General features: G+C 36.9%; 2 protein-coding genes and 1 pseudogene across 4 annotated transcripts; 2 read left to right on the top strand and 1 right to left on the bottom strand.

The window, feature by feature from the left end:
• The first annotated feature begins 10671 nt into the window (after positions 1-10671).
• LOC147393179 (F-box protein FBW2 pseudogene) lies at positions 10672-11524 on the top strand (annotated as a pseudogene).
• A 16636-nt stretch (positions 11525-28160) lies between these two features.
• PLMT (phospholipid N-methyltransferase) lies at positions 28161-40994 on the bottom strand. Its single transcript, XM_086456028.1, is given in 3 exon segments — positions 28161-28550; positions 40700-40757; positions 40760-40994. Coding segments are annotated over 3 exon segments (492 nt in total). The 5' UTR covers positions 40944-40994; the 3' UTR covers positions 28161-28300.
• Positions 40995-69350: 28356 nt separating this feature from the next.
• On the top strand, positions 69351-86277 carry LOC147393181 (uncharacterized). 3 transcript variants are annotated; one of them, XR_015181970.1, is made up of 11 exons: positions 69351-69477; positions 69698-70696; positions 75202-75286; positions 75380-75475; positions 75611-75763; positions 76298-76405; positions 76547-76666; positions 77285-77410; positions 77929-78012; positions 78096-78343; positions 86035-86277. XR_015181970.1 is itself a non-coding variant. In XM_086455234.1 (10 exons), exons 2-10 carry the CDS (start codon positions 69717-69719, stop codon positions 78219-78221), a joined length of 1878 nt encoding a protein of 625 aa, XP_086311360.1. In that variant the 5' UTR covers positions 69351-69477; positions 69698-69716; the 3' UTR covers positions 78222-78389. The 3 variants fall into 3 exon arrangements, 2 of the variants coding, with proteins under 2 accessions (XP_086311360.1, XP_086311361.1); XM_086455234.1 differs by lacking the exon at positions 86035-86277 and having other exon boundaries at positions 78096-78389; XM_086455235.1 differs by lacking the exon at positions 86035-86277 and having other exon boundaries at positions 69402-69477; positions 69715-70696; positions 78096-78389.
• Positions 86278-144179: the final 57902 nt, after the last annotated feature.

Genomic DNA, 144179 nt, shown 5'->3' on the forward strand with positions numbered 1-144179 from the left:
ATAATGTCTCCAAACTCTCAAGCAATGAATGACGGCTAACATTGAGCTTTCGATTTTCATAAGCAAGCAGATGTCCATCCTGTAACAACATTCCTCCAATAGCAAAGTCAAATGCATCAGTTTGAACTTCAAATGGCTTGGTAATGCATGTTAAGACAAGGTCTTGCATAATAGCAACGTTGAGGTCTTCAAACGCCCATGATACTTGTCCGACCAGGACTAAGTGTTATCTTTCTTCAGTAGGTCTGTTAGATGTGCGGTCTGTTTGGAATACCCATAGATGAAACGTCGGTAATTGTTCACAAAATCAAAGAATGACCTGAGTTCTGTGACGGTTGAGGAGGTTTTCCATTCATCACTAACACGCAATTTCTCCATATCCATTTGAATCTGTCAATTACCTACAATGTGGCCAAGAAACATGATCTGTTCTTGAGCAAATGAATATTTCTCTAACTTGACATACAACTGATTGTCGCGAAGCACTTGAAATACCTTGCGTAAAAGTTAAAAGTACTCTTCAAGGGTGGAACTTTACATCACAATATCATCAAGATATACCACAACAAATTTGTCGAGGTACTGTCTGAAGAGGTCATTCATTAAGGTGCAGAACGTGGCAGGTGCATTGGTAAGGCTGAAGGGCATAACTAAGAACTCATAAGCACCATACCTAGTAGAATAAGTAGTTTTCATCTCCTTCTGCAACCCATACTTGATAGTAACTTAATCTCAAATCTAACTTTGAAAAATACTTGGCTGCCCCAAGTTGATCAAACAAATTAGCATTCAATGGGATCGAATACTTGTTCTTGACGGTAACCTTGTTCAACACTCAATAGTCTACACATAGTTGCAATGACCCATCGTATTTCTTTTGGAACAAAATAAGAGCCCCATAAGGTGCCTTCAAAGGTCTGATAAATCCAGACTCCAGAAATCCATCAAGTTACTTGCGTAGCATAACTATTTTCGGAGGACTCATCCTGTATGGCCCCTTTGCAAGAGGCGTGGTACCAGGTACTAGTTCGATCTGATAATCAATCGACCTACATGGCGGTAGGACCTTTGGAAGCTCATTTGGCATCACGTCATCAAATTCTGTCAACACCTACATTACTAGTGTGGGAGTTGAACTATGGTCCTAATCATCAGGTTCAACTCATAAGGTAACAATATATTAACGTTTCTTCAACCCTTTGTTCAACTGAAAAGTTGAAATCATCTTTCCATCTTCTTTACTTGTAGAGATGGGAATGAAGCTTGGACATTTACCTAACATGCCTAAGTGTTAGCGAATGATATTGGTACGTCCCTGTTATGTCGCAAAAAGTTCATCCCAATGATGACTTTAAATTCATCGAGTGGAACTGCGAGTAAATCTAGCTTACCCTTCCATGTGCCTATTTTGACGGTCACGGACTTGATCAACCCTTGGATAGGAGTGGCTTCAAAGTTTACAACTTTCATTCGGCTTGAATCTTTCTCAAATTGGATATTGAGACACTTCGTCTCTATAGAGGGAATAATGTTATGCGTAGCTCCTATATCAACCATTGCCATAACATCATTGCCTGGGGAGTCTTACCACCAACCTCAATGTCTACATACATGAGACCCTTCCATCGACGGATCTTTGGAATCTCAGAGGTCTACTTCAGTGCATTCAACAGATGCATTACTTCCATGTGAGAAGAATTATCATCATCTTGCCCACTTGTACTCTCATGACTAGGGTTACTCTAGGAAACTAATAATGCATTCAACTTGTTTCTCTACGGGCACTTGAATGTCTTATGAGGACCACCACATAAGTAGCATTGAATCTTATTGCGGTGATTGATAGACTGGGTACCTGTGTTCTTCAAAGGGGAATAATCTTGTTGGGATCTCCTACTAGGATTGTGTTTAGATCCTCTATTTTTACCTTTGGAAGACCTATTAGTGTGTTCACGCTGCGGGGAGTACCCATTCGATTAAGGGTGTACCTTCTTTCTGCTCTCATCCACGGAAGAGTAATCCGTCAACCGCTCAACTACGACAATAGCAGTCGTAAGATCTTGCACACATTGCCTCTGTAGTTCTGTCTGAAGCCAAAGCTTGAGCCCTTCTTGAAATGAGAACAGCTTGTTTTTTTCTGACATATCACGGATATCAAGCATCAAAGTAGAAAATTATTTGATGTAATCGTGCACGGTACCTATCTGGTGGAGTTGCCTCAACTTTCTATGAGCAATGAACTCCACATTATCAAGTAGAAACGGATTCTTTAGCTCTTTTTTAAAGTCATCCCATGTATCGATGGAACATTGACTACTTTCCATCTTAGTGTACTTTGTTCGCCATCATAGTTTGGCATCACTTGTAAGATACATAGAAGTTGTTGTGACCTTTACCTCTTTAGAATCCAGATGAGCTGCATGGAAATACTACTGCATGTCAAAAAGAAAATTCTCGAGTTCTTTCACATCACGAACACCATTAAAGGTGTGTAGCTCGGGGACTCATAGGCGCGAGGGAAGAGCTTCACTACTGGTAGGTCGTTCATTACCGATGGCTTTCGCAAGGAGACATACCTTCGTAGTGAGCTCCGTGATCTGTTCTTGTAAGTTGGCTAGGGATCCTTGGGTATCTTCTTCGAAATCAACTACTCTAGCACTGAGGGTCACGGATTCTTCTACCAACGTGTTTTGGCGACCATCTAGCTACGCAATACCATCAATGATATCCAATAGCTAGGCCATTTTACCTTCGAGTGGCTCAATACATTCCTTATTTGTACGTGGTAGTGGTGTGGTTGGAGTGGGTTGGTCCGCGATACTTTTCTCTCATCTTACCATTGTTCGCGTGGACTAAATGAAAACTGGGGGAAGAGCTTGGTGATGTAGCCAACTTGAACATGTAACCAATGTGATTTTGGAATACCAACTATGCTCTGATACCAACTAATACGATCGTTTTCTTTCGAAGTGAGGTCATGCTGCGCAAGGGGGTGCTAATCCACAAGAAAGCCTGTAAAAATAATCGTACACCACAAACTAGGGATGCACATGGTTCGAATTTTGGCAAAATTGGAACTGAACCAATTCAATTACCCTATAGAACCGAACCAATCCAAACCAATCTTGGTTTGGATCGATTATCGGTTCTCATACTTTCAAAATAGAAAAAGTAGTATGTTTTCTTTCAAAAGAGGAATCTTTTGGATCAAATCATAAATAATGCCTATTTTTAAAATGAAAATGATTTTATGATTAAATTTTGACTGAAATCTGTATAAATTAAAAATTAAAGGAAGCTCAATGAAACTAAAAAAAATTACAATTTTAAAATTGGTATTTTGGATGGATTAGTGAGGAAACTAAACCATAAATGGTAGATTAACGAATACAAGTCTAGGTTCATATAATATATTTCATCTAACAAACACAGCATAAAAGTTCTCGTAAAAAATAAGGAATCAAACTCTTTAAAAAAGTTTTTCTATAAATAGGTTGATCCATTTGAGAGTTGAGATAGAGATTTGCGTACATTTTTTATGAGTTTTTGTTAGAAAAAAAATAGAGGAGATGAAATTGAAAACTTTGATGAGTTACCTCTTCGTAATATACTAACATAGTTGAGAGAGAAAGAAATAGATAATATAAGAACGAAACCAAGATAGGATTATATATATATATATATATATATATATATATATATATATAGATATTTCGGATTAGTTCGGTTCTCGGATTGGTTCGGTTCTATTATACCCCTAATCCGGAATCGATCCAAATCAATCAGATTTTTTTATATACAATCTGTACTCGAACCAAACCATGCTCAATCCGAACCAATTCAATCCAAAAGGCTTTAGATTGGTTTAGTTATCGGATTTACCCAATCCAATGTGTGCCCCTACCACGAACGTAGCTAGCAAACAAGATAACGAGGCAACACGAAACAAATCCTGGAGGCAACTTTGTTGATATAATATTAAAATTATACGGTGTAAGACATTACAAAAGCAATAGGTGTGTTACAAGCAACTGATGATCTATGACACGCGAGACTTCCACGTAGCTTGGTGCTAGGGCTTAAGTCAACGTGGGTGTAGGTCGGGATTGGGAAGCACTAGACACCTTCCTATAAAAAGTACACTAAGTATTTCCTAGGTTTCCAAAAGGAAACATCAAAAGTGAAGGCCGGTCATACTCCCTTATTAATACAATGCCACTTAGCTAACAAATATACCCTGGCACAGGACTGATATGGCTTCATATGTGAGCGCCCTTACATAGAACTTCATGGGTGCTCCTAGGTGACTCCGGGTGAGCTACACCTAAACTCTAGGTGTCGGAGTACATGGCCATCACAAGGAGGCTTGAAGTTAGTTTAAAAACATAAGAGTGGTATAAATACATACATGCATTGTGAATGACCATATGATTACCATCTCTTTGTGTATCATATTAATTGATGTAACTCTTAGCTTTCCATATCCGTTTTATAATTGGTGTAAGCCTACAAATATGGGTATTGAGAACATGAATGATAAGAGAGTTCTTGAAGAACAAATTTTTCTCATACTTTGGTGAAATACAATTTCTCTTAGTTGTACAACATCTTGCAATTTTTCTTAGCTTTATAACATGTTATCAGCACGAATCTCTACTTATTGATTGCTGAGAAGACTACTTCTTTCGTTCTTTATCAAAAGGTAAGAAACTTATGTTCTTTATGAAAGGTAAAAAAATATTTGTTATTTATGAAAAGGTAAGAAAAATAATTTTCTTTATGCTTCATGTTCATAAACTAGTAAAAATATTTACTCTCGAAGTTATTTTTAAAGAAACCTCTTAAAGACTCTTAAAGAGGGCATTCTGAAGATAATTTACATATATATATATATATATAGTCAAAACCTGAAGTTTTGATGATCTACATGATCAAGTTGGGACCTAAAGTCCTCTAACCTTTATATCTCAAACCAAATCGAACCAGAAGTTCAACGATTTTATGTGTAGATCCAAAAGTTCTCACAATCACATAATAAATGTTAGAACTTGAAGTTCTATCCAATATTGAATATTTTTCAACAAGGACTTGAAGTTCTTTAATCATTGATCAGAATAGAACCAAAAGTTTTATAAAATTTAACAATTGTGGGTGTTTATTGAATTTTTTATTATTTGCAGTCATATTTTTCATCATGATTTTTTTTAATCCATTACATATGTCTATTTGTACATTTTTTTATTGAACAATTCCTTAAAAAATTAGGAATGACAAACATTGCTAAGCTTGAGTTCAAGACTCTTAAGCTATCAGGAGAAAATTATTTGTCTTGGATCTTGGATGTAGATATTTAACTCCAATCCCAAGACCTTGGAAATGCCACAGGGAATGACCACACTATGTTCTAATAAGACAAAGCTAAAGCTCTTATCATCTTAAGGTGTCATATCCATGATGATCTAAAAAATGTGTACTTAATAAAGAAGGATCCTCTAAACCAGTAGAACTCCCTAAAGGAACGTTATGACCACCAAAAGATAATCACACTTCCTAATACTCTCCATGAGTGGTTAAACTTGAGGTTTCAAGATTTAAGTCTATAATTAATTACAATTCTACCATATTCAGAATAACCTCCAAGTTGAAGCTATATGGAGAAAAGGCAAAGGATGCAAATATGCTGGAGAAAATATTATTCGCCTTTCATGCCTCAAACATGCTCCTGCAACAGCAATATTGAGAATGCAGGTTCAAAAAGTACTCTGAAGTTATCTCATCTCTATTGGTCGTTATGCAAAATAATGATCTCCTGATGAAGAATCATACTTTCAAACCTACCAAATTTACAGCATTCCCAAAAGTGAATGTTAACTTAACTCAAGATTGTGAAATAGGTCAAGACAAAAGACGACGACATCGAGGAAACCCTAGAAGAGATGGCTATTACAATATGGGTCCACAAAGAAGAATTAATTTCAAAAACCACCTAAAGTAGATGCGCCTCATGTTAGGAATAACAAAGGGTCAACTCCTCCAAATAAATCAACAAATCCCACTAACATTTATTACAAATGTGGTTGAAGTGGACATTGGTCGTGAACTTGAATTTATCCAAGAAACTAATAAAATAATATCAAGACTTGAAGAAATAATTGGAAACCAATATTGTGAAAGGTCCATTAGACCATTGGATAGATGACATTACTCACCTCCATGTCAATGATCCTTTGAAGATGAGATTGGACATCTTATTGATAATGAAGCTTTCAATGCCACAGTTGGAGAAGTTCTAGAACCGGTCTAGAAGATCTAAGTTATTATCATTTTTCTTAAATTTAAAACAATTTCACTTTTGGTTGGCATAGGGTCAATCTTCTTTACTCCTTATTTGGTATATTTATTTATTTATTTTTGGGAACCTATTTATATTATCAATTTGTTTTATGGAATTGTTAATATAATCTTTTGTTAAATATTTATTTTATTATCCATTTTTTTATATATGGATCAAGGAGTTGGAACAAATGAAGATGACATTTGTCTTGCATAAAATGCAACAACTCATACCATTCTGAAAAACCAAAAGTTTTTCTCAGAATTAATATACAATACAACTAAGGTTTCAACCATAGTTGGACCTATACAAATCATTGAAGGCTCCGGAAGAGTACATATGATGTTACCCAAAAGTACCCACATATATATTCAAAACACTTTATACTCAAATAAGTCCAAAAGAAATTTGCTTAGTTTTAAATATATAAGAATGAATGAATACCATATTGAAACTAGAAATGAAGGTAATAAAAAATTCCTCCATATTACCTCTAAACTCATATTAGAAAAACTCATTGCATTCTCTTTGGGATTGTACCATACAACAATTAGTTTTGTAGAATCACACTTGGTCATGAAGCAAAAGCTCAAGGCGAGATAAAATCATTGAACCTCTAACAAGTGATGTGTTTACTACTAGATTTGCGAATTGCCAATTTGATGAAATAATTTTTCTATCGTTAAGGGGAGAAACAAACTTTCTTGTAGAATAACCCATTTATGAAGAACGATGTCAATTATCATGGAATACTTCCACCTTGTCTCATTTAAACACCCATATTGTTCAACGTGAAAATGAAGAAAGCATAATAATAGATCTCCAAGAGATTGCAAATTAAATGCTAGATGGATTTAATGACGCAGCTAAAGTGACTAAGTCATATGTGCCAACTCGAATCAATGTCCCAATAGAACAAACTTCAAATGAATTTGATGCATGCCAAAAGTGTGGCAGACTTATAAGTTCTAAAGACTTGGTCCCTAAAAACAGGGATCAAATGAAAAATCATCCCTAATTACATTTTAGAAAAGGCTTTACATAACATTCTAAAAAAATTATGAACAAAAGATCCATTTTCTTTGAAACCCAGAAGAAGTCAGTGTCGTATAAATGACATAAGTCCCTAAAGTGATTATGAAAATTGTAGAAGAGGCAACCTTACCTAATAATAATGAGATCTCTGTGTTTTATACATATTCAAGATAAATGTGGGATTACAAAGAAATGATCATCGATGATATGTTCTTATTTGTAGTAGCTATTGAAATCTCTAAAGACGATGATTATACTAAATTGTATAACATCAATGAATATTGACAAAGAGATGATTGGCCAAAATGAAAAAATGTTATTCAAGCATAATTAGATTCTTTTGAAAAATGTGGTATATTTAAACCTATAATAAAAATACCAAATAATGTTAATCCTGCAGGTTACAAATGAGTATTTGTAAGACATCAAAATAAAATTGGTAGATATAAAGCACGTCTTGTAGCACAAGGTTTCCTGTAAAAATCGGGAATTGACCATGAATAGACAAGTTCCCATGTTATGGATGCAATAAAGTTATGTTATTTAATAAGTCTCATAGTTTCTAAAAAGCTTAACATGAGACTTATGGACGTAGTAATTGCATATTTATACGAGGATTTAAACATTGACATTTATATATGAAAACCCCTGAAGAAGTTAATTTGCTTGAAAAAAAACAAATAGTATGTACTCGATAAAGCAAGATGATCATTGTACGATTTAAAATAATTTAGAAGAATATGGCACAATCGTCTTAATGAATACTTAGTAAAGGAATGGTATAAAATCAATCACATTCGTCCATATGTCTTTATTAGGAAATTTAATAAAAGGATTTGTTATTTTAACAATATATGTTGATGACATAAATTTAATTAGGCCTCCTGAAAAACTCAATAAAACTACTAACTACCTAAATAAAGAATTTGAAATAAAAGACCTTGGTGTTTCTCCCATTCATAACTCTTTTTCTTTTGATTCAAGTTTTTTTATCTAGAATCATTCTTTGAGTATAATTACTCGGGGTGTTTCTCAGAACTTAAATGATTAGAGGAACATTATGAAGTTATTGGTTGATCTCATCCCCCACAATAAGAAAAACGTATCAGGAATCCAAAACTCAAAATACGACAAGGTGATCGTGTCATGCCTTCAATTATGATCTAGATTTTTCAAATCCCAAGGGTTGAGAGAAAGAAAAAATAAATCAAAATATTCAAATCTTAAATATGATGTGAATTTCTTCCAAATAATTTTGATAGAGTTTCCCCTAAATTGGACTTATGAAAATTTTCATCTGTATAGAAATACATGTATAATAAAAATTCATATATTCACTACATCTCAACAAGTATTCCAACCATTATATCATATCGAATATATATAAATCTAACTCAAAAGTGTTATATACGTCAACTACACATTTCATATCGATCAATCGTTATCCATGTCATAAATAGTAACTCTTATTGTTTGAACATATACATACAAGAAGACACAACACGCATGATGCTAATATATACAAAGAAGTCCAAAAGTATACAAAAACAATTTCATTAAATTTCAATTTCAACTTACATATCACAAAAATAATTCTCATCATCATGATCCTGCAATTCCTCTATATAATGTTTCCCATCAAGAACATGTATCTTAGTAATTGGGACATCTATAACGTTTTGTTGGCAGTGTGAGTAGCATGAAAGTTACTCATTAATAAACTTAAATTTCAAATTAATAATTCTAACATGAATGCTTAAACAAGTTACTCTATTATAAATAATTTAATTTTTTAAAATAAATAAACAAAATGAATAAATAAATAAAGTAGTAATGAAACAAATCCAATTCATAACAAAACAAGATAAACATAAACATGTCATAAGAATATCAATCTTGATTTTGTATTTGATAAGAATGATGATGTACATGACCAATACAAAAGTATTGATATCTATATCGATGTTCCAATACTTAATCAATGTGAAACTCACCATTAGTTCATAATTTTATGGTCGATCTAACAATTCATCATAATTAGGTGACCATGTTTTTTAGCTCAAGTTGACCATTAATCCTTAATAGAGATTAATCGTTTGATTACTATAGACAATAAATGATCATTTGACAAGCCAACTTCATCGTACCTCTATGATATATATGTGTCATCAATCAATCTAGTTATCTACAAATCATCTTTATATCACAATTTTTTATTTCCAATAAAGATAAGAATTTCTCCAATAATAGGTATAATGATATTTTCATGTAATATTCCATACTACTAGAGAGAATATCAAACTCCTATTATTTTAAATTAATTGGTTGCTTATGAAAATAGCTACTAATTAATTGTACCTCTGTAATATGCATGTGTCTTCTATGATATGCATATGTCCTCAATCAATTTAGTCATCTACAAACCATCTTTACATCACAATTTGTTATTTTGACAAGTCAGCTTCATCATACCTCTATGATATCCACGTGTTCTCAATCAATCTAATCATCTACAAACCATCTTTACATCATAATTTCTTATTTTTCAATAAATATAAGAATTTTTTAAATAGTAGGTACAATGATATTTTTCAAGTAATATTTCATATTGTCGGAGAAAATATCAAACTTCTATTATTCTAAACTAATTAGTTGCTTCCAGAAAGAGTTACCAATTAATCATATAAGCATTTATTATATATATTTAATGGGCAACAAACATTATATATATATATATATATATATATATATATATATATATATAGTATAGGGTCCCGTTCGCTGGCTAACCGATTGGCAAACATTTTTTAACCGTTCGATAAAATGTAATCTGACGGACGAGATCTAATCTCACACGAAACTTTATAAAATTTATAATTTTACAGCACCGTCCTTTACTTTATGTTCATTTTATTTTTCCTCCCTCTCCTCTTTAAACCCCTCACAGAACCTCTCTGTTCTGTTCGAACAGAACTCCAAACCTCTTCGAACTCTCTCTCGCTCTCTTTATTCTCTCACGCTCTCTCTCTCTCTCTCTCTCTCTCTCTCTCTCTCTCTCTCGCCCTATTCCTCGCTGAAAACCTCACACGAACGGCTCACTCTCTCACTCTCTCTCTCACTCTCGCTGTCTCTCTCTCAGCGAGAGCGAGAGTGTACCTTGTTGTTTGAATGTAACTAGGGTTCTTCATAGTGGATCCTGTTGTGTTGTCATATTTTCAATTAATCCATCCTATTAAATGTTCGACGAAAAGCCCCAATGAATTCAATGCCAACATTACCCATCTCTAGCTCAAGATAGTTGGATGGTCCTCAATATCTGTGTTGTTGGGGTGAACACTTGTTTGTTACTTCAGTTCGACTTGGTACTTAGAATTTGAACGTTTTGTTAAGTTTTCATGAAGAAGTTGTGGTTGACATGAACTGCTCTCTATTGAGATTGAACTGATTTACAAAACTGTGCTGGTAAGATATTTGTGAAAGGTGGAGTTATTACATAAACATTGGGACTCATGCTCTTGAAGCAATTGGGAAGCATTGTAAATCAATTGTTCGTTTGCAATGAAACGTGCACCCATTAGAGGTAGCCGATGAGGAATGCCAAGATGATGAGGTCCATGCCATTGCCGCCACAATGCCGAAACTAAAGTACCTTGAGGTGGCCTACCCACTCCTCACCACAGGAGGCGTGCTTGAGATCCTTTCAAGTTGTCCCGACACTTGAATTCTTCGATGTGAGAGGTTGTTCGGATGTGAAGTTTGATTATAAATTACTAAAGGAGAAATTCTCGGGGTTGAAAGTGTTAGGACCCCATATATGGACTCTTCGAAAGGAATTTTTGGGATTATTGTTCTGATTCGAATTCTTCGGGTTACTTGGCTTGGGAATTCATGGCTGGTGAAGTGGATGACTATGATGATGCAAGCTCCAATGGGGTATGGGACGATGAACAGAGGTTGGAGGAGCTGTAACTGAGGTTCTATGAAGGGTTCGATGAGGCTATCAAGTTTTATTGGCCCCCATCTCCTTAGATGTTTTTTTTTCTGGTGAGAGTGTTTGTTCTTGTTCTCAATGAAGGTCAGTGTTTCTATGGCAACTATTACTCTACTACTATAGTTTATATTACTACTTAGATGCAACTTCTACTTTGCTTGGAACTTAGTATAAGCATGCAGACTGCCAATCTCAAATTTGTTTACTTAAAAGCGTTAAAAACCGAAAAGGAAAGAAATAATAAAAAAAGCATAGAAAATTCGTTCTACAGTTTAAATGGAGAATTTTATTTATTTATTTATTTATTACGAGTAAGAAATTGGAGAGATTTTAACCTGTTTTGCACATAAATAGAGAAATGGCCTCATTATCACCTATGAACTAAGACAATCTTTGTTTTTTATTGTAATGGTTTCTTCTCATGCACAATTTATACAGTGAACAATAAATCCACACTCATAGACTGACACATAAGAAGAAAAAAAGGTGACAAAAATATGTAACCAAATTTGGACAATTGATTGAACAATTCATCAATTAATTTGACGAATTGCTTATTAATTCGATGAATTAATCTATCCCTATAAGAATTACCAATTTTTTATCCCTCTGGTCCGTTTTTATCCAATGTGGAGTCGAGCTATGTTCATTATACCTTACATGACTTTGTTTAAATTCATGGGGCCATTGGAATATTAAAGACAAATCTAGGTATTTGGAGTTATGAATCTCCAAAATTTTCTAATTTTTAGAAAAAAAAATTTGATGAATTTTGTGATAGTGGCCGATATGGGTATAAAATTTTCCTTTGGCGTAATTTTTAATATTGTTGGAAAAAAAATAGTAGACAACTTTTAGTTTTAGTTATCTCCCAATGTGCCATTTTTGGTCTAAGTTAGTTTCATGATCAACCTATCATCCACGAGCCAAGAAGTCTGAAGGACGACTTGTTCAACAACATAATGAAGGGCACAACCGATCAAAATTAAGATCAATGACAACAATAAGGTTGAATCTGCAACTGATGAGACTAGGAAGTACTACGATGACTCCGTTAGTCATTTTAAAAATTAAGAATTCACAATCATGATGTTTTTGGATGGTTGCTTTATTTTGGATTTCACTGATCAAATCAAGTTTGGTAGCAACAATGAGTTTATGGCCTCTAGAATTATACCATCTATAATTAAAGATTTGTTCTTGATAGAGAACCAATTCCCATACCATATTCTGGATGTATTGATGAACTGTAAAGACCTTACAAATCGAAGGAAAGATATCGGCTTAGAAATGTAAACAATTAAATTGTCTATTGATCAATTATTATATTTTTAAATATATTCATATATCTTATGTATTGTGAATCAATAATTTTAGGGACTTGATAGAGCAAGACGACTCTGCATATTTGGCTTTTGCTGTTCCATTGAGATGCTAAGTGATGTTGCCGTTCCATCTTAACAACAATATTGATCTCCTCCAAGGTACAATCTCAGCTGGTTATAGACAATCCCATCCATATTATTGATGGAATTGGATAACACCATTTTATATATGTTTATCCAAATCTAATTATTTTTCCATATGTTCGTTTGTTTCATAAACCAGCCGTGAAAAGGATGTGCCAAAACCCCAGCTTCCTGCCAGACAATATCTTCCATCACCAGAATCTGATGACAATGACATTTTAGCATCGTACGGAAAGTCCCCAAGACCTCTGAGAAGTTCAAATAGCCATGACATGCAAGAAAAAAGGGTGAAGGAAATGTGGAAATAGTTTCTTATGATCTTAAACTAGAATGCAGTGTGGCTGGGACTGTTGTGGATCAATTTTCGCCTAGGTGGGATGGACTTGCTGACTTGTGTAATCTCACTCCTCTGCCACATCCTCCTACCTCAAGAGTTACAGCCTCTTCTTCGTCTTCATCCAATAATACTAGAGACCATACACAGGTTTCTGGAGTACAACTATGTCGTGAAAGTGTTCGTTTGTCATCAGTTGGTTCCCTTCATTGGCATAGTTCACCAGTAACACCAATGCCCCATTTAGGTGAGATCAAGATTCCTCAGGAGCCTGATTATGAAACACTCCTGTAGCAGTGGAGGAATTGTGGAGAAGATTTACTGGCAGTGGGACTTTCTGTAGCTCTCTACTTTAATTTGTGAATTCTGAAAAGTATAAATTGTTGTATCTGTGTACAAAACCCAAAAAGTTGTATCTAGTTTCAATGTATTTGCAAATAAATTCTATTGATCATTCATGACTGCCTGGCTGTTTTGGCCTAAGTACTCATTTGGCTCCCAAGTAAATTGGATGGATTATTGGAATCTCTTATTTTCAAGAAAAGTTTCACACTTCTTATTTGTACCTTATCATTACTAAGTTATTGCTTAAAATCTAAATCTGAACCGTGCCTTTAGTAGACCCATTCACCCAAAAATCGATATGATCAGGTACCTACAACTGTCCAAGCTAATTCCAGAATGTCAATCGGATGGTCATGATCATTGGATAAAATGGGTGCACAGTAGAACATTAAAGTTTCTTATTAAAAACCCAATGAGAATTCTTTTCAATTCCAACAACTTGCCTTGCAGGTTTCCATGATATTGACAACTATTTATAACTATGTACCTTGAAATTGCTAATGGTTGATGAAACATATTTGGCTATATTTAGTAAAACTAGAGCAAGATGGTCAAAGAACACTCATATTAGTTTTATATATTATCTAGTTTTTTCTTTCTTACAATATACATTCATTCATCAAGATCCAAAATCAATTATTCTCTTAAAAACTATTAAGTTCATAGAAAATACATACCCATGAACAAAGACAATATGAAAATAATTATACAAATTACATGAAATCTCTTGAATACATTGGATTTTTTCTTAAACTCCACATGCTCCACTTTATGAAATTCTTGCTTCAAGTCATGGAATTGATCTTCTACTTCATGGAATTCTTCTTCAACTATATCACGATTATGCCTATCTTCAATAAAGTGCCTTCTGACTTCCTCGTACGATGAAAATGATTTGTGACAAGCTGACGGATATCTATCCACATATTGGTGACATTCTTCCCAAGTGGAAAATATACCGGTCTTTCTTCTTACAAAGACAACATAAAACTTGCCCATTTTGATAGCAAACCTGACAAAATCAATTGTAAGTGATTTCACAAAATTTTAGGAGTTTTTATAATTATTCCTGTAACAAATCTATTTTAATATCAATAACAATTAAAACGACAATAACATATGGTTCAACACAAACAAGTGTGTAGAAGGTTGTTAGGCCTTTACCTCTAATCTTAACTCTTGTTTGTGTTGAACAAGCCAGGGTTTTGGCACATCCTTTTCACGGCTAGTTTATGAAACAAATGAACATATGGAAAAATAATCAGATTTGGATAAACATATATAAAATGGTGTTATCCAATTCCATCAATAATATGGATGGGATTGTCTATAACCAGCTGAGATTGTACCTTGGAGGAGATCAATATTGAAGTGAGATTACCTATATCAGCTTAGATTGTACCTTGGAGGAGATCAATATTGTTGTTGAGATGGAACGGCAACATCACTTAGCATCTCAATGGAACGGCAAAAGCCAAATATGCAGAGTCGTCTTGCTCTATCAAGTCCCTAAAATTATTGATTCACAATACATAAGATATATGAATATATTTAAAAATATAATAATTGATCAATAGACAATTTAATTGTTTACATTTCTAAGCCGATATCTTTCCTTCGATTTGTAAGGTCTTTACAGTTCATCAATACATCCAGAATATGGTATGGGAATTGGTTATCTATCAAGAACAAATCTTTAATTATAGATGGTATAATTCCAGAGGCCATAAACTCATTGTTGCTACCAAACTTGATCTGATCAGTGAAATCCAAAATAAAGCAACCATCCAAAAACATCATGATTGTGAATTCTTCATTGTTAAAATGACTAACGAAGTCATCGTAGTACTTCCTAGTCTCATCAGTTGCAGATTCAACCTTGTTGTTGTCATTGATCTTAATCTTGATCGGTTGTGCCCTTCATTATGTTGTTGAACAAGTCGTCCTTCAGACTTCTTAGCTCGTGGATGATAGGTTCTACTGTGATCATGAAACTAACTTAGACCAAAAATGGCACATTGGGAGATAACTAAAACTAAAAGTTGTCTACTATTTTTTTTCCAACAATATTAAAAATTACGCCAAAGGAAAATTTTATACCCATATCGGCCACTATCACAAAATTCATCAAATTTTTTTTCTAAAAATTAGAAAATTTTGGAGATTCATAACTCCAAATACCTAGATTTGTCTTTAATATTCCAATGGCCCCATGAATTTAAACAAAGTCATGTAAGGTATAATGAACATAGCTCGACTCCACATTGGATAAAAACGGACCAGAGGGATAAAAAATTGGTAATTCTTATAGGGATAGATTAATTCACCGAATTAATAAGCAATTCATCAAATTAATTGATGAATTGTTCAATCAATTGTCCAAATTTGGTTACATATTTTTGTCACCTTTTTTTTCTTCTTATGTGTCAGTCTATGAGTGTGGATTTATTGTTCACTGTATAAATTGTGCATGAGAAGAAACCATTACAATAAAAAACAAAGATTGTCTTAGTTTATAGGCGATGATGAGGCCCTTTCTCTATTTATGTGCAAAACAGGTTCAAAATCTCTCCAATCTCTTACTCGTAATAAATAAATAAATAAAATTCTCCATTTAAACTATAGAACGAATTTTCTATGCTTTTCTTATTATTTCTTTCCTTTTCGGTTTTTAATGCTTTTAAGTAAACAAATTTGAGATTGGCAGTCTGCATGCTCATACTAAGTTCCAAGCAAAGCAGAAGTTGCATCTAAGTAGTAATATAAACTATAGTAGTAGAGTAATAGTTGCCATAGAAACACTGACCTTCATTGAGAATAAGAACAAACACTCTCACTAGAAAGAAAAACATCTTAGGAGATGGGGGCCAATAAAACTCGATAGCCTCATCGAACCCTTCATAGAACCTTAGTTCCAGCTCCTCCAACCTCTGTTCATTTTCCCACACCCCATTGGAGCTTGCATCATCATATTCATCCACTTCACCATCCATGAATTCCCAAGCCAAGTAACCCGAAGAATTCGAATCAGAACAATAATCCCAAAAATTCCTTTCGTAAGAATCCATTATATGGGGTCCTAACACCTTCAACCCCGAGAATTTCTCCTTTAGTAATTTATCATCAAACTTCACATCCCAACAACCTCTCACATCTAAGAATTTAAGTGTCGGGCAACTTGAAAGGATCTCAAGCACGCCTCCTGTGGTGAGGAGTGGGTAGGCCACCTCAAGGTGTTTTAGTTTCGGCATTGTCGCGGCAATGGCATGGGCCTCATCATCTTGGCATTCCTCATTGGCTACCTCTAATGGGTGCATGTTTCATTGCAAACGAACAATTGATTTATAATGATTCCCAATTGCTTCAAGAGCATGAGCCCCAATGTTTCTACAGTAATTTCACCTTTCACAAATATCTTACCAGCACAGTTTTGCAAATCAGTCCAATCTCACTAGAGAGTAGTTCATGTCAACCACAACTTCTTCATGAGAAACTTAACAAAACGTTCAAATTCTAAGTACCAAGTTGAACTGAAGTAACAAACAAGTGTTCACCCCAACAACACAGATATTGAGGACCATCCAACTACCTTGAGCTAGAGATGGGTAATGTTGGCATTGAATTCATTGGGGCTTTTCGTCTAACATTTAATAGGATGGATTAATCGAAAATATGACAACACAGCAGGGTCCACTAAGAAGAACCCTAGTTACATTCAAACAACAAGGTACACTCTCGCTCTCGCTGAGAGAGAGACAGCGAGAGTGAGAGAGAGTGAGAGAGAGAGAGAGTGAGAGAGAGCGAGAGAGAATGAAGAGAGTGAGACGTTCGTGTAAGGGTTTCAGCGAGGAATAGGGCGAGAGAGAGAGAGGCAACGAGAGTGAGAGAGAGAGAGAGAGAGAGAGAGAGAGAGAGCAAGAACGAGAGTGAGAGTGAGAGAGAGCGTGAGAGAGAAGTGAAGAGCGAGAGAGAGTTCGAAGAGGTTTGGAGTTCGGTTCGAACAGAACAGAGAGGTTCTGTGAGGGGTTTAAAGAGGAGAGGGAGGAAAAATAAAATGAACATAAAGTAAAGGACGGCGCTGTAAAATTATAAATTTTATAAAGTTTCGTGTGAGATCAGATCTCGTCCGTCAGATTACATTTTATCGAACGATTAAAAAATGTTTGCCAATCCGTTAGCCAGCGAACGGGACTTATATATATAGGGTCAGGTTCAAACGACAACCATTTCAACACACATATAGACAACGTGTTTTGTCTTATATGGGCAAAAATGTTTGGAATGGGCTGATTTTTTGTGAGGATGATCTCTGTGGTGAGGAGATCATCCTTGCCAAAAATCAGCTCATTATGAAACTTCTAGACCGTCCAATTTTTGTAAATCAATTTTGATGGGGTTAAAAGTTTTGGAATGGGATGATTTTTTGCCAGGCTGATCCCCTTATCACATAGATCATCCTCACAAAAAATCAGCCCATTCCAAACATTTTTTCCCATATAAGACAAACACGTTGTCTCAATGTGTGTCGCAGGAACCCGACCCATATATATATATATAAGAAAATGTTTGGCACCCTACTATTTGCCCTACGTGTTTTGTTTTACACGGGTTAGAAATTTTGGAATTTACTGATTTTTAGTGAGGATGATCTCCATGGTTAAAAAATCATCTTCACCAAAAATCAGCCCATTTCAAAACTTCTAGCCCCATGTTTACAAGTTGAAGAATCGTGGACCGTCCATTTTTTGTAAACCATTTTCAATAAGGTTAGAAGTTTCAAAATGAGCTGATTTTTTGTGAGGGTGATTTCCTCACCATAGAGATCATCATCACCAAAAATCAGTCCATTCCAAAACTTCTAACCCATGAAGGACAAAACGTAGGGAAAATATTAGTGTGTTGACCTTCTAGATATATCGAAAGCACTAAATATACAGGTATACCATTCCATGATTACCATCCTAATTACATTTCATGTTCTATTACACAGTGATAAAAAATATTCTAAATTTGTAAATTTTTTAATACAAGCACATACAGACGAGAATCCCATTTTTTATTCCGATCAATTGAAAATCCTATTCTCAATTCTAAATTTAAACTTAAACATTTCATTTTTTTTTATAGATTATTATCCAATGAAAATACACTTTCAAAATAGTGCGTTTTAACCATTTTTGAAATAAATACTCCGAAAATCAATTAATTTTAAATTGATTTTTTTGTTAAACTCACTCAAATTCATTTATTTTGTTTCACAACATTAAAATATCATAAAAATATATAAAATAAATTATTCTACAATTTGATGCATGAATTTTGAATTTAAATCCTAATAAATTTGAAACTAATAATCAACATGTAAATAAAATAAATTTCATTAAAAATTATACTACAAATTTGAAATTATAAGTTTCCTACTTTTGCAATTAAGTTTTACGTATCCCTATAATATTAAAATAATTTTTTCAACTAATTTTCAACGATTCGAAAAAATATATTGATGACTATGTAAATCTCAATATTGTGGATATTTTGTTTTTTAACATCGAATCTTAATTCATGTGGCACCCCGTCAAACGCTAACACAAATCCCCATGTCAAATCCCGAGGTATTAGGTGACACCTCGAAATTTCGGCATGGTTTCTTCTATTTATGTTAGCATTCCAATGTGTTCAACCTGCACCTAATAAACGACATACAATCCTGTATATATATATGGGTCCCGTTCAGCAACAAACATTTTGGCAAAACATTTTTCAAAATATGGGTTAGAGGTTTTGGAATGGGCTGATTTTTGGTGAGGATGATCTCTACGGTGAGGAGATCATCCTCACCAAAAATTAGCCCATTCCAAAACTTCTAGCCCCATGTTGACAAGGTGAACAATCGTGGACCGTCCATTTTTTGTAAACCATTTTTGATGGGGTTAGAAGTTTTGGAATGGGCTGATTTTTTGTGATGATAATCTCCTCATCGTAGAGATCATCCTCACCAAAAATCAGCCCATTCCAAAACCTCTAACTCATGTTTTGAAAAATGTTTTGCCAAAATGTTTGTTGTTGAACATTTCCCTATCTATATATATATATATATATATATATATATATATATATATATATATATATATATATATATATATATATATATATATATATATATATCAATAGCGGAAGCCTACATACATCTAATAACGAACGATAGATCAGAGTATGGAAGGATAACAAAACACAGAATTATACAAACATCCTTACTCTAACAGAAGTCCTAACACTCAAGACAAAATTTATAATAATCTTGGACAAATTGACACCACTAGGGGGTATAACCCCAATACTCACCAAGTGACGGACTCTGACTGTCTATCTGACCCACCAGATGATTCTCACTCGTTTTCTATACTTGTTTCGCCAAGCTTCAAATCTGAAACTAAAAAAATGGAGAAAAAAATAGTGAGTAACAATGGTTACCTAATAGGGAAGTAAACAATTTCTGTCAATAACCTTTCCTAACATGAACGAATAAACATACTGAATCATTTTAAAATATACAAAATTTTATAGAATAAACTACGATTAACTAGTACATATAGTCAAAGATGAGCAACTAAATATTTTACAACTGATATTACATCAACCAAGAATACTCACTATAGCATTTTCTTTTTATACAAATCTAATTGATCAAATGGAAACATTAAACTTGCATTTTATTTTATATATTAAAATAAGGCAACATATACATAATACACATAGTGGAGTAGTGAAATTAGAGAGTTGGGATTCACGACTAGATCACTCCCAGTCGGGACATGATGTTACAATTCTTTATTGGCTTTTAGTTCTTGATTTTGTGGCCGATCGCTGCATTTACCACGTTTGGTTGACCATTTATCCAGCTGAGGCTGGCTGTTTGACGTGACCATAAGCAATGAGTCTCTTTTCGATGTGTCAGAACGTTCGACTACTATAGATTGTTAGTGATCACTGATTAATCATCTTCGCCTATGCCTATCAGGCGTGCATGTGATTCCCAAATATATAAATCATTCGTATACGACCACCTTTACATTACAAGTTCACTGATAAAAATAGAGAGGAATAAACCCGGATTTCAGTTGTGACTGCACTCTCATACGCGTCCCATACCACGTATGAACTTGGTGGTCCTTACCGTACATCCCAGGATAATACACCACTCCGGATAATATGACGCACTATCCATTCAGACATTCACAGACTCTTTAATAGCTCACAGAATAGTTACATATATATATTATTTTCATTTGAAAACAAAAGAGAAATTAACAATACAAGATTGAGAATGGATATCTAGTTTCTTACCATGCAAGTGTGGTCAACCTGCCTAAAATAAATAACAGAATAGAAAAGTAAACAGCGCCTCGCATTAACAGAAAGTAAATAAACATGCAACCAGTAACATTATCCATGGATATCCGTTCACCAACCTACACACAACATAACAATGTAAAATGCAGACATCTCCCATCGGGTATGACTCTGACATTTTACCGTTTCATACCTTTTTTTCCTTTTTTCGATTTTTACCATTTTCAATCTTTCAAATAAAATATCCACTTTCTGATATTCATCAACTTAATTTGAGTTCATTGAATATTAAAATCATTTTTTCAACTATGAAATTCATTTTTATCAATAACATTGAAAAAAAATATCAAAACGGGGTCCGAGTGGTGCATAGGACCCAACTGACGGAAATAACCTAGTGAGATATCCTACCCACGTGTATTTTTTATTATAAAATACAGTTAAACATATCAAGCATGCAAGTTCTAGCGTGAATTTAAATTAACAAAAAGAATTCTATATTTTTAGAAATTCACCATCAATTTTTAATAAAATCCTAAATGTAATTTTCACAATCTACGATTACTAATAGAAATTTAGAGTTCCTTACAATTTCTGTGCGAAAGGATCAAAGTGCGTGTGGAAAAATCGAGGTAAACGACACAAAAATCGAGATGACTCAAATTTCGAGACGGTTGATTTTTGAATCTAATCTGGTGGTTTCGAAGATCTCGACACCGTCATTTTTTTTCCCTTCTGCGGTGGAAGACGGTTTGACCACGAAACAGGCGAAATCCGAGGTCGAAGTTTCGAAACTCCCGTATATATATACGGCTGATTTTTGACGATACGGGGTGAAAGAGAAAGAGTGAAATGGAAAGAGGATCGGTGGGTTTTGTAGAGAACGCGGCTACGGACGTTTCTCCCTTCTACGTCAGTCGTCGACGACGAACCGTTTGCGATGGATCTAAGGTGGAAGATGGAAAAAAAAAAGAATTTTTTTTTAAATGAGTTGGCTGATTTTGGGTCGTTTAAAACGAAAGAGAATAGTGAAAAAATTAAAAAAAATTTATTTATATATATATCTTGAGACAAAATCAGTATTTTGCATATTATTTCGATCGACGATAACTTGACCGTCCAGACTCCAAAACTGACAAATGGATACTCTATTTCACCTAATTTTTCATTCTAAATCTAATGGTGTGGTCAATTTCTATAAATTTTATCTCTAACAAAAATTTACATTTTTTGCCTAAGGTGACTCCTAAAATTGACGTCATTTTCGTTTTTGATGATAATTGAACTTTCTGACCTCCAAAAATGATAAATAAATAATCCATGTTCAATAATTTTTTATCACGAACCAATAGTATAATCGAATCTTAATAATTCTTACTCTAGCAAAAAGTCACTATTTTAGTCTGGTCCGACTCGATAATCGAGGATTTTACAACTTTTGTGTTCGGACTCGCATTTGAGCGTGCTTACAGGCTAAAGTATGTTTTTCGATAATTTTGAATCTAATGGTTAGGTTAGATTCCATTAAAAATTATCAGAAACATCTTAAAGTTTTACCCCTATGTCCCACTTTCAAGATTTTCTCAAAATTCTAATATTTATTTTCCTTGAGATACGAATCGAGAACTCGGGGTTTTACAATTCACGTCCGAAATACATTAAAATAATAGTTGAGGACTGTGTATATGAACCCACTATCAAAATCGACATGTCTCTAGTTTATATTTCTCTTTTGCAAAAATGAATGAATATCAAATTACATTATGATATATAATAATTTAATATAATATAATATATAAAATGTTAACACCTGGATACTTATTGTTAACACAACACATTTATAACTTATAATATAATAATATTAATATTAATTATACAAAATCCCATTAATAATTCAATAGTTTCAAATCAACTCATTTTTTATGAATAACTATACTTAAATGCAATTTAAAAAAATTATTTTAATATTTTAATAATAAAAAATAATATATTTTTGTTTTCTCTGTTATGTTGGTTGCATTAGACCAATTCGAACGGTATATCTCAAATTTTTGAAATTCTATATTGATTAAAATACCCTTTAAGCCTTAACCTCTCTTGATAAAATTAATATTCTCGTAACTTATCCTATTAAATTCAGATTTAAGTACGCTTATAGTCTAAATTATAGTTTTCAATACTTTTGAATTCAACGATAACATCCATTTAACCAAAAGAACTTCCTATAAAATTTTAAACTTTATCTACTTTGAAAAAATATTTCAATTCTCCGATCATAATCATGGTAAGGTTTCCTGAATTATACATTTCAATTGTAAAATTCTCCTTCTAGCAAATCCTTATTTTAGATTGATAATATTTATGATTTATTTTTGTTACTTAATAGGAAAGCAGATCGACATAATTGACTTAATTCCTCGATATACATAATAAATTTTCATGGCATTATTGGGCTCCAATTTACATTGTAAATCTAATTGTAGGTGTTCTTGATGGATAAAAATTGAATAAAAAGTAATTAAATAAGGAAAAAAGAATAAAAAAAATAAGAAATTGAAAAAGAAACAAAAAATTAGAAATGAAACTGACATTAAATTCATAATTTTATTGAAGAATGGGGGTCTCTATTTCATCTTCTCTATCTTTTAGATCTACTTTATCTCTCCTCTAAATCCTCTAGATCTACTTTATTTCTTCTCTTTCTCATTCTCTCTCCCTAATCTAAGAATTATGAAAATAAATTATGCCTATTTTCTAATACCTCTCATTTATTTATAGAGAGAAAATCTCGAAATTACAACTAAGTCCATTACTTACAATTTACAATTATTAAAGAACACTCTTTCTCTCACTTACAACTTTCACTTATTACAGAATAATCTCTCTGTATTTCTTCAACAATTATTACAAAATAGTCTCTCTTTCGCTCAATTACACTTATTTCAAAATAAACACCTTTCATTTGTAATTACATTTATTCTAAAAAAATATCCTAAAATACAAGAAAAATTATAAAATTACCTCATTCATTTACAAATAATCTCCAAAACAAATAAGAAAAAATGTAAAATTACCCCAATTACATATCAAATATGCATGTTCCAATTTTACCCTATAACACCCGAGAAAATAAAATATTGTTTTGACCTATAGGTAGAGTGCAATACTAGTAGAGGTGTCAATGGATAGTCAAAAATTCGAGTTCGATTTGAATTCGAATTTGGATAGTTTTATATATTCAAATCCTTATCGGATACAGATTCGGATATTAACATTTCGAATCCGATAATATCCAATTCAAAATAATATATAATATATATTATTTTTATTTGATTAATTTTTATATAAATAATATAATATATATTATTTTATTTGATTTATTTATTATATAAATAGTATAATATATAATAATTTTTTTTAATAATGAAAAATCAGTTGGATAAGGAAAAATTATATTTTTTTATATACAAATTATTCAAATTCTAACCGGATATTATCTGATATCCGATAAGATAATCGGATTCGAATTAGGATAGAGTTTTAGAACATCCGTCGAATTCGAATTCGGATATCAGATAAAAATTTTGGATTCGGATTCAAATTTTGCTATATTTAAATCAATAAGCATCCGTTGACAACCCTAAGTACTAGTAGAATATTAATTCACCAGTGAAAGTACACTAAAAATGTCTTGAAATGTTTTAATATGGACAAAACATATCCACTAACTATATTAATGGTTGTCCAATCTCTAGATATCATATCATCCTAAGGAGATGATGAGACAATCCTTAGTCCAAAAGTACCATCTCTAAGTGTCATTGGTGCACTGTTATATTTAACACAATGTATGAAATCAAACAAATCATTCTCGATCAATCTTTGGGCAAGATTTTATTCTACACCAACTCACATGCATTGGAATGGTATTAAACATATTATGAAATACTTTCATGAAACAACTGATATGGACTTATTTTATTCTAATGATAAATTTAACAAATCACATCTAGTTGGTTATGCAAATTCAGGTTATCTCCGTGATCCCCATAAGGGATGATCACAAACATGTTATATATTTACTAGTAGTAATACAACTATCTCATGGCGTTCTACTAAAAAAATATTGGTAGCTATTTCCTCTAATCATTTAGAAATACTAGCACTTCATGAAGCGAGCTGAGAATGTGTTTGGCTGAGATCCCTAATCCAACATATACAAAGCACCAATCAGCTATACCTCCAACCACATATATTCTAACTATTATTTATGAAGACAATGCTGCTTGCATCGCTCAAATCTAAGGAGGTTACATCAAGAGAGATAGGACCAAACATATTTCACTATAGTTCTTCTACACACATGAACTCCAAAAGAGTCATAAAGTTAAAGTCAAACAGATTTGCTCCAAAACAATCTTGCAGACCTCTTCACCAAAACCTTGTTAAAGTCAATTTATTAGGGGGAATAACGAATCAGGGGGATGGGGTATCCAAAAGTATGTTAGTTTAGGAAATATGCGCACTCTTTTTTTTTCCTTTAAATACTTTTTATCCCACTAAGTTTATCTAGTAAAGGTTTTTAACAAGGTAGCATTAAGCGCATCCAACACTAGTTCAATGATCCTAAAAAAATTATATTATTTTTCTTTCACTTTGATTTTTAACCCACTGAATTTTTCCCTATCAATGTTTTAATAAGGCAACTATCATTGAGTGGTGGACATCCAAGAGGAAGTATTGTAAATCTTCTTAGTTGTGATCATCCAAAGGGGCGTGATATAAATACATACATGTATTGTGAATGACCATATGATTACCATATCCATAACCTCCATCTCTTTGTATACTACATTAATTGATGGTAACTCTTAGCTTTTCGTTTTCCTCTCATTATTGGTGTAAATCTATAAATATAGGTATTGACAACATGAATGATAAGAGAGTTCTTGAAGAATATATTTTTTTTTTGTATACTTTGGTGTCATACAATTTCATTTAGTTCTCTTAGTTTTACAACATTTTACAATTTCTCTTAGTTTAACAACAAAAACGAATATCTCAAATATTCACCAAAACGTTGAGGTTATGTCTATCTTAGTCATCCTTTAATTTTTGAGAAAATTACTTAAAGGACCCTGACGAAGAGATTTCTTTCTAATAAATCCCTAAGTTTAGGGCTTCTCTTAATAGTCCACTTAGTAAAATTTTTATTTCTAATCAGTCCTTGAACCCCACTCTAGACATTTATGATAATTGGAATGTCAAAATTTTCCTAACCATTCAAACTTATCATTTTTCGTCTCAAAAGATTGGATTTTTGGCATCCCAATCGAGTTTCGGAGACTCCATTCCGATGAAAAAGATTTGAGATAGAAGAAAAAGTTATTTTCAAGTATTTTGAAGATGTATTTAAATAACTTGTAAAATTGATCAAGGATGGTTCTTTTAGTTCGAAATCATCTACACAAGTCATTATATCAAGTTTTTAGTTGATCTTTCCATGTATTTCAGTTGAAAAAACTCGAAAAATGAAAATCAATGGCTTTTACCAACGTCAAGCTCACCACTTTTTATTTTTGAGTTCAACATTTTTATTGTTAAGTTTGACTCTTTTTTTTTTTAAATTGTCGAACTCAACAACAAAAAGTGGTGAGCTCAACAATAAATAAAACTAGTGAACTCGACAATAAATAAAAAGTGGTGAGCTTGGCACTATAAAAAAATTTGAATCTCAATTTTGTTCTTCAGTTTTTTGTTATAAATCGTTGAAATAAATCAAAAGATACATGTAAATGTTTAAAATTAGAAGTATATCATTTTGGTGAGCTTGGCACTATAAAAAAATTTGAATCTCGATTTTGTTCTTCAGTTATTTGTTATAAATCATTGAAATAAATCAAAAGATATATATAAATATTCAAAATTAGAACATTCATCATTTACAATAAAAAATCATCGAAAATAACTAGAATTGTCGTTGGAAAACCTAAGTAGATGAAAAGGGGTAGTTTGGGTATTTCAAAAATATTATAAGCTGAGATAAGGTTGAGGGACCATTAAGAAAAGAAAATTTTACTAAATAGACTATCAAACAACTGCTCAAAACTCAGGGACTAATTAGAAAAAACCTTTAAGTAATTTTTCCTTAAAAGAAAATTCCCAATTTAACCCAAAGTTTGGAAAGCTAGCCTTTACTGCATTTAAACACGCAAGGTTTTATGGACGAAAGAGCCCTTCTCATCGGATTCTCTGCGTAGGGTCAAGTCATAAATACTTATTTTTTTTTAAAAAAAAATTATAGGGAAAGATATACGTACAAAGATAGACTATTGAAAAAAAAAAAAAATTCGAGAGAGAGAGAGAGAGAGATCTCACAGAAATTTACAAACTCAAAATTTGGATATCTACCGAATAATAAGCATTGGAACTTTTTAGAAAATTTATATTGAGTCAATAACTATTGTTGAAGATGATCTCCTCCATTTTGGTTTCTAATTAGGTGATGAAAAATCTTCAACAAACATCCGAAAAGAAATATTTTGAACAGTTTAAAATTCTAGTTCTAGTTCGAGACAATGTTGTGACAAGGGGAGAAATATTTTGAACTAATCGCCCACGCCCACTTTGTACATCATTATTAGAAATTCCAAAAGAAACAAAAAAAAAAAAAATAGTCTCCATCTTTTGACTCGTACATATCTATCATCTACACGTTTGTTTGTTTGTTTGTTTGATGTCACAACAGTCACAATCTCAATTAGAAATACCACAATTTACCATCTTAATCTTTGGGAGACAGCTCACCCACCTATTCTTATGTTATGTTTTGAGGTGGATTCATTATCATCGTCTACACCATATATTAAGAGAGCTGCTATTGGCATCCCAACTTTCTTAAATTATTTCTCACCAAATTAAGGATTAAAAAACACTCTTCAAACAGTACGAAGGTTTCCATTCCCACTAGTCACCCCAATCTACAAAGAAATAATAGAGAATTATAAAATAATGTTTTCAAGCAATAAAATAGGTGCATTGTGAAAATAGTGTTTCATTAGATGGACAGATCCCAAGGTTATGGATGACTTGGTCAATCAGAAAAAAAGAAAGGGAAAAAAAATTCGATTGCCAAAAATTTTCCCAAAAAATCTGAGAATTTTGTGATAGATATTATACGTAGATGCATGAAATATGTATAACTCTAGCTTCTTAAAGTTATGACTTACCGTTTACCCTCTACCTCCAGACCCTGCATGAGCACCAATTTCAGTTCATAAGTAGGCGAGATTTCATCCCAAATTAGATGCAAAACAACATAATTGCTTTAAATTTTCATTAAAAGATAATATAGTTTTGAGGGAAAAAAAAATTCCCAGCTTTATTAAGAAGAACACATTGGGTAGTCTCTTTTCTCTTCCAGCACTTGGAAAGCAGTCAAATCAGGAGAGTGGCATAGCACGTGTAGCTGGATTTTCGTTTGACTCGACCCATATCATGAACACATATCCAAGTATCCATAATAGTATGTACTGGATGGGAACCCAACGTAGACATGCGAAAAGACTCATTATGCTTCCAACATATTGTGGATCCTTTATGTATCCAAAAGGGAATTCTGTTACCCAAGGAATGTTTCTTCCAAAGCGTACACCATAATAAGTACCCGATTCACCAAGCAATTGATAAACCCTGCAATTTTGATTGATTTAATATGATCATCTATCTGACACCAATAAAAAAACAAAAAAACAAAACGAAAACTACGACAAAATGGAACACAATAATCAGAAGCAACTTGAATGGAAAATACACAACAACAAAGTCCAATTTATTGCATCCAAGTATGCAATAGGAAAGGGGGCACACTATTTGCACCCCACCTCTTTGCTTGTCTGACCCACTCTACTACTTTCAACCACCATCCCCTTCCAAATCTGATTCGATCTCCTCATCATCATTCACCTCTCCCTCTTTCTCATTCTTCTTCTTCTTTGAATCTACGTAAGTTTCACCTAAGGGTTTCAATAAGGATTTTGTGGTACAAGAAGCAATACCCTTGCAACTTGCTAAATAGGTTATAGCAATGTTCGTGGAACCTCAATTCCTAATATAGTAGCTGTTAGAAAATCTTGGTAGTGAAAGGGCTCAGTAGGTTCCTATAGTGTCTCAATCGGTAGGTTCATACCGAGCCCTTTCAAGTAAATTCAATTGGATCCTATTGAGTCTCAATGAAAATTTTCGGTTTCTTCCTACTGAACAAAAAATTAATCTTTTTTCAAGTGGGTGTAGCAAGTAGTTTCACTAATTATTAGAAAATAGCGTTTATGTGGGTCAGGTGAGGAAAAAAGTTCAGCCCAATACAAAAAATATCAACTTCAGCAGGAAGGAGGGAACCACTCCGTTTTTTTCTTTTCTTTCTTCTGTTTTTTTTTTTTTTTTTTTTTTTGATCGATAGGAACAACTCTGTTGTTGCTTGAACCTTTCAAACTCAACATGCTATAGTCTTCTGTAATTGTCAATAAAGATGTCTTCCATTATGTAAAGACCATAAAGGTAATTAACTAAAGTTGGGAAAGTACAGGAGCAAACATAAATTCAGGCATGTCTTCAAATACATGCTTATGATAAGTTTGAATGGCAAAAACAATAGCAATAGAAAGTAGATTGCCACAGAGAATGCAAATGACACTGTTATAAATGGGATACAAATATATAGCAAAATTGCATGAATTGTTTCACAATTTCTACCAAATTAACAGACAGAAAATGAGATCATGGCTATAACATAAGTTGGTCATGCATTTGATCATGGCTATAGCAAAATTACATAAGTTGGTCACCCTATGGTTGGGTCACACAAACCCAAGTGACATTGGGCAATGTCTGCGTGAACCTCCACCAACTCACCACTTTGAGTTAAAGCCATCATCCACAATCAACATGAAGGCAATAAATTGAGAGGAAAAAAAGTTAGTAGCATCCAATTTAATAGAAGAAAGATCAAAAGCACACGTGGTGTCTACATGTAATACAGTATTACATGTTAATTATGTTCAAACCATAAGTTTCTTTACAAAATTAAAATAAAGAAACAAGTATATAAAATGTGAAAAAACAAAAAATCCAGCCACAATCCATCTAATAACTTAATAAAAAACAACTATAGTTGTGTTTTAACAACTTAACAAGGTGGTGATTGGAGAGTCGGATACATGGTTCAAACTTCAAAGTTTCATTTCATTTGAATGTTCAGAATGTTGACCAAAACATAATGGTACAGACTGAAATTCAAATGTTTCTTTCTATTTCAGAACATTTTGAATGTTTCCTAACGCATATTAAAACATATAAAATTCTATGTTTCGATAATAAATTAATCATATATTCATCAAATGCAATCTTTTGGGGTTCCTATGCTTCGGAATGTTTCAAAGCATTTTTAATGTGTATCAATGTGAAACAATTTTATTTTTAATGCCAACTTTCATTTTGGACACCCAAAAAACTGCTTTCTAAATTTAGTTGGAAGTTCTTCCCAACTCAATATCATGAAAACTTTTCTTCATAAGGACCCCAAAGTACGCATGGTCATTCGTATTAGATAGTTCAGGCTAAAGTTTATGGCAGGTTTGCAAGTATGAAAACTCATTAATAGATTGAAATAATTAGTTCCTTCTTGGTTTCTCAAGTTGATACAGCAACAGTTTTGAGTGTGTTTTGACAATTAGTGATTGTGAAATCATAGTAGTAAGCATAAAAAACAAGTTAGTGAGATTGTAATGACAGGGATTGACACATTCAATCATATATAGACTATAAAATGGGAACAAATTCAGCATATAGCTAAAATAAAATTAGAAAAACATGAAAAAATAAATGAAATTTCAAGAAAATGTCAAATTTGTTCCAATTAATATCATCAACCAAATAAATGAGATAGTGGTTTTGGACCATAAATCTTCCAGAAGTTCTAATGCACAAGTTAGGAGGGACAACAATTGGTAATAATAGTGAGGTTATACGTAAATAAATAAATAGCTAAAATAAAATTAGAAAAACACGAAAAAGTTAATGAAATAACAAGAAAATGTCAAATTTGTTCCAATTAATACATCAAGCAAACATTATAGAGTGTTTTAGGATCATATATTTTCCAGAAGTTTTAATACACAAGAAGGGAGGATAAGAGGTAACAATAGAGGTAAAAGGAGCCAATAATCCAAGGGGTCTATACGTATAGGCACGTAATTTAGGGGAAGTTATAGGACATCACCAGTTCATGATAAGGGACTTTGATCAAGGTAATCCAAGCATTACTAGAAAGAGAATGAAAAGACCTACATGGTCCTAGGTCCTTCTGAAGAGCTATATCAGCATCTTGGCTTCAAGTTCACACTACTTTCCATTCGCTACTTAGTACCTGTTTGTGTTTATCCTCCATCCAGGTATTCAATAATGAAGTTGAGGATCCAAATTGAAGACAAAGCGCTTACGCTCAAGCCCATTTGGGTTTGTTGGAGCTTATTCAAAATCACTATGGAGAAGGAGCTAGTAAGTCAAACTCCAACTGCAATTTTGATGGGAAACGAGATCGAAGTTAATATATCGAAGTATGCATGTTTCCACAGGAATGTCCTGTCTCACAAATTGTCAAAGTCCCATAATTTGTCTAGAACAACATGTGTTTTCATGTAAATCATCCAAGATGAGCAAAGTAGAGACTAGCTCATAATTTTTGGTTCTTGAAGCTAGGTGTTTGATTTCTAATATTTTATCTTAGGATGTGTTTGATTTCTGACAAGATACTCTCTTGAGAACATGAATTTCAAGAACACTTTTCCCAAGAGAACATAGGCCTATGTTTGATCATAGATAGGAAAATCTCAGAAGTTCCAATTACTCTTGGGAAACTGTTGATACTTAATCTCAAGAAAATCATTTGCCAAGTGTGTGAGCCATCAAATATTTTCTTGTCTTGAAGGGAAAACCATCTTACTTAGGAAAATTACTTTCCCGTGAAATAGCATAACCAAACACAAAGTAAATTGCCAATTCATGAGAAAATTAATTGCCAACTTTATGGGAAAATGATTTTCCCACAAAATCAAACTCGCCCTTAGTAAAATTAACCACATGGCAATGTATCTCAACATAAGAAATCATCTTAATGTGGGTTCATATTATGATGGGGACATCAGAAATCATGGGCTGTTATTTAGTAGGCATTGTAGCCCAGTAATGTGTCAAATGAATTTTAGGGATATAACAGTTTTATTTTATTTTATTTTAAAGTTATTTTGAGTCCTACTCGCTTTAGAAGTTTATTATTAGGTATTTTAAGTTTAGTAGAAAAATTTTTCTTGAATTAGAAATTTTGCTATTTTGGGAAAGTTTCGTTTTGGGAAAAGATGTTATTTCATAAAAGTTACCTCGGAGTGCAAGATAGTGTCAAATTAAAAGTCTTTTAGGTTTTAGCAACTGGTCTTTTCTATTTAAACAATGTAATAGATTGTTTAAAGAGTCAATGAACGGATGAATAAAAAAAGTCACAAAAGTTTCTATTTTTTTGCTTGAATAATGGGGCATTCAACTTGGTGATGCCATGGAAATCATTGGGGTGAATCCAAGGTAAATCTATCATCTTCTTCTTCTTTTCTTTTCTTTTTTTTTCTTTTTTCTTTTTGAATTCATTAAGAATCCTCTAACTTCCATCCAGAAACCCATTCAATCCTCCCTAAACCATAAAATACTCTTCTCGAAATCTATCGTATACCTTATTACCTAATCTTATTTCATACCCCTAAACTTAATCACAACACCCTATTGTAAATTTTGCGTTTACCCATTAACCCTTTAGGTCTAAATTTTTCACCTTTTAACCCTTCACCTAATTAGCCCTTCCCCATTCTTCCTATAGTAGAACAAACCTAGAATTGATAAAACCTAGGTTGTCCTACATCATATTTTTTAAGATGAAGCAAGAACACACATCTTTCTTGCATATTATTTTAGTGCTATAATCATTGCAATGAGCTATTTTTATTGGTCAAAGAGACTAACAAGGAACCACACACTTAATTATAAGATTATGCAACTATGATCTCTCCTAAAGAAGATTTAAAAAAAGATGAATCATCCAGTATGTAGTATAAAACATTACGGAAACATTATTATCTTCACTAACACAAAATAAGGAGATATGTTTTTGGATAATTTTTGGGTACCCTTCTAGGTTTTGGTGGAAAAAAAAACTATCGAATGCTGCTATCCATATAAATAATTTACAAAATCAGTGATGACAAAATCAGTTATTAACAAGTTGAGTGAGTTACTGAGTTGATTTGCAAGACAAAGTGGTAATGCCAAAATCAGTGATTGGACACTAGGAGATGTCGAGTTCATGGAGAAATGGACAATTATTAGCAATTTAAATCCAACAAGCTTGCATCAGTGATGTTCGTGCAACCTTCAAGATTTAGCAACTGAAAGATTTCATTACGAAGCCAAGCAAGGGTCGAAACAATGCATCTAGCAGACTCATACAAATCTCCCCTATTTGTAATGGAAGAAACCCGTAACTCTACAAATCCCAATCAGATCTATGTGCTGCAGTTGCAGACCCATTTTCTTTGGAGTCCAATCAGCCTAGCTAACTTAGTAAGATTTCAACTTTACTAAGGGTCATTGAGCTCATCGTGTGCCATCCAAAAACATGATCCAATGCCACATGGTTATGGACATATTTTATGAACTTTGAAAAAAAAAAAAAAATCACCAATTTTAATGTTACATAAAAATGTTTTTTGATTTTTTGATTTTGTTTCTGGATCTGAGTATTTTCCTGAAATTCTAGAGGGCTGGGCAGTGGTGTTGGATTGCCAATGTGGTACTCTATTTGAGCTCAAAAAACCTTAGTATGAGCTAAAATCTTACTAAGTTAGTAAGGAAAGTGCTGTTCTTTTCTTAACAATAGAGGTTGTGGAGTTGAGAAGGGAATTAAAAGTAGCGAATCAGAGAGAGGGGAGTAAATAAAGGGGAGGGGCAAATAAGGGATAGAAATTTCAATCGGCTATCTAAAAATCAGCTTTGAGCCTTGTGGGAGGAAGTGAGTTGAAAACAGAAATCTACGGTGAAATGGCTTAAAGAAGAGTGGCCATAGATGGGGTGCAGTTTGAAGGAGAGGAGAGGATTAGGGAAGGCATTGTGGATTTCTATAGTGAGCTTTACAAGGAAGATCATGTGGTTCGGCCGATCCCGGAGTTGCTGGATTTTGACATTATAACTAGGGCTCAACAAGAATGGCTTGAGAGACCCATAAAGGGAGACGAGGCGTGGAAAGCGTTGTCGGATTTAAGTGGAGAAAAACCACTAGGGCCGGATGGTTTTTCAATGGCTTTTTATAAAGGGTGTTGAGATACAATAGGTGCTGATTTGCTAAAAGTGGTGAACCTTCAGGATAGGAACTTCTTGGACTTTGGGTTAAACAATACATTTGTGGTCTTGATTCTGAAGAAGGGAGGTGCAGTGGATCTGGGGGATTTCAGGCCTATTAGTCTAGTCAACTCTACAAACAAATCATCTCAAAAATTTTGGCATCAAAGTTCATAGAGGTGATAGGTGAGGTCATAGGGTTGGAGCAAGGGGCGTTTGTGAAGGGTAAATAGATTCTGGATAGGGTGGTGGTTGCTAATGAGTACATTGGTTCGAGGCTAAGAGATGGTAACCCGGGTTGGTGTGCAAAATTGACTTTCATAAGGCTTGTGACTACGTGAATTGGAACTTCTTACAGTATTTGTTAATTAGAATGGAGTTTGAGGAAAGATGGATAGGGTGGATTATGAGATGCGTTTCACCAGCGTCATTCTCCATACTAGTGAATGGGAGTCATGCAGCTCATTTTAGAAGTTCGAGAGGGTTAAGACAAGGGGACCTGTTGTCTCCGTTTCTGTTTGTGATTGTGGCAAAAGCATTGGGCAGGTTGGTGAAGAGAGCGGTTTGTCTTGGGGAATTGACTGGGTTCAAGGTTAAAACAGATGGTCCTGAGGTAAATGACTTCTAGTTTGCAGATGATACCCTGTTTTTTTTTTTTTTTTAGGCCTCTATCAATCAACTGAGATACTTTAGAGGTCTCCTCTATTGCTTTGACGCAGTGATAGGACTTAAATCAATTTCAGAAAAACAAGCTTTTGGGTGTCAATTCGATTCCAAATATTCAGGATTGGGCAACTATGTTTGGATGTCAAGTGGAGACTTTCCCCTCGAACTATCTAGCTCTCCCCTTGGGTGCTCCTTCTAGAAACAAGTCAATTTGGGTCCCGCTGTTAGAAAGAATGGGCAAAACATTGAGTTCATGGAAATTCAAATATTTGCCTAAAGTAGGAAAGCTCACTTTAATTCGAAGTACTTTAGAGGGCATACTGGTCTACCATTTGGCTTTATTCTCTATCCCTAGGAGTGTAAAAGTAAGAATGGAAAGAATTATTAGGGATTTTTTGTGGTAAAGTGGAAGGTGGAGTGTGCACCAAAGAAGGATGGCGGGTTGGGTATCAGGGGATTTAGAATGGCAAATGGTCGTGGCGTTTTGGAGAAGAAAATTCAGGTTTGTGGAGGAGGGTGATTAACTCAAAATTTGGAGAGAAGATTTGGGTGGGAGAGTGGGGAGGTGAGAACTCCCTTTGGGTGTGGGGTGTGGAAAGGTATTGTGAAGGTTAGCCAAGAGTTTAGAAGGTTGATTGTGCACGGGTGAGAGAGTTCGCCTCTAGGAGGATGGATGGTGTGGCGAGATTCCTTTATCATTGTAGTATCAGTTCCTCTTTGATTTATCCTCCAAAAAGGATATGTCAATATCTACCTTTGTTTCTAATAACGGAATTGAAACCTCTTGGGATTTGGGTTTTAGAAGGGCCTTCAACGATTGGAAATTGCCTCGAATCTGGACAAGTCCGCTTTGAGGATTTTGGGCACAATTATTGGGAATGGACTTGCAACAAGGATAGATGCTTTTCAGTCATCTCATTTAGGAATGCCATATCTCCTCAAGGTTCAGGGAATTTTCCCGTTACCCCCATTTGGGGGGCAAAGGTGCCTTCTAAGATTTCTTCTTTTGTTTGGTTGGCGGTTTATGGTAGACTTCTTACTCTGGACCAATTAATTAAGAGGATTTCATCTCGTCGAATTTTTGTGCTTTGTGCTATGCAAACAGAGAATCGGTAGACCATATTCTCTTACATTGTCCTTTTACATTCAAAGTTTGGTCCCATTTTTTGACGTTTAATTTTTCTTGGGTTATGCTTTCTTCAACATTAGTAGTTTTTCAGAGTTCGCAATCTTTTCACAGGCACGAAGAAGTGTCTTTGGGCCTTACTCCCTTTGCTATTTGTTGGGGTGTGTGGAAGGAAAAAAATAGGAGAATCTTCTCCAGGGTCAAAAGTACCGACCACCATGTGTTTTTGTTGATTCTTGGTCTTCTTTTTCATTGGTCTAAGTTGGATGGGACTTTTAGAAGGGTTTTTTTTTTAGGATTTCATGTTTAGATGAGATGCCCTTTGTAATTTGTACAGTTGTCTTTACTTTTTCTTGTATCTTCTTGTTTTTTGCTGGTCCCCTCGACTGCCTTTTAATGATATTGCTTTACTTATAAAAAAAAAAGTGGATGACTTACCCTAGTGCCCACTATAGGAAAAGAAATGATGATCACGACAATGAAGAAGATTATGATCATTATGATGATGATCACATGATTACCATAATATGAAATGGAGCTTTCTATAACTTCAAGGTGAATTCTCATAGGCAACCAAATACTGGAATTGTAATTAACCCATAATGTTAATTGAACTTCAAAAGTCCAACCCTCAGGGGTACAATTCCATAAACTAAACAAACCCTAAAAGATTTTACCCAAGAGGTTGAAGTGTTTGAAGAATGGATTTTTGATAAAATATCAAGGGTTTTAGGAAAGAGGTTGAAGATCGTGCAATGGGGTCAATTAATTAAATCTCATGGAAGACTAAAGTCAAATAGTATGCCATCAATTTGATTTTGAACCTACCTTAATTCCAAATATGCTCCTAGAAAGAAAAAAAGTCTTGTGAGATTTTGAACCTCAAATTGTATCCCCATGAAAGGAATGTTGAAAAAAAAACCTACCTAATTGTTTGAATCTTTGTTGCGGAGTCTATAAATTATACAACCCCTACATGAATCATAACGACTTACTTCAATTTTTACTCTATCTCCTGGTAGTATCCATATAAAACTACGTCAGATCTTTCCTTAAATATAACCTAGAATTAGATCTCCATTATCTAAACGAACCTGGAACCATGGTTTTTAAACTCGGTATCGCGTCTCGTCTCGTTCAACTCCGATACTGAGTCGTCTCGGATGAGTTTTCCGATACGTTTGAGATGTCTCGTGAGATAACTCAAAAAATTGTACGTGAGATGTAAAACTCGGTCAAAAAAATGACTTTGTGAGTTGGTCTCGTTCAGCTCTGATACCAAGTTAACTCGGGCGATACGTCTCAGTCTCGGACGAGTTTAAAAACCATGCCTGAAACATAACATTTGGAAGTGATTCAATAATTAAACCTTCATCAATCCATTTTTGTTTTTTTATTCCAGGTAACCCCCTTGAAATATCAACAAATGGACGAGACGTGATATTAGACAACCCGTCCTTTTTTTTCACAAAATAAAAAACCATGGGAATATCTCTAATTTTCACCAAAACCCCACGTGCTACCACAAGATTACCCTATGATTTTAGGTGAAAAACACAATCCTCTAGGTTTTGGTCAAGTTTTGCAATACCCCTCCATTTTCAAACTGATGAAATACTCCCTTGACCGTGGTCTTCTCTTATAAACAAATGAAAAATGACCTAAGTGCTCTCATCTTCAAACACAAGCCAAAAGCCATTTATATTAGGGAATTTAAAATAAAAAGAATTAAAATTAATCCAATCAAGGTGTAGAGTTCATCTTCTTCATTGAATCAATTCATCATTTAAGGTAAAGTTCATCAATTTGGCTTCTTCACTAAATCAAACCATCTTTTAGGGGGGTTTTGCATTTCCACCATTAGCAACCTCCATTATAATCTTGAAATAATCAGAGAATCATGCTTAAAAAATCTCCTTTCGTGCAATAGGTGCAGATGAAAGCTCTTGATAAGTACCTACACATATTTCCATCTAAAACATCTTAGAATAAACAAGAGAAAAAAAGGATTTTCAGTGCTTCATCGGAGAGTGGGGGATAAAACTAATTTTAATATTTACAAACGGGGGACAATACTAATTTTGTTCTCTTTTTTATTTTTAGACAACTTAACAACAAGAAAACAAAAGTATCGCTCTCCACCTGTAGATATTAAAATTAGTGCTACCCCCCCCCCCTCCCCCTTATCAATGTCCCAAAACACTTATTTAACCGCACATTCCTCAGACATCTACCTTATTTTAAGTCCTTGTTTTACCGTAATTAGCAAATAATCATGTTATGCCTTAAAATATCTTGTTACATGTTTTACCATGTTAAATAGGCATAATTGCATAAAATAATGCATTTATCGAAATTTTGATTATGCTTGTGTTCATTGTGCAAGGCAAAGATCCGAATATAAAAAATGAACACTTAAACAACCAAACGACTTTGCATTACAAATAAGAGGAAAACCTGAAGACTCAAGTCAAAGATCGACCATTTTGGAGCCACATCCACCACAGTGCAGCATGACCAATCCGCAACGCGGTAAAAGTAGCATGGATCACCCTAAATTTGCATGGCGCACTCTCGCACTTGAAAATGGAATGATTGATGGTGACATCTCGAAAAGGATCCTTCTAGAACCTCGTTTTATCTATAAATAGGACCCTTTCCTATTGTGGAAAGGGTCCCTCTCCTTTAGTCTTTTGGCTCTTAGCCAATTGTCTGTTTTCCTTTTTTAGAATACCTTAAGTTTCAGTAATTAAGTGAGAGAGTGAAGAAGAGAGTGTGTAACCTACTTCTATTCAATGAATACAAGTCTATTTCTCTCTATCTATCTTTCTTTCTGATTTGCAATGACCTTAAGCTAATCTCCCTCCATTAGAGAGATGAGAAGCCTAGAGCAAATCTATGTTATAATTTATTTCCATCCTCTTGTTTTTTTACTTTAATGATTATGGGTTCTCTTAAAGGCTTGTCCAACTCTATTGCACCCTTTATGCCAAAGTTTGATGTAGCATACTTGACAATTTCAAGAATGCTCCATGTTTGTTTTAGCTATTAGGTAGTAAGGGTTTCACACTTTAATGAGTTAAAGAACCCTAACTTAGATTCCAAACCAGTTTTTATTGGTAAATCTTCCAATCCAAGGAGCAATACCAAGTTGTTTGGATTGAGATAAGAAAGATGATAGGATTAGATGAGGCTAGGTAGATAGCTCTAGGTAGATCTTCTTCTCTAATGGTTCTTAATTTCATTGTTTCAGTTTTAATTCCCAACACATTAATTTCTATTTTTGTGACTCCTAATCCACCAAACTGTGTTCATATTTGGTTTGATTCAATTTTCTCTTCGTTGCATGATTCTTCTCCCTTTCCCTTGTGGTTCCAACTCTTACTTGCCATCCAAGTTAAGGTTTATAAATATTAAGGTTTGCATCCAAATCAACCTTCAAGAATACTCACATTACCTCAAAGCATAACTAAGAACCCTAACTATATTTTTCTTGTATGTTGTTAGGAAATAGAGATTTTGAGCAAAAAACGTGTAGGAATTCATTCGAAAACTTTTACATCACCCATTGCACAAAATGAGAGTTTTCAAGCTCAACTTTACTTCAAAATTGCAATGGAGATCGTTAATGGCGGATATGCAAAGTAGAGTTAGAAAAGGTTGGAAGACAAATGGATGAGGTGATCCATAACAAAAATAAGTAAAGATAAAGAACCTACTCAATTCAATACATATAATAAAAAAACCTAAATGATGAACTACAATGAAGAAGCCAAGCATGATTTGATCAAACGAAAGAGACTCCTCTAGATAAAATTGGACTATGTAGATTCTCCCTGAATTTTTTTTTTTTTTTTCTTTTAAAAAAACACAGTTGTAAAAATGGAAATTTGGTAATTTAAGTTCTTCGAATGCATTTTGAATAAAATCAAAGTTTCACAGTTCATTTGCAATTGGTCAGCAATGCTGAATTTTGGTCAAGAGGCTATATCTTGCATTTTGTGAGGGTGGGGGTAAATAAAAAAAAAAATTATTTGCCTTCCCAAAACCAGTCATCTTAAACCTCTTGAACCCACGTGGTTAATTATTTTTAATCTATTATATCCATCATTTTGAACCTCTCCTTAGAAAACCCTTGATTTTTCCACCCAAAACTCCATCTTCATCTATTTCTCCAAAAATTATGACCTTGTTCATAAAGTTTGAATGTTGAAGCAGATAAAATCTAGAAGTTTAAGATAATGATTAAAAGATTTACCTAAAAGGTTGAAGACGAGGGCATTTAAGTGATTTTTTTATTAGTCTAGTAGATAAGACCAAGGTCAAGCGTATATCATCAATTTGAAAACATAGGGCGTATCTAAAATATTTACCAACACGTAGAATAAAAAATCAAAAAAGAAAAGAAAACGCGTTTTCATTAGTTTTGCCCAAAAAAATAAAACAAAGTTTCAGTTTCTACAGCAGCATCCAAACACAAACAGGTTTCACAGCGATTTGAAGAAAACATAAACCCTAATTTCTAATTTATTATGAAACCCTAACTGCAATTTTCATTTTCAGAATAAATATAAATAGAGAGAGAGAGAGAGAGAGAGAGAGAGAGAAAGATGACCTGAAGTTGAGAAACTGGCCGAAAATGATGAGAGGGTAGAAGTAGAAAGGAGGAGGCAAGAGAGATTAGAGACAAAGAAGAGAGAGAGAAACTGAAGGAGCTTCAGAAGATGAGAGACCTGAGCCATCACCTTTGATGGGTCTCGCCCTTTCCCACACAACTTCACCCATTTCTCTGGGAATGTCCATAACAAATAGTAGAAAGGAAAGGGAAGGATTACTCCAATGCAAGCTAAAACACCCATTTCTCTCAAAACACTATTGATACCCTTATTGATGACACGCCCTCTTTTAACTTGGGGTGCAACTTGGTTCGGTTTGTGGTCAAATTGGAACCAAACCAATCCAAACCGAATTAAATTCGGTTTGATTCGGCTGGACTTTATAGATTGCCAATATTCTATAAATTTTAAGTAATATTTTTTAATGGAAAAACAAACATAATATTTCATACAATAAATTACAAATCTATCTATAAAAAGTCATTAGTTCATTCATAAAAGATCACTAATCTATGTCCTAATTCCTAAAATAATTCATAATAATTATTATATATATTTATTTATTTATTTCATTGGGGTTCGATTTTTTATTTGGTTCGATTACATACAAGCTTGATCTGAGAACCGAACAAAATTGATCGATTCTCCATTTTCGTAATCTGGAATCAAATCACAACTTGTTCCAAACCACTCCAAAGCTATCAATTTGGTTCGATTCTCAGTTTGAACCAAACCAAGTTGCACCCCTACTTTTAATTGTCTTCATTTTGCTTTTTATAATTTACTAGTAAAGTGCATGTGCGTTTCACATTGATTAACATAATTATTATATTATAAATTTTAAATTATAATAATAACATAAGAGAGTTACTATTGCCACACCAATTTTTACTAAGGCCATACCAATTATTTTCAATTTTTTAATGATTTATATAGGAATTGGTGTGGCATTAGTAGAAGTTGGTGTGGCAATAATAGCTCTCTAACTTCAAGAATGTTTCAAAAAAATGATGAAAAAAAATATTAATTTGTAAATATTGATCACCATCAAAGTGTATTTTTCAATTGTATATTCTAGCACCACACTTGTTTTTAGGGTAAGAATTAGTTAATCCTAAACATGACCTACAACTTGTATTATCATCCAGGGCACTCCAAAAGTTATGGTCAGCCTAAAGCTTCACCTTCAACCAAAACATTTTTTTCTGATAAGTGTGAAAATTTTATTAAAAAAGATAAATAATACAAAGGTGATCAAGATGACACACCAAAGAAAACTACAACTAATCACATAAAGAATCTCATCTAAAGACAAACTCCTCAAAAAAAAGACACATTGAATTTGAGGCATAATTTACACCCAAAAAACAACAATCCAAGGATCTTTAGCACCACATCTTGATAAGTAGAGGTGGTTTCTTTGAAAACTCTACCATTTCTCTCCAACCAAAGCTCCCAAGTAATGGCAAATGGAAGGAGTATTCACAAGGTTTTCCTATGCCCTGAGAATATGGTTAGGCCCCAACTTTGAAAAAAGGATGACAAGGAACTCGACATTACCAATTGATCTTAAAAAAGTTATTGAAGTGTTGCCAAACTAATGTAGAAAATTTACAATGCATAAAAATGTGATTAGCTAACTCATTGCTCAAGTTGCACATGAAGCAATAGTTTGGGGTTACAAAACATTGTCGTATCTTTGCTTTATTTTCCCGTAACTTCACCATTTTTCTCCTTAAAAGCTCATGATCCTTACTTTGACAATTGTATTTATCCTCAAAATCATTAAATTCTACAAGAGCATGTACTGGAATGTAGTTTGCAAGTCATGTGTTCTTCATTGAGATCCACATGCATTGCACAACACTAACATTGCTAGTGGATCATTACCTCAAATTTACGTGTCTAGACCAGTCATTACACACTAAATCAATATTAAAACAAGAATAACCACGAAAGTAAAATATATTAAATGTAAAAGGCCATGAGGAATTGAGATTATTTAGTTAAATATCCAAAGAATTCGATACAAACATTACAGATAAAGTCAAGAAAATTTCTAATTTCAACCAATACCAACACAATGAATCATACTCCTAAAAATACAATCTTTTATGACATTCTTCACCTCATTAAATGCAACATTGTGTTCATTAAAATCACTATTGAGTCCAAATCAGATGCACCCAAGGTGGAGGAATGAAACCCTCATCACATACCTCAATACATGCCATGTAAGCCATAAATCCAAGGAATTAAAGCCTAAAATACCTCCTTTTCATAATTTCCTTGAATTATGGCTTACTTGGAGTAATTAGTTGAAAATATAGGGGCGTCTCAAAGTTCTATGGAGACAATTGCCCTCACCAATTCCTTTCTAGCTCCACCCCTGTGTGGAGAACTTCATTCCTCCATCTAGGGTGCACATGATCTGGACTCTTTTTGCAAGGTTCAAAAACAAGCCTCGTGGAATAATTACAAGTAGCTAAACTACTTACTTATTAAAAGAAGCAGTACAAATTTCTTCTATTTTATCTTGTCTCCATCAATACTATGAAAAACCCCTTATATATACCTTGAGAACATGTATAGATCGTTGTCTCTAAAATTGAAGCTCAATCTCTTATTTTATGTTGGGTCTATCTTTATGGTGAATAACTTTTACACACATTTTTTTGACCTGTATTGTTCAGGAAGCCCTTGAAACTACGGGCCTGTTTGGATTGACTTCTCCAAGTGCTTCTGCTTTTACGGGGAGCTAAAAGCATTATATCAATCATTTAGATAAATAAGCACTTGGAGAAGTAATTCCGCAAAAAAGTAAAAATAATATTTTTCAAAATTATTTTTGCGCGAAGTAATTTTGTCTGCCAAATATAAGTTACTGTTCCAACAATACCCTTACAAAAGTTTACATTTTACTCGATATATCCCTCGTCAACTCATCAAAATAGAAACCCTTTGTAGCCACGTGGTTTTTGTCATTACGACGGCTACAACTACTAAAATTGGAGTCGCCACCATTCAAATTGAAAAGGGGTGTGAATGGTCACTCGGTGTGTATCTTTCGAAAAATTATCATTTTTTGGCGTTAGTGACTCGCAACGGATAGGGTTGATCAAACCTAGAAGTTTGGGCAAGCGGCTCGATTGGAGAAAAGGGAAGGTGTTAGGCACCCTTTTCTCCCCGCCAAATGGCGGTAACCTCAAAGAACTCAGTCATTTGGTTTTAAAAAATAAAAATAAAATAGAATGCCACATGGGTGCATTTGTACTCTAGATAGGGGTTTAATTTTGACTTGATCATAGGGTCATTTCATTAATGGAAATGACCCTTATGAACCTTAGCCTTAGGGTCCAATCATCAAAAGGGGTAAAATAAAATAGAAGAAGGGGGTGTTAAAAGAGGGAAGAGTAGAAGGTTAGAGAGAGAGGGGGGGAGTTTAAGACCCACCTTGTAGCTTCAAGGTTCTCCTTTCTTTTTTTCCCTTCCTTCTTCTTCTATGATTCTTAAACCCTTAGTGTACTATGATAATGGAATTTCTTTTTTAGAAGATAGTGTGAGAGAGTGATAGAGAGGAGTAGAGAAAATATTTTCCTTGTGAAACTTGGTATAACTTGATGATATTTTGTAACCCCTTTTGGAAGGAAGGAAGAGGGTATTTATAGGAGTTGAGAGAAGGTTTGGGAGCATAATGGGGTTAAAATGTGAGAGGAGGGGTAATGACATAGGATTTATGAGTGAAATTTAAGGTGAAATGGAGGGTAAATGTGTAATGAGTGAAAATGGGTGAGGTTTAGATCCAAATGGGTTGGATCCTACCCAAATCCATTTGGATAGAGTGCTTGATGGGTTGACATGAGTGATGGTTGGTGGTGGAGTGGGGGTGTAAGGGGGTGGTTTAGAGAATGAGTGTTAGGTTGGTTGATGAGGTGAGGTGAGGTGTGTAGATTTAGAAGAATGGGTCGTGTAAGAGGTTGTTAAGTTGATTTTTGGGAGGAGAAAGGAGATGATGCCATGTGGCAATCATGATGAGGGGTTGAGGTGATGAGATTGGTTGATTGGTTGATGGAGTTTATTTGATTAGAGAGAGGGAAGTGGGTTAGTTAATTGATGATGAGGGAAGTATGGGTTGATGGGATTATGTTGGAGTGTTTTAAGGAAAACTGATGGGTTGATATGTAAGAGATATGGGTGGTGATGTGGATGATTGATGATGTTAGGGAATGGTGATGGATTGGGGTATGGGTTGAGGTGTGGGTGGTTGATGATGTTAGAAAATGGGGATAGGTTAGGTTAGGGTAGGGTATGGGTTGAGTTGATTTTGGAGGGATGGTGATGTGTTTGGTTGATTTTTTAGAGAATGGTTATGGGGATGGATGACGAGATGAGGGAGGTGAAGGATGGTGATGACATGTGTCATCTTTTGATGTGAAGATTATGATTGGTTGATGTGAATAATGGATAATGGGTTAAGGTAGTGGGTTGGATAATGAATTGGATAGGTTTATGGGCTTTTAAGTGTTGGGCTTGGCTTTAGGAGGATTGTGGGTTATTTTGAATTTCGAGGCGGAGTGGTAGGCAATAGATGATGGGTAGGTATCCCAAGTCTCACGCTTTTAATTTTTTTTATTTTTAGATTTTTGCAATCATCGATTTGATCGAAAATGCCACGTGTTGAATTGGGCATTTTAGGCCCGTTGGAGAGTTTCATCGATCGTTCGATTTTTTCTTGGCCATAAAGGAGGTGCGGTGAGGTCGAGCACGTGTAGGATGGGTCACAACCCTCTTGGTGAGTCCCTTGGACCACTGGGTGGTCTTAGGGGCTTCGGTTCAATCCAATTGCCATTTTTAGCGTTTTGGGCTTTAGAGGCCCGTTGTCCTATTTTGTTGGAAAATCAGTATTTTGAATGGAGCGGGGTAGGTATGAACTTGCCGGATCCCTTTGGTGGACCTACTAATCCATTGAGAGGTATTAGAGGCTTGGATTTTGGCAAAAATGTCATGTTCCAATGATTCGGGCCTTTGAGGCCCGTTGGCCAAATTTATTGGAAAATTATTATTTTTGGGCCCTTTCGAGTGAGGGCCCATTCAAATTGGGGTGTTTACAGCTGCCCTTCTTTACAGGAATTGCGTGCAAAGAACTGCAAAGAATAGACCAAATCCCTATTTGTACGGGCCAGCCGAAATTTTGCAAAACACGACTTCGAATTACTAATTGAACTGTTGACTTTTGTAGAAAATGGTTTCTCAAGCACGGGGTCTGACAGAGTTACCTTATTGATTCCTTGACCTCGATGGCGCGGAGCTCGTGTGAGACCTTGGATTTGATGAAGATTTAGTGATTTTTGAAAATTGAGGTATTTCTTGATCGTGTTTTAACAAATCGAAATTGAGTGCAATTCGAAAGGTTTTTGAAATTTCTGATTTGATTTGTTTTTTTTTTTTTTTTTACTGACCCGTGCTTGAGGCACGGATGACATTTAGAACAATTTAACCCGTGTTCAAAACACAGATGGCTTTATTCTTATCTCATCCGTGTCTGAGGCACGGAACCAATGAAGCTCTCTTCATCCGTGTTGGTGATACGGATAGATCAAATTTTGCTTCATCCGTACTGGTAACACGGACCAGTATGAATCCAAACGTTTCAAAACCTGCGCGCCCTTTCATTTTCGATTTCTTTCAGTTTTTCTTCCTTTCTTCCTTTCTTCCTTCTCTCTGGCGATTTCTCTCCCTTCTCTTCGTCTCCTTCTTGGTTTGAGTACTTGGCTTGGTCGTTAGGATTACTCGGAGCGCACGTGTGGTCTTTGGGTGCTTGAGAGCGACTTAAAGCTTCTTGGGCGAGTTACGCGTTAGAGGTGAGTTTTGTTTTATTCTCTCTTTTCTTGTTTTCATTTGCCATATGAGAATGATAATGAACACCTTGATTTTTACCGATTACAGACTCTTCCCTTGTCATTTTTGTTGCCTTCATTTAGACTTTTTTATATCGTGATGATTCCCCGAATGTCTGAGACGAGTCATGCTTGCCTTTTTTAAATGTCTTCATGTTTTGAGAACAGTGTATATTATCTTTCGTTGTCACTTGTCGTCTCCTTATCTTGCTTGCCTTATTTCAATTGCTATTGTATTATGTGTTTAGCCTTGAATGCATAGTGGTGGTGGGCTTGTGTAGTTTGGAAGTGATGATGGTTGAGGGTGAATCATGTAGGGATGATGGTTGAGGGTGAATCATGTAGGGATGATGGTTGAGGGAGAATCATGTGGGGATGATGGTTGAGGGCGACTTATGTTGGGGTTTAGTAGGGTTGAAGTTGGGGCTATTTAGGGTAGTACATGGGGACCCGGGTGGTTTGTTTGAGGGATCGTTTAGTGAAGAAGTGATGGTATAGATGGGTTAGAAGGGTATTTTGGAAATTTCTTTTGGGCGGGAAGAGATGTAGTTTAAGGGTCGTTTTGGGGTTGGTATAAGACCGGTTGGCTTTGGGCTGTTTCGAACTATTCGAATGAATCAGATCCTTTCTTCTTTCCTTTTTTATTTATTATTATTTTTTTTATTTGATCGTGTTTGTTTTTCCTTTCACGTTTCTCATCTCTCTTTAAAGTATGAATATTTCGTTTTGCTTTGAGAACCCATGTTCGCTTGCTTTCTAATGCTCTCTTGATAGGGTTGTGACAGTCCATGGGTACGAATGGGTATGGTTTTGGGTTTAAACTGGGTTTGGCTAGGTCAAAATGGGTTAACCGGGTTGACTAGGTTTTGATTGGCTTTGATTAGGTTGACTGGATTTAAACTGGTTTGATTTGGTTTGGGGTTAGACTGGGTTGAATTGACTTCGATTGATCGAGTTGACTGGGTTTGGATAGGGTTGGATTGACTTGAGTTGACTGGGTATGACTCGGGTTGACCAAGTTTGACTTAGATGGACTGGGATAGATCGAATCCATTGGGTTTGGTTAGACTTTAACTGGGATTGGCCAGATCAGTCGGGTATGATTCCGATTTGACTAGGTTGGTTTGACTCAGATTTGACTGGGTTTAACTGGGTTGACTGAGTAGACTAGGTTTTGACTGGATTGTCCTTGGGTTTTGACTTAGGCGGATTAGTTTGACTGAGTTGACTGGGTGTGGATTGATTGGGTTAACTCGGTCTAAGGCTGAACTGGGTTGACTAGGTTTTGGTTGCACTTTGAGTTGATTAGGATTGGATTGGTTTTGACTGGATTCAAGGGTTGACTTGATCTTGGGTCGACTGAATTTGACTGAGTTGGACATGTTCACTGAGTTGAGTAGGGTCGGATCGGTTTTGGGTGAGTTGGTCGAGTTGACTGGGTTTTAGGTTGAGTTGACCTAGGTTTGACTTAGATTTGACCTAGATAGGATGGGTTTGACTGAGTTTGACTTTTTGGTTGACTAAGTTGGGTTGGTTTGACTCAACTAGGCTAGTTTTGGCTTAGGTTGGCCAAGTTTAGTGGGTTAGCTAGGTAGGACACTGATTGACTGGATTTAAGCAGTTTGACTCGGTTTGGTTAGGTTTAACCTAGGCAACTTCATCGAGATACGTGATTTTTGCGTTGTTGATTGATCACATGGCGACTTGCAGATGGGTAGAGAGCGGAGGAGCCGAGTAGTGCATCAGTTATCCGATGAGGAAGAGGAGGCGAGGCCCCAGACTCGGGCTCGCTTTGCCTTGGGGTCTGGTGTGGCCATAAAGTATGGTTGGCCAAGACAGCCTTCACGTAGGCCCGATTCAGCGCCGGTAGCTGGTTCTTCATCCGGCAGTAGGGCAGATGAGGCCAGTTATTCTCACAATGGTCCAGTTGAGGATTTGCCGAGCGGTAGTGGTGGTAGAGGTCGACGCGGTGGCCGAGGTCGAGCGGATAGGGTCGTAGGTGCCGGCCGAGTAGGTCGTGAGGTTCCCAGGGTAGAGATCCCTGCAGAGGAGAGTGAGAGAGTACCAGATACCTCTCTTCTCTGTGGATTAGGGAGGCATGTCTCCATGTTAGTTCGTTTGGACATTCCTACCCCCTATCCTTCAGTCAGCTTCAGGGGTAGGTGGAATGTTTTTCTTTCTACTGCCGCCCTATTCTCGGATGATATTCGGACGCAGTTCGCCACTGTGGGCTTTGGCATTTTCTTGCAGATACCGTCTTTCAAGGCGGATCGACCCTTGTTCTTGGCCATGGTAGAGAGGTGGTTTCCGATGACTCATTCTTTCCACCTGCCTGAGGTGGAGATAGGCATCAGGCCTTCGGATTTTGTCGCCATTACTGGCATTGCTATGGACGGAGAGCCTTTGCCTTTGACCATGCTGACGGTGCAGGAGGTGGGGGAATTGTTGGGCATTACTAGAGTCCCTGCCTCCATGGTAGGGAAGCAAGGGAAGATCAGTACGGAGGTGCTGATGGGCTTGTTGTTGATCGAGGGGGAGGACGGGGCTCCACTCACCTATAGAGAGAGATCAGCCCGTTTTGGAGACAGAGATTTTGACACCATTTTCCGCATCTGCTTCCTTCTCCTCATTGGTAGTTGCTTCTTTTTGGAGGATGATTCTTCCGTTTCTACCACCTTTCTCTCTGTCATGCGTGACATCGACCACATTGGCGATTTTGATTGGGGGAGCCTTATATATGGTACTATATTGGCTGGGCTTGATCGAGTAGTGGTGGACATTACTGCGCCTCGTGGAGCTGGCATCTCCACTCGATTCTTCTGGCATTTTATCGAGGTAAACTAGATCCTGATTTTATTTCTCTGTCTGATTCTCTTTCCACTTCCTGTTTTCTCGTCTGACGCCTCATCTTCTCTTTCAGATCTTCGTTCACGTCTACTTTCCCTTTTATTTGCCCACACGTCATCATCCTTATGAGGGTTACCCCTTGGGGGCGTTTTGGGCCACCAGAGATGCTCGGGCTATTAGGAGCAGCCCTAGGAGTGCCCAGGCCCACATTGATCGGTGCCGGCTTCGAGATGTGAGTAATCTACCCTTTTCATTTCCGTTTGACCTTGGCGCTATCCATGTCTGTTATTTGACTATCTCTTTTGCAGATATTTTCCGTTACTTTGCGAGACCTCCCCCGCACTGTTAGCGGGAGGCAGGAGGTGAGGAACGGCTATCGGCGTAACACCAGGCGACAGCGCTATCCCTACTTCATTGGAGAGCAGCGATACACATTTTACCTGGGGGAGCGTCTGTTTTTCCAGCATGACGGGAGTCTTCGTATTCCTGTCGCTCCACCTGAGCCCATCTCGGGGGTTATGACGGTAGAGGAGTATCTCGCTCAGGCAATGGGTGTAGATGCGACTAGACTGGTGAGGGTTGGTGATTTCCAGGCTTGGTTTCGAGAGGCGTCCATTGGGTGTCTCATGCCTGCAGTCACTGCTCGTGCTGGGATCACGGAGATCGGAGGGGTACTGTTACAGGAGCATGCCGTTACGGTACGTACGCTGTCATTGTCTTCTTTCTTTTAGAATTTTCTGCTTTTTACCATTCTCACTTGGTCGGTTTTCTTGTTTTCAGGCTGATGATCTTCGTCGCCTTCGGGAGGGGTATGACGTGATCGAGGCTCAGGCGGCGAGGGCCGTGGAGATGGAAAACAGATGGAGGGCCTCTAGGGCGGAGGTGGAAGAACAAGCTGCTCGTCTTGAGGAGCAGGAGGTTCGTCTCGAGACTCAGGCAGCCCGGATCCAGGAGCTGGAGTTAGAGATGGCCATGCGTGAGTCTCGTTTTCAGGCTGAGATGGTACGTCATTTCGTTTATTTTCTGTTTTGTAGATCATAGCTCATGGTATTAAATCTTGACTGGTTCCAACATATGGTCTTTTCAGGACTACTATCGACGTCGAGATGGAGCGAGCACCTCTGCGCGGCCTCCAACACCTCCTAGGGTAAGTATTTATATTTTAACCGTTCATTTCTCTACCCATGCTGCATATATCATTGTCGTTTGATATACTTTGTTTCTCTTATTTTTAGGCCTCCTCCTCCGCTGGACCCTCCGTTCCAGGTACTGATCTCGCGGGGACTACAGAGCAGGATGCTGAGCTTTTCTTCACGGATTCGGAGGGACGGCTGCGGATGCATGGTCTACCTTCTTCCGGGATGTCTGGCTCGGGTGCGGTGGCCGGATCTTCTTCTGGAGCGATCTTAGAGACTCAGAGCGCCCGGGATGATACTCCTCCCTCTATCTGATCTTATTGTACCTTGCAACATATATAAACATTCTTGTATTAGACTCAGACATATTTGTAAACAGTTTACTTATTATATACATATGCTTGTATGTTTATCATTCTTTGCATTTGTTATATGATTATATGTGCGGTTCATTCGAGCTTCTCGGGTGTGATATCGATCATTGGGGCTTTTGAACCCTTTTGAGTGTCGGTGAGTCTACGGGCGGGTAAAGGGTGCGACGAGGGTCCCAAGGACCCTTCGAGTGTGCCCTTGAATGGTGTGAATCGTTTGGGACTCATGGTGAGTGATGTGATCCTTCGAGGTCTGATTTGGCCTGCTATGCCTTTGATGAGTTCCTACGTGCCCAACATATATCTTGAGAGCTTTTGAGAGTTTTGAACACGCTTATCGAGCATGTAGGAATTTCTATCGTTTTTATATGATTGAGCCCTGAGATAAACATTATGTAATCCAGAATTATCAGTATTTCAAATGTCTTGGGCTACTAGGCTGAAGAATGTTCTGGTCCGTGTTCTCAGCACGGATGGGCTTTTTCAATGTTCATCCGTTCCAAGAGCACAGATAGGGTTTTTTCAATGTTCATCCGTTCCAAGAGCATGGATAGGGTGTTTTATGCCTATCCGTGCCCTAGAAGCGGATGAGTCATATCTTGCTTCATCCGTGCTATTGGCACGGATAAGTTATCTTTGATTGCATCCGTGTTTTGGGCACGAACCAGAATGATGTACTTAAGCCTTCATCTTGCCCTAACATCTCACTTTCACCTTTACTTCCCTTTTTCACTTTTGGCCGATTTTTACTCTTCTTCTTCCCTCAAGTTTTTTCTCAAGCTCTATGGAGGTGTCATCTACTCTTCCCAACTTGAAAAGGTATGGCATTGTTGATTCTTTCTTGAGTAGTTGGATAGATAGCATGGATAATGATGATAGAGCTCGATGGTGTTTGAACAAGTTGGGGTTCACCCTCTCTTTGCCTAAGGTTCCATTGCAATGGGGTTTGATTGAGGCTATGTTGGGGTATTGGATTCCCGAGCTTAATCTTTTCCGGTTTGGGGTACATGAAATGACTCCCACTATCGAGGAATTTGAAGTATTGTTGGGGCTTGAGATATCGGGCCCCGTTGTGATTCCACCATTGCGTGATGGATTCCGAAGTGAGGCTTCCGAGTTTTTGGGTATAAATCGTAAATTTTTGAAGATTCCGGATGGCGGATCGATTTTGAAGACAATATCCAAGTCTTTTTTGATTGAACGCCTCACGGATCCCTCGAAGCCTTTGATTCATTTTAACGCTCTCACTTTGATGGTAGTGAGTCAACTCTTGTTCCCGGGTGGCGGAGACATCATAGATCTTTCTCTTATTCACGTGGTGCAACAAGTCCGGGAGGGACGCCGGTTGGCCCCGATGCTTTTGAGCGGAATGTTCCAATCCCTCACGACTTGTTCTTCTGGCCGTGATCGGACTTTTCGAGGATGTGCTCCCCTCCTGCAGGTAAATTCCATCTTAGTTTGGATTTAAATTTAAATTTGAATTTACTAGTTTTCCAAGTTTAGAATGCTCCTGTTATTGTAGCTCTGGTTCATGGATCATCTGGCTTTAACCGAAGTGGTTAATCGCCCATTTTGTGTTAACGCTGATCTCGTACTCATGATGTCGAGGCGAGTTGCTCCCTTCATCTCAGGTAGCAAAGAGGAATGGTATTCTTTTATCGACAACCTTGATGATGAGGAAGTGAGATGGGTTGGTGCCTTCCAACCTCGAGGGTCCCCCGTGATTGCTTTTGATGGGGCCCGTTTCCTTGTTTTGATTGGTCTTCGTGAGGTAACTCATTATGTACCACTTCGGGTTCTTCGTCAATTTGGCTATGACCAGGGCATGCTCATCCCGGAGAATTACAATGAGTTGGTTGGTCCATTGTCGACTGCACTCTTGAGTCGACTTGTGAAAGAATGGGGTCGGATTGAGGTCTTGAGTCGACCCATCTTTGCAGCACACCAATTCCCGGCATACTTGCATTGGATTCGAGAGCTCGTTTCTGGGAGGCCATCGGTATCCATAGTTCCTCGGACACGCCCTGGTGCTTCATCTTTCTTTGATTATCGAGATCGAGTTGAGGAGTCTCAAACTGATTATCGTCAAATTCAGGCTATTTGGCTCAAATCCAAAAAGAAGATGCAGAGAGAGATTGCTCGACTGACGTCTGCCCTTGCCCAGTCCGGAAGTGGTGATGGTAATGAAGTGGCTAAGCTTCAAGCTGAGGTTGATGAGTTGAAGGATCGGCTTGCCCAGTGTCCTCACTTTGAGGATTTTGCAGCATATTTGGTGAGCCGTGATGCTTCTGATGCTGAGAGAGTGATTATGAGTCAGGCTGCCCGAATCCGTGCTTTGGAGGAACGCCTTGACTCTTTTTTCATTTCTCACCACGATGTTTGATTGTTTGCGTTGTGTTTTCTTGTCATTTACTGGATGTATGCAAAAACGTTGGAAGATTAATGCGAAGTAAATAGGTTTTGTACTTACTTGGCCTCAGGCATATCTATTGTTCTTGAAAACTCGAGGTTTTGTTGAATACATCCTAGATTTGTCGTCATTGGCCAAAATAGTAGTTTTGAAATGTAATTTTGTGAAATGTCTTTATCAAATGAGTATGATAAATTCAGAGTTTGTAAAATCTTTGGTTATGACGATTTTGATGCTTTTGCCAAACACAGGGGATATAAACGTCAATTGCTCTTTTGGTTTCTTTAGAGTCATCCCTAATGCCCTAGTATTGGAAAACTATTATCTGTTTGGATCTTAGGATTTTGGAAAGATTTCGCCGTTCACAGTTTATACTCTTGCGGGCCAGGAGTTTTTTTTTTTTTTTTTTTTACCCTTATTGCCCCTGGTGCCAGTTACGGTTTTCACCAGACCCGGTTTTCACATTTTTGCTCATCGACGTCCTTTTGGGATTTTCATCGTGCCGGTGGCTTTGATCTTGCCATAGTCTGATTCTTTTACTCATAACGCCCTTTTGGATTTTCACTATGCCTTTTCAGACTATGCTTGTATCTTTAGATTTTTACATTACAATTATGTTCGGAGTTTCTGTGTCTCTGTGGCTTGGTGACTCAAGTTGAGCTGCGAGATCAGCGACTCTACTCTTGTAGTGGCACTCTTTCTCGAGTAACAGATCTGGATTCCCCTCTCGAGTTTGCTGACGACTATTCGTGGTTCGGCAACTCAAGTTGAGCCGCAAGATCGAATACTCTACACTTTGAATACTCTTTTTTTTCGAATATCCGACCTGGATTCCCCTCTCAAGTCTTCCAACGACTAATAAGACTTTAGAGGTCCGGACCAAGTCGCAAGATCATTGATGCTGCCATTGTCATTGTGTTGCCCTAGAACATTCCCTGATCAAAAAGGACTTTTGTTGGGACGAAATGTTGGCTTAGGCTAATGGTAGTGGAAGGTTACAAAAAGATTAAGGTCTGGATGGATTTAGAGTGGTTTAGACATGGGGTTTGTCTATTTTTGTTTCGAAAAGGTGATCTGCGTCTCCTCCCAGCATCTCTCGAACTTGTTTAGGCTGGAGATTTGGGTCGAGATCAGATCAAGTGTCCGAGTTTTTTGACTTTTTTGATTTTTTTGTATTTTTAGCCGTTCACAGTTTATCCTCATGCGGGCCAGGAGTAATTTGATACTTTTGATTTTTCTCTTTGATTTTCTTTTCTTTTGTCTTTTTTTTATTTTTTATTTTTTGTAGTTGTTGACTTGCCCCAGTCTTAGGTTAAGAAATGAACGTGATGGCTCAAAAGGGTTGACTAAGGTTAGATTTGTTGGTTTAGAATAGCAAAGATGGCCTTTCGTCATCTCAGGGTCAGTTTTTAGGTGTAGTATTTTTTGACAGTGTCAGCATTGATCGGTTGCGGGAAGACTTGTCCGTCCATCTCCATAAGGATCAGAGCTCCTCCCGTCATCACCTTCTTCACGATGAACGGTCCCTCGTAGTTTGGTCTGAACTTTCCTCTGGCGTCCTCTTGTATTGGCAGAATCTTCTTTAGTACAAGGTCTCCTGGTGAGAAGTCTCTGGGCTTGACTTTCTTGTTGTAAGCACGGGCTATTCGTTCTGATAGATCTGTCCATGGCAAATGGCTGCGAGGCATTTTTCCTCTATCAAATTCAGTTGATCAAACCAGGCTTGAATCCATTCTGTTTCATCCAACTCTGCTTCTTTCAATATCCGGAGGGAAGGAATCTCAACTTCTACGGGTAAGACTGCTTCCATTCCGTAGACCAATGAATATGGAGTTGCCCCAATCGAAGTTCTGAACGAGGTTCGATAGGCGTGCAGTGCAAAAGGTAGCATGTCGTGCCAATTTCTGTACGTGACTAGCATCTTCTCGATAATTTTCTTGATATTCTTGTTGGCTGCCTCAACTGCCCCATTCATCTTAGGCCTGTAGGGTACAGAGTTGTGATGAGTAATCTGGAAATTTTTGCACATTTTGACCATATCTTTGTTCTTGAAGTTCTTAGCATTATCAGTCACTAGCCCGCTGGGAAGCCCATATCTGCAGACAATGTTGTTCTTGACAAACTTCGGGACATTGCTTTTAGTGACATTGGCGTATGAAGCAGCTTCTACCCATTTGGTAAAGTAATCGATAGCCACTAGGATGAAGCGATGTCCATTTGCAGCTTTTGGTGAGATTGGCCCAATGACATCCATTCCCCAGAGTGAGAAAGGCCAAGGCGTAGTCATGTTATGCAGCTCTGAAGGCGGAGCATTGATTTTGTTGGCGTAGATCTGACATAGATGGCATTTGCGAACATGCTGATAGCAGTCACTTTCCATTGTCGACCAATAGTACCCCATCCGCATAATCTTCTTGGCTAGCATGTGACCATTCATGTGAGGTCCACAGACTCCACCATGTACAGTCTCGATTAATCGCTTTGCTTCTGCTTTTGCAACGCATCGGAGTAAGACCTCGTGGTGTGATTTCTTGTACAGAATGCCGTCGCTCAAGAAGAATTGCACTGCCAATCTCTGAATGGTTCTGCGATCGTTATGCGTTACGTCTGGGGGGAGGGTTCGATCTTCGAGATATGCCTTGATGTCTGAGTACCAAGGCTTTTCTTCAGGTTCTTCTACTTCGACGGGTAGACAATAGGCTGGCTCGTCCTGAATTCCAATCTCAATCGGGTCGATGACCAGATCTTCTGAGATACTAATCATGGAAGCAAGGGTAGCTAGTGCATCGGCGAACTGGTTCTTAGCTCTAGGCATGTAGGTGAATGAGATTCTGTCAAAGTGTGAGCTTAGTTCCTCTAGATACTCGTGGTAAGGGACCAGTCTCTGTTCCCGGGTCTTCCATTCTCCAGTTGTCTGATAGACTACTAGACTTGAATCTTCGAAAACATCGATCTCATCTACCTCAAGATCCAACGTGCTTTCAACCTTGCTATGCATGCTTCATATTCAGCCTCGTTGTCAAAGCAGTGGAACTTCAATCTGATTGCAATTGGCAAGTGGGACCCGTCTGGTTTAATCAATACTGCCTCTATTCCATTTCCCTTCTGATTGGCTGCTCCGTCGAAATACATTTTCCAGCCTGATTCTTTATCATCATCACTTTCAATCTCGGCAAATAGTATGGCTTCATCCGAGAAGTTCGTCTTTAATGGCTCATAATCAGGCAATGGGTGCTCGGCGAGGTGGTCAGCGATGGCTTGCCCTTTGATGGCTTTTTGGGTGACATAGGTGATGTCGAATTCTGATAACAATAACTGCCATTTCGCTGTACGGCCTGTTAGTGCTGGTTTTTCGAATAGGTACTTCAGGGGGTCCATCCTGGCGATAAGCATAGTCGAGTAGCTGAGCAAATAATGACGCAGTCGTTGAGATGTCCAAACCAATGCACAGCAAGTCTTTTGGAGTGTCGAGTATTTTGCTTCGTAATCAGTGAATTTCTTGCTGAGATAGTAGATGGCCTGTTCCTTCCGTCCTGATTCATCATGTTGCCCTAGCACACACCCCATAGATGTTTCTTGCACTGAGATGTACATCAGCAGAGGTCGCCCTGGTGTAGGGGGGACTAAGACTGGTGGATTGAGCAGATATTGCTTGATTTTGTCGAATGCTTCTTGACAGTCTTTGTTCCACTTCTTCGGCGTATCTTTCCTTAATAGCTTGAAGACTGGCTCACAGATAGGCGTGAGCTGAGCAATGAAACGGCTAATGTATTGTATCCTTCCTAGAAAGCCTCGAACGTCTTTTTCTGTAACGGGTGCCTTCATTTCCAGGATATATTTAGTCTTTGTCGGATCTATTTCAATGCCCCTTCTGTTGACGATGAATCCCAGTAGTTTGCCCGATGTTGCCCTGAACACGCATTTTGCTAGATTTAGCCTTAAGCTGTACTTCCTCAGCCTGTCGAACAACTTCTTTAGATTGATCAGATGATTTTCTTCAATGCCAGACTTAGCGATCATGTCATCTACATAGACCTCCATTTCTTTATGGATCATGTCATGGAATAGCGCGGTCATTGCCCGTTGGTAAGTCGCCCCTGCGTTCTTTAGCCCGAACGGCATGACTTTGTAGTGGAAAGTAGCCCATGATGTGATGAACGCTGTCTTTTCTTGGTCTTCTTCTGTCATTTTTATCTGGTTATAGCCTGAGAAGCCATCCATGAATGAGAACATGCCGTGCCCTGCTGTACTATCGACTAGAGTGTCGATGTGTGGAAGTGAAAAATCATCCTTAGGACTGGCCTTGTTCAAGTCTCGATAGTCAACACACATGCGTACTTTCCCGTCTTCTTGGGTACCGGTACAATGTTAGCTAGCCATTCCGGGTACGTGGAGACTGCAAGAAACCCTGCTTCGAATTGCTTCATGACCTCATCTTTGACCTTGAGGGTCCATTCTGATTTCAGTCTTCTCAACTTCTGCTTGATTGGCTTACTTCCGGAAGCAATGGGTAGCTTGTGTACAATGAGATCTGTATCTAACCCCGGCATATCTCTGTATGACCATGCGAAGACGTCCTGATAATTTCGTAAGAACTCAACCATTTCTTTTTTCTGTTGTGACGTTAGTAAAGCTCCAATCTTGACAATTCGTGGGTCCTCTTCGGTACCGAGATTAATTGAGTCTATATCATCGATGTTTGGCTGAACACCTCTCTCATGACGTTCTACCAAGTCTTTGATCTCTTTAGGGGGGTATTCCATTTCGTCCTCAGACTCTTCTTCTATCCCCATGAGGTCGAAGTCGAGTTCAAGATCGAAATCATACTCGTCCCTTTCAAATTTTGTTTTATCTGGGTACTCATTTGATGAAGACAGATCCCTTGAAAACTCTTTTTTTGGTTTTTGGAAAATATCTGTTTTTTTAGTAATTTTGAAAGCTTTTTGATTTTTTTGATTTTTGAGAAATTTTTGGTTTTTTTTATTTTTGAAAATTTTTTTATTTTTTTCCTTTTTGAGAAATATTTGTTTTTTTGTGATTTTCTGGATACCTGAAATAAGAAGAACAATCATGTAAACTTGTTAATAAAGATAGGGAGCCCCCAAAACAGTCTTTACCCGAGGATGAGGGCTCATTATGATCCTCGGGCAAATTGATGTCGCCTAACGGCATTTTTTTTGAGGTCTCGACAGCCTCAAGAGTTAATGGGAATTCTTCCCAGTTGTGCAATGTCTCCCCTTCTCTAGGGGAGATGAGATGAGCAAGTGATTCGTCGGATGATTTGGTTGGTGGTTCGAAGATGACCATGATCTCCGATTGATTGTTGTCAGGTTGGGGCATAGTCCCTCCCAAACTTGGTGGGATGATGACTGATGCCCAGTCGATACCCGATGAAAATGGCGAGTTGTTCTCTCGGTTGGTAGTGACCTCCACTTTAGTGGGTTTTGGAGCAGTCTCTGATGGACTTTCATCGGAATCCCCATTGAATAGAACATCAATGCCTTCTTCAAAGGATGATTGGGACTCTACGATTGGGTCTTCTTGAATGTGCACTGGTTTAGGATTTACCATTTTTGGCTTCTTTGATGATGGCGGTTCAGATAAGTCATCAGGTCTGATATGGGACTTCGGGAAGCTAACACTGATGTGAGCGACTCGGCCCAGATTCCAGATGTTCGGCTCACGGTTTTACTTTCTTGCTAGCCGAAGCTCCTTTTTCTTGTCATTCATTTCTGTAATATCCCTCTTTGTGGGTCTAAACCCTAGACCAAAGTAAGGAGTATGCTTCCTGGCTTCGACCGGTGTAGCTCTTCCTCTTCCTCCCGGCCCCAACCCTTGCTTGGGTCGGTATCCCGATCTTTTCATAACCCGACCAACCATCAGGTTTGTTCTTGATAGCTTTGCCTTCACCTTCTCTTTTCCCTTCTCGATGTGATTGACAGCAACGAATTGGTATGAATGGTAAAGTGTCTTGTCCTTCGTCATTTCGATATCAATGAATGGCACATCTGGAGCTCTCCCAGCTGGAATAAGGTTCTCTGCTAATACTGATATCATCATCTACCCCATGATAAATTTGACTCTTTGGTGTAATGAGGAAGGTACAGCTCCCGCAATATGGATCCAAGGTCTGCCCAGTAACAGGTTGAATGTCGTTGGTATCTCCATGACTTCAAACGTCACTTCAAAGGTGCAAGGTCCTATTGTGATCGGTAGGTCTACTTCTCCCATCGAATCTCTTCTTGAGCTATCAAAACCTCGAACAGCCTTGTTGTTGGGTTTCACATGCGACCAATCGGCGTTGAGTTTCCGGAAGGTTTCAAGCGGACATACGTTGAGCGCTGAGCCATTATCAATCAATACTCTGGCGACCATCATGCCCTTGCATATGACCATGATGTTCAGTGGTTCAACATGCCCCGTCCCCTTAGGCGTAAATTCATTTTCTGTGAAAATGATAGGATTGGGGGCCATGATCTGGCCGACTGTTTGTTCCAACTGTGATGGTGTCGTGGTCGAAGGTACATGTGATTTTCCCAGAACTCTCAGCATTGCCTCCTGGTGCTCTTTTGATTTTTGCATTAGTCCCAGGATACTGATTTGAGCTGGCTGTTTGTTCAATCTGTCCACTATATTATGCTCACTCTTGAAAATGAGCTTAACAAAGTCTGCAGCTTCCTTGTCTGTGACCTTCACCTTTTCTTCTATTTTCTCTTCCTTATACAGCTTATCCTTCCCCTTTGCTTTTCTTTTTTCTTCACCTGTCCCTCCTTCCATTGTCTCTTCGATTTCTGCCCCGCTGTTTTCTCCATTTTCCGACAAATTTTGGCATTTTCCTGCCCTTGTCATATGGTCGATGTCCGCCACTATTGTTTCGACCCCCGAGGTTGTGGTGATAGTGGTTTCATAGCTCCAAGGAACTGCCTGTTTGGAGCTATAGGGGAATGGTTTAGGTGAACGTATGATCATGGGGGGTGGATCGGATTTCATATTGAGGATGAGGGGTGGTGGCGACGTTTTAAAGGTAGTGGTAGTGTATGGAATGACAAGTGGTGGACGTGGGGATGGGACGTAGGGTACGTGAAGGGGAGGTCGAGTTGATCCTTGTGAATATGGTGGTGTACATGGTATAACAAGGGGAGGTCGGGTTGGACTTTGATGGTTGGATGATCCGCAAGGTATGACTAGAGGTGGTCGAGTAGCAGCATTTTGATGAGTGGGATGGATGGTAAGGTCGGCCATTCTGAGAGGCAATTATGGATTTGTAGGTGGATTGGTTGTGTAGTGGTTGACTGTGTTAACTGACGATCTCTTTGGCTCCTGGGTCAAGTGTACCCTAATTTTTGCCCCTACTGGTGCTATCAGATCGGAAGGATTGAAGTTGAGTTCTCCGCAGATGACATTTACCCTATGCCCACTCCCCTCTCCATTATGAGTGGGTAGGGGGTTTTGATTGACATTCTGTGGCTAGGGCGGGTTGGCAGGCCCATTTAGGATGAGGGCCTTTTTATCAATTAGGTTATGTACTTGATTCTTGAGTTGCCAGCATTGGTCCGTAGAGTGCCCTGGTGCACCCATGTGGAATTCACAGAATAAATTGGGGTTGTATCCTGGTCCTTTGGTAGCCTCTGGATTTGGCGGGCGTTTTGTAAGATACTCACCCCTGAGTAAGAGTGGCAGTAATTCTAATAATGTCATGGGTAACCTGGTAAACACTCTATTCACTCTGTTGGGTCATGCCTGCTGGTTCTGCCCGTATAGTGGTGCCTGCTGTGCAACTGGTGGAGGGTTCGCCCTGAATTGATTTTGAAGGGGAGGGTTCCATGTTGGCGGTGCTGGTACCCATGAAGTTGTCTGGGTTGGTGGTCTTGGTGCTGGTGAGGGAATGAAGAGGGGTCGGTTTGGCTGTACGTTATTGACCTGAGTCTCTTCCCTCTTCTTTCCTGGAGGCACTGGCTTTCTCTGAGAAGGGATTCCCGTTGCTGCCCCTAGACTTGTGAAATCGAAGATCAGACCGGTTCGGATTCCGTCCTCGACCCTATCTGCCACTTGTACCAGATTCAAGAATGTGCCTGTGGTGTGCCCCACCAAATGAGTATAGAAGGCATGCCCTAGTGTTGAGATAAACGTAGTGTTCATCTCTTGCTCTGTCATTGCGGGCCTTACTTGTGAAGCGGATTCCCGCCATCTCTGGGCATACTCCTTCACCGTCTCCCTCTGCTTTCTTGTCATTTTGGCCATGTCGTTTCGATCTAGCCCTACATCAGTATTGAACCGGTAATTTTGCCAAAACATTTCGGCTAAGTCCTGCCAGTTTTTAATGAGTAAGTGATCTAGTCTGGAAAACCATTTAAGCGCCGGCCCTGTTAAGCTCCTCTGAAACAGTTGCACCAATAACCTATCATCTTCGCCATACTGACACATGAATCCACAATACAACTTCAGATGCGACAGCGGACACCCTACTCCGTTATATTTTTCAAACTTTGGACATTTGAATTTGGCCGGCAATTGAGCATTGGGGTAGAAGCACAGATCCTTGAATCGGGTTCCACTCATGGTGTTTAGGCCTTTCATTCTCCTCATTTCTTCCTGCAGAGATTCAATCTGTTGAGCTAGTTTTTCATCTGTTGTGCTTTTGGCTTCCGTGGCTCTATATTCACATTCATTGTCTGGAATGACCACCGGGGGTGGTCGAATCTGTGGAATATAGAGCGGAGGCCCCTGGTATTCAGGCGCCGCTAGTGGCATTGTAGTCTGTGGTCCCTGCGGGAGTTGCTCGGGTAACTCTTGATTCGACCCGGATGCGTGCTGTTGTATCGTTTGCGCTTGTAGGATACTGGCGTTAGCTAACACAGTACTGACTATCTTTTCTTGCCTTTCGATTATTTTTAATAACGCTGTTATTTACGGGTCAATGCCTGACGCTTCGGTCACTGGAGGTTGTGTTGGTTCAGAAGAACTCATGGTGGCGGTAGACGATCTGAGAAAATAGGGAGGCACTTCTGGCTGCTTGTATTTCTTTCGCTTGGTCACCTGTGGGTACAGACAACCAAGTGTTACTATCTTATTTACAAAAAAATGAGGATGCATGATGTTTTATTAGATCAGGCAAAGTAGCTTATTATGAGTTTTGACGAAAAAGTAATTTCTCGGCGCGGAGCCGGCCTCAACACGAAGTTGGTAAAATGTTTTATAAAGAATTACATCAGCACGGAGCTGGCATCGATGTGGAGTCGATAAAATGTTTTTTTTTTAATGGAATTAACTCAGCGCGGAGCTGGCATCGACACAGAGTCGGTATCAACACGGAGTTGGCATCAGCACGGAGCTGGCATCGACACGGAGTCGGCATCAACACGGAGTTGGCATCAGCACAGAGCTGGCATCGACACGGAATCGGAAAAAACATTTTGAAAAATAATTTCATCAGCACGGAGCTGGCATCGACACGGAGTTGGGAAAATATTTTGAAAAGGTAATTTCCTCAGCACGGAGCTGGCATCGACACGGAGTCGGGAAAGCATTTTGAAAAGTGATTTCATCAGCACGGAGCTGGCATCGACACAGAGTCAGCATCAACACGAAGTTGGCATCAACACGGAGTTGGTAAAATGTTTTATAAAGAATTACATCAGCACGGAGCTGACATCGATGTGGAGTCGATAAAATGTGTTTTTTTTTTGTTTTTGAATGGAATTAACTTAGCGCGGAGCTGGCATCGACACGGAGTCGGCATCAACACGGAGTTGGCATCGACACGGAGTCGGGAAAGCATTTTGAAAAGTAATTTCATCAGCACGGAGCTGGCATCGACACGGAGTCGGGAAAGCATTTCGAAAAAGTAATTTTATCAACACAAAGCTGGCATTGACACGGAGTTGGAAAAATATTTTGAGAAAGTAATTTCATCAGCACAGAGCTGGCATCGACACGGAGTAATTTCATTAGCACAGAGCTGGCATCGACACGGAGTCGGGAAAATATTTTGAGAAAGTAATTTCATCAGCACGGAGCTGGCATCGACACAGAGTCGGGAAACTATTTTGAAAAGTAATTTATGAGATTAATCGAGTTGGAACAACCCATGTTTTTGGTAGCCTCCAATTCAGTTCTCTGAAATCACCGCCGGCCAGGCAGATCTCCAAGGAAGAGGCGACGCACAATGGCACTCTTAAATCACCTTGTTCCCTGAATAGACGTAGTCTATCCCCCTCGTATCAACATGGTAAGATCTTTCTGGGCACCGACTTTGATCAAGGACAGCAAATGGTGCTTTTTGAAATCTGTTTTTTTTTTATTTTTTTATTTTTTATTTATTGAAAAAGATTGAATTCCCTTGGATTTGATTGATTGGTTGCTAGATCACAGACTTGGTTTGAAATATGGATCTGATTTGCAGTGGATCTGGGTCTTAGGCCTAGTCAAAATGGATCTAGGTTGTGGTCCCAGTTGAAAAGGATTTGGATCTGGGTCGTGGACCCTGTTGGTATGGATATGGATCTGGGTTGTGAACGCAGTTGAACAGGATCTGGGTCGTGGACCCAGTTGGAAATAGATTTGGGTTGAGGACCTAGTTGAATTGGATCTGGGTCGTGGACCCAGTTGGATTGGATCTGGGTCTTAAGCCCAGTTGAAAGTGGATCTGGGCCGTGGACCCAATTGGATTGGATCTGGGTCTTGAGCCCAGTTGAAAATGGATTTGGGTCATGGACCCAATTGGATTGGATCTGGGTCGTGGACCCAGTTGAAAATGGGTCTGGGTCATGGACCCAGTTGGATTGGATCTGGGTCGTAAACCCAGTTGAAAATAGGTTTGGGTCGTGGACCCAGTTGGAAATGGATTTGGGTCGCAACCCAGTTGGATAAATTTGGGTCGTGGACCCAGTTGGAAATGGATCTGGGTAGCAACCCATTTGGATAAATCTGGGTCGTGGACCCAGTTGGATTGGATCTGGGTCGTCGACCCAACTGAAAATGGATTTGGGTCGTGGACCCAATTGGATTGGATCTGGGTTGTGGACCCATTTGAAAATGGGTCTGGGTCGTGGACCCAGTTGAAAATGGGTCTGGGTCATGGACCCAGTTGGATTGGATCTGGGTCGTAAACCCAGTTGAAAATAGGTTTGGGTCGTGGACCCAGTTGGAAATGGATTTGGGTCGCAACCCATTTGGATAAATCTGGGTCGTGGACCCAGTTGGATTGGATCTGGGTCGTGGACCCGGTTTAAATGAATACGAGTGGGGGATCCGGTTTACGAAATTATTTTTGGTTTTGGGGAAGATCCGCAATTTCTTCCCTTTTTCTTTTCTTCATTCCACATCTCCCCCTTCCCTTTTTTTTTCATTTCTAATTTGGTTGTACCTTGTGAAAAAGATCGATTGACCAAAATCCATCTCCAATAGTTTCTTTTTTTTTTTTCAAGATTTATGATCTTCCCACGTGGATGCTTTCAATACTTGACAAATGGTGAGGGTCTTTAAAAATGGACTGTCGAGTTCATTCAGGGGGGTCGAGTTCACTCTAGTCCGTGTCAATGGCACAGATTTAATCTACATTCCCTTATCCGTGTCTTGAACACGGATGAGACATTTAATGTCTCAACCGTGTCACCAGCACGGATGAAGCACATTTTGGTCCATCCGTGCCATGGACACGGACCAGAATGAAATCCAGCTTCTGGACTTTTCACAGAACTGTTTCTTTGCCCCTGTTTTCAATGTTCCCTCACTGTTTTTGAGTCTTTTATTCTCTGTTTTTTCTTTTGTTTTTTTTTTTTTGAGCATGATGCAACAAGCATTCTCTTCCCTTTACCTAAGGGGAGATGAGAAGGAAACAAAGATAAATCCTACGGTCTACGTATGCCTCTTTGGGCTTACAACTTGGGCTTCGAGGCCCGAATACATCAAACACTTACAACTTTGCCTTGGGGGTCGATGTAATATTGCCATTTTGTGTCCTAGCTCATCTAGCCGAGCATATGCATGAGTTTAATAGGTAGCTTCACGACTACCCGATTTTCAAACCTCGATGCATACCGAAATACACACGTCGTTGGTTGGTGATCGGGTTTGATGTGTTCGTTCCCGACACTTGAAATAACGATCTCAAGCCGTAGAACTACTAAGCATCGGGGCTATGTATATTGAGGGTAGGGTGGCTTGGAAGTGAGGCTATGCTCACAAGTGCACACGTGCCATTTTTTTTTTTCTTTTTCATTTTTTTTCATCGACCCCCTTACAAATATATAACACAAGCGACAAAAAGTAAATAAATATTACAATGGACATATGAAACAAAATAAAAATGAAACATAGGAAACCACAAACAAACCATGTTAGTAAATAAAAGTCTATATTTTTTTCTTTTTCAAAATGACCGAGTTATCACGAGGGATGAGCCAAAGTTTCCCAGTGGAGTCGCCAGCTGTAGCCACGTGATTTTCGTCATTACGACGGCCACAACTACTAAAATTGGAGTTGCCACCATTCAAATTGAAAAGGGGTGTGAATGGTCACCCGGTGTGTATCTTTCAAAAAATTGCCATTTTTTGGCGTTAGTGACTCGCAACGGATAGGGTTGATCAAACCTAGAGGTTCGGGCAAGCGGCTCGGTTGGAGAAAAGGGAAGGTGTTAGGCACCCTTTTCTCCCCGCCAAATGGCGGTAACCTCAAAGAATTCGGTCATTTGATTTTAAAAAATAAAAATAAAATAGAATGTCACATGGGTGCATTTGTACCCTAGATAGGGGTTTAATTTTGGCTTGATCATAGGGTCATTTCATTAATGGAAATGACCCTTATGAACCTTAGCCTTGGGGTCTAATCATCAAAAGGGGTAAAATAAAATAGAAGAAGGGGGTGTTAGAAGAGGGAAGAGTAGAAGGTTAGAGAGAGAGGGGGGGAGTTTAAGACCCACCTTGTAGCTTCAAGGTTCTCCTTTCTTTTCTTCCCTTCCTTCTTCTTCTATGATTCTTAAACCCTTAGTGTAATATGAGAATGGAATTTCTTTTTTAGAAGATAGTGTGAGAGAGTGATAGAGAGGAGTAGAGAAAATATTTTCCTTGTGAGACTTGGTATAACTTGATGATATTTTGTAACCCCTTTTGGAAGGAAGGAAGAGGGTATTTATAAGAGTTGAGAGAAGGTTTGGGGGCATAATGGGGTTAAAATGTGAGAGAAGGGGTAATGGCATAGGATTTATGAGTGAAAGGTGTGAAAGTTAAGGTGAAATGGAGGGTAAATATGTAATGAGTAAAAATGAGTGAGGTTTAGATCCAAATGGGTTGGATCCTACCCAAATCCATTTGGGTAGAGTGCTTGATGGGTTGACATGAGTGATGGTTGGTGGTGGAGTGGGGGTGTAAGGGGGTGGTTTAGAGAATGAGTGTTAGGTTGGTTGATAAGGTGAGGTGTGTAGATTTAGGAGAATGGGTTGTGTAAGAGGTTGTTAAGTTGGTTTTTGGGAGGAGAAAGGAGATGATGCCATGTGGCAATCATGATGAGGGGTTGAGGTGAATCGTCCATTTTTTGTAAACCATTTTTGATGAGGTTAGAAGTTTTGGAATGGGCTGATTTTTGGTGATGATGATCTCCTCACCATAGAGATCATCCTCACCAAAAATCAGCCCATTCCAAGACCTCTAACCCATGTTTTGAAAAATGTGTTTGCCAAAATGTTTGCCAAACTGTTGGCCATTGAACGCTACTCATATATATATATATATATATATATATATATGGGAAATGTTCAGCACCCTAAGTTTTACCACACACTTTAACAAACGTTTTTTGTCCTACATGGGTTAGAAGTTTTGGAATGGGCTGATTTTTGGTGAGGATGATCTCTATGATTAGAAGATCATCCTCCCAAAAAATCAGCCCATTCAGAAATGTTTAACCCCATGTTTACACGTTGAAAAATTGTGGACCGTCCACTTTTTGTAAACCATTTTTGATGGGGTTAGAAGTTTTGGAATGAGCTGATTTTTGGTGAGGATGATCTCCTCACCATAGAGATCATCCTCACCAAAAATCAGCCCATTCCAAAACTTCTAACCCATGTAAGACAAAAACACGTTTGTTAAAGTGTGTGGTAAAGCTTATATATATATATATAGGGAAATGTTCAGCACCCTAAGCTTTACCACACACTTTAACAAACGTTTTTTGTCCTACATGGGTTAGAAGTTTTGGAATGGGCTGATTTTTGGTGAGGATGATCTCTATGATTAGAAGATCATCCTCCCCAAAAATCAGCCCATTCTGAAATGTTTAGCCCCATGTTTACACGTTGAAAAATCGTGGACCGTCCACTTTTTGTAAACCATTTTTTGATGGGGTTAGAAGTTTTGGAATGAGCTGATTTTTGGTGAGGATGATCTCCTCACCATAGAGATCATCCTCACCAAAAATCAACTCATTCCAAAACTTCTAACCCATGTAAGACAAAACACGTTTGTTAAAATGTGTGGTAAAGCTTAGGGTGCTGAACGGGACCCATATATATATATATATATATAGGGAGGCGTTCGGAGGCATCAGTTTCGTCAGCCATTTTAACAAAAGTTACCCGACCGTTGGATATAATTAAATCGGACGGCGTGGATTGAAAATTAGCTGATTTGCGTGTAAGTTATAAAACCTCCATTATTTACAGCGCCATCCTTAAACTTTTAAGGATTTAGTGATACCTCCCCTCAACTTAAAACCCAAAGAACGAAGAAAGAAGAACAGAGAGTTTTGTTCTACACCAGTTCTCTCGTTCTCTCTTGCTCTCGTTGAATCCTCCCTCCCTCTCTGTTCGAACGGTCCTTCTCTTCGTTTTCTTTGCTCTCCTGTGTATGTTATAACGACAACAAAAGAATGAGATAGAGATAGAGATATAGAGAGAGTGACCACCATTAAATCTCTATTTAAACTCTGTTGTGTGTGTGTGTAAGGGAAAGAGACGCAGAGAGGTATAGAGAAATGTATGCAGAGACATGTCTTCTGTTCCCTTATTTTCAAAGTTTCTCACAAGAGATTCAACAAGTTGAGGGTTTTCTCAAAACCAGAAAACCAATTTTTCGAATGTAAATTCTTTATCTTTTTCTCTCTTTTATGATTCTTTGATTGATTTGCATTTTTAATTATTTTTTCCTTCACTGATGCTGCTTCCTCTATTTTTCTATCGTGTCTCAGATGCAAATCTCGGGTTTCGACGAGAGAGAGGAGCCATTCGTGTTCGTGTTCGTGCTTCGTCGATGGAGTTGCAACGAGAGAGAGGAGGGTTTCAACGAGAGAGAGTGAGAGTGAGGAGGTTCGAGGGTTTCGGCGTCGCGAGAGAGAGAAAGAGAGAGAGAGAGAGAGAGAGAGAGAGAGAGAGGTTTTCGTCGAGGAGTTGCAGCGAGAGAGAGGAGGGTTGTTCGAGACTTTTAGAGAGAACAGACGAGAGAGAACGTAATAAGCACTCTCTGCTGTTTTTTAGTCAGGGAGGTGACACTAATAAGTCAAAAGATGAGGGATGGCGCAGTAAAAACCTATAAATTATCATTTAAACGTAATAAACAATCTCGACCGTCCGATTTAATTATATCCAACGGTCGGGTAACTTTTGTTAAAATGGCTGACGAAACTGATTGCCTCCGAACGCCTCCCATATATATATATATATATATATGGGTAGCGATCCATGGCCAACAGTTTGGCAAACATTTTGGCAAACACATTTTTCAAAACATGGGTTAGAGGTCTTGGAATGGGCTGATTTTTGGTGAGGATGATCTCTACGGTGAGGAGATCATCCTCACCAAAAATCAGCTCATTCCAAAACTTCTAACCTCATCAAAAATGGTTTACTAAAAATGGACGGTTCAGGATTTTTCAACTTGTAAAATGGGGCTAGAAGTTTTGGAATGAGCTGATTTTTGGTGAGGATGATCTCCTCACCGTAGAGATCATCCTCACCAAAAATCAGCCCATTCTAAGACCTCTAACCCATGTTTTGAAAAAGTGTTTGCCAAAATGTTTGCCAAACTGTTGGCCACGGATAGGGACCCTATATATATATATTTTCCTTAATCTAACTGTATAATTTATTTCTAGGATTTCTCAGTAATAGAAGGAAGAGCATAGGTATTTTCTCTCTCTTGCTCTCTGATTGTTTCAGAATTTCTACGATTTTCAGATGTTATAGATTGATTAATACGTATTCACATGATCTAGAAATTCTAGGGTTTCAGATCTGATAATTTTAGTGGATTTAATTGCTTGATATTAATTTAGTTTTGTAGAATCAGTGACGTTGTATTGAAATTTTCTCTTACATGTATTTAATTTATTTTTCTTTGTATAGTTAATTGATTTAATCAGAGATGTTGGAGCAATTACTGATTTTCACTAGAGGAGGTTTGATTCTCTGGACATGTAAGGAGCTTGGAAATGCCCTTAAAGGATCCCCAATCGATACTTTGATCCGATCTTGCCTCCTGGAGGAACGATCAGGCGATGCCTCCTACAATTTCGATGCTCCTGGCGCTGCTTATACCCTCAAGTGGACATTTAACAATGATCTTGGCCTGATTTTCGTGGCTGTCTATCAGCGGATCCTTCATCTTCTATATGTTGATGATCTCCTTTCCTTGGTTAAGCATGAATTCTCACAAATTTATGATCCAAAACGGACGGTTTACAATGATTTTGATGACATTTTTCGGCAACTTAGGAAGGAGGCCGAAGCTAGGGCAGAGGAAATAAAGAAATCGAAGCAGGTAACAAGACCCGCAAATGTTTTGAGTGTGAAGCAAGGAAAGGCTGCGATCGCCCGATCCGACGGTGGTGGAAAGCAAAAGAGTAACGGTTCTAGTAAGGATGGTGGGGACAATCAGTCATTGAAAGTCCGTAAGTTGCAGAATGGGAATTCTAATGGGCATCCGATTGGAATGGAAAAATGTCGTGCGGATGTTGTTGTTGTTAATGGTAAAGAGAATGGGAGTTCTGATGTTGGAGCTTTCGATGTAAATAAACTACAAAAGCTAAGATCAAAAGGTGGGAAGAAAAATGATACTGTTGTTAACAAGACTCTTAAAGTGGAGCCAAAGAAAAAAATTACAAAGAAAAATAGAGTTTGGAATGATTCACCTATGGAGCCAAAACTGGATTTTACAGATCCTGTAGATGAGAGAGGGGATGAGAATGTGGAAGTTGTGGCAGCGAATCACGGTGAAAGTATGATGGACAAGGAGGAAGTTGTTAGTAGTGAAAGTGAAAGTGAAGATGATGAGGAAGCAGAGAAAGGGAAAGGCAGCAAGCTCAATGAAAAAAAGAAGGGGTGGTTTTCTTCAATGTTCCAGAGGTAAATCTGTTGCCCATGATCACTCAATTGTTTCAGTTGCTAGAATTATGTTGATTTGTTTGCTTCATTTCAAATCTTGATTGTTTTAATCTACTTCACAAAATGTCGGATTAAATGTTTCAAATTATTCCTGTGTTTGTTTTTCATATATTGTGGTTTGATTAGTGTTTCACTGCATAATATGGCTCGGTGATCGATTGAATAGTCTATGATCTGACCTCCATTAAGCTTCCCGTTGCTTGAATCTGTTTTTATTATTATTTTTTTATAACAAAAAAGTTATGAACTCCTTTTACCTATAATTTTTTTTTTTCTATGATCTGATGGTAGCTTAATGTGATGTTTTAATGAGCATATAATTTCAGCAGTGCTTTGATTACATAAGTATGAGGTGCCATGACGGTCAGGATCTGTTTTCAATTCATTATTTTTGATAAGTACATAAGTGGAGGTGGAGATTTGATGCTACTTCAGTGGTGGTATTTACTACTCACTCACAGAGACCTTCAATATATTTGTTTTAGCAAATTGAGGGTTTCATAATAACTAGGGTCCATATAAGTAAATGTTGGCTTTTGTTAGTACTTTGCATGTTTGGTATTTGTAGCACCTAGAAATCGACTTATTTCATTCTATCAAATGTTGTCAATTACCTCTAATTACTAGTCAATTAGCTTGACTTGAATTAAATGAATAGATGGTTAAATTTCGAATCAGATATTTATGAAAACGGATATACCAATATTTGAATTTGTATCCGAAACACATTTGAATATTAAAAAAAGATATCTTAATTCGAAAATTAGGATTTTGATGATCCATTGATAACCCTATCAATAGCACCCATCAAGAATCCTCTAAACCCATCAAGAAATCACCTGAACCTAATGTTGTGCATATAAAACCTATCCAGATTCCTTCAAAACTCATATTTGAAATACACAACATTCAAACCCACCCCATGTCAAACATAACCCTATTTCATACCCCTAAACCTAATTACAAAACCCTATTGCAAAATTCTGCATTTACGCTTTACAGCCTAAATCTTTTTACCTTAATACTTCAATCCTTTTCTTCACCTAACTCCCACTTTTTAAAGTAGAATATACAAAGAATTGGTAAAACCTAGGTTGTCCTACATCAAAGCTCTGATGCCAATTGTTAAACAAAATAAAATCTGACACAAATGATTCTTTATTCACAAAGAGAAGAAAAAGAAAGAAAAAAGAAAGCATAAAGTAAGAATAACCAAAAGGAAGTAATAAGACAAACTAATCAAAATCATATCAATTAAAAAATTCTCAAATTTTATTTTGTACGTACTATTTTCTCCCTTTATATATTTTAATTAAACTTATTCTACAATTAAAACACTAAAGGACAAAATATACCAAAAGACACATTCCTAGTAGGACAAATAAAATAATTTTACTTTTAATGGATAATAAATTAAGAAATGTAGGCTGATTCTACTTTAGGAAGAATGAGGAAAGTACTAATTAGGTGAAGAAGAAGATTGAAGTGTTAAAAATGTCAAAACGTTAGTCCTAAAAGGTTAAGTGGTAAAGAGTAAATGCAAAGTTTTTTCAATAAGGTGTTGTAATTGAGTGTATGGGTATGAAATAGGGTTATGTTTGATGAAGGGACGATTGAAAGGTTGTGGATTTCAAATTTGATTTTTGAAGGTGTTTGGATATGTTTTATATGTATTAGGGTAGGTTTGGATGATTTCTTGATGGACTTAGAGGATTCTTGATGAGTTAAAATCAGAAAAAAAGAAAAAGAAAAACAGGAAGAGAAGATTAAAGAAGAAGATAAGAGATTATTTCCATTAAACAATCAATGTGCAAATTTACTTTACTTGATGGATGATAATGATTGGTTATATGAAAGGAGTTTCGGGCATATAAATTTGGTAGCTTAAGGTTTCTTACACAAAAGGGTATGATTATCGATTTACCCAAAGTGATTTTTTTGACAAAGTATGTGAACCTTGTGTTTTGGGAAAGAAGCATCGAGATGTATTTCCTGTTGGAAAATCCTGGAGAGCCTAAATTTGTTGGAATTGGTTCATTCAGATTTATGTGGACCACATTGGAGGTTACTTCAAATAACAATAAAATGTATTTTCTTACTTTCATTGATGAATTTGTAGAAAAGTCTGGGTTTATGTTTTGAAACAAAAATCAGAAGCCTGTAATATTTTTATAATCTTCAAGGCTTATGTGGAAAAGCAATGTGGGTTTAGTATTAAAGTGCTGAGGACTGAGGAGTGACATGAGTGGGGCATGCCTTGCATATGATGAATTCTATAATAAACCTGGTATTAAATTCAATCGACTGACAGATACACTCCTCAACAGGATGAGGTAGCTAAAAGGAAAAAATAGAAAAATTGTGGACATTGTTAGATGCATATTGAAACCTAAAAAATTGTCAAAATATTTTTGGGTAGAAGCCATTGCATGTTCTATTTATGTGTTGAATAGATATCCAATAAAAAGTGTATGGCAAAATCCTACTAGAAGCATGGATTGATTAGAAGCCCATAGTGGAACACTTTAGGGTGTTTGGGTGCATTGCATATGGACACATGCCTGATCCAATAAAAAAGAAGCTTGATTATAAAGGCGAAAAAGTGAATCTGTATTGGGTACCTAATGTTACAAAGGGATACAAATTGTATAACCCAAAATCTGGAAAGCTAATTGTTAGTCTTAATGAGCATGGAATGTAGAATTGGTCCCAAAGTGAGAGAGGACCATTGGTATAAGATATGAATGATACAAACATATTGAAGAAAAAAGTGTGCAGCCTACTTTGACTACAGTAGCTGAGTCAACGGTTCATGGAGAACCATCTAGTCGTCCTCAATATAATCATGTCATGCCTGCTCCTTTACAGGATTATATTGTCAGTAATGATGATATTAGTTCTAATGAAAAAATTGTGAATTTTGCTTTATATGCATATTGCACTCCTATGATATATGATGATGCATTTTTCACATTTATCATCAAGGTTCTTTCCAATTTCATCAAGGCATGTTTGCATATGCAAACCAAGTTGATGGTCCAAAGTCCAATTGCCAATTTTGTAATTAATTGGTTGGGGCGAATTTTTAGGGATATGAGAGTCTTTTTTATTAATGGGTTGGTCGAGCACTGCTCGAAGGTCAAGTTTTTGGCATCCTTACAAAGCTTCTGTCAATCAATGCATTTGAAAAGTCAAAGAGATGATGGGGGTGATGGCATTCAACGATCTTAGTTTACGGAAGATTATTAGAAAATTTCTATAATAATTTTCTTCTAGGTTTCTTAATTTATTACATCTTAGAAGTAGAATTGTTTTGTTTGTTTCCTACTAGGAATTTGTCTGTTAGTAAAATTGTCTTTTGTTGTTTAAAATTGTAAAAGAAGTTTAATTTTAAAAATTCATGTATCCCGAGAAAGGTAGTAGATAAAAGACATGTTGAGAGAATTTTTTATTTGATAATATATTTAGTTAGTCTGTCTTATTCATTCCTTTTGGTTATTCATTTACATTTTCTTTCTCTTTCTTCTCCTTGTGAGTGAAGAATTGTTCATTTTTCCTTCATCAAACTAGTTGCCTCCCTTAGCTTACCTTTTGGTTAGATATAGAGAGATAGTTGTTATATCATCACCTTTAATATTTAGTCAGTTATGGCTTTTTTATAAGATGTCTAAACTTCAAACGAAGCAATGCACTAAAGATATTCCTACTTTTCCCCTCCATATGCCACAGATGCAATGAACTAATGACTTCAAACTTTTATCCTTTTTCATTAGTGAAAATATATGATACTTATTTCTGATTAAGAACTATTATGTATGAGTAGTTTATACTCAATTGCTATTTGTAGTCCTGCTTCTGGGGCCCACATGGATATTTTGTTCGACTATCTGATCCCTCAATGTGTATTTATTGCCATGATCATCACTAGCAAAAATTAGTAAATTCCAACATAGCTAATCATATGAAAAATTGAACTTAAGTAATGGTGTTGAGTAGAATGTTAGAATGAGCTTATTTTATTTTTTGAGGATGGTCTTCTTAAGTATAACTCAGTTTATGGCTGGTTTGTCTGACATGATATCCATGTGATTTCCACAAGTAGGAGTACAAATAGGAAATAAGAATAGGGAGTAAGTTTAGACTAGTTCTGTATGTACTGGTCCAGTCTGGATAAATTTGGACAACGATTGTAAAATTAAGGGAGATAGTTGAGAGCAATTTTGATTCAAGGCTTTTGAGTTATTCCTTCTCTCGGTTTATTTGTGATAACCACATGATTTTTCTGAGTTCCCAACTGATGAAGTATCTTAGATTCCTTTTGGAAGCCATTCTTTGTGGTCCAATGAAATTCTTTGTGGTCCAATGAAATTAAGTTTCTTTTGGAAATATTTAACTCACTTATATGGTGAAGCTTTTCATGATTTGGTTCTAAGAACAAAGCTAAGAATCACAATTCCTGATTTCAGTATAGCAGGGAAGGCGAATTTAGAGAAGTCGGACCTGGAATCAGCTTTGAAAGCTCTTAAAGATAGGCTCATGACCAAGAATGTGGTATGCTTATCTTCTTCAGTGTTTAAATTCACTGTGCCATATATGTTTATCAATCCTGGTTATGGAATTTCATCATTGTGGCATTTTACACAGGCCGAAGAAATAGCTGAGAAGCTCTGTGAATCAGTATCAGCTAGTCTTGAGGGTAAAAAGCTGGCTTCATTCACAAGAGTATCATCGACAGTTCAGGTTTGTAAGCTTAGTTCCTTTTCTGCAGAAATTATCATCAATCATCAACTGCTGTTGACTTGACTGCATTATATATCTTATTGTTATATATATAAAATTTAAGCTTTATATATGAGGATACAATAATGTCTGCAGACAGCAATGGAAGAGGCTCTTGTTCGTATTTTAACTCCTAGACGCTCTATTGACATACTGAGGGATGTTCATGCTGCCAAGGAGCAAGGGAAACCATATGTTGTTGTTTTCGTTGGTGTTAATGGAGTGGGAAAGTCTACCAATCTTGCCAAGGTTAAAAAACAGCATCTCTCTCTCTCTGTCTCTGTCTCTGTTTAATCTTGAAAAACACTTTCCTTAGTAAGATTTTAAGGTCATTTTGCTCAAATGGATTACCACATTAGCATTCCAACACCACAGCCCTCTAGATTTCATGGAAAAACTTAGATAAAAGAAATCAAAAAATCAAAAAAATAGTTTCTTTTGAGCTTGACTCAAAGGTTTTGAAAATGGATGGGCTACCGAACTTCCACCTCACTCCCAAATTTAAAATTAAAATTCAACGGTGAAAAAGAACTTTTTTTGGATTTTTTTTTCGAAGTTCATAAAAATTTGTTCTCTATAACCCTGAAGCATCAGATCATGTTTTTGGATGCCACAAGTTGAGTCCAAGGACCCTTAGTAAGGGTGAAATCCTTATTAACTTAGTAAGGCTAGTCAGACTCTTTTATCTTTTATCAGACTAATTTTGATGACACTTTTATATCAGATGTAGGCCCATTCGTACTTTCTAAAATAAGCAATTTTTGGAATGTCATTGTTCTGCAGGTTGCATACTGGCTACTGCAGCATGAGGTCAGTGTCATGATGGCTGCTTGTGATACATTCCGGTCAGGAGCCGTTGAGCAGCTTCGGACTCATGCACGTAGACTCCAGGTAGGACACTGATCACACTGGCCAATAATGTTCAACTTTGGGCCTCTGTTGGCCCAAGGAGGAGAAATTTGTAAATGTTGTATTTGTTGCAATCTTGGCTGTACTGAGTTAGTTGTAACCAATGTACTGCCTTTTCTCCAGATTCCTATATTTGAGAAGGGCTATGAAAAAGATCCCGCAATTGTTGCAAAAGAAGCCATCCAGGAGGCTACTCGCAATGGTTCAGATGTTGTTCTTGTAGATACAGCTGGACGAATGCAGGTATCATATTAACTTCCAGAGAGTTCCACGATATTCTCCACATCATCTATACCTACCCCAACTATGGGGAGTGAGCAACATGAATCCTACATTGCTGTTTCAATTCTATATAAAGCTATATCTTCTGTTAAGGCTTGTCTCTTCGGATCATACGCTTGCTACCTTAATCCCAGATAGTTTGGGATGCTACAACATAGATTAATTCATGTTGGAGGATTATTTTTTGTCTGCATCATTTAAATATGTGGCACGCATTTAGATGGGACTAGGAAAACCAAACACTGATGGTTCTGAACTAGATCACCTTTTGCCAAATTGCCAAATAATTGATCAATCTCTAATCCTAATCTTCTCTATTGACCTTTTTCTGTGAAAATAGGATTATTATGATGATCAAGTGAGCATATTTTGGACATAAAAGACCTGACCAGTCTTAATGGTGGTGCTGTTGCCCATGTATTTGCAGCATGTCCTGTCTCATGGACTGTTATTTGCTGTGTACAGGACATGTTCTCTTACTGGAATTAGCACAGTTATATCAGTTTGGTTCTTGCAAATTGCAAATTTGTTTTGTACGGGTATGTCGAACTGTGTAAGATAAGTATATTATGTTCTCAGGATAATGAACCATTGATGAGAGCACTCTCCAAGCTGATCTACCTCAACAAGCCAGACCTGGTCCTGTTCGTTGGTGAAGCACTGGTTGGGAATGATGCTGTGGATCAGCTATCAAAGTTTGATCAGGTCAGTATTCGTAATATTTAAAGGGTGGGGAATAATTTATCTGAAGTAAGTTTTACATCGTTTTTTATTTGATTAAAAAATAAAAATTCATTTAGGGTGTGTATGAGGGCAGATGACAGTTTTTATTGGGAAATCAGTTCCCGGGAATTTTGTTCCTAAGAAATTGATTTTCTCTGAAAACATTTGCCTTGATTGCACCTAGAAAAATGTCAGAAAGAAAGTTGGTTTTTAGTTTTGGATGTGTGAGTAATCAAAGAGAGTCATTTTCCTAGGGGGTTGGGTCAAAGAATATTTTCCAACCAAGGCGAGAAAATTGTTTTCTTGGGGATTTTCTTGTGGAAATGCTCAATGATAGGCCTGCAAATTGCGTTCTCTCAGAAAATCCATTTTCCTACTGATTTTCCTGTGTAATCATACAAGACTCTCCCTCGGAACTTTGGGAATGAATTCTATTATTATTATTATTATTATTTTTGTGTGTTTTAAAAGAATGATTGATTGAGCAAACTCACTTGCAGAAACTGGCGGATCTGTCAGCCTCACCTAATGCCAGGTTGATCGATGGAATCTTGCTCACAAAGTTTGATACCATAGACGACAAGGTACGAGTTTTTAAAATAGCGGTAGTTGATGTGTTCCATACCATCTGTTAATTTTAATAATAAAACTTAGTCTTGTGATGTAGGTTGGAGCTGCACTTTCGATGGTTTACATCTCTGGAGCACCAGTGATGTTTGTTGGCTGTGGACAATCCTACACAGACCTGAAGAAGCTCAATGTCAAATCTATTGTCAAGACCCTCCTCAAATGAGAATGTATGGTTGGTCGTTTGCTATACCTTTCACTCAATTGTTGGCTTTGCTTCACATATTTAAACTTATGCTGCCAAACTGTCTCCCCTCCCCCCATGACCTCATCATCTTGACATTGGAGGTGAATCTCCCAACTTTATTTTTAGTAAAATTGTTATTTATTTTCAGTTGGTTTTACTTTTCATTGTTACATAAATTAGTTCACAACATGGAAACCAATCAAATTTGGTGATCTTATATAGGGTAATTTAAAAAAAAAAAAAAAAAAAAATTGGGCTAGGCAGATCCCCAACCAGAAGAAGGGAAAAAAGAAAAAAACTACAATGTCTCGTAGGTAGGGTCATTGGGATCCTTGGTTATACAATGTCCATTAGCTCTAAAGGAAACTCTCTAGGCTCTCTTGGGTGACTTCCTGTGGGGTACATGATAGAAGCAAGAGAATCTGCTGCTGCCATGTTCATTTCTCTATAACTGAAATTCCTATCAACTTTTTGATGTGGATGTGGATGTGGTCTTCATGCATGTTCAGTTAAGCAACAACTAGAAGATTTCTCATCATGAGTCATGTAATTGCACTGTGAACCAAACCAGCCAGTACCACCCATCCCACTTTAGGATTCCTGGCTTTAATCTCTCTCCATGTTCTGGGCCACAGTGTGTCATATAGGGCTTTATGAAGATCCACTTTTGCTACACATCTGGGAGGGAGGGCATATATTCCTACCCTTGATGAGTAATGCATAATACTTGATTGGTTGGGTCTCCCAACATTTAGCTTGAATCAATCTGTAGTGTTGTCTAGGACCTTGGAGATACAAATTTATACACTATGGATCTGTATCTGTATTCGCTACTTTACTTTGTTTCTTCACTTTAGGAGTAAGAGAGTTATTATTGCATTCACATTCTGAAAGAAATCTTGCACAGCACAGCAGCTACATCTTTGGAATTGTTAGATGAATATTGTTATTATCTCAGAGAATGGGTTGATTTCTTCCGGGTCGTAGTAACTAAGTTTGGATCCTGCAGCAATTATTATTCGGTGGGGTTGGGGTTGGGTCAGTTTGGTTTAATAAATCAAATGAATCTTAGTTTAAGATTAATCAATAAACTTGGGGAAATTTCTGGGATTATACATATGATATTTTTGGACCTATCTTATTCTTGAGTTTTGATTGAGAAGCTTGAAGAGGTAGCAGCAGTTTTAATTCATTGGCTGGTTCTTTTATTCGGAGAATCTTTTTGAATTTTGTGATGTTGGTTCTTTTTTACATTTGTTGTCATCATCATCATGAATATGTATGTATATTACTCTATCGATATGTCATCATCATCATCATGAATATGTATGTATATTACTCTCTACTAGAGGGAGTTTATCCCATGCAGTGGGAAGTCCCAAAGGCTCAAAGGTGGTGTCGATCTTGAGACCGATTCACAGAGCATGTTAACAGAGTTCAGATTGGGTGATTAGTTAACAATTTCGTAAAAAAAATTAGAAATATTTCAAGGATATACAAATGATGTTTTTCAATTTATTATCAAAATTCATCATCATGAACCTCCTAAAAGATTTTTATATAGAAGAAAATAAAGGGGGCATTTGCTTTGGATTCTAGAATCTAATTCTGGCTCATAATCAGATTTTAAAATTTGATTGTTTCTCCTGATTCTCACATCCTATTTACTTATGACGATCTTGAAATACATTTTGCAATAATAATAATAATAATAATAATAAAATTATTATTATTTTAAAAATAATGATATCGATAATATAATAATATAATAAATAAAATTAATCATTAATAATAATAGTATTATAATTATAATTATAATTAATAACAATAGTAGTAGTAATAATAACAAAAGCAATAATCATAATAATAATAATAAGAATAATGATAAATGCACGTGGTTTTGATAAGCGATTGATGTGTTAATGGCGCGTAGAATCACACATCTTTTTCTTATGTATCCCGATGAAAAAGATCTATGATTTTGTACCCTTGTCACGTACCAATACCGCGTGCATTCATTACTACTATAATAATAACTAATATTAACATATAATTATAAAAATAACTATAGTTAATAGTAGTAGTAATAATAATAATAATAATAATAAGAATAGGCTTTAAAATAAGAATACAAAATCATCATAATTTTTTAGATAATCTTAATCTTAACATCTTTCATAACATATAATTCATTTGAAAACTGATAGAAAATGACCTAAATATCATCTCTTTCAAATCTTTAAAAAATATTTAATTTTTTCTTGTAAGAGTCCATTGTCTTCAATCTTTGGAACATGTTTTTACTCACATTTTCAATTTCAAGAAGTGTAGTCGGGTAATTTTTTTCACAAGATCAATTTTCAGAAATAATGTTAGCCAAACGGGATTTAGGATTCTGAAAATTAGTTTTATAATCTGATTTTGACAATCCATAGTTAAAATCAAAGAATCAGGATCTACAATCCGAACCAAATCGCCCCTAAATATTTTTTGAAGGAGGGAAGTAAAAAATGTTACCAAAAATAGAAGAAAAGAATTTTATGAAATTTTGGAGACAATGGGTCAGACCCGATTTCAACTTTAACAAGGATGCAAGAACTTGCAGCAATTTAGTTTTGGGAGCCTTGGCTCTAAAAATAGAACACTCTATATTGATCGGAAAATAAAAATGTGAAGTCCTCTATTGGAGAAGGAATCGGCACCTTGGATTTATTAATTGAACTTTTATTTATTATCCAAAACCTCATCTAGCTCTGCCTTTCATTCTCAACAGTTAAATTTGTGACTGATTGGAGTCACTCACCCATCATCTGAACCTTCTGCTTGACATAAATAAGTCAAAGATTTTTTATGATCAAAAAAGGAATTTTCCCTTAGCATTTCCTTCTTATTACAAGGGTATGGAAAAGGAGATCTTTTTGGATAAATGCAATAGAAATTGTATTCCATTAATAAAGCGGAAGCCCTAGACAGGAAAATTTTGTTAGAATTTTTACTAAGTACAAAATTCATTCAACATGAACATTCAAAGTTACTTTTCATCGAATTGGACCAATATGTATCTCAAGAAAGTTATCATGCTAATGATCATACATTTAGAGTGTTGCGACTCTCACTTGCAAGGTGGATTAGGTGGCGCTAATGTGGACAGATTTGCATAGATTTACGGATGAGAACAAATTTGAACCTTTTTTATTTTATCTTTTATTTTTCTGTTGTTATTTTATAGGCATAGATTTCTTATTCTAATTATCCAACTAGGGAAATATTGTTATAAAACGAGCAACAAGCTTTGTAATTTGGGGGTGGGGGGGAGATAAAAAGCTATTTAGTCAAGGAGTTCAACCAAACTCGAATATGCCTTTTCTTCTTCTTCTTCTTCCTCTTCCTTTTTTATTTATTTAGCATCGTTACAACTAATATCAGAGCATTCCGATCCTCAAATGACCACTCGTGGACAAGAAAAGTAAGAAAAATTTGAGCGCTTGGAACATAACTCTCATCATTCAAGGAAAAGATGGAAGATCAACACACACAGACCACACAAAACTTCACAGAAATCAGGGCACAAATAGTGGTGTTGCAAAATCTCGTTCAAAGAGTGCTTGAACAAGACAAGGGCAAGGCACCAACAGTTTCGTTGGAGTCACGAGAGATCGGGTCCAATCATGATATTTGATTCGAATCTGTGGAAGTAGTTCGTGATCAAAACCTACTACCGCCACCACCTCCATTGGCTTACCCTTGTCCTCAAAAGGTCTTCCAGCATACCGATCCCAATGTATTCCAAGGGGATGAAACTGCATTTCTCGACCTTTGATGGAACATAACCATTCATATGGTTAGCTCAAGTAGAGCGCTATACGTGTTTTCACAAAATCCTTGAAGAAATGAAGATGGAAATCGCAAGTTTCCATTTCGAAGGAGAAGCCTTCGAATGGCATGAATGGTTGTTGCACTATGTGGGCTACCTTCCATGGCTAGCCTTCAAAGATGCCCTCCTGGTAAGATTTGGACCCACCAAGTTCGTCAGCTTTGTTGGCGAGTTCACCAAGCTTAAACAAACCAGATTGTTGGATGAGTATCAATAAGAGTTTGAGAGGTTGTCTTGTCATATTATCGGAATCTTGCAAACTAATCTGGTGGAGACATTCCTGAGTGGACTTCATGAAGACATTCGTTATGATGTAGTTGGTCAACAACCTGTCACATTGGTCCAAACCATCGCTTTTGCCTAGCTATTCGATGAGAAGTTGGGTTCTCAACGACGTCGATCTAAGTTAGGAAAAAAACCAGCAACAAACCCAATCCCATCTAGTCCTCTAGCCAAAATAAAACCTCCCAATCCCAACTTTAAGAGGTTGATCATTGTTGAAATGCAAGAAAGGCAATCTAAAGGCCTTTGTTATAACTAGGATGAGAAGTTTGGGCCCAACCATCGTTGCAAGGCTTAACAGTTTTGTTGCATTGGATAGGTTATGACAAATGAGGTCAGCACAACTAAACTAACCGGGGAACTTGAGGAAAACCTAGATAACGATGAGGAATCAATTCCACCCCTTTTGGCTGAGATCTCTATTCATGTGTTGGGGGGACAGTAAACACCACGCACTTTTCATGTACAAGGTTTAGTGAAGAAGCAGCCCATTAATATTCTCATCGATGTAAGGAGTACACACAATTTCATTAATGATCAACTTGGACGAAGGCTCGTGTTTCCAATACAAAAGGGTGATGACCTAAATGTTGCAATAGCTAATGGTCATCATATGATCACCTCCGACATGTGCTCCCAACTCCCAATTTCAATTCAAAATCATATATTTTATGCATGTCTACTTTTTAGATATTGGAGGTTGCGATATGGTGTTAGGCATTGAATGGTTATGAGCATTGGGTCCCATAACTTTTGATTATAACAAATTGGGTATGTAATTTCATGTTATAATACCCTGAATTTTCAATTCGTATCTCGCAAAAATCAAATAGGAAAATTTTGAAAAAAATTCTAAATGAGGAACTTAGGGTAAAACACTCAGATTTTGTTCTGTTCATTTTTAATGAAATCTGACTTCTCCATTGGATTCAAAATGGTTAAAAAACATACTTTAGCCTGTAAACATGCTCGAATTCGAGTCCGAACGGAAAAGTTAAAAAATTCTCGATTTTCATGTCGAACAAGACTTAATATGGTGAATTTTTGTTAGAGTAGGAATTAGTAAAATCTGATTGTACCATTAGGTCTGCTACAAAAAATTATAAAGAATAGAGTACTTATTTATCCATTTCCGAGTTCGGGAAGTCAAAATACCACAACCATAGAAAGAAGTTAAGAAATACCCATTTTGCCCGTCTAAGTTCTTATAGAAACGAACTTAAAAATCTTTTATTTCATTCGTTTTTCTCTAACGACCCAAAACCCCAGTCGACTCTAACCCAAGCGCTTCAACCGTCTTCTTATCAAGATCTGTCGCGAACGAGTCCTCGTTGATCATCGACGAAGAAGAAGAAGTTGTCGGTGTCGATGAGCTCTACATTTTCATGGCTTTTGATCTTCATTTATGTTCTTCTTCCCCATTCTCCGTAAAAACTAGTCACAAACCAGATAGTGGGTTTCGACACATTCTATTCAGGGTTTCATCTACTTAACGAAAGATTTATCCTCCATTGTAGAAGAGAAAGAGAGTGCCGTCATTAAGATCTTCGCACTGTTAACCTCAACTCCCGTGCTAGCTCATCATTTTTGACAACTATGAACTTTGGTAGGGGATTCTCAATTTCTATTGGTAATCATAGATTTCGAAAATTTGCATCTAGGGCTTTTATTGAAATTGTGATGTTGTTTTAAAATGTAGATTCCTTTCGTTTATTTCAAATTCACGCGAGACCTACATGTTTAATGGGTGTTTAATTGTATTTTAACAATTGATTTGTGGGTGAGATAATGGACCGAAGAACCGAGGAAGAAATCTGAAAATTGGTTGAAAATCCAAATGTTCGCGCAAGTCTGTCAATACTGGTGGTGCCACCTCCATAACAATGGTTTTGCCACCACCAACATTGGTTTCACATTGTGTTGTTTAACTATTTTTCCAACCTTATTTTCATTAAAAATATATAAGTAAATGTCATATTTTTATTGAGTTTTCCATGTACTTTAAATTCTTTAATGAAATTAAGGGCTTATCCTTCATTTGGAAACAATGAGAATGGTTTAAAAATCCAAATCTCAAAGAATCAAAATCTAATTTTTAGTTCCAAGAACAAAACATAAATTTCGACGTTTTTATCAGATTTTAAAATTTGAATATTTTTTATGTTACTTTGAGTTGAGGTATAAAAATTACATAGTGTCGATAATTTTATTCAAAGCTTTTATGTCCAAAAACCCATTTTTAATTTAAAGAACTTTGAAAAATCGCTTTTTCGATATTTAGCTAAATTTTCACCAAATTTTCATAATTTTGGTGGTTTGGTTCTGCGCATTGTAGGGACTCTGTTTTGATTAAATTTATAATAGTTTTCAATTTAATTGTCAAAATGAATTCCAAGGTTTCGAAAAATGATTTAATATTCAATGAACTCATTGAGTAGAGGAATATCGAAAAAGAAAATTGTGTTCGAAAAATCAAAATGTAAAACACTAGAAAAAAAAGGAAAAAGGAGATGAAACAGTAAAATGTTAGATTATTCCTAAGGGGTGATGTCTGTATTTTACATTGTTGTGCTATGTGTAGGTTGATGATCGAATATTCAGGGATAAGTACTTTTGGTTGCATGTTTATTTACTTTCTGTAGCGCAAGACGTAGTTTAATTTCCTTACTATTATTTAATTTAGGTCAGGGCCACTGTTGCATGGTAAAAAACTGGATATCTACTATCAACTATGTAATATTAATTTCTCATTTATTTTCAAAGAAAAATGATATATATATGTGTGTGTGTGTGTGTGTGTGTGTAGCTATTTTGTGAGTTGTTAAAGAGCTTGTAAATGCATGAAGGGATAGTCCGTCATATCATCCGGAGTGATATACTATCCTAGGATGTACAATAATCAAGCTCATACATGTATGAAATGCATATGAAAGTGGAGTCACAATTGGAATTTGGGTTTATTTCTTTATATATTTACCAATGAACTTGTAATGTAAAGGTGGTCGTATATGAATGGGGATGTAAAATGGGAATCACATGCATGCCTGATAGGCATAGACGAAGATGATTGGTCAATGATCACTAACAATCTAAAGTAATCGAATGCTCTGACACATCGAAAAGAGACCCATTACTTACAATCATGTCAAACGGTCAGCCTGAGCCGAATAGATGGTTAACCAATCGTGGTACGTTATAACACCGTCCATAAAATTAGGAACTAAGAACCAGTATAGTATTGCAGCATCATGTCCTAATTGGGAGTGATCTAATCATGAATCCCAATTATCTAATTTCACTACTTTACCAGTGTGTATTATGTATCTGTTGCTTTATTTTGAATTATAAAATGGAATGCATGTTTAATGTTTCTATTTTGTCAATTAGACCTGTATAAGAAGAAAATGTTACAGTGAGTATTGCTGATTGATATATTGTGAATCTTTCAAATATTTACTTGCTCATCCCTGACTATATGTACTAGTTATTCGTTGTTTATTCTATAAAACTTTGCATGTATTAAAATGATTCAGTATGCTTACTCGTTCATGTTAAGAGAAGTTATTAGTGAAAATTGGTTATTTACCTATTGGGTAACTATTGTTACTCACCTTTTCCTTCCCGTTTTTTTTATAGTTCAAAGCTTACAGTTGACGAGACAGGCGTGGAGCCGGCAAGTGAGGAACATTTGGTTGGTTAAATAAACGTCCAGAGTTCGTTATCCGGTGAGTACTAGGGCTATACCTAGCCGCGTCAGTTTGCCCAGGTTGTATATAGATTTTGGGTCAAGTGTTCGGACTATGTTAATGAGAGAACATTTTTGTAATCTTGTATATTTTTACTCCTTCCATACTCTAATCTATCTTTATGGTTTTCGAAGTTTACAATCTTCCATTATTGTATAGTTTTGGCATATATATATTGTTGTATATTGGTATATCAGGTTTTTGAGTACATTGGAATGCTAACATAAACATAGAAAACCATGTCAAAATCTCAGAGCACACCTAATATCTCGAGTTCTAGCATGGGGATTTGTGTTGGTGTTTTGGGAGTGCCACAGAGTGGTATCAAAGTTCATTAGTAGTTTCGTATTGGGATTACTAGTTCTTCTGTGTAAGTCCTTAGAGCCTAGTAAGCATAGAATAAGCTCTTAGGTTTATTATGTTAGTGATGGAAATAGTGTCCGTTACTAAATTCCTATTTAAGGTAGTAATTAGTACTTTCATAAGAACGATTTTGGCCTTATCCTAATCAGTGCCTTGTTGCTGATATATAGAATCGAAATGAGTAGATGAGGCAGAGGCAGAAACGTAGTAGAGATGGGACAATTTTCTTATCAGACGCTCGATCTAATAATGTAGCTAATATCATTCATAGAACAGATAGTTGAGACGTAGAATAAGTTTTGAGAGGAGATACTCAAGTCATAGGCTAAGTTAGTCGAGGAAGTGGATGAGTTGAGAGAGTGTCAGATTTCTTCATAAGAGACAGACCCTAGTCCACCCCAGGTTCCACCACCGGGACCACGGCCATATGTTTTACCTTTGAGGGATGAGAGAGTTCCCCAGCTCCAAGGGAAGGCAAATCAGGGGATGTGGTTATAGAACTTTTATGTCCACAAAGATTTGAGAGGTCTTCCAATTTGGCTAAGGTCGAGGAGTAGGTTTTGAAGATCCGAGAGATTCTGAGTGCATGTAGTGCTTTAGAGATTAGTGGGTGACGATGGTGACATTTCAGTTAGACGGAGATGCCAGTCATTGGTGGCATTTTGAGAGGAATGTATTGGGAGATGGGCTATTCGAGTGGGTAGACTTCGAAAGGATGTTTCTTGACATATTTATATCTAAAATGACTCAAGAGATCAAGTACTAGGAGTTTTCGGGGTTGGTGTAGGGTAATCTATCAGTTACCAAATACGAGCTAAAGTTCACTAGGTTGTCACAATACGTGCCCGAGCACATTTTGATAGATTTACAGAAGACTTGTAGATTTTTTAGAGGATTGCAACCCTACCTAAGGGCCAGGATGTCGGTGATCGAGACTACTAGTTACAGGGACACGATGAGTCGAGCTTAAAGAATTGAACGGGAGGAGATGGAGTTACAGACTTCTAGGGGGCAGATCAACTGACCCCAGATATTTTTTCTTCCCAGATCAGATTCGCCCAATAGGCTGCTATATTTGAGGCTGAGTGCCTTTGGATCATCATATCTACAATACAGAGTTCCTTCACCGTCGAGTTTTAGAGCCCTTGGGGCTCCACTGAGGCCATCAGGGCCTAGGAGACCAACAGGGCAGATTAAGAGACCATAGGCTCTATTCTACCGACCTTCTTCTTACTAAGACCCATACAGGCGAGACCACCGACATGCTTCACGTGTGGCTAGGTGGGACATTTCAGTAGAGAGTGTCCTCTATTACGATCGTAGGCAGGGGTTACCCCTTGGGTAGGGAGAAGGTACTTGTTTCAGACGAGGTACAATTTTAATTTTTAATGTGAATATTCGAGTTCTATTCAATACTGGTTCCTCCCTTTCCACTGAGATTGTATGACTACTAGAATTAGAAATTACTGACCTGATACGAGTAATGAAACTATCAATATCATTGTGATACTATTAGGTAGCCTAGAAATTATGCTGAGTTTGTGTAATTAGGATAGAGGACCAGGAAATGATTATCGATCTCATGATATTAGACTGTTACGACTTCGACGTTATCTTAGGGAATGATTGATTAGTACAGAACCACACCCATGTCGATTGCTTCACGAGATCAATTATTCTTAGGAGACTGGGGTACCCGAGGATCAAAGTTCAAGGATTTAAGTATGTAAGAGACGACTCTCCATATAAGCAGTCGAAAAATTTGAAAGTATTAGAGATAGAAACGCCAGTGTGTATGGTAGAGGTAATCAGGGAATTTGGGGATGTTTTTTAAGAAGAATTACTGGGTTTGCCATCGTGTCGAAAGATAGAATTCTCAATTGAATTGGTGCTAGGCATAAGGCTTATTTCTATTACACCATATTGAATGGCCTAGTAGAAATCTGAGAGTTGAAAGTGTAGATTGATGAGTTTACGAGCTTTGGGTTTATTCGATAGAGTTCCTCACCATGGGGAGTACTGGTTCTGTTCATCAAGAAGACAGATGGACCACTACGATTGTGCATTGAATACCAGAAATGGAATCAAGTGATCATAAAAAATAAATACCCTTTTAGCACATTGATGATTTGTTTGACCAACTGTAGGGCCCAATATTTCTTTTTGATCGATTTGCGATTTGGGTACCACTATTTGAAAACTCAGGAGGTAGATATTTTGAAGATTGCATTTTAGAAGTTGAAGAAAAGATTGACTACCGTTTCGATTGTAGTATCTTCGATTTTGGGTGAGGGTTTGACGATCTTCACTGATGCATCTGGGATTGGTTTGGGAGTTGTATTAATGCAGTTTGGAAAATTAGTGACATACGCATCTAGAAAATTGAAGAGTTATAGATATTGTATGTAGTATTGGGAGACAGTTTATTGGATGTGATTAAAGAAGATGTATAGGTTGGTTGATGTAGGGTAGAGTGGGAAATATATATATATATATATATATATCTTGATTTAGAGTTGGTTGGTAAAAAGATGTGATGTAGGATTTATTCTCTTGTATTGGATATTAAATCATAACGTTTATGAAAAAATTCTTTAGGAAATATCATGATAGATTGACTATGAAATATTGAATTGAATATAAAGATATTGGTGTATTGGGAATAGAGATTTTAATGCAGTTTGTGAATTTAGTGTCAGTGAATATTTGTATATAGTAGGGTGTATATTAAGTGTCGAATGTTGTGTATTATTTTATTAATAATTATTAAATAGTGTGCAAATAGTAGTGGCGTGTTTGCAGTAAGACTGTGTGTTGAGGAGTAATGTTCATTGTAAGTACAAGCAAAGTATAATAGATGGTGTAATTGGTGAGAGAAGTAAATATAAAGGATAGAGAAGATGTGAAAAGATGGTTATTGATAGAGATTGGTAGTGAATTGGTGTCATGTGAGATGATTTGGAGTAATTAATTGATGAATATATTGAGTTGATGAAATATAGGCACATAAGGTTTATGAGTTGAAAATGAGATTGGCTTGGAATCAAGAATATATGATAATTGAAGATAAGTGTTATTTATTATATATGTTGTGTTAGTAGGGTGATGATGAAGCTCAATAAAATATGGTGTGTGATTGGAGAGATAGTACAAATCGAAATAGTTGGCAAGGTAAAGTTAGGATTTGTGCAATATGAGAAGTGATGTGATTGTAAATTCAATTGGGTATGCTAATGTGGTTTTACAGATTGATTTTACCATCGCAGTTTGAGCAGGTTCACAATGTGTTCCACGTGTCCATGCTGAAGAAGTATTTGTCAAATCCTTCACACGTGGTTGATTTGCAGGATTTAGAGGTAAATGAAGATGTGTTCTACGAAGAAGGTGCAATACAGATATTTGATAGGAGAGTAAAACATCTCAGATCTAAATCTATTCCTCTAGTCAAGTTATTATGGAGATACCACAACATTACTTAGCTTGCTAAGTATCCAGAACTGTTTTGAGATTAAGGTATGATTTCAATTTCGAGGATGAAATTTTTATTAATGGGGAGAAGATGTAATACCCCGAGTTATTAATTCGAATCTCGAGAAAATAACATAGGGAAATTTTGAATAATGATTTTTTATTCCTAAAAATATAGAAAAGAGAAAGGAAATCTTAACGTTGGGTTTCTTCAGAGATTTGAGAACCAAATAAATAATGGGGTTGTTGTAACTTTCAAGGATGGCCATAACTTATTCAAGATGAAAGAGTCGACAGCCAGATAAAGATCTATGAACACAAGAGTGAGCCAATCTATTGTGGGCTAGACCTGGATCAGATTATGGACCCTTGATGACTAAGAAAGGAATCCGGAATAGTAATAATTATGGAATAGGTTTTGGATTCTCAACTAGAACTATGAATGTCACTTCCATGAACATCGATATTGCTACTACTTGAAGGGGCAGAAGTACGACCTGAAAGATGAACACTAGAATGAGAAGCAGACCCACTCTAGGAAACAAATTGAACAGACCGAACCACTTGTCATGTTCTCCAACGATGGTAGTCTGGTTGAGAAAGAATCCTTATTGGACATAGTAATGAATTCCATCTACAAGTCTGAAGATGATGACGATGAGGTCAATGTTGTCAGTGAAGAATCAACAAGGTAGGGAGCGACTGGCATATCAACAAGAAAAGATGTGGGTGGACTGTAACTTAGTGTCCCCATTGGATGGTTGAATTTGCATGGGTGGATCTGATTAGGATCCTTCCATTGTTGGACTCTTACTGTACAAATCCAAGTGTAATCTTGCAACAGGAGGGAAAGAGGTTGTGAGTCTAGAATGTTATGGAAAGTTGTATCGAATGGGAAAGTATCAGAGAGAATAATCTATAACTATGGCATTTCTCTCTTTTTATCTGGTTTTGCGGCTATTTTCTTTTCTTATTTTAGAAAAAAAAAAACCAGAAAGTAAAACTTTTCTCCAATTTTAAAAAAAAAAAAATAAAGTAAAGTACAACTTTTCTCCAATTTTTAGAAAAAAAAAAGAAAGTAAACTGAAATATCAAATTATAAATAATGGGTTCCAGCAACACGTTCCCAAGAGTTGTGGAAAATTAAAATATCAAACAATCAGAGAACATTTCACAAATATGTCTAAAATTTATGGGAAACTAAAATACCAAGCATTCCTAATGGGATTTTAAAAAACATACACAAAATTAAAAATTAAAATACAAAATAATCACTAGCATGCAAAAAAAAAAAAATGTAAGAAAAAAAAAGAAAGTTAGGCCAACTTTGCAATTCATCAATCTTTGAGATTTTCAAATTTGATCCTCAATTATCCCTAGTAGAGTCATCACTGAAAGCGTCATTGATCCATGAGTGTGGATCCAATTTTTCTTTTTTGAGAGTCGCCACCTAATTTTACGGTCTAGGAACCAAAACACAACTCTAAATATACAAGGACCACAGAATTACGAAAAGATTATAGGTACGGGATCAGGTTACAGGATTGGAAGGTGTTAGGTACTAATCCTGCACGTCGAAAATCGATCTATATTCTTTCTAAAGATTTACATTGCAAAACAGCCTAAATCTAGAATAAATAAAAAATTAACTTTATTTTTACTTGAGTAATTGTGACGATTTGCTCCCTTAGAAATTAACGGTGAGCGTTCCTCGTGTGAATCTTTTCGCTTTATCCTTATTACTAGATCTACTTTCAATCTTCAAGATGTGACTTTCTTCTTCTATATCTAAATATTTTTACAATTTTTTGGGGTACTTTTAGGATTTTTAGTTATTTTTTAAGTTGAAAATTGGGACTTGGGGGTTAGGTATTGACTTGGGACTCCAGATTTAGAATTTTGGAAAGCATTGGGAGAGTTTTTGACCTTGGTTTTCTAGAATTTCTCTTAAGCTACGAAATTAAGTGGTGGAGACTCCTTTTTAAAGAGCTTTGTGATAAGATTAGGGTTTGATTAGGTTTTTTTTAGAAATAAGGTCTATTTCTAACTAATCTGTTGAGTGATTTAGATTATATTTCAATTAGGTTTTATTTGAATTTTAAAATTTGAATTTTTTGACTTACGTAGAATGAGTTTTTTTTTTTAATAAAATTTTTGGAGAACTCCTTAATGGATGGTTTTTTATCAAATATTCTAAATTCTTTGGGATCCCCAGTGGAGGGTTTTTTTTATAAAATATCAGGTGGGCCCTACTTGAATAAATGTGCTACTACTTAAAATTTGATTTGTAAGTTTAATTGTTCAAAAATTTTAATTTGATTTATTAAGATTTCACTTTACGTTAATTACTATTTTAATTATTGGTTTTAGATTTTTAAATTTTTGGGTTGGAAAATTACCGTTTTTCCCTCAAAGAGGATTTTTGCGTTGAAAGGTTGTTTTTCGACGTTTTGGAATCAATTTTTCGAAAGGAATTAAATAAGAGTATTGGTTTGTGTCACTTGTGGATTTTTGAGATAAAATGACCGTGGACCCTATGAGGGGCATTTTGATAATTTTGTAAAAGTTTGTAAAAATTGGCAAAACTGTTTATTATGTTTTAGTTTGTTGTTTTATGTGTTTGAAAGATTTTTTTTAAGTGCAATGGAGGCTTTAGGGATGTTTTGATGTCAATGGTCTTTTGATAATTTGATAATTTTTAGTGATTTTTCTCGTAAACCTTCTTTTTGTCTCAAAATGATGATTTTTTTATATGTTTTGGGTCATATTTTCTTAGCGTAGTGTAGTTTTTAAAGTTTGTTTTTGTTTAAAATATCTGATCTGAGCTTTGAAAACATATCTAATAACAAATAAAAACTTTAGAATATTCATCCATCATTAATAACCGTTGCAATTGGGTTGACGAGTTGATTAATCTAGCAAGTGCAAAAATGAGGTGTCTACATGTTTGTAGGTTGATGAATGGATATCTAAGGATAATTACTTTTGGTTGCATGTTTATTTATTTTATGTAGCACAAGTCGTAGTTTAATTTTTGTACTGTTATTTAATTTAGGCCAATGGGCTACTATTGCATAGTAGGAAACTGGATATCTATTATTAATTATGTAATGTTAATTTCTCATTTGTTTTCAAAGAAAAATAATATATTTATATAACTATTTTGTGAATTGTTAAAGAGCTTATGAATGATAGAAGGGATAGTCCGTCATATTATCCGGAGTGATGGACTATCCTACGATGTACGGTAGAGACAACTAAGTTCATACGAGTATGGGATGAGTATGAGAGTGGAGTCACAACTAGAATATGGGTTTATTTCTTTCTATCTTTAGTAGTGAACTTGTAATGTAAAGGTATTCATACACGAATGAGGATGTATAATGGGAATCACATGCACGCCTAATAGGCATAAACGAAGATGATTGGTTAGTGATCACTAACAATAGAGTAGTTAAACGTTCTGACACATCAATAAAAGACTCATTGCTTATGGTCACGTCAAACGACTATCCTGAACCGGATAAATGGTCAAATGGTCAACTAATCGTGGTACGTTGCAGTGACCGGTCACAAAATTAAGAACTAATGTAGACACCCCATTTTTGCACTCGCCTGATTAATCAACTCGTCAACCTGATTGCAACGGTTCCCAATGATTGATGATTATTTCATTGCTATATTTTGTTGCTAGATATGTTTCAGAAATTCGGATGAGGTATCTCAAACTAACCAAATTATAGAAATCATGCTACGTTAGAAAAATATAATCCCAAAAACATAGAAATCATCATCTTACAGACAAAAACAAGTTTTACGAAAAAAATCACTAAAAAAATGATCAAATTACCAAAATACCCCTAACATAAAAATATCCCTAGAGCCTACAGTACGCTTAGGAAAATCCTTTTCAAACACATAAAACAACAAATTGAAATCAAATAAGCCATTTCGCCAATTTTCACAAAATTTAACAAAATTACAAAAATGCCCCTCATAAAATTCACGAACATTTCACACAAAAAATTTCATAAATGACACAAAGCAATATTCCCATCAAATTCCTTACGAAAAATCGATTCCGAAACATCCCGGAACAATGAAAAACAACTTAAAACGCAAAAAGTCCTCTCCGAGGGCAAAGTGGTAATTTTACAATTTTAATAATTAAAAATTTTAAAATTAATAATTAAAACATTAATTAATGTAGAGTGAAGTCCTAATTAAAAGTCAAGTCAACTAAGTAAGACTTAAGTCAAAGTCCTAAAGTCAAGTCAACTAAGTAAGACTTAAGTCAAAACCCTAAATTCTAGTCAATCAAGTGGGACTTAAGTCAAAACCCTTAGTCAGTGAGACAAGTCAAAACCCTAATCAATCTAATAAGACCAAAGTCAAAATCCTAAAAGAATTCTAATTAAACTCTAACACTAACTCTAGAATTCTAATTAAACTCTAACACTAATTCTATAATTCTAATTAAATACTAACTATATCTAATATAAACCTAATTTAACACTAACTTTATCTGAAAAATACCTAAAAAAAATTTATAGGGGTCTCTACAACCTATTTTCGGATAAAAAAATAAACCTAAATAAAGTAGGTCAAAAAGCTTCCCTAGCCTCTTATAAACCCTAATTTTGAAGTCCCAACTCCTTACTTAACATCCATACCCCAACTTTAGCTCAAAAAACACCTAGAAACCCTTCAAAAACACCTAGAAATCCATAAACAAACCATAAAAATTCAGATCTAAGAAGGAGGTACTTCGCCTTGGAGGTCTGAAGCGAATCCAGTGACAGAACGAAACGAGGAGTACTGTACAAGGAGTCGTTCTATCAGATCTGAGGGAACAAAACCGTTGCATTCGAAAAAATGTGACAATTTTTATTTTTTCATTGTTATTTAGGTCTTTTTAGCAATGTAGTTTAATTGAAAATTAGTAGAGACCGGCGTTTGCCGGGCGGGGTTGGTGCCTAACACATTTCAATCTTGTAATGTGATCCTTGGACTCAGCATTGTTTTTAGTAGATTAGTTATTTGTTTATCCGTTTCGAGTCAGTGTTCGGTTCCTAGACCGTAATAAGTAGGTGTCGACTCCCAAATCTCAAAGGTCAAAAGCGGATCCGCGCACCCCGCGGATCGAGAGAGCTTTCAGTGGCGACTCTACTGGGGACTATTGAGTATCAAACTTGAAAAGCCCTAAGCATGGGAACATTGCTATTTAGACCTGTTTTTTTATTTGTTTTGTTTATTTTCTAATTTATTTGATTCGTTTATTATTATTATTTTTTGGATTGTATTACATTCTCTTGGTATGTTTTGGATTAAGTTCTGAGCGTGTTATTGTGGATGACCCTAAATAATGCAGGATATCGGGAGATTAAAGATATGAAAATGAGAATGGTTGATAGCCCATTTTTATTTGGGATATCTTATATTAGCCTCTATTAACATCATTTGGTTTGATTTTGAGCACTTTGATTTGGCATATTATTCTTGTAATTTAATCAAGTTCATTTAGGGTGATCCTAAATAATGAAGGATTTCAGGATGGATGGTCTAGTTGAGGATGGAATAATGATTATTGGACCTTAGACATTGTTTAAAAAAAAAAGGATCTTTTACATTTTTGTTCATTTTTTTAGGTGTATGTCGATTTGTTTTTGGGATAGCAAAAGATTTTTTTTAATTTGTTTTATTTTTTATTTTTACGTGTTCAGTTCTTTTAAGTAGGCAAGTTGTGTTAACATCAAGAAAAAAATGATAAAAAAAAAAACAAAAAAAAAAAAAAGTTTTTGGGCGTGCTATTGGCAAACAACAACAACCAAGTTTTTTTTGTGTGTAAGTGGTGTGCCAAAAGTGAAAATCTGGTTTTTGTTATTTCTATCTTCTTCCCCAATGGAAGACAGAACGAAAAACAGCAAGAGAAGACGCCTCATCTCTCTCTCTTTCTCTCATTCCCGCTTTTTTTCCTCCATTCGATCCTTTACCCGAACGAATGAACCCATGATGATGTCTTTGTTAAAAAAAAAAAACCCATCTCTCTCTTCTCCAAAGTTGCAAGACCCCTGAACAACTTAAACAAATACATGCTTCAACTATCGAAACAAGTTCCTTTTACCAAATCTCCATATCCTCTCGAATTTTAGCTCTATATTCTGATCCAAAAATTGGAAATCTTGAGTCAGCTAGATCTGTTTTCGACCAAATTGAAGAACCAATTCTTTTTCTTGGAACACTATTATTAAATGCTATGTGGAGAACCATCGTTCTGAAGAAGCAATCATTCTTTTTTGTGGATTTCTTCATGAATCGACGCTCTTGCCAGATAATTTCACTCTGCCATCGGTTCTCAAGGGCTATGCCCGTTTATGTGCAATTGAGGAAGGCAGGCAGATTCATGGGTTGATTTTGAAAATTGGGTTTGGGTCTGATATCTATGTGCAGAGTAGTTTGGTAGTTTATATTCGAAATGCAGAATTGTATTTGATAGAATGGGAGATAAAGATTTGGTTTCTTGGAATTCTTTAATTGATGGGTATGTGAAATTTGGATCGATTGAGCTTGCTCAGAGTTTGTTAGATGAAATGCCTGAGAAGGATTCTTTTTCTTGGAATGTTTTGATTGATGGGTACTCAAAATGTAGGAAGATTTTTTTTTTTTGATAAAACAAGAATCAATTGGGTGTTAGTTCTATTTGGGGATCACTCGAATGGGAGGCTATGGGTTTAAACCGTTTCAGAAATTTTTCTGACTTAGTTTGGAGATAAAAAAATAGTGGATCCCACAAGAAACCATGGTTTAATGAGTTTTTTTTTTATTGTGGAGAAATTGTGGTTGCTTGGTTGATCTCATCTTGGGCTAATCCTGGCACACCAATTGCTACTTGCAATACACCAATCCATATTTAAACAGTTATTTATTTTTCAAAAGAATTGGTGTGTTGTAAGTAAAAGTTGGAGTGTTAATAATTCTTTTAATCTCAATTTGTGTAGGGTCATCCAAAGCGATCCTCAATTGGACCATAATAATAATAATAAAAAATCTTTGTTCTAGTTCATTTTTTTTAATAAAAAAGCTAGGGTGAAATTTTTTTTAGGTGAGTCAACTTAGGTGAACTCATCCTCCATCACGAGAGGAGCTAATTGTATGCTACTTATTTGAGTGATTTTTACCATAATGTGTTGCTATGATACCTCAATTCTCAATGTAACGAGTTGAGTTGACTCATTTAAAGTTATTGGTTTCATACAATTTATTTGTTCTCATATATTCCTCGATATGATATAATGATGCTCCATGTGATTTTTTTTCAATGTTAGATGATGTTGAATATTATGAGGTGAGTTAACTCAATAAATTCACATTTGAATAAGTCACGTGCTACATTAGGGTGCATGGTTTCCTTTTGATACCCGATTGATGTGACATATCCCTTGGATATATTGATTGATTGAACCATTGAGTCTAACATGTCGATTGCTTAATTCTAATTAATTGATTGGCTTGGATTGATTTTAATTTCTTCTGATTAGCATGGTATGACTTTTGATAATCTTTTGATATTTGCATTTGTTATGATTGTGATCCATTGATGATCTGATCTGGCCCATGGGCCCATGTATTTGAAAAATGCCCCGGCCCGATTTTGCACACACCACTAGCACGTTTACCGCTTTGCACGCTTGCATGTCCCAATATAGCCACCGTGACACTAGTGCGTGGCCCGGTCTCTTCGGAGATGCGACGTCATTCATGAAAATCACAACTCCAGTCATGTACCTTAGGGTATATAAAATTGGGGCATCAGTATCGTTTGATCAGGTGACTCTGAAAGGTATATCGATGCACCCAGACTGGAGTGACCTAAGCCTTTTGACCTATTGTAAGCCGCACAGTCACATGTCCTGTTTGCCAATGTAGTACTAGTACGTGGTCGGTCCCCTCGTGGGATGTCAAACCATTTATGAAAGCTACAGCTCTTGACTCGTACCCATAGGTATACCAAAGATGATTCAAGTACATCAGTTGCACTTCTTGGTCAAAACCAGTGCCTAAGTGAGATCCTGCTCCGATGTACTACGGTACTAGGAGGATAGACTACATCTATTCTAGAAAAGAGGTGATTTAAAAGTGCCTTTGCTCAAGCATCGCGCGCCACCTCTGATCTGGGGATTAAACTGGCTGCTTTTGGCTACAGAGAAGTGAGTTGAAGTTTTGGATTATCACCTATACGGAATATCAAACCAAGTTACCACGTATAATCTGATTGAGTACACTCGAGAGGTATATAGGTATACTTAGGCAAGTGTGGCCAGATAAAAATGCATTGCACGTAGTTAGCTTAGAGTCTAGAAACCTCCCTTGTAGCTCATGACTCGAACTTATTGTGGGTATTCCCGGGTTTATTGAATGGGACTTTGTGATTGATAAATGTATGTGAATGATGTGAATGATGAGATCAAAATGTATGATGAAATCAGAATGCATGATTGTCCTCAAGGATTAAAGTTTTGTTGTTTTACCTGATTAAAATGGGTGTACCGACCAAATAAAGAATCTATTTGTTGCAATAATTCATAATGACCCAGTCCATCTCGACCCAACAATCATGATGGGTCGGGCCATTCAAATCAAAATGGAAATCAAATTCTTTTCTAAATTCGGGTTTCAACCCATTTTCAAAGAAGAAAAATGGTTTACAAAAGAAAAGTATTTTTTAGAAAAAGTGTTTCCCAAAAGAAGTGTTCTCTAGAAAAAAATGTTTTCCAAGAAAAAGTATTTTCCAGAAAATGTTTTCCATAAGAACAAGATTTTTCAAAAGAAAAAGTAATTGATATTTTACATGGACCTTGGAAGTGTACTAAAATGCCTTTTTGTGTCAAACTAGGATGCTAGCCACAGGCAATAACCCGATCGACCAGTTAGTCAAAATAACTGTCATAGGGATGCACCCTGTAGAGAAGATCAATTTTGGAAAATTCATGTTGAGGAGTGCTCTATACTTCCACGAATTTGAGATAGATTGGGACCTCTTACGTGCTATGGCCAAACGCTGGAATCACTATCTTCACATATTCCATATTGGACATATGCACTTGTGCCCCACTCACGAGAATTATTGTGGCATTATGGGGATATCCACTTCAGGACCTCTAGTCAGGCCCTCATTGAAGACATGATATTCTGGTGACCTTGTCACAGGATTGAACATTTCAAAAGAAGAAGCCAAGGCCCTAGTCCATAATGGAAGATTGGACTTAGTACCTTTACTGGGCCCGTATTGCTCCTGTAGTCATCCCGTTAATGTAAAACCATAAGCCTAGCGAGTCACTAGAGATTATCGATTGTGCCTAGGAATCCTAGCCCAATACGTACTGACCTCCAAAAGTGATGGCCAAACTATCCCTGAATCCTTCATAGATATAACCTCTCAACTCTCAAGGAAAGCCAATCCTGTACCTCTTATCTTAGCTGAAACGTTTTAGGTTTAAATGCCATAAAGAATGGTGAGAGGGAAAGCTTCAAAGGAAGCCTACACCTACTTTATATGTGGCTTTGTGATCGTCTCAAAATTGTAGATGCCCCTTCAAACCTCAAGTATGGGCCAAAATACTTTTTCAAAAGAAACCTGTTAGTGCGTCACAACTCGGTCAAGGCTTGGAGCAAATGGTAGGATTCTCGCTTTGCCCATCATATCGGTTTAAGATGTCCTTGGTGGATGACTGATCCCCCAATTCTAGGAACCAAAGGATCCTATTATGTTCATTTGATCGGACTAGAAGAAACATCTTTCTACCAACCTGTATTGATCCCAGAGCAGTACGACGTACCCATAGAGTTATCTTTACCTCAGCACAAAGCTTTTTTCCCTTCTGAGCCATTGACCGAAAAGTTAGTACATCTTATTGAAAAGGCTTGGAACAAGTGCACCTTGGGGTATCCAGATGGACCAGCAGAAATTAAAGAGCCAGTTGTTAGAGCCAAAAGGATCAAGCCTGATAGCAATCCTGATGACCATCAAGACAAAGCCAAGTGTCCATGTAAAAAATAGTTTAAGTCAAATTTGTTGAAAGATGTTTTAATGAGAACGTCTCTTTGTCAATCATTTTTAATAAAGTTATTTCTCTTTTGAATAGAAATTTATTTCTCTTTTGAATAATCATTGCATGAATGGATTAACTAATGGATTGGTGCACAAATTTCAATAAAATGACTCATTAAAATGTTATCAAGTGGGTAACACTGAAATTGATTCAACCTACCTTTGATGGGGTCATATAGGATTATCATTGCGCTCAAACTCAAGCGTCCACCTCCTAGTTGGAGTCGTAAGTCCAGTCAGTTAGAGCGAACGTCAATACCAAGTCAACAGGTAGAAATGGCTTCAGAGTCTGAGCTTACAGAGATCTGTAAGATTTTGGCAGCCTTTGCTAATGATATCAACAGTATAAGAGTCAAAGTAGAAGTCTTAGAACAGATTTCAGAATCAACGGGCAATCCCCTTGATGATCCGAAAGGAAAAAGGTAGAAGAAAATGTAGCGAGACGTGCACATGAGATCTTTGAGCTTGACGGAGATGAAGAACATTTCGATGAAAATTCGGTGTTAACTAACAGAATGTCTTAGTTAGAGTCAGCTATGAAGAGTATAAAAGGGTATTGATAAAATTGCAGCAGGCATTGAAGCTCTAAATCGTATCCCTAAAATTCATTTGCCAGAGAAGTTTGTAATGCCTGAAATGGACAAGTTCAGTGGGGTAGATTGTGCAAAAACACATATTAAAGTGTATGTTACTAACATGCGCACTATGGGGCTCAGTGATGAACATATGACGTTGTTATTTTATCGAACTTTATTCGGGTCAACTCTACGATGGTTGATGTCTCAAGACCCAACTATAGTAGGTACTTGGGAGAACATATCAAAAGCTTTCTGGCATCAGTATAAATATTGTATCGAGATTGAGACTTCACGAAGGGATTTGGAGTCAACTAAACAGAAGAATGGGGAGACATTCATTGATTTCATTGGTCGTTTGAGGGCCAAGACTGTCCAAATGTGGGATAGACTCTCAGAGAAGGAACAAGTAGCGATTATCCTAAAGAATCTCACACAAGGATATGCTCAACACCTAGTAGTCCAATATCTTCATACTTTTGAGTCTCTATTGCAAGCCATAAGTCAACCGGAGAACGCTTTTGCCTTTTGGGTTCTTTCTAACTCTTCAGACAACAGGTCCAAGAAACCTTTTATTTCCAAACCCAGTACCAACCATGTCTACATAGCGAACACATCAGCTACCCCAGTTCAACCCTCAGCTCGGACTAATAACCAGGGTCACCCAAATCAACCTCGAATTCCGCGTCAATTTACCAATCTAGGGATGAGTCTCACTGTAGCTCTTTACAAATTGATGAAAAACGGGCTTCTTACCCCGATCCAACTCCGACCTTTACCAAATCCCTTGCCAGCTGGACACAACTCTAACTAATTTTGCGAATTCCATCAAAACTCTGGCCATTACACCGATCGATGTATCACCTTGCGCCATGCCATCCAAAATCTTATCGACAACAAAAAGGTCACAATCCCTAGCCCAACATCACCAAATGTCACCACTAATCCATTACCTGCCTATCAACCTCCACCAATCCTGAATATGATTTCCAACACCCAATTACCATTTGACCCTGTATCTCTCTTCCATCCCATCCAAGTCAAACCACCCAGTTACCCCATCTTCAGAATAGCTTTCACCGACGAAGTCTTCACCACAAGCTACGAACCCTTCGATCTAACTTCAGACGATACATACTGTCTATCCTCACCTCGCTATAGTAGCTCCGCATTCACTAGTTACCTGTTGGCTCAAATGAATCCAAAAAACACTATCTCTTTGACAGATGAAGACTCATATTTGTTGACTGAAGAAGATGGGTCTTTCTCCCTCTCCTACGATGAAGTTAGACATATGACCCGAGGGGGATAATTCTTTAAGCCACCAGAACTATGTGTTGACAATCCTGCAGCCTTGGTGAGAAAAGGAATAGATCACATTAAAGAGAATATCGAAGAAGATGACTCCGTGATCAAGCAATTGAAAAAAATCAGGGGCCAATATTTCAGTTTGGGGTTTACTCATGGCTTCCACTGCTCATAGAGAGGTCATTATCAAAGTATTAAATACAACCCAAGTTTTCCTTGACACTTCTCCAGATCAGCTGGCCAATGTAGTAGGGGCAGCTTATGTAGAGAATATCCTATCCTTTTTAGACTCAGATCTCCCAAAGGAAGGAGCAAGTCACACTAAGCCTTTGCACATCACAATTGATTGTAACGGGATGAGGGTACCTCTGGTTTTAATTGACAATGGAAGTGCACTGAATGTTTGGCCATTAAAGACTGCTACCTGCCTCAGGTTTAAGGCTGAAGATCTCAAGCCCACTAATCAAGGTGTTAGGGCCTATGATAACACCAAGAGGGATGTATTAGGAATTTTGCACCTTTGATTGTCCACAGGCATAGCTGAATTTCCTGTGAAATTTCAGGTTATTGATATCCAGTCCTCTTTCAATTTACTGTTAGGGAGGCCATGGTTACACCAGATCAAAACCATACCTTCCACACTGCACCAGAAGATCAAATTTATCAAAGATGGGCTAGTGATTACTCTTCATGGAGATGTTGAGATTGTGGGGATTGTGAATAGTACCGAAGCCAAGAATGAACCGTTACTTGAGATTCAACAAGAACAACAGGGGGTAGAGCTCAGTGGGTTTGAATTTGAAAAGATATGCCTATTCCAATGGGATCACTCGGTGAAAGAATATTTTCCTATCGAGAATACCTCTAACTGCTACATGGCCAATATGTTCAAAAAAATGAGATTTTTCCCTGGTATAGGCTTAGGTCGCAAACAACAAGGTATTTAAGAGGCACCAGTGATTAACGAAGTCATCGGCACATTCGGGCTAGGATACAAGCCTACTAAGGAAGATTGGGCCCAATACTGGAAGATAAAGCGGGACAATGCAATTGCAAAAAGGCAAGGGCACATCACGGATCTGATTAAAATGAAGTCTTATCGTAAGACCCTTAATGGTTATTTCGCGAAAGAAGGAGAAGATTTCCGTTATTGTGGGTTCCCAGAGCTGTTCATTGATCACATCACAGGTACTCGTCTGCCGGGGTTTGAAATTTTCTTTGGCATGGAATAACCTGAAAAGGAAGCAAGCACAGAAGATGAAGAAAAGGAAGCTAAAGACTGGCAACTCAACCTGGAATCCTTCAATATTGATCAGTTGTTCATTGAAGATTATAGTGTCTTAGTGGTGTCAGTTGGGAAGGGGACTCTAAATCCTCAGTCTATAATCAAACCCGCTGTTGGGTGTCTCTCTAATTATCATGTAATTAGTTATGTGCTACACGTCAAGACTAGGTCTGTCAGTCCTATTAGTCCTGTTCAGTCTGACGTGTCTGATGAGTCCTTTATTTCTGCTGAGTCTGTTATTTCTGCTGAGTCAAGTGAGTATGTTAAGTCTGCAATGAGTTCTATTACCCCATCTCTTTTTAATGAAACGAAAGAAATTTTTGATTACCCTGAGCGCAATGATAATTTAACTAATAATTTAGCTTCGGGAGGAGAATCTTCTAACGAAGAACCTCTCCCTGAAATAATCAAATTACTTGAACAAGAAAATGAACATCGGGCTCAACCTCTAGTGGAGGAAGTAGAGGTTATCAACCTCGGAGCAAAAGAAAGTCCTCAAGAGGTTCGGATTGGGATTACCTTATCTCTCGATGAACGTAAAGGGATAGTAGACTTGCTCAGAAAGTTCAAAGACGTATTCGCGTGGTCTTACGAGGATATGCCGGGAGTAAGTACAAATATTGTTCAACATTGGATTCCATTATATCCTGATGCTCGACCAATCAAACAGAAACTTCGACGTATGAAGCCGGAATGGACTCTAAAGATTAAAGAAGAAGTTACAAAGTAGATTAACGTTGGATTTTTGAAAGTAGTAGAATATCCTGAGTGGATTGCTAATGTCGTCCTAGAGCCTAAAAAGGATGGAAAAGTCAGAATGTGTGTGGACTTTAGAGACCTAAACAAAACGAGTCCAAAAGATAGTTTTCTTTTACCACACATAGATGTTCTAGTAGATAGTACGGTAGAGCATGCTTTGTTGTCCTTCATGGATGGTTTTTCAGGGTACAATCAAATAAAAATGGATCCTCGGGATATGAAAAAAACGTCCTTCATCACACAGTGGGGAACCTTTTGTTACAAGGTTATGCCTTTTAGTTTCAAGAACGTTGGAGTCACCTATTAAAGAGCAGCTATAACTGTACTACAATACATGAAACACAAGGAAGTCGAAGTCTATGTAGATGATATGATAGTCAAATCTAAGGAACGACTGGGGCACATTGCTGCATTAGAAAAGTTTCTCACAATGATTCAAATGTACCAACTCCGACTCAACCCGCAGAAATGTGTATTTGGATAACTTCTGGAAAATTGTTGGGATTTATGGTTAGTCAAAGAGGAATCGAAGTAGACCCTGTGAAAATTAAAGCCATCCAAGAAATGCCACGACCTGAGACTGAGAAGCAGATTCGAGATTTTTAAGGCAGAATTCAGTATGTCAGCAGATTCATTGCTCAACTCACCAGTGCTACGAACCTATTTTCAAGCTTTTCAAGAAGAATGAACCAACAGTTTGGAATGAACAATGTCAAAAGGCTTTCGACCAAGTCAAGGAATATCCCTTGAACTCGCATATTTTGGTTCCACCTACACCGGGTGAACCACTTCTTCTTTATTTGTCAGTCACAGAAGAAGCTATGGGATGCATGCTTGCACAGTATGACAAAGGTAATCGTAAATAAAAGACTATCTATTATATCAGCAAAAAGATGTTAGAGTATAAACGAAAGTATTCAGATCTAGAAAAAGCTTGTTTGGCACTAGTATGGGCTACTCAGAGACTCTGACACTATATGCTATTCATTCAGTTATCTTGTTATCTCGGATGGATCCTCTCAAATATCTCTTCTAGAAATCGGCATTGACAGGGAGAACCGCACGATGGTTGTTGTTGTTATCAGAATTTGACATCACACATGTTATGCATAAATCTATTAAGGGAAGAGCTGTGACAGAATACTTGGTAAATCACCCGGTAGTAGAAGGAATGCGGCCTTTTAATCAATTCCCAGATGAGAATATCTTGCATGTTGAAGAAGAACCGCATAATCAAATATGGCAGCTATACTTTGATGGGGTCGCTAATCAGAATGGGTATGGAATAGGGGCAGTTCTATTTTCTCCTGAAGGATGCCATATTCCTATCGCTATTAAGTTAGCATTTTCTAACACCAATAACACAGTCGAATATGAGGCATGCATCGCTGGGCTTGAAGTTGCTTTGAATCTGGGTATTATAGAAATTGAAGTATTCAGGGATTCAGCTTTGGTTATACATCAGTCGTTGGAAGAATGGAAGACTAGGGATGAAAAGTTGAAGTCTTATCATGAGTATCTGTTAAACTTAGTGAGTAAGTTTAAAGCTATCCTGTTCTAGCATCTGTCAAGGGAAGATAATATATTTGCTGATGCGTTAGCCATTCTCTCTTCTATGATCCATTTGTCCCTTGCATGGAATTGAGGCCAATCACAGTCGAAGTCAAAGACAAACCTAAATATTGCTATCAGATCAACATTGCTAGTTGACTACCTGATGGAAAGCCGTGGTATACATGTAGACACCCCAATTTGAACGGGCCCATACTCGAAAGGGGCCCAAAAAATAATAGCTTTTCAATAAAATGTGCCAACAGGCCTCGAAGGTCCACATAACAAAAAATTTGACATTTTGATCGAATCGAGGCCCTAATACCTCCCAATAATTTAGTAGGCTCACCAAAAGGATCCGGCATGTTCCCATCTACCTCGTTTCACTCAAAATATCAATTTTTCAACAAAGTTGGCCAACGGGCCTCAAAGGCCCAAATCACTAGAAAGTGACGTTTTGATCGAACCGAGGCCCCTAAGACCTCTCAATGGTCTAAGGGACCCACAAAAGGGGTTTGACCTATCTTACACGTGCCCAAAACTCACCGCTCTGCCTTTGTATCCAAGAATACCCGAATGCTCAATCAAATTCTCCAACGGGCCTAAAAAGCCCGATTTGCCAACACGTGTCATTTTTGATCAAATCAATGATTGCAAAAATCTCAAAAAAATTAATAAATTAAAAAATGTGAGACTTGGGATGCCTACTCTTCCTCTACCTTCACCGCTCCATTTTTCAAATCCACAAATACCTTAAACCCATTTAACGGCCCATGAACCCTCAATTTTCCAAAAACAAATTTCCCACCTTACCGCTAACCTAAAATTAATCTCATATCACCTAAACCCTAAAACCTACCCACCCTAAAAAATCCAACTCAATCCAAAATAACCCAAAATCATTTCTAAATCCCAAGCCCAACACTAAAAGCCCATAAGACCCTACCCATATCCAATTCATTATCCAACCCACAATCCTAACCTATAAACCATCACCCACATCAAACCAATCACCAATCTATCATTAAAAGATGACACATGTCATCATCTTCTTTCACCTCCCTCATCTAATCACCTACCCCCATCATCATTCTCTAAACAATTCATCTAACCCACATCACTTCTCTCCAAAATCACCTCAACCTATGCCCTACCCTAACCTAACCTATCCCCATTCTCTACCATCATCAACCACCCACATCAGAACCCATATCTCCCACACCTCAACCCATCACTCTCCCTTAAAACACTCCAACAAAATCACCTCAACCCATACCTCCCATCATCCTCATCAAACCAACCCATACCCTTCTCTCTAATCAACCAACCACAATCACTAATCAATTCATCTCATTTCCTCATCCCTTTTAACACATGTCATTGTAGACACCCCATTTTTGCACTCGCCTGATTAATCAACTCGTCAATCCGATTGCAATGATTCCCAATGATGGATGTGTATTCCATTGCTTTATTTTGTTACCAGATGTGTTTCAGAAATCCGGATGAGGTATCTCGAATTGACAAAACCTTAGAAATCACGCTACGCTAGGAAAATACGACCCCAGAAACATAAAAATCATCATCTTGCAGATAAAAAAGAAACTTCACGATAAAAATCACTAAAAAATTACCAAATTACCAAAATACCCCTAACCTCAAAACAACCTTAGAGCCTACGTTACGCTTAGAAAAACTATCTCGAACACATAAAATAACAAATCGGAACCAAATAAATCATTTCACCAATTTTAACAGAATTTGACAAAATTATGAAAATGCCCCTCATAAAGTTCACAATCATTTCACATAAAAATTTTCATAAATGACACAAACCAACATTCTCATTGAATTCCTTACGAAAAACCGATTCTAAAACATCCTAGAACATTAAAAACCGACTTGAAACGTGAAAAGTCCTCTCCGGGGGTAAAACGGTAATTTCATAATTTTCATAATTAAAAAATTTGAAATTAATAAATAAAATATTAAATAATTAAAGTGAAACATTGATGAAATTAATTTAAAAATTTGAACCTAAAAAATCGATCAATCGAACTTTTGGGTAAAATTATTGAGGGTTCGTGGGATATTTCTTTAAGGACCCCTCCATTTGGGGGTCCAAAGAATTAAAGAAATAATGGAGGGGGTTCTCCAAAATTTAAAGTCAATCAAGCAAGACTGTAGTCAAAGTATTAAAGTCAATCAAGTGAGACTAAAGTCAAAATTAAAGTCAACTAAGCAAGACTGAAGTCAAAATTTTAAAAGTCAATCAATTAAGACTAAAGTCAAAACATTAAAAGTCAATCAAATAAGACCAAAAGTCATAATAGAATTCTAATTAAATAATAACTCTATCTAATAGAGTTCTAACTTAAAAACAATTCTACCTAAAACAATTCTAATTAAAACACAATTCTACCTAAAACAATTTTAACTAAAACACAACTCTAATTAAAAGAACTCTAATTAAATACTAACTCTATCCAAATCAACCCCTAAAACTATCTATAAATAGAGGTGCTCACACCCTATTTTCGTATCAAATCATAAACCCTAAGAGAAGTAGGTCTAGAAGCTCCCCTAGTCCCCCATAAACCCTAGTTTTGGAGCCCCAACTCCTTACCTAACATCCCTCCTTCAATTTTAGTCTAGAAAACACCTAAAATCCCTCCAAAAATACCCCCAAATCCGTAACAAACTTGAAGAGTTCACATCCAAAAATAAGGAGATACCTTGATCTAGGAGATCCGAAGTCAAATCCGGAGACAGAACGAAGCAAGGGAGTACAGTACAAGGAGCTTTTTTTGTCAGATCTGAGGGAACAAAATCCTTACTATCGGAAAGGTATGTAATTTTTTTATTTTTATCTAGGTTTTTAGCAATGTGATATATTTGGGAAGTTAGTAGAGACCGGCTTTGGCCGGGCGGGGTTGGTGCCTAACACCTTCCAACCCCGTAACATGATCCCCGAATTTAGATTTTTTGTGGTAGAGTAGTTCTTTTTATCCATGTTAGAGTTAGTTTGGTTCCTAGACCACAATAACTAGGTGGCGACTCCCAAACCTCAAAAACCAAAAGCGGATCCGCGCACCACGCGGATCGAGGGCGCTTTCAGTGGCGACTCCGCTGGGGACTATTGATGATCAAACTTGAAAAACCCCAAGTATGGGAGCATTGCCAAGATGACCTAGATTTTTTTATTATTTAGTTGGATTTATTTTATTTATTTTTTCTGTTTATTTATTTTTTGTCTTGATTGTAGATGATTTTGGGTATTGCATTTTTTTTTCCAATTAAGGATCACTTTTTGATGACCCCTAAATAATGAAAGATTCAAATTGACCTATGAAAATGATGGAATGATGAAGGTTGGACAGAAATATTAAAACGTTTTTAGAGAATATTCTGGTGAGAATTAAGTCTGAGAACCTTTAATAAAACATAGATCTCGTCGAGTAGATTAATTTAGAATCTGAGTTCACTCAATTTCGTTATCGGAAGCCTTAGATATCATCGATGCAAGTTCAATCTGTAAATCTGGAATTATTTCTGAATGAAAGTTGGGACAGCAACATTAAAACGTTTTTACAGAATATTCTAGTGAGAATTAAGTCTGGGAGCCTATTAATAAAACGTAGATCTCATCGAGTAAATTAATTTAGAACTTGATTTCACTAAATTTCATTATCGGAAGCCTTAGATATCATCGATGCAAGTTCAATCTGTAAATCTGGAATTATTTCTGAATGAAAGTTGGGATAGCAACGTTAAAACGTTTTTACAGAACATTCTGGTGAGAACTAAGTCTGGACACCTGTTAATAAAATGTAGATCTCATTGAGTAGATTAATTTAGAACTTGAGTTCACTCGATTTAGTTATCGGGGCCTTAGATATCATCGATGCAAGTTCAGATTGTATTTTCCTAATTCACAGAAAATCTGAATTTATCTAATGTTGGCACAATTAACGTTCTTGAGAGTGAGCTCATCTCAACCATTGTCATTCTATCATCAATGTAACACCTATTGGAATCTCGATTTATTTTGGATCACCCAAAAGTGATCATTGATTGGACCTTAAAAATTATAAAAATTATGCCTATTGCAATGTTTGTTTGATCATTATCATATGTCATATTTATTGATTAATTTACCATGATCTTGCTTGAAATACATGATTGATGTTGATCGTAATGTTAATGTGCTTATGTGATGGGAATAATGTGATCTTAATTGAATATTCATATGATTTGAATGATTTTGGTTTTGATTAAATGTATGATTGGTTTGATTGGATCCATGGGCCCATTTGTTTGAAAAAGGTCCCGGGCACACCCCACCCTGTTTTGCACACACCACATGCACGTTTACTGTTTTACTCACTTACACGTCCCATTTAGCCAACGTGGCACTAGTGCGTGGCCCGGTCTCTTCGGAGATGCGACGTCATTCATGAAACCCACAACTCCAGTCACGTACCTTAGGGTATATCAAACTAGGGGCATCAATACCATCTGATCAGGTGATTCTGAGAAGTATCTTGATGCACCCAGGCTGGAGCGACCTGAGCCTTTGACCTATTGTAAGCCACACAGTCACATGTCCCGATTGCCAACGTAGTACTAGTACGTGGTCGGTCCCCTCGTGGGATGCCAAACCATTTATGAAAGCTACAACTCTTGACTCGTACCCGTAGGTATAAAAGATAGTCTAAGTATATCAATTGCACTTCTTGGTCAAAACCGGTGCCTAAGCAAGATCTTGCCCCGCTGTACCCTACTGTACGAGGGGGATAGACTACGTCTATTCTAGACGAGAGGTATTTAAGTGGGCCCTTGCTCAGCATTGTGCGCCACCTCTCAACTGGAGATCAAACTGGCTGTTTTTGGCTTCAGAGAAGTGAATTGAGGTCTTAGATTATCACCTATACGGTATATCAAACCAAGTCACCACGTATCGAAAGGTATATAGGTGTGCTTGGGCAAGGGTGGCCAGATAAAAATGCATTGCACGTAGTAAGCTTAGAGTCTAGAAACCTTCCCAGTAGGTCACGACTCGAACTTATCGTGGGTGTTCCCGGGTTGTTTATTGAATGAATGCATGTGATTGATGAATGTATGTGAGTCATGTGAATGATGAGATCAGGAATGTATGGTTGTCTTCAAGGATAAAAAATGTTATTTCGAAAATTAAAACGGGTGCACCGACCCAATAAAAAATCAATTTCTTGCAAATGACCCAGTCCAACTCGATCCAACAATCCTGATGGACCGGGCCATTTAAATCGAAATAGAAATCAAATTTTCAAAGAAGAAAAATAGTTTACAAAGGGAAAGTATTTTTCAAAATAAATGTTTTCTAGAAAAAGTGTTATTCTTTAGAAAAAAATGTTTTCTAAGAAAAAACGTTTTCCAAAAAATATTTTCCATAAGAATAAGATTTTCCAAGAGAAAATGCTTTCCAAATAAAAAATTATTTTTCAGAGAAAAAATATTTTCCAAAAGAAAAGAAAATAAAAAAAAAATGATTTACAAAAAATCTATTTTTGCATGAAAAATTATTGAAATATGTTTGTGGAAGTTGTTATTCAATGAAAACATTATTTGTCAATATTTTTCAAGAGTGTAATAAAATTAATTTTCTGAATAATCATTACATTAATGAATTGTTTAATGGATTGGTGCACAAAATTCAATAAAATCTCAGGGTTCATTTAAAATGTTATCAAGGGGGTGACACTGAAATTGGTTAAATTCACCTTCAAAGGGGTTTAAGGGTTATCATTGTGTCTAAGCTCAATCGTCCATCGTTTAGCTAGGGTTGTAAATCCGGTCAGTTAGAGTAAACGTCAATATCAAGTCAACAGTTAGAAATGACCTCAAAATTTCTCAACATCGTTTAGTTATTCTTTGAAGATTATAGTGCTTCAATCATACCGGTTATAAGTAATATCTCAGTCCTCAGTCCTAATCAAACTCGTGTGGGTACTTGTCTTGAGTTTTCATGAGTCATTTGGGTTAGCTCGAGTCTTTTTTTCCAGCAAGGTCATGTCTTCCTTAGATTGAGTCTACTCTTTCCTATTGAGTCAGGTTAGTTCATCGAGTCTATAGGTGTCTGTTGCCCCATCTGAAATTGATCGGATAAAGGAAATTTTTGAATACCTCGAGCGCATTAACGAATTAACTAATAATTTAATAGATTTCGTTTCTGAATAAGAAGATAAGAGTCGGGCTCAACTTTTAATCGAGAAAGGAAGGTCTTTGACCTCGAAACAAAAAATAATTCCTAAAGAGATTCAAATAGAAACCATCTTATCCCTAAAGGAACACGAGGGGATAATGAATTTACTCAGAAATTTCAAAAGACTTGTTCGTGTGATCATATGAGGGTATGTTAGGTACAAGCTTGGGTGTTGTTCAACACGGAATAGATACTCGTCTATATCGATGGAATCAAAGAAGATGTTATAAAATGTATCAGCACTATCCTTACTACATCTTGAGTTTCAAATCACATATTATCAGTCGATATGGGGGTACCTTTTGAATTGATCTCTGATAATGGGTCGTACTTCAAAGCATAAATCATTACTCTATGTTTAAAGTTGAAGATCCGGAAGCACAAATCATCCCCCTACCGTCCTCAGATCAATGGAACGGTTGAAGTAGTTAGTAAGACTTCAAGACTATCATCAGGAAAATGTGTCAATCACATCGAGATTGGTCAGAAAAATTATCATTCACGCTATGGACATATTGAACTTCAATTCGATCCTCTACTGGAGCTACTCCCTACTCCTTAGTGTATGGCATGGAAGCAGTCTTGCCAGTTGAAATGAAAATTTCGTCTCTCAGGGTCTTGTTGGAAAATCATTTGTTAGAAACAGATTGGGTTCGTCAGCAGTATGAAGAATTAAACTTGATTGAAGAAAATGAGTTAAAACCCTGTACCGTGTGCAAGCTTATCTAAGAAGAGTCACCCGTGCATTTGACAAAAAGGTCAAAGCTCATCATTTACAAGTCAAAGATTTAACTATCAGATTTCAAAGAAAATTGAACACTCCTCCTCGACTATAGGAGAAAGTCTGAACCCAATTGGAGAAATTCATTCATTAAGGAAATACTATCTGGAAAAGTCGTCAGACTTCAAGATCATGATGGAATCGAATTACCAGAATCAACCAACCTTGACCAAATCAAATGGTACTACATTTAAGGAGGCCATCTTTGGCTGAATAAATTCTCTTATTACCCAGTTCAATATATCCTTTCTCAACCCTTTCGCAGCCTTTTCAAAAAGAAAAAAATTATGCCTTCTTCTTTCTTAGCCCGATCACCTAACCTAAGGGAGGGAAAAATATTCGAACTACGTTACGGTCTGATCCCAAAATTCTGGGGTACGTAGGCAACCTGAGAAGTTACTTCAGGCCCGACCACATCAAAAAAATAAAAATAGATTCCCCGACAAAAAAAAAAAATTCAAAAGAAAAAAATTGTCAAAGTGGGGAAGAAAATTCAAGGAAAAAGAAAATAATTTAAAAGGAAATGTCACACAAGGGGCATTTGGGTTTTTGAACCTCAAAATCCCTTTTTTTTATACCTAGTCCTAAGCTTACCAATGAAAGTCCTCTTAAGTACCGTGCGAGAAGTCAAGGAAGATAGCAAAGCACGATCAGACATCAACTCCAGAAGTTTAGAAGGGAAGAAGAAAAAAAAAAGTCTGCTAAGTTGAAAACCCAAAAAGGGCGGCTTAGACAAAAATTAAGGCAAGCTCGCAAGGTTGAAAATCTGAAAAGACGACCTTGGCAACAATCAGAGCAAAGAAAAGAGAAAAAATTGTAAGCTCGTTAGATCGAAAACCTAAAAAGGCGATCTAGGCAAAAGCTAGGGCATGCTCGCTAGATTGAAAACCTGAAAAGGCAATCTAGGCAAAATTTAGAGCAATGAAAAAATAAAAGAAAATCCGTTGAGTTGAGTAGCTGAAAAGACAGTCTGAGCCAAAACATCAGAAGTTCGAATGATCAAGTTTCAATACCCAGTTTGAACCAAATATAGACTCATTGGATACAAGTATCTCGTCTATGATTGATCTGAAGAGTTTCATATCCCTAAGTGAACCGATGGGGAGAAAGAACAAATTCTATGATGAATTTCAGAAAGAAATATTTTGTTCCAATTTCTTTGAGCCTGACTCAAAATCTTCAATATAAAAAGTCAAAATTAAAAGTTAAACCTTTATTGCGCTTGCGGTAATCAAGGATTTCAAACTTTCATAACAAGGGCACTTCATTATTTCTAAAGAGTACAGTTCCCCCCCTTACACTAGGGGCATTTATTTTCAAATTATATTCAATTATCCCTAGTGCAATGTTCTGATGCCTGGTCAATTTCGTTCTGATGCCTGGTCAATTTCAACCCCAAAGGATAAGGTTAACTTTGCATTAAAGGTTACCCTCTTGATAGCAATTTTGAAAACTCCTCAGATTCAAAGAGAGTTAAAATATTTACCAGACCTTCATAAAATCCAACTTTTTATTAAAAAAAAAAGTCAAATGCGAGGTTAATCCCCCGTTTGTTCCCTCAAAGCTTTGTTCATTATTCTTGCACCCTGGGCAGGTAGAATAGAACTTCCTAAAAAAGAAAAAAATTAGTTCATTACTCTTTCACTCCGAGTAGGTAGAGTAGAACTTCCCAGAAAAAATTAGTTCATACTCTTTCACTTTGAGTAGGTAGAGTAGAACTTCCAAAAAAAAAAATAGTTCATTACTCTTTCACTCCGAGTAGGTAGAGTAGAACTTCCAAAAAAAAAAAATTAGTTCATTACTCTTTCACCCTGGGCAGGTAGAGTAGGACTCCCAAAACAATTAGTTCATTACTCTTTCACTCCGAGTAGGTAGAGTAGAACTTCCCAAAATAATTAATTCATTACTCTTTCACCCTGGGCAGGTAGAGTAGGATTCCCAAAACAATTAGTTCATTACTCTTTCACTCTGAGTAGGTAGAGTAGAACTTCCCAAAATAATTAGTTCATTACTCTTTCACCCTGGGCAGGTAGAGTAGGACTCTCAAAAAGCTTGGTTCATTACTCTTTAACTCCGAGTAGGTAGAGTAGAACTTTCCAAAAAAAAATTAGTTCGTTACTCTTTCACCCTGGGCAGGTAGAGTAGGACTCCTAAAAAATTAGTTCATTACTCTTTCACTCCGAGTAGGTAGATTAGAACTTCCCAAAAAAATTAGTTCATTACTTTTTCACCTTGGGCAGGTAGAGTAGGACTTCTAAAAAGCTTAGTTCATTACTCTTTCACTCCGGGTAGGTAGAGTAGAACTTCCCAAAAAAAATTTAGTTCATTACTCTTTCACTCCGAGTAGGTAGAGCAGAGTAGAACTTTCCAAAAAAAAAAATTAGTTCATTACTCTTTCACCCTGGGCAGGTAGAGTAGGACTCCTAAAAAATTAGTTCACTACTCTTTCACCCTGGGCAGGTAGAGTAGGACTTCTAAAAAGCTTAGTTCATTACTCTTTCACTCCGAGTAGGTAGAGTAGAACTTCCAAAAAAAAAAAAAACAAAAATAGTTCATTACTCTTTCACTCTAGGTAGGTAGAGTAGAACTTCCCAAAATTTTTTTTTTGCATTACTCTTTCACTCTGAGTAGGTAGAATAAGACTCTCAAAAAAATATAAATTTATTACTCTTGCACCTAGAGTAGGTAGAGTAGGACGTTTAACTTTCTCCCAACTTTTGCTCAGATTTGTCTCAAATATCATTCAAATTTTCTCGAGTTTTGTTTTACTCAGATTTAACTCAATTTCACACAGTGCACACACTTGCACTTTTTAGTCAGGGAGAATTCTTTAAAATTCAAGGATCTGACACTGTCAGTGAGAGCTCTCGCTCAAGGACCTGACAATCTTTTAATTCGGGGAGAGTTTTACCCTCAAGGATCCGAACACCCCGACGAATTGCTAAATCAGGCTGCAAAATGAACTGTCACTAGCTTTGGCATTCAGATATCGCACTATCTACCAAAATAGATTTGCTATCTAGTTTGCTTCAACCCTCTGCCAAAGAGGGGCATCTGTAGACACCCCATTTTTGCACTCGCCTGATTAATCAACTCGTCAATCTGATTGCAATGATTCCCAATGATGGATGTGTATTCCATTGCTTTATTTTGTTAACAGATGTGTTTCAGAAATCCGGATGAGGTATTTCGAATTGACAAAACCTTAGAAATCACGCTACGCTAGGAAAATACGACCCCAGAAACATAGAAATCATCATCTTGCAGATCAAAAAGAAACTTCACGATAAAAATCACTAAAAAATTACCAAATTACCAAAATACCCCTAACCTCAAAACAACCTTAGAGCCTACGTTACGCTTAGGAAAACTCTCTCGAACACATAAAATAACACATCACCTCTTCAACCAACCTAACACTCATTCTCCAAACAACTCCCTTACACCCCCATTCCCCCTATCAACAATCACTCATCTCACCCCACCAAACACTCTATCCAAATGGATTTGGGTAGGATCCAAACCATTTGGATCAAAATATTACCCATTTCCCCGCATTACACAATTACCCCCACTTTCATTCTAAATTTCATACCCTTCACCTCTAAAACCAATGCCATTAGCCATTCTCCTAACCTTTCACCCTATTATACCCCCAAACACTCTCTCAACCCCTATAAATCCCCCTCATTTCCTTCCAAAAATGGTTAACCACTATTACCAATTCTCACTACACAAAAATCTCACCAATCCTCTCTTACAAACTCCATACCAAGTCTCACTTCTCTAATCATCTCCTCTCTACTCTCACATTTACTAAGGACATTAGAGGACATTGAAAAAGAAGAAGAAGAAAAGCAAAGAAGAAGAAGAGGAAAGAAGGAAGAATCATTTTGAGGCTTCAAGGTGGGTTCAATAAAACACCCCCCTCTTTCTCTAACCCTCTATACTTTCCTTTTCTCTTATCCCCGTTCTTTCTTTTATTTTTGTTTTAGCATGCCTCTAAGATGTGATGCTACCCTCCCTTATCTCCGGTAGATTGGACTTCAGTCCTATCGAAAGTATAAGGGTAGTAATCCTTTTTGAAAAAAGACAAAAATCGATTTTAATCCATAAAACATTTTGAGGCAATTAGTATGAGGTTTATTCTCAACTCATGAGAATGGACCCTCAACCTTAGCCAATATTTTCCCAAATCCCATGTAATCCTCAAGGCAAAGGTTCATAAGGATCATTGCCATCAATGGAATGATCCTATGATCGAGCCGAAAGCAAACCCCTATTTAGGGAACAAATACGCAACATGTGGAACTTTATTTTTCCACTCTTTAAAAATCAAAATGACCGAGTTCTTTGAGGTTACCGCAACTTGACGGGGAGAAAAGGGTGCCTAACACCTTTCCTTTTCTCCAATCGAGCCGCTTACCCTGATCTCAAGGTAAGATCGGTACCTTATCCATCGAGAGTCACTAAATGCCAGAAATGGTAATTTTCAAAAATGTACATCGGGTGACCATTCAGACCTACTTACAATATGAATGGTGGCGACTCCAAATCATAGTAGATGTGCCCATCGTAATCGCGAAACCATGTATCTACAATACAGATATAAAAAGAGTGTTGGAAAAATAAGAATTCTCGGAAAAAGTATCGAGGAAGGAAAGACAAATCCTACTAAGATTAGCATCTCAATTCATCCTGTGCGTAGGAAGTTTATACAAAAGGTCTTATGATGGGATTCATTTGTCATGCGTTGATGAAGATCATGCATAACAAATAATGGTCGAACTACATTCAGGGGACTGTGGTCCTCACATGAGTGGGAAAATGTTAGCCAGAAAAATTATGAGTATTACTGGCCCACAATGGAAACAGATTGTCATCACATGGTCAAGACCTGTCACAAATGCCAAATACATGCAAATCTCATACATGTGCCGCTTTATCAATTAGTTGGTTTGACTTCACCGTGGCCATTATCAGTTTGGGAAATCGACATTATTGGTAAAATATCGCCTAAGGCATCAAACGGGCATGAATACATTCTAGTTGCTATCTATTATTTTACTAAGTGGGTCGAAACTGTCTCTTATGCTGTCCTCAATGCATCTCGAGTTGCAAAGTTTATCCAAACAAACATCATCAGTCGATATGGGGTACCTTCGGAACTGATTTCTAATAATGGATCACACTTTAAAGTCGAAGTTATTGTACTATGTTCAAAGTTCAAAATCTCGCACCACAAATCATCTCCTTACCGTCCTCAGACCAATGGAGCAGTCGAAGCAGCTAATAAAAATCTTAAGACTATCATCAGGAAAATGTGTCAATCACATCGAGATTGGTTAGAAAAACTATCATTTTCACTATGGGCATATCGAACTTCAATTCTGTAGATACCTCATTTTTGCACTCGCCTGATTAATCAACTCGTCAACCCGATCGTAATGATTCCCAATGATGGATGTTTATTCCATTGCTTTATTTTGTTATCAGAAATGTTTCAAAAATCCGGATGAGGTATCTCGAACTGACAAAATCTTAAAAACCACACTACGCTAGGAAAATACGACTCCAGAAACATAGAAATCATCATCTTGTAGACCCAAAAAGAAGTTTCACGATAAAAATCACTAAAAATTGATCAAATTACCAAAATACCCCTAACATCAAAATGACCCTAGAGCTTACGTTACGATTAGGAAAATCCTTTCGAACACATAAAACAACAAATCGAAACTAAATAAATCATTTCACCAATTTTAATAGAATTCGATAAAATTACGAAAATACCCCTCATAAAGTTCATGACCATTTCACACAAAAATTTCATAAATGACAAACTAATATTTCCATTGAATTCCTTACGAAAAATCAATTCTAAAACATCTTAGAACATTAAAAACCGACTTAAAACGAGAAAGTCCTCTCCGGGGGTAAAACGGTAATTTCACAATTGTCATAATTAAAATTTTCGAAATTAATAAATAAAATATTAAATAATTAAAGTGAAACATTAATGAAATTAATTTACAAATTTAAACTAAAAAAATCGATCAATCGGGCTCTCATGAAAAATTGTTGAGGGTTCATGAGATATTTCTTTAAAGACCCCTCCATTTGGAGGTCCAAAGAATTAAAGATATAATAGAGGGGGTTCTCAAAAAATTTAAAATCAATTAAGTAAGACTAAAGTCAAAATTAAAGTCAATTAAGCAAGACTAAAGTCAAGATATTAAAAGTCAATCAATTAAGACTAAAGTCAAAATATTAAAAGTCAATCAAATAAGACCAAAAGTCAAAATCCTAATAGAGTTCTAATTAAATAATAACTCTATTTAATAGAGTTCTAACTAAAATACAACTCTACCTAAAACAATTCTAATTAAAACACAACTCTAACTAAAATAATTCTAACTAAAATACAACTCTAACTAAAAGAACTCTACTCAAACACTAATGCTATCTAAATCAACCCTTAAAAAAATCTATAAATAGGGGTCCTCACACCCTATTTTCGTATCAAATCATAAATCCTAAGAGAAGTAGGTCTAAAAACCTCCCTAGCCTCCCATAAACCCTAGTTTTGGAGTCCCAACTCCTTACCTAACATCCCTCATTCGATTTTAGCCTAAAAAACACCTAAAAGCCCTTCCAAAACACCCCAAAATCCATAAAAAACTCGAAGAATCCAGATAAAAAAAGGAGATACCTTTCCTCGGAGATCAGAAATCAAATTCGGAGACAGAACGAAGCAAGGAATACGGTACAATGAGCAGTTTTTATCGGATCTGAGGGAACAAGGTCTTTGCTATCGGAAAGGTATAATTTCTTATTTTTTTTATTATCTAGATTTTTTTAGCAATGTAACTTATTTGAAAAATTAGTAGAGACCGATTTTGGCCGGGAGGGGTTGGTGCCTAACACCTTCCAACCCTGTAACATGATCCCCGAATTCAATTTTTTTTTTCTGTTCTAGATTAGTTCTTTATCCGTTTAGAGTCATTGATCGATTCCTAGATCGTAATAACTAGGTGACGACTCCCAAACCTCAAGGGTCAAAAGCGGATCCGCGCACCCCGCGGATCGAGGGCGCTTTCAGTGGCGACTCCACTGGGGACATTGAGGATCAGACTTGAAAAACCCTAAGTATGGGAGCATTGCCAATGACCTAGTTTTATGTTTTAGTTTATTTTATTTAATTCTTAGTTAGTTTCTTTTTATTATTTGTTTATTGTTTTTATTTTTGTTAGTACATCATTAATTATCTGATTCTACTCGGAGCACTTTGATCTAACATGTTAATCTTTATGATTTAATCAAGGGCCATTCGGTATGATCCTAAATAATGCGATATTTCAATATGGATGATTTTATTGAGGATGGGATACTGATAGTTGGACCATAAATTTTGCAGATGCATGGGTAGACTTGTGTTTTTTTTTAAAAAAAAAAAAAAAAAGAATTTTTAGTGTGTGCTTGATTTGTTGTTCAACTTTTTTAAAATTTTTTTTGGCAAACCGTGCTGTCCATTGACAGCAAAAAGAAGAGAAAATTTTTTAAAAAAAAAGGGGTTTCCTTCTAGGTTCTGTCAACAGCACAAGGTGCTGGAATGGTTGGGTGCCCCAAGTAATTGTTTTTTTTACACCCCATTAACATCAATGATGTGCTGGTGTAAGTGGGGTGTGATAAGTAAAATTTGATGTTTTCTCTTCCCACATCATCTTCTCAAAAGAATGCATCTGGTTTCAACGTTATTAACAGAGACTAATTCGGTCTCTCTTTATTTGGTCGATTGGAAATCAGTCCAAACCGATTTGAAACTCCATAAATCATCATTTTTCTCTTGATTTAAAGATGATAATCGTCCTATCCACTAGAGAAATAAGAATCCATTCTATTTGTTTCGGTCTCTTAGTGAGAACCCGATGTATGGGTTTTGAATCTGAACCATGAACATCGCTACACTTCGATCCAACATGGGAAATATCGTGGTCATTAATAAGGGTGAACGGAAATGTGGCCAAGAGAATGAGTTCCATGAGTTCTTCTGCATCGATTTCGAGCTCTAACAGAGCGGTAATGGCAGACATTCATTTAAAAAAAATATGATGATTTTGTTTTGATGTGGAAAAGAGGCCATCATTTTTTTTTGGGAAATTTCTGGTTGTAACCAAGATTCATCGCTGCAAATTGTGCGAGCTCCTGCTGTAATAATCGAGTTCGATGACCTCATGCGTTGACAATGAAAAGGAGAGGAGAGGATTAAGATATTTGATCTGAAATTTTTTTTTCCTTCCTTATGAGTATTAGTTTTCATTTTGAATGGCTGTTTAATTCAGTAAATAAAAAAAAAACGAGTTTCAATTTATTTATTTTATCAAATCATCTGAGTATTTCTTCAAAACTTCGGATTATCCAATTTGAAAGGATAGAAGGAAGTCAAGGTTGTTGACACAATTGAACATTTAAGATTAATTCTTAAAAATTCGGTCGTGATTTGTTTGACGTTCCTAAAGGGACTTGCTCGGTTCAGACTTGTTTTTCGAACCAATTGATTTGAGTCTAATTCGGTGAAATTGATAATTGGATAGGGCAGCCGGCTACTTCATGTTTGATTCGTTTTCAATTTTTTTAATTGTGATTCCACATGTTATGGAATCTTGCATATGTGTTTTGCTGGAGTATTCTCTATGGCTTAGTAGTGGCTTAGTAGAAATTGATTTGGGGTACTTCGAGGGTTGTTATTAGCACACCAATCCTTACTTGTAATGCACCTATCCATACGAAATAATTTTCAAAAGGATTGATGTGCTGTAAGTAAATAATGGGTATACCGATAATGTGTCTCGTTTGTTTTTATCTCAATCATGGTAGGGGATACAAGTCTTTCCCTCGTGTTAAGGTTTTTTTTTCCTATTCTCTTTTTATATATATTATTTTTATTGCTACATCAACCTATAACAAATCATCCGTATTTGTTATTTGATTGTAAACAAAGAAATTGGCGTGACAATAATAATAATAATGGTAAAAGGAGTTTCTTAAAAAAAAAAAAAAAAAAAAAATCAATTTGTTTAATTTGTTTATAGGCTTCCTTTTTTTTTATTTTCTTAAAAAAAAAAAAAAACAAAAAGGTCATTTGATGTTAAAATTGCCATCCTAACGACTATCCATTTATCCTCAATACAATATGCATTGAAATTTTGAATTATTTTGGGCCACCCAAAATAACCCTTGATTGGAACGCATAAAGAAATAATGTTGGATTAATTGCTTGCTCCTAACATTGGTATATGCTTAATGTGCTTATCTTTAATTATGTGATTGGAATGGTGTTGATTTTGATTAAATATTCATATGATTCGAATGGTTTTTGTCTTGATTAAATATTCATGTAATCCAATGTATGATGATTAGGCCCATGGGCCCATTTGTTTGAAAAAGGCCCCGGGCACACCCCACCCTGTTTTGCACACACCACATGCACGTTTACTGTTTTACTCACTTACACGTCCCATATAGCTAACGTGGCACTAGTGCGTGGCCCGGTCTCTTCGGAGATGCGACGTCATTCATGAAAATCACAACTCCAGTCACGTACCTTAGGGTATATCAAACTGGGGCATCAATACCGTCTGATCAGGTGATTCTGAGAGGTATATTGATGCACCTAGGCTGGAGCGACCTAAGCCTTTGACCTATTGTGAGCCACACAGTCGCACGTCCCGATTGCCAACGTAGTACTAGTACGTGGTCGGTCCCCTCGTGGGATGCCAAACCATTTATGAAAGCTACAACTCTTGACTCGTACCTATAGGTATGTAAAAGATAATCTAAGTATATTAATTGCACATCTTAGTCAAAATCAGTACCTAAGTAAGATCTTGCCCCGCTGTACCCTACTGTACGAGGGGGATAGACTACGTCTATTCTAGACGAGAGGTATTTAAGTGGGCCCTTGCTCAGCATCGTGCGCCACCTCTCAACTGGAGATCGAACTGGCTGTTTTTGGCTTCAGAGAAGTGAATTGATATTTTAGATTATCACCTATACGGTATATCAAACCAAGTCACCACGTATCGAAAGGTATATAGGTGTGCTTGGGCAAGGGTGGCTAGATAAAAATGCATTGTACGTAGTAAGCTTAGAGTCTAGAAACCTTCCCTGTAGGTCACGACTCGAACTTATCGTGGGTGTTCCCGGGTTGTTTGATGAATGTATGTGAATGATGTGAATGATGAGATCAAAGTGTATGATTGTCCTCAAGGATCAAAAATTTGTTTTTGAAAATTAAAATGGGTGCACCAACCCAATAAAGAATCCATTCTTTTACAATAATGACCCAGTCCACCTCGATCCAACAATCATGATGGACCGAGCCATTTAAATCAAAATGGAAATCGAATTTTCAAAGACGAAAAAGAAAATATTTTCCAAAAAAGAATGTTTTCCAAAAGAAGTGTTCTCTAGAAAAAATGTCTTCCAAGAAAAAATAATTTCCATAAGAACAAGATTTTTTGAAGGGAAAGTATTTTCTAAATAAAAAGAAAATTGACATTTTACATGGACCTTGGAAGAGTACTAAAATACCCTTTTGTGTCAAACCAGGATGCTAATCGCAGGCGATAACCCAATCGATCAGTTAGTCAAAACAACCGTCATAGGGATGCACCCTGTAGAGAAAATCAATTTTGGGAGATTCATGTTGAGGAGTGCTCTCTACTTCCACGAGTTTGAGATAAACTGGAACCTCTTACGTGCTATGGCTAAGCGTTGGAACCCCTACCTTCATATGTTCCATATTGAGCATATGCACTTGTGCCCCACTCACGAGGATTATTGTGGCATCATGGGGATATCCACTTCAGGACCTCTAGTCAGGCCTTCATTGAAGACCGGATATTCTGGTGACCTCGCCACAGGACTGAACATTTCCAAGGAAGAAGTCAAGGCCTTAGTCTATGACGGGAGATTGAACTTAGTACCTTTATTGGGCCCGTATCGCTCCCGCAGTCATCCTATCAATGTAAAACCCGAAGCCTGGCGAGCTACTAGAGATTATCGATTATGCCTAGGAATCCTAGCCCCATACATATTGACCTCTAATAGTGATAGCTAAATTATCCCTGAGTCCTTCATAGATATAGCCTCTCAACTTTCAAGGAAAGCCAACCCGGTACCTCTCATCCTAGTTAAAACTTTCTCAGGTTTAGATGCCATAAAAAAGGGTGAAGGGGAAAACTTCAAAGGAAGCCCCTACTTACTCTATATGTGACTTTGTGACCGTCTCAAAATCGTAGATGTTCCCTCAAACCTCGAATATGGGCCAGAACACTTTTCCAAGAGAAACCTGTTAGTGCGTCACAACTCAATCAAAGCTTGGAGCAAATGGTTAGACTCTCGCCTTGCCTGTCATATCGATTTTAGGTGCCCTTGGTGGATGACTGATCCCCCTGTTCTAGGAACCAAAGGATCCTACTATGTCCGTCTGATGGGTTTAGAAGAAACATCTTTTTACCATCCTAATCTGATCCCAGAACAGTACGACGTACCTATAGAGTTATCTTTTCCTCAGCACAAAGCTTTCTTTCCCCCCGAGCCTTTGACCGAAAAGTTAGTACACCTTATTGAGAAAGCTTGGAACAAACGCACCTTAGGGTATCCAGACGGACCATCAGAATTCAAAGAGCCAGTTGTTAGAGCCAAGAGGATCAAGCCTGACAGCAATCCTGATGACCATCAAAACAAAGCCAAGCGTCCATGTAAAAATAGTTCAAGTCAAATTTGTTGAAAGATGTTCTAATAAAAACATATTATTTGTTAATCATTTTCAATAAAACTGTCTTTCTTTTTGAATAAATATTTCCTTTTCGAATACTCATTGTGTGAATGGATTGGTGCACAAACCTTAATAAAATGATTCTTTAAAATGTTATCAAGGGGGTAATACTGAAATTGACTAAATCTACCTTTGATGGGGTCATATAGGATTATCATTGCGCCCAAACTCAAGCGTCCACCTCCTAGTTGGAGTCGTAAGTCCAGTCGGTTAGAACGTACCATAATACCAAGTCAACAAGTAGAGATGGCGTCAGAATCTGAGCTCACAGAGATCCGTAAGATCTTGGCAGCCTTTGCCAATGATATCAACAATATAAAAGGCAAAGTGGAAATATTAGAACAGACCTCGGAATCGACGGTAAATCCTCTAGATGACCCAAAGGGAAAAAGGGTAGAAGAGAAACATCCACGTGAAGTCTTCGAACTCGACGGAGACGAAGAATATGTTGATGAAAATCTGGCATTATCTAACAGAATGTCTCAATTGGAGTCAGGTATGAAAAGTATAAAGGGTATTGATGAAATTGCAGCAGGCATTGAAGCTCTGAACCGCATCCCTAGAATCCATTTGCCAGAGAAGTTTGTGATGCCTGAAATGGATAAACTCAGTGGGATAGGATGTGCGAAAACACATCTTAAGGTGTATGTTACCAACATGCGCACTATGGGGCTCAGCGACGAACAGATGACATTATTGTTCCAAAGAAGTTTATTAGGATCAGCACTACGTTGGCTAATGTCTCAAGATCCAGGTACTGTGGGTACATGGGAGAACATGTCAAAGGCCTTCTGGCATCAGTATAAATACAGTACTGAGATTGAGACCTCAAGAAGGGATTTGGAAGCAACTAAACAGAAAAATGGGGAGACATTCACTGATTTCATTGGTCGCTGGACGACCAAGGCTACTCAAATGTGGGATAGACCTTCGGAGAAGGAACAAGTAGCGATTATCCTAAAGAACCTTTCACAAGGATATGCTCAGCACCTAGTGGCCCAATATCTCCCTACTTTTGAGTCCCTACTACAAGTTGGAAGTCAATTCGAGGATGCATTTGCCTTTGGGGTTCTTTCTAACCCCTCAGATAACAAATCTAAGAAACCATATGTTCCCAAACCTAGTACCAACCACGTCTACATAGCCAACACATCAACTACCCCAACTCAACCCCCAGCTCGGACTAATAACCAGGTTCACCCAAGTCAACCTCGAACTCCGCGTCAATTTACCAATCTAGGGATGAGTCTCACGGTAGCGCTTCACAAATTGATGAAAAAAGGGCTTCTTACCCCTATCCAACCCCGACCTTTACCTAATCCCTTGCCAGCTGGACACAATGCTAACTTGTTCTGCGAGTTCCATCAAAATCCCGGCTATCACACGGATCGATGTATCACCTTGCGCCATGCCATTCAAAACCTTATTGACAACAAAAAGGTCACCATCCCTAGCCCACCAAATGTCACCACTAATCCACTACCTACTTATCAACCTCCACCAACCCTGAACATGGTTTGTTACACCCCATTACTATTCGACATTGTTTCTCTCATGCATCTAATCCAAGTTAAACCGCCTAGTTACCCCCTTGCCGGGATAGCCTTCACTGATGAGGTTTTCACTACGAACTATGAACCATTTGATTTAACCTCGGATGATACATATTGTTTATCCCCGTCCCGTTACGATAGTCCCGCATTCACTAATTACCTGTTGACTCAAATGAATCTGAAAAACCCTGTACCTTTGACAGACGAAGATCCATACTTGTTGACTGAAGAAGATGAGCCTTTCTCCCTTTCCTGTGATGAAGTTAGACATATGACTCGAGGGGGAAGAGTTTTTAAGCCACAAGAACTCTGTGTTGATAATCCTGCAGCCCTGGCAAGAAAAGAAAGAGAAGATCCCACCAAGGAAAGCATCGAAGAGGATAATTCCGTGATCAAGCAGTTAAAAAAATCAGAGGCCAATATCTCAGTATCGGATTTATTCATGGCTTCCACTACTCATAGGGAGGCTATTCTCAAAGCACTAAACACAGCCCAAGTCTCCCTTGATACTTCTCCAGCTCAGCTGGCCAGTATAGTAGGGGCAACTTACGTGGAGAATATCCTATCCTTCTCGGACTCAGATCTCCCAAAAGAAGGGGCAAGCCACACTAAGCCGTTGCACATTACAGTTAACTGTAACGGGATGAGGGTACCTCTGGTTTTGATCGATAACGGGAGTGCACTGAACGTTTGCCCGCTGAAAATGGCTACTTGTCTTGGGTTTAAGGCTGAAGATCTCAAGCCCACTAATCAAGGTGTTAGGGCCTATGATAACACCAAGAGGGATGTACTGGGAATCTTGCACCTTCGATTGTCTACAGGCATAGTTGAATTTCCTGTGGAATTTTAGGTTATTGACATCCAGTCTTCTTTCAATTTACTGTTAGGGAGACCATGGTTACACCAAATTAAAGTCATCCCTTCTACGCTACACCAGAAGGTCAAGTTTATCAAGGATGGACTAGTGATTACTCTCCATGGAGATGCTGAAATTGTAGGGATTATGAACAGTACTGAAGCTAAGGATGAGTCGTTGCTTGAAATTCAACCAGAACAACAGGGAGTAGAGCTCAGTGGGTTCGAGTTTGAAAAGATATGCTCAGTCCAATGGGATCAAGCCATGAAAGAATATTTTTCAATGGAAAATACCTCTAATTGCTACATGGCCAATATATTCAAGAAAATGAGATTTTTCCCTGGCATGGGTTTAGGACGCAAACAACAAGGTATTAAAGAGGCACCAGTGATTAAAGAGGTCATCGACACATTCGGACTAGGATATAAGCCTACTAAGGAAGATTGGGCCCAATACTGGAAGACAAAATGGGACAAGGCCATTGCTAAAAGGCAAAGGTGCACCACGGATCTCATTAAAATGAAATCCTATCGAAAGACCCTCAATGGTTATTTTGTGAAAGAAGGAGAAGACTTCCGTTACTGTAGGTTCCCAGAGCCGTTCATTGATCACATCACTGGTACTCGTCTGCCGGGGTTTGAAATCTTCTTTGGCATGGAATGGCCTGAAAAGGAAGCAAGCACAAAAGTTAAAGAGAAAAAAGTTGAAGACTGACAGCTCGATCTGGACTCCCTCAACATCGATAAGCTATTCAGTAAAGATCATAGTATCTTAGTGTTGTCAGTTAAGAAAGGGATCCCAAATCCTCAGTCTGTAATCAAACCCGCTGTTGGGTGTCTCTCAAATTATCACATAGTTAGTCCTGTGTTGCATGTCAAGACTGGGTTTGTCGGTCCCATTAGTCCTGTTCAATCTGACATGCTAGTTGAGTCCTTTATTTCTAGTGAGTTTGTCAAGTCTGCAATGAGTCCTGTTACCCCATCTCTTTTTAATGAAATGAAAGAAATTTTTGATTACCCCGAGCGCAATAATAATTTAACTAATAATCTGACTTCGGAGGGAGAATCTTCTGACGAGGAACCTCCCCCTGAAATAATCAAATTACTTGAACAAGAAGAGGAACGTCGGGCTCAACCTCTAATAGAGGAAGTAGAGGTTATCAACCTCGGAATAAAAGAAAGTCCTCAAAAAATTCGGATAGGGGTCACTTTATCTCCCGACGAACGCAAAGGGATAAAAAACTTGCTCAGAAAGTTCAAGGACGTATTCGCGTGGTCTTATGAGGATATGCCGGGGGTAAGCACATATATTGTTCAACATCGGATTCCGTTATATCCTGATGCTCGACCAATCAAACAGAAACTTCGACGTATGAAGCCAGAATGGACTCTGAAAATTAAAGAAGAAGTTACGAAGTAGATTAACGCTGGATTTTTGGAAGTAGTAGAATACCCGGAGTGGATTGCTAATGTCGTCCCAGTGCCGAAAAAGGATAGAAAAGTCAGGATGTGTGTGGACTTTAGAGACCTAAATAAAGTAAGCTTAAAAGACAGTTTTCCTTTATCACACATAGATGTCCTAGTAGATAGTACAGTAGGGCACGTTTTGTTGTCCTTCATGGATGGATTTTCGGGGTACAATCAGATAAAAATGGACCTTCGAGATATGCAAAAAACTTTGTTCAACACGCAGTGGGGGACCTTCTGCTACAAGGTCATGCCTTTTGGTTTGAAGAACGCTGGAGCAACCTATCAAAGAGCAGCCACGACTTTACTACATGACATGATACACAAGGAGGTCGAAGTCTATGTAGATGATATGATAGTCAAATCCAAAGAACGACTAGGGCATGTTACTGTGTTAGAAAAGTTTCTCACAAGGATTCAAAAGTACCAACTCCGCCTCAACCCGCAGAAATGCGTATTTGGAGTAACTTCTGGAAAACTGTTGGGATTTGTGGTCAGTCAAAGAGGGATCGAAGTAGACCCTGTGAAGATTAAAGCTATCCAAGAGATGCCACCGCCCGAGACTGAGAGATTCGAGATTTTCTAGGCAGAATCCAGTATGTCAGCAGATTCATCGCTCAACTCACCAACGTCTGCGAACCTATTTTCAAGCTTCTAAAAAAGAATGAACCAACAGTTTGGAACGAGCAATGTCAAAAGGCTTTCGACCAAGTCAAGGAGTATCTCTTAAACCCGCCTATTTTGGTTCCACCCACACTGGGCGAACCACTTCTTCTTTATCTATCAGTCACAGAAGAAGCTATGGTGCATGCTTGCACAATATGACAAAGATACTCGCAAAGAGAGGGCTATATACTACATCAGTAAAAAGATGTTAGAATATGAACGAAAATATTCGACTCTCGAAAAAATTTGCTTAGCATTAGTATGGGCTACTCAGAGACTCCGGCACTATATGCTGTCTCATTCAATTATCCTGTTATCTCGGATGGATCCTCTCAAGTATCTTTTTCAGAAGCCGGCGTTGACAGGGAGAACCGCGCAATGGTTATTGTTGCTATCAGAGTTTGACATCACGCATGTTACATAGAAGTCTATCAAAGGGAGAGCTGTAGCAGAATACTTGGCAGATCACCCTGTAGTAGAAGGAATAAGGCCTGTCGATCAATTCCCAGATGAGAACATCTTGCACGTTAAAGAAGAATCACATAACCAAACATGGCAGTTGTACTTTGATGGAGCCGCCAATCAAAGTGGGTATGGAATAGGGGCAGTCTTGTTTTCTCCGGAAGGATGCCACATTCCTATCGCTATTAAATTAACCTTTTTGAACACAATAACATGGCTGAATATGAAGCATGCATCGCAGGGCACGAAGCTGCTTTGAACCTGGGCATTACAAAAATTGAAGTTTTTGGGGATTCAGCCTTGGTCATACATCAGTCATTGGAAGAATGGAAGATTAGGGATGAAAAATTTAAACCTTATCATGAGTATTTATTAAACTTAGTCAGTAAGTTTAAAGCTATCCTGTTCCAACACTTGTCAAGGGAGGATAACAGATTTGCTGACTCCTTAGCAACTTTATTTTCAATGATCCATTTACCCCCTAGCATGGAATTGAGCCCGATCACTGTTGAAGTCAAAGACAAACCCGCATACTGCCATCAGATCAATATTACTACTCGACTACCCGATGGAAAGCCATGGTACACAGATATAAAGAGAGTGTTGGAAAAACAAGAATTTCCGGAAGGAGCATCGAGGAAGGAACGACAAATCCTACTAAGATTAGCATCTCAATTCATCCTGTGCACAGGAAGTTTATACAAAAGGTCTTATGATGGGATTCATTTGTCGTGTGTTGATGAAGATCAAGCTGAATAGATAATGATTAAACTACATTCAGGAGAATGTGGTCCTCACATGAGTGGGAAAATGTTAGCTAAGAAAATTATGAGACAAGGATACTACTCGCCCACGATGGAAACAGATTGTCATCACATGGTCAAAACCTGTCATAAGCGCCAAATACATGCGAACCTTATACATGTGCCACCATCTCAATTAGTGGGTCTGACTTCACCATGGCCATTCTCAGTCTGGGGAATTGACATTATTGGTAAAATATCGCCTAAGGCATCAAACGGGCATGAGTTGCCATCGATTATTTTACCAAATGGGTTGAAGCTACCTCTTATGCTGTCCTCACTGCGTCTCGAGTTTCAAAGTTTATTCAAACGAACATCATCAGTCGATACGGGGTACCTTTGGAGTTGATCTCTGATAACGGGTCACACTTCAAAGCTGAGGTTATCAAATTGTTTTCAAAGTTTAAAATTTCACACCACAAATCATCTCCTTACCGCCCTTAGACTAATAGAACAGTCGAAGCAGCTAATAAGAATCTCAAGACTATCATCAGGAAAATGTGTCAATCACATCGAGATTGGTCAGAAAAACTACCATTTGCATTATGGGCATATCGAACTTCAATTCGATCTTCCACTGGAGCTACTCCCTACTCCTTAGTGTGTGGCATGGAAGCAGTCTTGCCAGTTGAAATGGAAATTCTGTCTCTTAGGGTCTTGTTGGAAAGTCAGTTGTCAGAAGCAGATTGGGTTCATCAACGGTATGAAGAATTGAATTTGATCGAAGAAAAACGACTGAGAGCTTTGTATCACGTGCAAGCTTATCAAAGAAGAGTCGTCCGTGAGTTTGACAAAAAGATCAAGGCTCGTCACTTATAAGTCGGGGATTTAGTACTCAAAGAGAATCAGACACCTATTTTTGACCCTAGAGGGAAGTTCAAACCAAATTGGGGAGGTCCGTTCATCGTCAAGGAAATACTACCAGGAAAAGTTGTTAGGTTTCAAGATCATGATGGAATCGAATTACCAAAACCAACTAACCTTGACCAAATCAAACGGTACTACATTTAAGGAGGCCATCTTTGGTCAAATCAATCCTTATATTACCCAGTTACCCAGTTCAATATATCCTTTCTCAACCCCTTTGCAGTCTTTTAAAAAGAAAAATTATGTTTTTTTCTTTCTCAGCCCGATCACCTAACCTAGGGGAGGGAAAATTCGAACTACATTTTGGTCTAATCCCAAAATTCTGGGGTACGTAGGCAACCTGAGAAGTTACTTCAGGCCCGACCACATAAAAAAAAAAAAACTATTTCCCCACACAATAAAGAATCAAGAAAGAAAAGAAAAAGAAAAGAAAAATATCTTCAAAATGTGGAAGAAAATTTAAGGCAAAGTAAAAGAAATGCCACACAAGGGGCATTCGAGTTTTTGAGTCTCAAAATCCCTTTCTTTTTATACCTAGTCCTAAGCTTACCTATAAAAATCCTCTTAAGTACCGTGCGAAAAGTCAAGGAAGATAGCAAAGCATGATCAGACAATAACTCTAGAAGTTCAGAGGAGAAGAAAAAGATAAAAAAAATGATGAAGCCTGCTAAGTTGAAAATCCGAAAAGGGCTACTTAGGCAAAAATTAAGGCAAGCTCGCAAGGTTGAAAATCTGAAAAGACAACTTTGACAACAGTCAGAGCCAAGAAAAAAAGAAAAGCTCGCTAGATCGAAAATCTGAAAAGGCGATCTAGGCAAAAGCTAGAGCAAGCTCGATAGATTGAAAACCTGAAAAGGCGATCTAGGTAAAAGTTAGAGCAACAAAGAAAAAGAAGAAGATCCCAAGCTGAGAACGGTCCGAGCTGAAACATCAGAAGTCTGAATAATCAAGTTCAATACTTAGATTAAACCAGGCATAGACTCAGAAGCCACAAGTATCTTGTCTATGATCGATATGAAAATGTTTACTTCCCCGAGTGAACCAATGGAGAAAAGGGTGAATTTTATGATGAGTCCCAAAAGAAAATATTTTGTTATCTTGAGCCTGACTCAAAATCTTCAATAAAATTAATCAAAATTAAAAGTTGGATCTTTATTGCGCTTGTGGTAATCAAATATTTCAAACCTTCATACAAGGGGCATTTTCTTTCTTCTTTAATATAACTTTTCCCCCTTATACTAGGGGCATTTTTTTAATTTTTGCATGATGTGTTCAATTATCTTCAATGCCATGTTCATTGTCAAACTAGGGGCATTTTATTTTTGAGATATGATAATGAGAATCCCAAACTTAAGGTTACCCTCTTGATAACAGTTTTTCAAAAATTTTTGAGGTTCAAAAGAAATAAAAACTCGGGTTTTAAATTCATAAAACTTTTGGATAAAATCTTGAGGTTCAATAAAAAGCATTTTGGATCTCACATAGGAGACAGGACATTCATTCTGTCTCAGATCTCTTCATTTCCAGATCCAACCCCTCTTTTCCAGATTCATTTTCAATCGTTCTTTCCCAGATTTATTTATTTAATCTCAGTTTTACTCAGTTAGATGTCATCGAGGGCTTTCTCGGAATTATGCTCAGATACCGCCGAGGGTTTTCTCAGAATTATGCTCAGATGCCGCCGAGGGTTTTCTCGGAATTATGCTCAGATACCACCGAGGGTTTTCTTGGAACTATGCTCAGTTATCGTCGACGGTTTTCTCGAAATTATGTTCAGTTACCGCCGAGGGTTTTCTCGAAATTATGCTCAGATGCCGCCGAGGGTTTTCTTGGAACTATGCTCAGTTACCGCCGAGGGTTTTCTCGGAATTATGTTCAGTTATCGCCGAGGGTTTTTTCGGAATTATGCTTAGATGCCGCCGAGGGTTTTCTCGGAACTATGCTCAGTTACCACCGTGGGTTTTCTCGGAATTATGCTCAGATGTCGTCGAGGGTTTTCTCGAAACTATGTTCAGTTACCGCCGAGGGTTTTCTCGGAACTATGCTCAGTTACCGTCGAGGGTTTTCTCGGAATTATGCTCAGTTACCGTCGAGGGTTTTCTGAGAACTATGCTCAGTTACTGCCGAGGGTTTTCTCGGACTTATGCTCAGATGCCGTCGAGGGTTTTCTCGGAACTATACTCAGTTACCGTCGAGGGTTTTCTCGGAATTATGCTCAGATGCCGCCGAAGATTTTCTCAGAATTATGCTCAGTTACCGCCGAGGGTTTTCTCAAAACTATGCTCAGATGCCGTCGAGGGTTTTCTCAGAATTATGCTCAGTTTATATTCAAATTATGCTCAGTTTATGCTCAGATTATGCTTGAATTATGCTCAGATTTTACTCAGTTCCAACTTAATCTCTTAGATTTTAAATCACACACTTGCACAGTTGTTATATCAGTCAAGGAGAATTTTCTAAAATTCAAGGATTTGACACCGTCAGTGAGAGTTTACGCTCAAGGACCTGACAATTTTTAGTTTGGGGAGAGTGTTACCCTCAAGGATCCGAACATCTCGACGAATTGCTAAATCAGGCTGCAAAATGAACTGTCACTAGCTTTGACATTCAGATATCGCACTATCTACCAAAATAGATTTGCTATCTAGTTTGCTTCAACCCTCTGCCAAAGAGGGGCATCTATAGACACCTCATTTTTGCACTCGCCTGATTAATCAACTCGTCAACCCAATCGCAATGATTCCAAATGATGGATGTTTATTCCATTGTTTTATTTTGTTACTAGAAATGTTTCAGAAATCCGAATGAGGTATCTCGAACTGACAAAACCTTAGAAACCACGCTATGCTAGGAAAATACGACTCCAGAAACATAGAAATCATCATCTTGCAGACCCAAAAAGAAGCTTTATGATAAAAATCACTAAAAATTGATCAAATCACCAAAATACCACTAACATCAAAATGACCCTAGAGCTTACGTTACTATTAGGAAAACCCTTTCGAACACATAAAACAACAAATCGAAACCAAATAAATCATTTCACCAATTTTAACAGAATTCGACAAAATTACGAAAATGCCCTCATAAAGTTCATGACCATTTCACACAAAAAATTTCATAAATGACACAAACTAATATTTCCATTGAATTCCTTATGAAAAATCAATTTTAAAACATCCTAAAACATTAAAAATCGACTTAAAACGAGAAAAATCCTCTCTGGGGGAAAAACGGTAATTTCACAATTGTCATAATTAAAAATTTCGAAATTAATAAATAAAACATTAAATAATTAAAGTGAAAACATTAATGAAATTAATTTAAAAATTTAAACTAAAAAAATCGATCAATCGGACTCTCATGAAAAATTGTTGAGGGTTCGTGAGATATTTCTTTAAAGACCCCTCCATTTGGGGGTCCAAAGAATTAAAGATATAATAGAGGGGGGTTCTCAAAAAATTTAAAATCAATCAAATAAGACTAAAGTCAAAATTAAAGTCAATTAAGCAGGACTAAAGTCAGGATATTAAAAGTCAATCAATTAAGACTAAGGTCAAAATATTAAAAGTCAATCAAATAAGACAAAAGTCAAAACCCTAATAGAGTTCTAATTAAATAATAACTCTATTTAATAGAGTTCTAACTAAAATACAACTCTACCTAAAACAATTCTAATTAAAACACAACTCTACCTAAAATAATTCTAACTAAAATACAACTCTAACTAAAAGAACTCTAATCAAATACTAATGCTATCTAAATCAACCTTTAAAAAAATCTATAAATATGGGTCCTTACACCCTATTTTCGTATCAAATCATAAATCCTAAGAGAAGTAGGTCTAAAAACCTCCCTAGCCTCCCATAAACCCTAGTTTTGGAGTCGCAACTCCTTACCTAACATCCCTCCTTCGATTTTAGCATAAAAAACACCTAAAAGCCCTTTCAAAACACCCCAAAATCTATAGCAAACTCGAAGAATCCAGATAAAAAAAGGAGATACCTTGCCTCGGAGATCAGAAATCAAATCCGGAGACAGAACTAAGCAAGAAATACGGTACAATGAGCAGTTTTATCGGATCTGAGGGAACAAGGTCTTTGCTATCGGAAATGTATAATTTCTTATTTTTTTTATTATCTAGGTTTTTTTTAGCAATATAACTTATTTGGGAAATTAGTAGAGACCGGCTTTGGCCGGGCGGGGTTGGTGCCTAACACCTTCCAACCCCGTAACATGATCCCCGAATTTAATTTTTTTTTTTCTGTTCTAGATTAGTTCTTTATCCATTTAGAGTCATTGATCGGTTCCTAGACCGTAATAACTAGGTGGCGACTCCCAAACCTGAAGGGTAAAAAGCGGATCGAGGGCGCTTTCAATTAGATCATCTACTGGAGCTACTCCCTACTCCTTAGTATATGGCATGGAAGCAGTTTTGCCAGTCGAAATGGAAATCCCATCTCTTAGGGTTTTGTTGGAAAGTCAGTTGTTAGAAGCGGATTGGGTTCGTTAACGGTATGAAGAATTAAATTTGATCGAAGAAAAATGACTAAGAGCTTTGTACCACGTGCATGCTTATCAAAGAAGTGTCGCCCGTGCATTTGACAAAAAGATCAAAGCCCGTCACTTACAAGTCAAAGATTTGGTACTCAAAGAGAATCGGGCACCTATCTTTGACCCTAGAGGGAAGTTCAAGCCAAATTGGGGAGGCCCGTTCATCATCAAAGAAATATTACCAAGAAAAGCTCAGACTTCAAGATCATGATGTAATCGAATTACCAGAACCAACCAACCTTGACCAAATAAAATGGTACTACATTTAAGGAGGCCATCATTGGCAGTATCAATTTTTTTGCTACCCAGTTCAATATCTCCTTTCTCAGCCCTTTGCAATCTTTTAAAAAAAATATTCCTTTTTCTTTCTCAGCTCGATCACCTAACCTAGGGGAGGGTATGCGAACTACGTATTTTGTCTACGATCGATCTGAAAGTTTTTCCTTCCCCAAGTGAATCAAAGGGGGAGAATGGTGAATTCCATGATGAGTCTCAGAGGAAAATATTTTACTTTCTTGAGCTTACTTAAAATCTTCAATATAAAAAGTCAAAATTGAAAGTTGAATCTTTATTGCGCTTGTGGTAATCAAATATTTCAAACTTTCATACAAGGGGCATTTTCTTTTTTCTCTGATATGTAGTTTCCCCCTTATACTAGGGTATTTTTTTGTTACAAGATGTGCTCAATTATTTCCAGTGTAATGTTTTCTGTTAAACTAGGCGCATTTTTGATCAATGTTAATCCTAAAAGATAATGGGAACCCCAAATTTAAGGTTATCCTCTTGATAGCATTTTTTTAAAAAACCCTTGAGGTTAAAAAGAAGTTAAAATTCATAAAATTTTGAAAAAATCTTGAGGTTCAAACAGAAGCGTTTCTGATCTCACATTTGATTGTGCCCAGAGATTAACTCATTATAGGGCATTCTTTCTTTCCTAGATTCAATCATCCCTTCCCAGATCTATTCATTCCCAGATTTAATCATTCTTTTCCAGATCCATTTTCAATCATTCTTTCCCAGATTTAATCACTCTTTCTCAAATTCATTTTCAATCATTCTTTCCCAGATTCATCCCTTCCTTCCCAGTTTTACTCAGCCAGGTATCGCCGAGGGTTTCTCAAAATTATGTTCAGATACCGCCGAGGGTTTTCTTGAAATTATACTCAGATACCGTCGAGGGTTTCTCAGAATTATGCTCAGATGCCGCCGAGGGTTTTCTCTGAATTATGCTCAGATATGCTGAGAGTTTCTCAAAATTATGCTCAGATACTGCCGAGGTTTTCTCGGAATTATACTCAGATATCGTCGAGGGTTTCTCGAAATTATGCTCACATATCACTAAGGGTTTCTAGGAATTATGCTCAGATACCGCCGAGGGTTTCTCGGAATTATGTTTAGATACCGCCGAGGATTTTTAGGAATTATGCTCAGATATCGCCGAAGGTTTTCTGGGAATTATGCTCAGATACCGCCGAGGATTTCTCGAAATTATGCTTAGATGTCGCCGAGGATTTCTCGAAATTACGCTCAGATACCGTCGAGAGTTTTCTCAGAATTATGTTCAATTATCACCGAGGGTTTCTTGAAATTATGCTCAGTTTATACTCAGATTATGCTCAGATTATGCTCAGTTTATGCTCAGTTTATGCTCAGTTTATAGTCACTTTATGCTCAGATTCTACTCAGTTCTCACTTAAACTCTTTGAAATTTATCTTAGATGTTAAGTGCACACACTTACACATTTGTTTCATTAGTCAAGGAGAATTTTCTAAAAAATTAAAGGACCTGACAACATTTTAATTCGATGAGAATTTTTCGCTCAAGGATTCGAACGCCTCGACGAATTGCTAAATCAAGCTGCAAAATGAACTATCACTAGCTTTGGCATTTGGATATCGCATTATCTACCAAAATATATTTGCTATCTAGTTTGCTTCAACCTTCTGTCAAAGAGGGGCATCTGTAGACACCCCATTTTTGCACTCGCCTGATTAATCAACTCGTTAACCAGATTGCAACGGTTCCCAATGATGGATGATTATTCTATTGCTATATTTTATTGCTAGATATGTTTCAGAAATTCGGATGAAGTATCTCAAACTAACAAAACTGTAGAAACCATGCTACGCTAGGAAAATATAACTCCAAAAACATAGAAATCATCATCTTGCAGACAAAAAGAAGCTTTACGATAAAAATCATTAAAAAATGACCAAATTATCAAAATACCCTTAACATCAAAATATCCCTAGAGCCTACAATACGCTTAAGAAAATCCTTTCAAACACATAAAACAACAAATTGAAATCAAATAAGCCATTATGCCAATTTTCACAAAATTTGACAAAATTACGAAAATACTCCTCATAAAGTTCACGACCATTTCGCACAAAAAATTACATAAATGATACAAACCAATATTCCCATCGAATTTCTTACAAAAAATCGATTCCGAAATATCCTTAAACATTAAAAAATAACTTAAAACGTAAAAAGTCTTTTCCGAGGGCAAAGCGGTAATTTTATAATTTTAATAATTAAAAATTCTGAAATTAATAATTAAAAAATTAATTAATGTAAAGTGAAATCCTAATTAAAAGTAAAGTCAACTAAGTAAGACTTAAGTCAAAGTCCTAAAGTCAAGTCAAGTAAGTAGGACTTAAGTCAAAACCCTAAATTCTAGTCAGTCAAGTGAGACTTAAGTCAAAACCCTAATCAATCTAATAAGACCAAAGTCAAAACCTTAAAAGAATTCTAATTAAACTCTAACACTAACTCTAGAATTCTAATTAAACTCTAACACTAATTCTATAATTCTAATTAAACATTAACTCTATCTAATATAAACCTAATTTAACACTAACTCTATCTAAAAAGCACCTAAAAAAATCTATAAATAGGGGTCTCTACAACCTATTTTCGGATTAAAAAATAAATCTTAAAAAAAGTAGGTCAAAAAGCTTCCCTAACCTATCATAAATCCTAATTTTGAAGCCCCAACTCCTTACCTAACATCCATACCCCAACTTTAGCTCAAAAAATACCTAGAAACCCTTCAAAAACACCTAGAAAACCATAAACAAACCAGAAAAATTCAGATCTAAGAAGGAGGTACTTCACTTTGGAGGTCTGAAGCGAATCCAGTGATAGAACAAAGCGAGGAGTACTGTACAAGGAGCCGTTCTATCAGATCTGAGAGAACAAAATCGTTGCATTAAAAAAAAGGTGACTATTTTTATTTTTTCATTATTATTTAGGTCTTTTTAGCAATGTAGTTTATTTGGAAATTAGTAGAGATCGGAATTTGTTGGACGGGGTTGGTGCCTAACACCTTCCAACCCCGTAATGTGATCCCCAGACTCAGCATTTTTTTAGTAGTTTAGTTGTTTGTTTATCTGTTTCGAGTCAGTGTTCGGTTCCTAAACCGTAATAACTAGGTGGCGACTCCCAAACCTCAAAGGTCAAAAGTGGATCCGCGCACCCCACGCATCGAGGGCGCTTTCAACTAACAACTAATATAGTATTACAACATCATGTACCGATTAGGAGTGATCTAATCGTGAATCCCAATTCTCTAATTCTACTACTTTACCAGTATATATTATGTATTTGTTGCGTTATTTTGAATTATAAAATGAAATGCATGTTTAATGTTTTCATTTTGTCAAATTAGATCTGTATAAGAATAAAATGTTATAATGAGTACTGCTGATTGATATGTTGCGAATATTTCAAATTTTTAGTTACTTATCCCTGGTTATATGTACCAGTTACTCATTTATTTTGTAAAACTTTCTATGTATTAAAATGATTTAGTATGCTTACTCGTTCATGCTAAGAGAAGTTATTAGTGAAAATTGGTTGTTTACCTACTAGGTAACTATTGTTTCTAACCTTTCTTTTCCGTTTTTTTAGTTTCAGAGCTAATAGTTGCTGAGGCAGGTGTGGAGTTGGCAAGTGAGGAGCATCTGGTTGATCATATAGACGACTAGAATCCGTTATTTGGTGACCTTTAGGAATATACCTAACCGCATCAGTTCGCCTAGGTTGTATATAGATTTTGGGTCGAGAGTTAGGAGTATGTTAGTGAGAGGACATTTTTGTAATCCTATATATTTTTACTCATTCCGTACTCAGATCTATCTTTACGTTGTTCGAAGTTTATAATCTTCCGCTGTTGTATAGTTTTGGCATATATATATATTTAGGATTTGTTGTATATTGGTTTATAAGGATTTTGAGTGCCTTGGAATGCTAACATAAATAGAAGAAACAATGTCAAAATCTTGGAGCGCACCTAGTACATCGAGATCTGACATGGGGATTTGTGTTAGTATTTCGGGGGCATCACACATGTGAACCAAAAGTTGATTGAACTTCAAGGGGACTCTTCCCTAAAGGCACTTGCAATGGATCCATCTACCACTTTGAGATCTCTACAAGTAGGGGAGCCTTCCGCTCTTGTTTATATGAATTTGGCAATAATAGATTCAATCGATGCTTCCGTTCTCTTCAACTTACAACAAGTCTTGGATGCCCATAACATTGTATTTGAAGCACTGACAGGCCTGTCGTCATCACTGTCACATGAACATTGTATTAATGTCATACTAGGAAACAAGCCAACTAATGTAAGGCCCTACCGATATCCACACTATCAAAAGGGTGAAATTGAAAGGATAGTTCAAGAGATGCTCTCATCAGGCATTATTCAACCAAACAATAGTCCATTTTTTTCCTCAGTGATATTAGTTTGTAAAATAGATGGAAGAAGGCATTTTTGCGTCGATTATCGTGCCCCAAATGATATTACCATAAAGGACCAGTTTCGATACTTGTGATCGATAAGCTTTTGGATGAGCTACATAGGGCTGTCTTTTTCTCTAAACTAAACTTGCGATCAGGTTTTCACTAAAGCATGGTCCCGTACGAAGATATACACAAAACAACTTTCATGACTCATGATGGCCACATCGAATTCTTGGTGATGCCTTTCAGCTTGTTTAATGTTCCCTCAATATTTCAGAGTATGATGCATGATGTGTTCTGCACGTACCTTTGCCAGTTCATTATGGTAGTTTTTGATGGCATCTTAATTTATTGCAAGTCTTGGTCTAACCACGTGGAGTATGTTCGCATTGTTCTAGCCAGGCTACATGTGGTGCCCCGTGAAACGCTCACACAAAACCCCATGTAAGATCTCGAGACACTAGGTGGCGCCTCAAAATTTTGGCATGGTCTCCTCTGTTTATGTTAGCATTCCAAGGCGTTCAACCTGCACCTGACAAACGACATACATTACCTTGCATATATACCTACAAAATATAATACAAGCGGAAGCCTATATACATCTAATAACGTATGATAGATTAGAGTGCGGAAGGATAACCAAAATACAGGATTATACAAACATGCTCTTACTCTAATAAAAATCTTAACTCTCAATACAACATATATAATACTCCTGGACAAATCGACACCATTAAGGGGTGTAGCCCCAATACTCACCAGGTGACGAACTCTTGTTGTCCATCTGACCCACAGGATGATCCTCACTCGTGTTCTATACCTGCCTCGCCAAGTACTGAATCTGAAATAAAATATGGAGAAGGAAAGGGTGAGTAACAATGGTTATTCAGTAGGGAAGTAAACAATTTCTGTCAATAACCTCTCCTAACATGAACGAATAAACATACTGAATCATTCTAAAATATGCAAAGTTTTACAGAAATAACTACGATTAATTGGTACATATAGCCAGGGATGAGTAACTAAACATTTTAAAACATCAAATTACATCAATCAACAGTACCCACTATACCATTTTCTTTTCATACAAATCTAATTGATCCAATGGAAACATTAAACATGCATTTCATTCTATATATCAAAATAAGCAACAGATACATAATATACAATGGTGAAGTAGTGGAATTAGAGAGTTGGGATTCACGACTAGATCGCTCTTAGTCGGGTCTGGACATGATGTTTCATAATAAAGTATTAGTTCCTGATTTTGTGGCTAGTCACTGTTAACAATACTTGCGGTACCATTTATCCGGCTCAGACTGGTCGTTTGACGTGACCGTAAGAATAGGTCTTTTTTTGATGTGTCAGAACGTTCGACTACTATAGATTGTTAGTGATCACTGACTAATCATCTTCATCCATGCCTTCAGGTGTGCATGTGATTCCTAAATATACAAACCATTTGTATACAACCTCCTTTACATTACAAGTTCAGTGGTAAAGATAGAGGGGAATAAACCCAGATTCTAGTTGTGATTCCACTCTCATACGCGTCCCATACCAAGTATGAACTTGGTGGTCTTTACCGTACATCCCAGGATAGTACACCACTCCGGATGATATAACGTATTATCCCTTCAAGTAGTCACAGATTCTTTAACAGTTCACAAAAGTTCATATAATATATATATATATATATATATATATATATATATATTTTCATTTGAAAATAAAAGAGAAATTAACAATACAAGGTTGAAAGTAGATATCCAGTTTCCTACCATGCAACTATGGCCACTCGACCTAAAAGAAATAATAGAACTTGGAGCTTCTACGGCAACAAAATTTAAATAAACATGCAACCAATCATTATCCTTGGATATCCTTCACCAACTTATATACAACATTACAATGTAAAATGTAGACATCATCCCTCGGGTGTGATTTTTACATTTTACCGTTTCATCCCCTTTTCCTTTTTTTTTTCCTAATTTTTTGTAGTTTTCAATCTATCGAACAAGATATTCACTTTTTGATATTCATCAACTCAATATGAGTTCATTAAATATTAAATCATTTTTTCCAACTATGTGAAAGCGCCCTCGATCCGCGGGGTGCACGGATCCGCTTTTGACCTTTGAGGTTTGGGAGTCACCACCTAGTTATTACGGTCTAGGAACCGAATATAGACTCGAAAAGGATAAAAAATACTAATCCACTAAAAAAATACTGAGTCTGGGGATCACATTACGGAGTTGGAAGGTGTTAGGCACCAACCCTGCCTGGCAAACACCGGTCTCCACTAATTCCCAAGTAAACTAAATTGCGAAAAGACCTAATAAAATAAAAAAAGAAATTTATACCTTTCCGAAGACAATGGTCTTGCTGCCTCAGATCTGAAAGAGCAGCTCCTTGTACAGTACTTCTCGTTTCGTTTTGTCTCCGGATCTGATTTCTGATCTCTGGGGCGAGGTAGATCTTTTTTAGATCTGGATTCTTCAAAATTTTTTATGGATTTCTGGGTGTTTTTGAAAGGTTTCTAGGTGTTTTTCGAGCTAAAATCGAAGTATGGATGTTAAGTAAGGAGTTGAGGCTTCAAAATTAGGATTTATGGGAGGCTAGGGAAGTTTTTTGACCTACTTCTCTTCGGGTTTATTTTTGGATGCGAAAATAGGTTGTAGGGACCCCTATTTATAGATTTTTTTAAGTGTTTGTTTAGATAGAATTAGTGTTTAATTATAATTCTTTTAGTTAGAGTTATATTTTAATTAGAATTATTAGTTATAATTATTTTAGGTAGAGTTATATTTTAGTTAGAATTCTATTAAATAGAGTTATTATTTAATTAGGATTATTAAATAGAATTATTATTTAATTAGAACTCTATTAGGATTTTGACTTTTGGTCTTATTTGATTGACTTTAGTCTTACTTGATTGACTTTAATATCTTGACTTTAGTCTTATGTGATTGACTTTAATATCTTGACTTTAATATCTTGACTTTAGTCTTACTTGATTGACTTTAATTTTGTGGAGAACCCCCTTCTATTATATCTTTAATTCTTTGGACCCTCAAATGGAGGGTCCTTGAATAAATATCTTGGCAACCATCAACAATTTTGCTTGAGAGCCTGATTGATCGATTTTTTTTGTTCCAAATTTTAAATTAATTTTATTAATGTTTCACTTTAATTATTTAATATTTTATTTATTAATTTCAAAATTTTTAATTATAAAAATTATAAAATCACTGTTTTGCCCTCGGAGAGGACTTTTTGTGTCTCAAGTCGATTTTTGATGTCCTAAGATGTTTAAGAATCGATTTCTCGTAAGGAATTCAATAGAAATATTGGTTTGTATAATTTATAAAATTTTTTGTGTGGAATGGTCGTGAACTTTATGAGGGGTATTTTCGTAATTTTATCGAATTCTATGAAAATTGGTGAAATGATTTATTTGATTTCGATTTGTTATTTTTATGTGTTTGAATTGGTTTTCCTAAGCGTAACGTAGGCTCTAGGGATATTTTAAGGTTAAGGGTATTTTGGTAATTTGATCATTTTTTAGTGATTTTTATCGTGAAGCTTTTTTTTGTTTGAAAAATGATGATTTCTAAGCTTTTGGGGTTATATTTTCCTATCGTAGCGCGGTTTCTACAGTTTTGTCAGTTCGAGATACCTCATCCGGATTTCTGAAACATATCTGGTAACAAAATAAAGCATTGGAATAAACATCCATCATTGGGAACCGTTGCAATCGGGTTGACAAGTTGA

The sequence above is a fragment of the Akebia trifoliata genome, chromosome 10 (genome assembly GCF_017979445.1).
Source record: "Akebia trifoliata isolate Shusen 1 chromosome 10, ASM1797944v1, whole genome shotgun sequence".
NCBI lineage: Eukaryota > Viridiplantae > Streptophyta > Magnoliopsida > Ranunculales > Lardizabalaceae > Akebia > Akebia trifoliata.

Coding starts and splice junctions, on each gene's coding strand:
- LOC147393181 (XM_086455234.1), top strand. CDS start 69,717: ATGTTGGAGCAATTACTGATTTTCACTAGAGGAGGTTTGATTCTCTGG. Junction 75,476..75,610: donor GAGTATCATCGACAGTTCAG/GTTTGTAAGCTT, acceptor TAATGTCTGCAG/ACAGCAATGGAAGAGGCTCT. Junction 78,013..78,095: donor TTGATACCATAGACGACAAG/GTACGAGTTTTT, acceptor CTTGTGATGTAG/GTTGGAGCTGCACTTTCGAT.